Source organism: Amphiprion ocellaris, chromosome 12 (assembly GCF_022539595.1).
Source record: "Amphiprion ocellaris isolate individual 3 ecotype Okinawa chromosome 12, ASM2253959v1, whole genome shotgun sequence".
Lineage (NCBI taxonomy): Eukaryota > Metazoa > Chordata > Actinopteri > Pomacentridae > Amphiprion > Amphiprion ocellaris.
The window spans coordinates 1,109,914-1,234,154 of NC_072777.1; the positions used below are offsets into that span (position 1 = coordinate 1,109,914).

A 124,241-nucleotide genomic window follows, 5' to 3' on the forward strand; every position below is an offset into this window, starting at 1 on the left:
AAAACAGAACTTCAGATTTCAGCGCCGACAATCAGACTGAACCCTCTGTTGTTTATTTCTGTCAGTAAACTTCTGCTTTCTGGACGTTCATATAAAACATTTATTCATGTTCACAGTGTCAGAAAACGAGAGTAATAAAGTAATTAAAATTTAAAAAAGAAAATTGAAAAATATGTTTAAAAAAAAATCATAATAAAATTACCAAAAATGCAAGAAAATCAGTAAAAATGTTCAAAAAATCAATAAAAATTGTGTAAAAAAATATGCATAAAACATTAAAAAAAATGTTTCAAAGATAATAAAATTCCCAGAGCAGGAGGGAAAAACAATCAGTCTTTGAAGACGTGATGCATTTTATTTATTTTATTTTAATGTGCAAACGAGGTTTTATCGCACTGAATTTGCAAAAATTTGCATAAATAAAAATACAAAAAAAGTCATGAAATAAACTGAACAAGAAAAATTATAAAAGAAAGTTGAAAAAATGTCCAAAAAATGAACTAAATATAAAAAAAAATTAAAAATTTTTGAAAATGAAAAAATAAATCCAAAATTGTGCAAAAATATTATAAAAACTTTTTAAAAAATTTTTGTGAAGGTAATAAAATTAGGAGAGTAGAGAAGGAGGGAAAAACAATCAGTCTTTAAAGATGAGATGCATTTTATTTAGTTTATATTATTTTACAAGTTTAGTGAAATTTCTGTTTAATTTTGCAAACAAGGTTTTATCTCACTGAATTTACAAACATTTGAATGAATAAATCACAAAAAACTACAAAAAATTATTTAAAACATCTCTCATAAAAACAGCCTGAAAAAACAAAACAAAAAAAACAAAAAAGATTTTTCTTCATGTTTTTTAGAACAAAATCTTGTATCAATAATGATGTGAATAACTTATGAACAAACCTTCAGTAAAAACTTTCAGAATATAAACATTATTTAGAAAATATAAAATGTGAGGAGTGGAAGGTAAAATAATAAAAATACAAAAACAAAGTCAAAAAATATGGCCAAAAAATAAAATAAAATTACCAAAAATGCAGGAAAATCAGGCAAACTGTCCAAAAAAGTGTAAGAATTTTAATAAAATGTTAAAAAAAAATGTTGTAGAAGTAGTAAAATTCCCAGAGCAGGAGTGAGAAACAGTCTTTAAAGATGAATGCATTTTATTTATTTTAGTTTATATTATTTTACAAGTTCAGTGAAATTTTAAATGTTAAAACGAGGTTTTGGCTCACTGAATTTACAAACATTTGAATGAATAAAAATGTTAAAAAAGTCATAAAATAAAGTAAACCAAATGTGTATTTTAGTTAGTTTTATTTTAGCATCATTTTTACATTTATTTCATGTAAAAATACAGTTTGTTTTGGTCAAATTGATGTCCTTTTCTGTTAATAATGGATATGGTTTCATACTTATGACAGCTAAAAATACTTATATTAAATGTTAAACACACCAACTGTTGTGCTGATGATGGAACAATTCTGTAATATTTACAACAGGTCACACAAACTTTATTTTAGAAGTATTTTCATGTAAATTTTTAAGCAAACAAACTTTTTTTAGCCGTAAAATCAACAGTACATTTTCTGTTTAAATGTGCAAACGAGGTTTTATCTCATTGAATTTGCAAACATTTGAATAAATAAAAATGCAAAAAAGTCATGAAATAAACCGAACAAAAAAAATTCAAATAGAAAGTTGGAAAAACAGTCAAAAAAAATTTTTACCAAAAATGCAAGAAAATCAGCAAAAATGTCCAAAAAATGTCAACAAAATACAAAACTTTTGAAAATGAAAAAAAATTCAAGTTGTGTAAAAAATATCAAGAAAACATCAAAAAAATACTTTAACAGTAGTAAAATTCCCAGAGCAGGAGTTAAAACAACTAATCTTTAAATATGTTAGTGCATTTTATTTTATTTTATATTATTTTAAAAATTTAGTGAAATTTTCAGTTTAAATGTGCAATCAATCAATCAATCAATCTTTATTGGTCATTGCACACTTTCATATACAACGAAATTTCATTTGAGCTGCCCTGCCAATGACAGCTCTGGCTGCTGCAGTGCTGCACACACCTTTCTTGAGGAAAAAAGAAAAAGGACATGTTGGGATCTGGGTAGGGATAGCAGAGGGTAAAAGAAAAAAAAAAGGCTCGTTGTACCAAATGAAACCTCCAATGTTGGGAAATTCAATTTGAGAAGGAACCTAAAAAAACAAACCCGCAAACAGGCAAAGCATGACGTTAGACAAGGATAGTTGGGATAAGGATGTGGGGTGGTGGAGGGGGGAGCACTGCACAGTTAGCTGGTTCCTGTGCAGGTGCATGGATTCCTGGCTCCTGTGTATAGTGAGGAAAGCTTGTGGAGGCGGGGGGGATGGGGGATATGGACATGTGTGTGCGAATATTTAGCTCAGTCCTCAGTTCATGAGTCCGATGTGTGTGTATGAGTGTAGCCCATCTTCTTCCGTCTCAGACCTCCGGTGTCTCAGTTCACAAGGGTGGGAGCGCGATAACACAGCAAGGTTGCTATGGAGACGTCCTCGGTTGACCCGGTCCAAAAGTCAACAGGTGTCCTTGGGAAAGTGGGGGGGGTGTAGGAGAGCTATCTCTTGGCCATGAAACTTCCAGAGGAGTTTGTTATTGTTCCAGGGGCACCAGAATGTAATCAGTTATTCACATGTTTGGGCGGGAGAGAAGTAATTTCACCTTCTCCCTACTGCTCTCAACAATTTTAGACCTTAGCTGTAGCGATTCTCACCCTGATGGCTTCCAATCTGCAACTCAAATCAACAGTCACACCAAGCAAATTGTTCATCTTACGATTGAGTTCGTCATACCGAGAATCGGCAGCTGTGATCCGATCGTTTGCATAGACCAGCAGAGTTTGGACGTCGTTTCTGTCTGCGGTCTTCCTGATTTTCCAGAAGCTCAGGCCAGTGAACAAGCCAATTATCAGCAGGTCTGTCATCATAAATCCGAATATATAAACATCTTCCACATCCTCCACGGATAGGGGTGCCAGGCACATGATCCCCTTCCACTTCCCCCAGGCGTCGATCACGTAACCAGAGGCGAAACTCCCATCCGGGTAGGTAGGCTCCCCTAGGCCTGTGCTCTTTGTGGCGACAATCTTGTCAATTGCGTTGAGAGACCAGTTAATCAATTCCATGATCGGTGTTTCGAAGGTCCAGTGCCAAGCGATCGCTCCAAGTCAGACAGACGAGACGAAGACGAAGAAATGCAGCAAGCAGGGAGACATGAGGGTAGGGAGGAACAGAGATAGCGGAGCGAGGAAAAGTGCGACCGCCTCCTACGAGAGCTGAGAGCAAAATGTCGAGTTTTTATCTCACTGAACTTTCAAAAATTTGTATAAATAAAAAATGCAAAAAAGTCATGAAATGAAGTGAACTATAAAGATTAAAGAAAAAAGTTGAAAAATGTGTCCCAAAAAATATAATAAATTAACAAAAATTCAAGAAAATCAATAAAAATGTCCAAAAAATGTGAACAAAATATAAAAATGACAATGAACAAAAAAAACTAAAAATTGTTTTTAAAAAATTTATAAAATGTCCAAAAAAATAATAATTTAAAGGTAATAAAATTAGGAGAATAGAGAAGGAAGGAAAACAATGTCTTTAAAGACGTGATGCATTTTATTTATTTTAATTTATATTATTTAGTTTAGTGAAATTTTCTGCTTAAAAGTGCAAACGAGGTTTTATAAATGTCACTTTAGACACAGAATTCTAAATATTTTTAATTATGAATGATAAAAGAAACCTGTAAAATGCTCCTAAAAAGATGAAATAAATGAGATCTATTTGAAGTTTTTAGTCTCTTACGGTGCAAACTGTGGAATAACAAAATAAAAGCCCTGAAGAGGGAACAGATGTGGTGTTTCTGAGCGGTTTGTCGGTTCCTGGTTCTGGTTTATGGCTGCAGGAAACTGTAAAAAAAATGAGTTTAAGGATCGTGTTGAAGGTGTGAAGTGATTTAGAAACACAGATTTAGTTCAAACTGCTGGAAGGAAACAAGGTCTGGCTTATTACAGATCATAAATCCACCTGAAGATAAAAGTTTGGGTCCAGCAACATCTAGTTTCAGAGTTAAAGCAGCAGAAGTTACAGTTTTGAGTCTTTTAGTTAAAACACGTCGACGATTTTCAGTTAAAAACGCACTTCAGTGAAAAAGCATCCAGAATAAAGTGAAAACAGGTGTTTAAAAAGCAAAGCATAGTGGATTTATTTCATATATTTACCATCTTTCTAGTCCAGCTGATGATCATCTTCAGTTCTTCTAGCAGCAGAAGTCCGTCCTCTGCTCTCGTCTCTTCATTTATTTCCTCTTCGTTTGTGATTTCCTCAGATTAATCTTCTGAATCTCCTCAGTCCTCTGCTCCAGCAGGGGGCGCTGTTCTTCACGTTCCCACCAGAACGTTCAGCATCAAGCAGCTGAAGGACGTCGGAGGATGAAACGTCTCCTCACTGAAGATCGAACCCCAGAGGAACCGGAGGAACATTAGGGGATATCGTCGTCATCTTCGTTCTCCTCGGACTCGGAGGTGGAGCTCGGACTTCGTATTCGGCTCCAGCAGGTCTTGTTGTGGTTCAGGTGGTCCATCATGGTCCTGCTGAGAAGACTGGGCTCAGTGAAGCGCTGCCACTCCTCAAACAGAGGCTCCACGATGTAGGAAATGAAACCTGGAACACAGAAGAACCTGTTAGACCCACTGGAAATACCACAAGAGACTAGAGAGGCCACCAAGACAACTATGACTCCTCTGAAGAAGCTACAAGAAAGAGACTAGTGAAGCACGGTGGTGGCAGCATCATGACTTTGAGATACAGTCTGTATAATCTGTCTATATATATTCTACTCAGATTAAAATAAAATAAAAGCTAGAAACTTTATTTTAAATTTGGAAACTTTCTGTATTTTTATGAATTATTTTTCAGTCCTTTCCAGTATTTTTGTCGCCACGGCTACTGCAATTTTACAGTTTTTTTAGAGTGTAGATGAATTAAAAATGCAGTTGGTAATAATAATGTGCGGGACAAAGTTTATGTAGCGACATTAAATATCAAATAAATGTTAAATTCCAGGTTTGAGTCACTTTTAATGATCCTGAATCCTCTAAACTCACCGATCTGAATGGCTGAAACTGAGTCGGCCTGCTGGTCACACAGAGGACTGATCTCCAGATCAAACCTTTTCTCCAAATCACCTGCAGAGTCAATAGAAAACAGAAAACCTGCTTTATAATCTTCATAAAAACATTTTAAATCAGTTGGATGAAAAGAAACTGGAGTACAAAGTGACTTAAATGACTCTTTCAAACCTTCCGCAGGTGATTAAAGACGTTTATTCCCTCAAAACAGAACTTAAAATGTAGTTTATTGTCTAGACATGGTTGCAGTCTGTGAATGAAGGTTTTAAAGTGGATCCAGCTGATATTCATCCACCCACCCTGCCGGTAGAACTCCTCACAGACTCGTTCACTCCACTGTCTGCTCAGCTTCCAGATTCGACAGGGATTACAGACGTCTGCGCACTTCAGAGCGATCTGAGGACAAAGAAACACGTTTTACTGCATATCTGCACTGCAGCAAACTGGAAACAGAAGAAAAACACTCGAACTAAAGTATCCAGGAACCTTCCAAATGCAGTAAAATCTCAATTAATTGAAATTAATTAATTGAAATTGAATTAATTGAAAGTTGGAATGGAAGTAAAGTAAAGTTTGAAATAACAAGAGTTACTCCAAGCTTTTTCAATTATTATCAGGTCAGATTAGAACATGTAAACCTCCCACATCTGCCAGTCGATTTATTTAAACTGAATACTGAATGCATATATTAACCAGTGACATGATGGAAGAAAACCACAGATTCTTTCTTGTAGGAACGCCAGGATGAGTTTGTTCTGGGATCCACTTCAGATTGATGAAAAGCTGCCAAAATGTGAAAATTATCACAACAGAACATGCAAATTTGCACTGTACATTTAACATGTTGGATATTTTCACATCAAAACAAGTAAATCTCTCTAAATGATCATTCTGTGTGGAAAAAAATGTTGTGAGATTTCATGAGCTAACAATCTTTTAGCGTAAATTGTCCAAAGTGAAACATGGTGGTGGTAGCATCATGATGTGAAACACGGTGGTGGCAGCATCATGATGTGAAGCATGGTGGTGGCAGCGTCATTATGTGAAGCATGGTGGTGGCAGCATCATGATGTGAAGCATGATGGTGGCAGCATCATGATGAAGCATGGTGGTGGCAGCATCATGACGTGAAGCACGGTGGTGGCAGCATCATTATGTGAAGCATGGTGGTGGCAGCATCATGATGTGAAGCACGGTGGTGGCAGCATCATGATGTGAAGCACGGTGGTGGCAGCATCATGACGTGAAGCACGGTGGTGGCAGCATCATGACGTGAAGCACGGTGGTGGCAGCATCATTATGTGAAGCACGGTGGTGGCAGCATCATTATGTGAAGCACGGTGGAGGCAGCATCATGATGTGAAGCACGGTGGTGGCAGCATCATGATGTGAAGCACGGTGGTGGCAGCATCATGATGTGAAGCACGGTGGTGGCAGCATCATGATGTGAAGCACGGTGGAGGCAGCATCATGATGTGAAGCACGGTGGTGGCAGCATCATTATGTGAAGCACGGTGGTGGCAGCATCATTATGTGAAGCACGGTGGAGGCAGCATCATGATGTGAAGCACGGTGGTGGCAGCATCATGATGTGAAGCACGGTGGTGGCAGCATCATGATGTGAAGCACGGTGGTGGCAGCATCATGCTGTGGGGATGCAGACCCTGGAGGTCTTGTAAAGGTAGAGGGTGTCTATACTACAGTCTGTTTACCATATAATATATATAATATATAATGTATATTTATATGGAGGTGTACCTGCAGTATGAAGTGTCGGTGCTCAGCCAGCTGCAGGTCCAGGTCCTGGTGGTCCAGATGTTCTCTGAAGGTCAGCAGGAACTCGTTCTGTCTGCTGATGTCTGTGGCCAGGATCAGAGAACCCAGCTGCTGTTCCACGTCCTGCCTGCAGAGCAGAGGGGGGCGCCACCGAGTCAGAACGCTGCTTCATTTGACCAGGTTTATTAGAAAATCAAGGTTCAATACAGCAGTATGATCCTGGAGGGCATGAACCTGGGCTTCTTCATCGTCATTTCAGGGACTTTTTGGACAAATTTGGGGAAATCTGGACAAATTTATTTCATTTTAGACAAGTTTCAAGTCATTTTGATTAAATTCTGAGTCATTTTGGACAAGATTGTGTAATTCTAGACAATTTCCGAACATCTGAAAACTCCTTTTAGATAAGCTTTGATTTAATTTTTGTCAAATTCTAGGTCATTTTGGACAAACTTGGGCAAATGTGGATGAATTCCTTTCTGTGTCAACAGCTTTCAAGTGATTTTGAATAAATTCTGAGTCATTTTGTACAAGTTTCTGTAATTTTTGGACTATTTAGAAACATCTGAAAACTCATTTTGGACAAGTTCTGATCAAGTTTTTGTCATCCTGATTAATTCTGGACTAATTCTGAGTCACTGTGGACCAGTCTTTCTCAATTAGGACAATTTAAAATTAATTTTGAACAGGTTTTGAGTCATTTTCGCAAAGTTTCAAGTCACTGGAACATCTGTACACTGCAGCATCTATTGATAACCGTGAGGCGTTCAGGGAACATCTGTTCAGGTCCCTACGGTGTAGCTTAGTGTTGTCATTTGGCACAAATTCTGATTAATTCTGGACTAATTCTGATTAATTCTGGACTAATTCTAGGTCATTTTGGACACCCTTTGCGTCAATCTGAACATTGTTTTGTTATTTTGGACTTTTTGAGTCATTTTGATCATGTTTCATGGCATTTTGGACAAATCTTGGTCATTGTGGACACTTAGGTTTCACTTTGGACAACTTTTAAGTCACCTATTTTGAGACATTTTGTGGAAGCTTCAAGTCTGTCTGGACAACTTCCTGCAATTTTCGATGAATTTGAGTAATTGTGGAGAGATTTTAATTGATTTTGAAGAGGTTTTGAGTTGTTTTGAATCATTTTTGAGACATTCTGGACAAGTTTCTTTCATTTTGGATGATTCTGGACAGAATTTGGTCTTTTTGGACAGGTTAGTTTAGTTTTTTTCCATCCACCTCGTAGTTTCTGTGAATTTGTCCTCAACACATCAAACATCTGGACGATGGTTTATGTCTCAGCTGATCAACAGTTTCTCTCTGTGTGTGTGTGTGTGTGTGTGTGTGTGTGTGTGTGTGTGTGTGTGTGTGTGTGTGTGTGTGTTCTTACGTGACGTCAGCAGGCAGGTGTGTTAACAGTCCAGACTCTCTCAGCATCCCTACAGTAGATCTCCAGTGGTGACTCTCCAGCACTGATGTGTTCTAAATGAGACAAACAAGCATCCTAAATATAAACATAAACAGACCAGCAGACACACGAACACACACTGATTACTAATCCAGCTGATTAGAAATATATCAGCTGATCAGTAGATGTAGACCAGCTGTAGTTCCTGGTTGTTCCACCAGGTGGAGCCTCTTCCTGTAGAGACCAGAGCTTCATTGGCTGCTGACTGATCGGCTGGAGGCTAACGGCTGAGAATAGATTTAAATCTGCGTCTCTAATCTGGACTCACCTGGTAGAGCGACGCCAGGTGATGTCGGGTCTTGATGAGGAACGGTTGGTTGACTCCTGGATGGTCGACGTCATGAGCAGCAGCAGCCATCAGACCCAGGAAGACGTCCAGAGGACTCAGATGTTCAGCCAGCTGCAGAACACAGAGATTTAGAGAGATCTACTGGGATCTACTGAGATCTACTGGGATCCCTGAGATCTTTTAGGATCTACGGAGATCTACTGAAGTCTACTGGGATCTACTAGGATCTACTGAAATCTACTGAGATGTACAGATATCTACAGAAATTTACTAAGTTCTGTGAGGATCCACAAAGATCTACTGGGATCTATTGAGGTCTACATAGATCTACTGGGATCTTCTGAGATCTACTGAGGTCTACAGAGATCAACAGAGATCTACTGAGGTCTACAGAGATCTACTGGGATCTACTGAGATCTCCTGAGATCCACTAAGACCCACTAAGATCCACTGTGGATGAGAAGCTTCAGAGAGTGTCGGTGTTTTCTCACCTTGGGCTCCTTCAGATAGCAGTACATGGCCTGAGTGACATCAGCAGCGTGGATGGCGTTGTGATAAGGATTCTGGGAGTGGTAGTCCTCCTGCACCATACCTGGACGGAACAAACACAACGACAGACCTTAAAAAACAATTTCATTTGGCTGTAAACACTGGAACAGCAGGATCCTGTACAGGGAGCAGCTATAAACACACATTTTTCTTACTTATGGAGGGTAAAAAGAGCTAAAAAATCCCTCAAACCTGAAAAAAATTTGAGTTTAATATGTCAGCAAAAGGAAATTTTTAATGAGATTAAACCTCATTTATATATTTAAATATTCTCAGAAAAGTTTTAAAACAGAAATAATTGTGATAATTACTTTAATCAGCTGGAGGTTTCATGGTGATGTATGAAATAAAATAGAAGTTTCCAATTAAAATGCATTAAATTTTAGAATACATTTGCAATTTTTTAAAATGTTGAATGCTTAATTTGATATTCTGATAAAAATTCTCTGATGTTGTTGCATTTTTTTCTTTTGTTCTGGTGACTTTTCCTGGTATTTCTGATGTATTTTTGGGCGTCTTACTGAGGAAACGGTGCAGTTTGACCACGTCCAGCTGGAAGTGATGGATGAGTCCAGAGATGTTGAACAGATGAATCACCAGAGTCACCAGACTGTTTCCTACAACACACAAAAACATGCTTAGACTGTCTGCAAAAGGTGAAATAATAATAATAAAATATAATAATAACAATTAAGACAAAATAATACATAATATGTGTACTGTGAGTGTGATGGAAAAATAAAAATAAAAAATGATTCGTAACTAAACTGATCTCACCGTTTGTCAGTCGATCAAAGAGGAAAATGTCAAAGTTCCAGGTTCCAACTTTAGAGAGCATGAACTGGAGAGACACACAAAACTGTTACACAACACTGTTACAGACACACAACAGTTGTGTAGTTTGACCTTTCAAATGATTGTGTTTGTGTGTTTGTGTTGCATTGTGTTGTGTTGGTATTATGTTTATGGTTGTGTTAGTGTCATATTTGTGTTGTATGTTAGTATTGTGTTTGTGTATGTATTGTGATAGCGTTGTGTTGTGTTGTTTTGTTCTGTATATGGCATTTTTGTTGTCGTATTACTGTTGCCTTAATGTTGTGTTAAGGTTGTGTTACTGTCCTGTGTCCTTCCAGCAGCCTGTCCCAGGTAGTCCTGGTGGATTGTGTTTATGTTGCGTTACTGTAGTTATTGTGTTAACGTTTTGTTAATGTTGTGTTTATGTTGCGTTACTGTAGTTATTGTGTTAATGTTTTGTTAATGTTGTGTTTATGTTGCATTACTGTAGTTATTGTGTTAACGTTTTGTTAATGTTGTGTTTATGTTGTGTTGTCGTCTTACTGTTGTGTTAGTGTTGTTGTTGTGTTAGTATTGTGTGTCCTTACAGCAGCCTGTCCCAGGTAGTCCTGGTCCAGCAGGTGCAGGTGTCCTGGAGGCCTGGAGGTTTGAGAGGACCTCTGGAGATGTTTCCTCCTGGTTCCAGACTGCAGCTCCCCCTGGAGGACGCCGGCTGCATTACAGGAGTGAGAGGTTACAGTTGGCTGCATTACAGGAGTGAGAGGTTACAGTCGGCCGCATTACAGGAGTGAGAGGTTACAGTTGGCTGTATTACAGGAATGAGAGGTTACAGTCGGCTGCATTACAGGAGTGAGGAGGTTACAGTCGGCCGCATTACAGGAGTGAGGAGGTTACAGTCGGCCGCATTACAGGAGTGAGGAGGTTACAGTCGGCCGCATTACAGGAGTGAGGAGGTTACAGTCAGCCGCATTACAGGAGTGAGGAGGTTACAGTCGGCCGCATTACAGGAGTGAGAGGTTACAGTCGGCCGCATTACAGGAGTGAGAGGTTACAGTTGGCCGCATTACAGGAGTGAGGAGGTTACAGTTGGCCGCATTACAGGAGTGAGGAGGTTACAGTTGGCCGTATTACAGGAGTGAGGAGGTTACAGTTGGCCGCATTACAGGAGTGAGGAGGTTACAGTCGGCCGCATTACAGGAGTGAGGAGGTTACAGTCGGCCGCATTACAGGAGTGAGGAGGTTACAGTCGGCCGCATTACAGGAGTGAGGAGGTTACAGTCGGCCGCATTACAGGAGTGAGGAGGTTACAGTCGGCCGCATTACAGGAGTGAGGAGGTTACAGTCGGCCGCATTACAGGAGTGAGAGGTTACAGTCGGCCGCATTACAGGAGTGAGAGGTTACAGTCGGCCGCATTACAGGAGTGAGGAGGTTACAGTCGGCCGCATTACAGGAGTGAGAGGTTACAGTCGGCCGCATTACAGGAGTGAGGAGGTTACAGTCGGCCGCATTACAGGAGTGAGGAGGTTACAGTCGGCCGCATTACAGGAGTGAGGAGGTTACAGTCGGCCGCATTACAGGAGTGAGGAGGTTACAGTCGGCCGCATTACAGGAGTGAGGAGGTTACAGTCGGCCGCATTACAGGAGTGAGGAGGTTACAGTCGGCCGCATTACAGGAGTGAGGAGGTTACAGTTGGCCGCATTACAGGAGTGAGGAGGTTACAGTCGGCCGCATTACAGGAGTGAGGAGGTTACAGTTGGCCGCATTACAGGAGTGAGGAGGTTACAGTCGGCCGCATTACAGGAGTGAGGAGGTTACAGTCGGCCGCATTACAGGAGTGAGGAGGTTACAGTCGGCCGCATTACAGGAGTGAGGAGGTTACAGTCGGCCGCATTACAGGAGTGAGAGGTTACAGTCGGCCGCATTACAGGAGTGAGGAGGTTACAGTCGGCCGCATTACAGGAGTGAGGAGGTTACAGTCGGCCGCATTACAGGAGTGAGAGGTTACAGTCGGCCGCATTACAGGAGTGAGGAGGTTACAGTCGGCCGCATTACAGGAGTGAGAGGTTACAGTTGGCCGACTTCTATAGGCCAGGTAGCATGGGGACCGTTTGTTTACTTTAAAGGGGAGTGAACTTTACAAACACACTAACACTGGGAAAAAATAAAAACTGTTATATTTTTGGGCGAAATAAACCTTTAAATCTTTGGATACATGCACAGAAGTTAGTACTTTGAATGAAGCACACATTTATGAATCTTTAAAACCACAACTAGATTGTTAGAAAGTACTAAAGGAGTGGAATAAACCTTTAAAATGAACAGTACCAGGACAGGAAGTAGTATTTTGGTCGGAATAAACCTTTAAAATTATAAGAACTTGGACAGAAAATACCATTTTGGGAGGAAAAAACCTTCATAATTGTGAGTATTGGGACAGAAAGCAGTATTTTATGGGTACAAACCTTTATAAATCTATACATATGCAGAAAAAGGTAGCATTTTAGGTGAAATAAAACTTTAAAACCATATGTCATGGGTTAGAAAGTAGTTATTTGGTGAAATAAAAGTAGTATTTTAAGCGGAAGAACCTTTAAAACTATAATTTGTTAGTTAGAAAATACTAATTGGATGAAATAAACCTTTGAAACTGTAAGTTTCTTGGAAAGAAGTACTGTTTCAGTTGTACAAACATTAAAAACTACAAATACTCAGGGAGAAAGCAGTATTTTGGCAGTACAAACCTTTAAAATTATGGCTGGAAATTAGCATCTTGGGTGGAATAAACCTTTACAACTATAATTTCTGCACTTTACCCATGTGTTCAGCAGGTGGCGCTGTTGTAACAACAAAGGTTCTACTAATGCTGTATTGCATACAATATGATACTGGAACAGCTGACACATCTAAAGATGATAGATCACAGAGTTTTTATAAGTCTCATTTTGCTCCAGATTAAACTCATCTTTATTATCATTCCTCAGAGTACAAATACTGAGACAAAAGCAGTTGTAAGCACTGAATTTAAAGTACCAAATAAGCAGTAATACTACAGTTTGAAGGGAAGGAAGCTTCAGCTATGAGAGTAGTTGGAGTACATGAAGATATAAACAGTATTAAAATACATATAATCATACATTATACATGAGTACACAGCATTATAAGTAATGTACACAGTAATACAGTAGTAGAGTATTTACAGGTTGTTGTTACCCAGAGCGGCTCAGAGGGAATCTGAAGTATTTAAATAGAATAAACTGCAGATAGTACAGGTGTACTAGATAAATAACAATATAAAGACTGATTCATGTTAAATAAATGTAGATATATTATATATTATAAAGTATATCCCTGTTCTAAATGCATACAACCACATATATAAACATTATAAATATGAAATAAATACATTCAGCGAAGGATTTTCTGATACTTATCGTCAACGAAAGGTACATTTTAAAATATCAGCATCAGTCTGAATGTCTGATGTCACACAGGAGTCGTTAATTTTCATAATTTTCTTATATCTTTAGCACTATCGATCAATAATTAGCTCATTTTAAATATAGATTAAACACACTGAACACTAGTCATATACTTTATCAGACCTCAGGCAGATTAGATAAATAGCTTGATTGTATATGTGTGTGTATAAATGTGGATAAAAGTAGTATTTTAGGTGAAATAAAACTTTAATACTATAAGTGCTTGGACAAAAAGTAGTATTTTAAGTGGTAGAACCTTTAAAATCACAACTTGTTTGTTAGAAAGTAGTAATTTGATGGAATAAATCTTTAATAAATATTAACTTACAGTACCAGGACAGGAAGTAGTATTTTGGTTAAAATAAACCTTTAAAACTATAAGAACTTGGACAGAAAGTAGCATTCTGGGAGGAAAAAACCTTGTTGTAACTAACTAATTATGAGTATTTGGCCAAAAAGCAGTATTTGTGTGGTACAATCCTTTAACATATATAAATATATACATGGAGGTCATGAACCACCACATTAGTCTTTGTCATGGTTCCCCTTTACTAGCTAAACCCCCACAATGCTCTCTGCTTGAAACACTTTGTTTTGCTTTGTATTCTGTAGAATATGTGCACTATGCCCCCTGGTGTTCAACATGAGGTGATGCATTTAATCACAGATGGGTAGAAGAGGCTCCACCTGGTGGTGCTACCAGGTACTACAGCTGATTTATAAGAGCTGCAGTGATTATTATCTAGGAAAACAGTATTAGCGGATACTAAATATGAAAAAACAAACGAAAATGTGTGTAAACAAAGTATTTTATTGTAAATATGAGCCTCATAAGTGCATCTTTGCGGTGTTGTCGGTGAGTTTGATTGACATAATATTTGTCAATGTCATGTTTTGTTCAGCTAGCATGAATAAAAACGAGACTCAGGTTTAAATTAAAACTGTACATTTGTTGTATTCAGACTTACTTTTCAGGACGTGCAGGTCGATCAGAGGATACGAACCTCTTCTTTCAACCAGCAGCAAACCAGCAGGACCAGAGTTCAGCCTGACGTCAGCTGAAACACCAACAGGAAGACGTTTAATGAGGCTGAAGGAATCTTAACAGTCGATGAGGAGAGTCTTAGTCGACCACAAGTTTGACTGGTTGGTTCAGTTTTAGACAGAAATCCTCTTTTACCGACTGATTCCTGCAGCTATTGGACAGTAAGAAATCCACAGTAGAATCATTCAGAGGCTAAAGGATGAATGCAAGGAGAACCACAGCATCTAACTAGGGCAGTGTTTGTTTTGAGTTTTTGAAGTAATTTTGAGTCTTTTTGTGGTCATTTTGTGTTGATGTTGTGTCTTTTTCTGAGCATTTTACATCTTTCATGGTAATTTTATGTATTTTTCTCATCAATTTGTGACTTACTGCACATTTTGTGTCTCTTTGTGTTAATTTGTGCCTCTTAGAGCTAATTTTGTCATGGACAGCGTGTGAACCCCCCATTCCTGCTGTTGGCTCATTGCCTTCTCCCCCTCTCCCTCTGCTTGGCTGGTGATCAGAGCAGAGTGAGAGCAGCTGTGGCTGATCACCATGACCATAAGATCGAGCCCCACCCTGCATGCGCTGTGGGATCATACCAGTGTTTCCTCTAGGATCTTTTTCAGCAACAGCGGCAGGTTCTCTGGGACCGTTGCGGACAGAGGTCCTGGACCCCCTCTTAAGTTGCCTCCAGACAGAGGTCCTGGACCCCCTCCTACGTTGCCTCCAGACAGAGGTCCTGGACCCCCTCCTACGTTGCCTCCAGACAGAGGTCCTGGACCCCCTCTTAAGTTGCCTCCAGACAGAGGTCCTGGACCCCCTCTTAAGTTGCCTCCAGACAGAGGTCCTGGACCCCCTCCTACGTTGCCTCCAGACAGAGGTTCTGGACCCCCTCCTACGTTGCCTCCAGACAGAGGTCCTGGACCCCCTCCTACGTTGCCTCCAGACAGAGGTCCTGGACCCCCTCCTACGTTGCCTCCAGACAGAGGTCCTGGACCCCCTCCTAAGCTGCCTCCAGACAGAGGTCCTGGACCCCCTCCTACGTTGCCTCCAGACAGAGGTCCTGGACCCCCTCCTACGTTGCCTCCAGACAGAGGTCCTGGACCCCCTCCTACGTTGCCTCCAGACAGAGGTTCTGGACCCCCTCTTAAGTTGCCTCCAGACAGAGGTCCTGGACCCCCTCCTACGCTGCCTCCAGACAGAGGTCCTGGACCCCCTCCTACGCTGCCTCCAGACAGAGGTCCTGGACCCCCTCCTACGTTGCCTCCAGACAGAGGTCCTGGACCCCCTCTTAAGTTGCCTCCAGACAGAGGTCCTGGACCCCCTCCTACGTTGCCTCCAGACAGAGGTCCTGGACCCCCTCTTAAGTTGCCTCCAGACAGAGGTCCTGGACCCCCTCCTACGTTGCCTCCAGACAGAGGTCCTGGACCCCCTCCTACGTTGCCTCCAGACAGAGGTCCTGGACCCCCTCCTACGTTGCCTCCAGACAAAGGTTCTGGACCCCCTCTTAAGTTGCCTCCAGACAGAGGTCCTGGACCCCCTCCTACATTGCCTCCAGACAGAGGTCCTGGACCCCCTCCTACGCTGCCTCCAGACAGAGGTCCTGGACCCCCTCCTACGTTGCCTCCAGACAGAGGTCCTGGACCCCCTCTTAAGTTGCCTCCAGACAGAGGTCCTGGACCCCCTCCTACGTTGCCTCCAGACAGAGGTCCTGGACCCCCTCCTACGTTGCCTCCAGACAGAGGTCCTGGACCCCCTCCTACGTTGCCTCTAGACAGAGGTCCTGGACCCCCTCCTACGTTGCCTCCAGACAGAGGTCCTGGACCCCCTCCTACGTTGCCTCCAGACAGAGGTCCTGGACCCCCTCCTACGTTGCCTCCAGACAGAGGTCCTGGACCCCCTCCTACGCTGTCTCCAGACAGAGGTTCTGGACCCCCTCCTACGCTGCCTCCAGACAGAGGTCCTGGACCCCCTCCTACGTTGCCTCCAGACAGAGGTTCTGGACCCCCTCCTACGCTGCCTCCAGACAGAGGTCCTGGACCCCCTCCTACGTTGCCTCCAGACAGAGGTCCTGGACCCCCTCCTACGTTGCCTCCAGACAGAGGTCCTGGACCCCCTCCTACGTTGCCTCTAGACAGAGGTCCTGGACCCCCTCCTACGTTGCCTCCAGACAGAGGTCCTGGACCCCCTCCTACGTTGCCTCCAGACAGAGGTTCTGGACCCCCTCCTACGCTGCCTCCAGACAGAGGTCCTGGACCCCCTCCTACGTTGCCTCCAGACAGAGGTTCTGGACCCCCTCCTACGCTGCCTCCAGACAGAGGTCCTGGACCCCCTCCTACGCTGCCTCCAGACAGAGGTCCTGGACCCCCTCCTACGTTGCCTCCAGACAGAGGTTCTGGACCCCCTCCTACGCTGCCTCCAGACAGAGGTCCTGGACCCCCTCCTACGTTGCCTCCAGACAGAGGTCCTGGACTGTTTTTTTGTGTTTGCTGCTGACCTCTGCCTGCTGGTGGTTCCTGATTCCTCCAGCTCACTGGTCTCCCATCTGGTCCTCCGTTCTTCTCCGTGGATTCTGTTGGATTGAGGAAATTGTCCGTCGTCAGAACCACCAGGATAACACCAACCACAACACCTGGAGTGTCTGGATCCATCTCACCTCCTGCCTCGTTTGGGACGCCAAACCTACCATCCTCGTGTCTGCCTATTTATAGGAGGCTCCTAGGAAGAACCAAGAGGAGACCAATTCCCCCATGGACATTCCCCCTCCCTCTTCTAGTGTCAGGAAGGTTCTCCAGCCCTAGAGTCACCAGACGTAGATAATACCAACCTGTTTTCATCGGCTCTTAACCTTTGGGGTTTTTTTTAGGTTAGAGCTTTTGGGGTTTCACTATAGTTACTGGTTGTTTTGAGTTTGTTTAGTTGGGTTTCCTTAGTTGTTTCCCTGCCCTGGTTTTACCAATAGCGGGTTAACTGTAGTTTTGGGTTTTTGTTTTTAGTCCTCCTTACCTCTAGAGGTGCTTAAGTTCAGTCTTTTTCTAGTAACTTCTGGTTCGGATCGGTAGTTCTGGTTTTTGGTATGTGTCTATTCCTTGAGTCTGTAAATAAAGCATTCTAAACGGAAATCCTTTTGCTCTCATTTCCTGCTGTTGAGCCTCTGGCACCTGCCATAACACTCCGTGCTAATTTTATGTCTCTCTGTGCTCATTTGTGGTTGTTTTGAGGTCATTATCTCCTGATGGCTATAGATGACCTCTGACAGGATGATCGGCTTCATCAGATTATTATTCAGTCTGTTATTCTGTGTTTTACCTCCCTGTATGTTGCGTCTAAATGACAGACATCCAGCAGCAGCGTTCCAGATTCCTGCCTGTTTCCTGGTAAAAGCAGGTGATTAGTTCTGCTCAGAGCCAGAGGATTTAATCCAGAATCTACACAACAGCCTTTGTTTGGAGACTCACACAGCCAGAGGCCTGCAGCAAACCACACAATTGGGTCTCTGAGTTTACACTTGAATAAACTGAATAATTTACAGCTCACCTGTGAGGAACTGGAGCTTTTTATCTCCCCCAGGCTGCTGATTCACCTCAGATGCTAAAATACCTGCTAATGGGTTTGGAGTCGCTGTGCAGGAGAGAGGAGCTAAAGCTAACATGGAGGGGCTAGCAGCTAAAGCTAGCAGAACAAAACTAATAGAGGCTAGCAGAGAGGAGCTAATAGATTAAAACCATGAGAGTGAAGCTATCACAGACAAGCTAACAGTGAAATTAGCAAAATGAAAGCTAACAGAACTGCAGAAATTTTATCTCTTTTTGCATCATTTTGTGGTTATTTTGCATCTGTCTTTTTGTTGTTTTGTGTTAGTTTAGATTTTTTCTTTGTTGCTTTTTGGTCATTTTGTTTCTCTTTTGGTTGCATTGTGTGTTTTGGTGGTAATTTGTGTTTGTGTTTTTTGTGGTCTACTTGTGTCTCTTTTTGATCAGTTTGCATCATTTTGTGGTCATTTTGTCTTTACCTTTTTGTGGTCCATTTGTGCCTCTTTGATTTGTTTGCATCATTTTGTGTCATTTTGTGCATTTTTGTGGTCCGTGTGTGCATCTTTTTGATCAGTTTGCATCATTCGCTAGTCATTTTGTGTCTTTTTGTGCCTTTTTGTTGTCCATTTGTGCCTCTTTTTGATTAGTTTGCACCATTCTGTGGTCATTTTGTGTCATTTTGCGTGTTTTTGTAGTCCATTTCTGCCTTTTTTGGATCAGTTTGCATCATTTTGTGCCTTTTTGTGGTCCATTTGTGCCTCTTTTTGATCCGTTTGTCATTTTGTCATTTTTTGTGTCTCTGTAGTTAGGTTGTGCATCAGAAAAACACACTGTGTAAATGCTAGTTAAAGTCCAGGACAGGATAAAGTGTTTGAGGTAACTCAGTGCTGCTGGAACAGTTTGTTCTTTAAAACCGGAGAACGTCTTTGTTTCTGATGCAGCAACAATCAGAGAATAAACTCATATCGGTTTGATCTCATCCTCCAGACTGTGTGGTAAATAGGTCGCTGTCTCTGCTGCAGAACTGGGTCAGTTCACACGAATCAGTTTAAAGAAGCAGTACACACACACACACACACACACACACACACACACACACACACACACACACACACACACACACACACACACACACACACACACACAAACACACATACTCAAATGAGGTTAAATCCCTCATTCAAAATGCAAAAACAAGCCCGTCACACACACAGAGAGTCACTGAGTGTGTGGGTGTTTGCTGTCATCACCACTGCCATATTCAACACAACATAAACACACTGAAACACACAACAGATCCATGTGCACTCAGACACATGCAGCACATCTGCATGGCTGCAGTTAATGCACTGCTGCTGCTGCTGCTGCAACGTTTGCAATAAATAGAATCATGATTTTAAAAATTAACTCGCTCTACGCCGCTATTGTCGTTTTTTTCACATGGATTGCATTTTTTTGTGTGTTGTTTGTGGTTATTTTTGCTTCTATTTGTGGTTATTTCATGTTGACATAAACAGATTTAAAGACAACATTCTGTATCTGCAGTAACTTTAATGATCAGAGTTCTACTTTTACACTGTGAATATTTTCCACAAAAACATGCATGATTACCGGAAAAGCTGCAAAATCAGAAACCATCTGCTGCCATCATGACATCGCCGTGACATCATCACCCAGCAGACGCAGTGACGCAACGCAACATCATTCAGCTGAATTACTGCAGCTGAGGATTTAAACCCTCCGAGCCGACATTTAGCAGACGGATTAAATAACAACTAAAAAAACACAGACGCTGACTCACTAGTTATTCACTAGTTACTCATTAGTTACTCATTAGTTACTCATTAGTTAGTCACTAGTTACTCATTAGTTACTCACTAGTTACTCATTAGTTACTCACTAGTTACTCACTAGTTACTCACTAGTTACTCATTAGTTACTCATTAGTTAGTCAGTAGTTACTCACTAGTTACTCACTAGTTACTCACTAGTTACTCATTAGTTACTCATTAGTTAGTCACTAGTTACTCATTAGTTACTCACTAGTTACTCATTAGTTACTCATTAGTTATTCACTAGTTACTCATTAGTTACTCATTAGTTACTCACTAGTTACTCACTAGTTACTCACTAGTTACTCATTAGTTACTCACTAGTTACTCATTAGTTACTCACTAGTTACTCATTAGTTACTCATTAGTTACTCACTAGTTACTCACTAGTTACTTATTAGTTACTCACTAGTTACTCACTAGTTACTCATTAGTTACTCATTAGTTACTCACTAGTTACTCACTAGTTACTCATTAGTTACTCATTAGTTACTCACTAGTTACTCATTAGTTACTCATTAGTTAGTCATAGTTACTCACTAGTCTAATTATGATTCTGGAAAAATAGTGAGCCCCTGGGTTTTTCTTCACAGCATTTGAGACGTTTGTGGGTCAAACTTACTCATCCGACATTAAATATTCAACAGAAAGCAGCTCCACTGTGCTCCAGATGTTTTACCTTCCAGATGTGCTCCTCCGTCCTGCTTCACCTCCTCCTCCTCCGCCTCCACCCAGGGGTCTGGCTGGCTCCTCTCGGGCCCCCGGGGGCCTCCCCTCCGAGCCCTCCAGGCGGCCCGGAGCTGCCGGATCAGAGCCGGGAGCTCCAGGGCCAGAGACAGACCTCCACAAGTGACCGGGGGAGTCCTGAGAGGGGCCCACACTGGAGAACCAGGGGCCTCCTCCGGACAGACGCCCAGAGAAGAGTCCCCCATCCTGAGGTCCGGACCCCACAGACCCTCCAGGACCGGCATGGTGAGACCAGAGAGGATGGATGGATGGATGGATGGATGGATGTCAATGGATGGATGGATGGATGGATGGAAGGATGGATGGATGGATGGATGTCAATAGATGGATGGATGAATGTCAATGGATGGATGTCAATGGATGGATGGATGGATGGATGGATGTCAATGGATGGATGGATTGATAGATGGATGTCAATGGATGGATGGATGGATGGATGGATGTCAATGGATGAATGGATGGATGGATCTCAATGGATGGATAGATGTCAATGGATGGATGGATGGATGGATGGATGGATGTCAATGGATGGATGGATGGATGGATGGATGGATGTCAATGGATGGATGGATGGATGGATGGATGGATGGATGGATGGATGTCAATAGATGGATGGATGAATGTCAATGGATGGATGTCAATGGATGGATGGATGGATGGATGGATGTCAATGGATGGATGGATTGATAGATGGATGTCAATGGATGGATGGATGGATGGATGGATGTCAATGGATAGATAGATAGATAGATAGATAGATAGATAGATAGATAGATAGATAGATAGATAGATAGATAGATAGATAGATGAAGGTTATAGTAAAGAGGAACCTGAAGATGTTGACCGGCTGTCAGGTCGCCGTGGGAGACGAGGATGAGGACAGACTGGGACAGGAGCAGCTGAGAATGGAGGACGGAGTGATGAAGACGGCAGGAAGAGACGGAATCAGCGGCAGGACGAAGACAACGCCAGAAAACTGCCAAGGAGTGAAGAAGAAGATGGGATCCAGAAAACACAGAGCAGAGAGTTCTTCCAGGACTCGGCCTGTCTGCTGCCTCCTGCTGCAGCATCCTCCGTCTGAAGCCCGGCTCCGGCAGCATCTCTGTTTGAGTCTGAAGCTCCGCCCCCCTGCCTCCACGGACCAATGGGATGCATGAGAATCTCAGCTTTGTTCCCCAGCGAGGTCGGCCGGAGCAGGGCTGTGGAGGTGAATGCATCCAACAAACACCGACTCCAGACGGCTTCAGGAGCAAATCCTGGACCAGATTCAGCTGCACAGTCTCAGGTTTTAGTCCTCATCAGTCTCTGAAATATTCTGGCTGATATCTGAGAATTTCTTGTTTTCAGATGCGGTTTTACCCTCAAAGAATACACACAGGAAACCCTTTTAAAGGTTAATTACATCTAGAAATAAACTAACATCCATGAAATGTGGTGAGAACAGACAGAAGTGTTTATCTATGGGTGGATCCATAGTTCTACTAAAATACAGTCTTTGGTCGACATTTCACCAAAGATGACTTGAATCTTGTTCAAAATATTTTGAAACTTGTCCAAAATGGCTAAAAATGTGAACCCAATAAGATAAAGATGTTCGAAAAAGACTCAAAAGTGTCCAGAAAGACTTGAGACCTGTCCTAAAATACTCCAAAGATGTACGAAGTAAGACAAAGATGATTCATTTTACTATTGTTTACATGTTAAAAGCCCAATAATTATCCATCATTGCCATTTTGAGCAAGTTTCAACTTATTTTGGACATATCTTGATCTTATTTTGGATCAGTCTTAAGTATTTTTGGGCAATTTGTACTGATCATGAGACGGTTTTAAACCACAATAGCAAAGAAAAAAGGAACTTTAAATAATTTTAGAAAAATCTCATGTATCTGTCTGTTATTAACCAGTCTGTCTGCTCATCTGTCTGTCTACCTGTCTGTCTGTAAACCTCCTCTATCTGCTGCAGATGAACGAGGGAGGAGAGGAGTCACTGCGCAGACTCAGAACACGCAGCTCACACAGGAACACTGGAGACCAGAGAAGCAGGCGCGCAGGCGCAGTGAACGCACCTCCACCATCAGACAGGACGTGTCACCGCGGCGGCCGCTCGTGCACGACAGGTGACTGCGACGGAGTCACGCGCGTGTCGACCGCAGGAACGTAAAGGTGATCCGGTTTAGCTCTTCCCCCTTCCGGTTCCTCCGACCTTCACCTGTCCGCCCCTCCACAGGTGAGCCGCTGCTGTCCGCGCGCTGCTCTGTACCTGCCGCAGAGAGCAGGAAGGGGCGGGGCCGTGGCGTCACTCACAGGACAGGGCGAGTGGAGGAGTGGACCAATCAGAGCTGAGATACAGTCGCAGACCTGAAGGTGATTGGTGGAGGGAAATCATTTTTATTTTACTTTATTCTATTCTATTTGTATTTGTATTTTTTTTTATTTTTAATTTAATTTAATTTTATTTTATTGTAACTGAGCAGACAGCAGCAGAGAGGATTTAACCCATGATTTTTATTTTTTTATTAATTAAAACTGACATGCAAGGTACAAAACATGAATCAATAACACTGAGGTGAACCAGGTAAAATAAATTTAAATGTAAGAGGACGACACATTTATTCCTGTAGCAGCTAATATCAGACTCACACAGTGGTTTATTAAAATAAACAACAATAATTTTTTTTTAAAAAAGGCAATAAAACCTCAGAAAACACCCGTAAAACATCAGATAAAATGATAAAAGAACAACAAAACACGCCCCCCCACACAAATATATATATATATTATATATTTCAAAAAATATTCCAAAATAAATCATAGCAAAAAATTATCAACAAACATTTTATAAAGCATCTAAAATACATATAAAATATTCATATAAAAATAAAGGATATAAAAATTTTAAAAAATAGATTAAAAAGCATTTTTTAAAAATCTAACAAACATTTTAAGAGATAAAAATGTGATCACAAAAATCAACCATTTTAGTCAAAAGAACATTAAAATGTTTTAAAAATAGTTTCATAAGATATATATTTTTCTTTAAAAGACAATATAAATTCTCAGTGTTTTCTAGATTAAACCAGTAGTTGTAAACTGCTGATTAAATCTGTAAAAATGTGATGTTACTCTGCATTTTAGAATAAAACAGGTTTAAATGAGCTGATATATAATGAACAAAGTTAAAATATTAGATTAACGAACATGATGCTGACACCTGCTGGACGTAATTTAAAATGTCCAGAAAGTAAAATGAGTTTAAGGGACTTTGTAATCACCTGACTCATCTCTCAGTTTCATATTTTTCATCCCCTGTAATCAAGTTCAAATTCAAGTTTACGCCTACATTATTTCCACAGAAACATCAAGTACTTCACTCAGGCATAATATTGAGGTGCTTTCCTTCAGTATTTCCATGTTGTTCTACTTTCAGGTCCTAATATTCTCTTTTCTGCTCCACTACATTAATCTGACAGAGTTTTAAGATGCAGATTTGACACAATAAAGAATAAAACATTTAAAACTCAACACACATTTACTGATTCAAAAAGTGGTTTAAATATTGACATGTTTGATGTTTTCAATATTTTGAATATTTTTATGTATGAATATTTTTTAGGTCTCATAAATATCAAATAATGTCCCAGAAGTTTTTTGAAATGTGAGAGAAAAAAAGCCCCCGTAATATAAAAAATATCATTGTCGTTTAAAAAAATGTGTACTGGAAAAGACTAAAAATATTAATATAATGTCCCAGAAATGCTGCAAAATATTAAGAAACTATTTCAAAAAGATCATCAAGAAGTTACAAAAATCTTCCAAACATAAAAGAAAAATAAATCAAACATTTTAATAAAACATTAGAGGAAAAAAAAATCTAAGATACCCAAAACTTGCTAAAATTAAACCTATAAAGTGCCTGTAAAACACAAATCTTAAAATATTACAAAATGTCCGAGAATTCACTATAGAATATGAAGAAATTTCAGAAGAATATTAGTGTGCAAAAAAGAACAACATATGCAAAAACATGAGAAGTAATTAATTTTTTTTAAAAATTATCAAATATCTGAGAATATTAAAAAAATAAATATTTCCACAAATATGAAGTAATGTCCCAATAATGTAAAAAAAATACTAGTGTCTAAATTTAAAAACGGCCATGAAGTGAAGCACGATGGTGGCTGCATCATGATGTGAAGCACGGTGGAGGCAGCATCATGATGTGAAGCACGGTGGAGGCAGCATCATGATGTGAAGCACGGTGGTGGCAGCATCATGATGTGAAGTACGGTGGAGGCAGCATCATGATGTGAAGCACGGTGGAGGCAGCATCATGATGTGAAGCACGGTGGTGGCAGCATCATGATGTGAAGCACGGTGGTGGCAGCATCATGATGTGAAGCACGGTGGAGGCAGCATCATGATGTGAAGCACGGTGGAGGCAGCATCATGATGTGAAGCACGGTGGAGGCAGCATCATGACGTGAAGCACGGTGGAGGCAGCATCATGATGTGAAGCACGGTGGTGGCAGCATCATGATGTGAAGCACGGTGGTGGCAGCATCATGACGTGAAGCACGGTGGTGGCAGCATCATGATGTGAAGCAAGGTGGAGGCAGCATCATGACGTGAAGCACGGTGGAGGCAGCATCATGATGTGAAGCACGGTGGTGGCAGCATCATGATGTGAAGCACGGTGGTGGCAGCATCATGATGTGAAGCACGGTGGTGGCAGCATCATGATGTGAAGCACGGTGGTGGCAGCATCATGATGTGAAGCACGGTGGTGGCAGCATCATGATGTGAAGCACGGTGGTGGCAGCATCATGATGTGATGCACGGTGGTGGCAGCATCATGATGTGAAGCATGGTGGTGGCAGCATCATGATGTGAAGCACGGTGGTGGCAGCATCATGATGTGAAGCACGGTGGTGGCAGCATCATGATGTGAAGCACGGTGGAGGCAGCATCATGATGTGAAGCACGGTGGTGGCAGCATCATGATGTGACGTACGGTGGAGGCAGCATCATGATGTGAAGCACGGTGGTGGCAGCATCATGATGTGAAGCACGGTGGTGGCAGCATCATGATGTGAAGCACGGTGGTGGCAGCATCATGATGTGAAGCATGGTGGTGGCAGCATCATGATGTGACGTACGGTGGAGGCAGCATCATGATGTGAAGCATGGTGGTGGCAGCATCATGATATGAAGCACGGTGGTGGCAGCATCATGATGTGAAGCATGGTGGTGGCAGCATCATGATGTGAAGCACGGTGGTGGCAGCATCATGATGTGAAGCACGGTGGTGGCAGCATCATGATGTGAAGCATGGTGGTGGCAGCATCATGATGTGACGTACGGTGGAGGCAGCATCATGATGTGAAGCATGGTGGTGGCAGCATCATGATATGAAGCACGGTGGTGGCAGCATCATGATGTGAAGCATGGTGGTGGCAGCATCATGATATGAAGCATGGTGGAGGCAGCATCATGATGTGAAGCACGGTGGTGGCAGCATCATGATGTGATTCTTCTCTGGCTAATCTCTGAATCTCCTCCAGGGCTGATGGAATCACGACATACCAGATCATTGTCCACACCTCATATCTTTGTTAGGAGACAGTCTGTGTTTGACCTGATGGGGTTCATTAACAGCTTCTGTTGACGGGGTTGGTGAGGAGGATGATGATGATGATGATGATGACATCACTGGAGGTGGGCTGTATTGATCTGAGAATGTAGACACTAAAAAGAGCACTGGAGAGCTAGTAGCTGATTAAACAAGTGAGCTCTATCTTTGTTAGTGTGTGTGCATGTGTAGAAGAAGAAACATTTTTTGTAAACAGCTGTAACTTTCCAGCCTGACATGTGTGTATCCATCAGAGCTTGCAGTTAGAGCTTAGCTCCATGTCTTCCCTTTTAAAGGTTAAGCTCAGCTCATGCATTCATTGCACATTAAATGGTTATTATTATCAATATAACACTCATATGTAATATCAATTTCAGTGTTCAGTTAGTAGTACCTTTGTAAGATAAAGAATCCTAACACCAGACTTACTGGCTCTTGAGAGGGACTCACCCTAACCCACCCACAGGATGCTCACTTCACTTTATCAGTCATCTTTCAAGAAAACATCTTGCATAATCTACTGCTGCAAAACCTCCTCACAGAACCGTCTGTTGTTGAAGGAAACTAAAGACATCAAAGACAATCTGCTGAGAAGCTGCAGCAGATCTACACTTGAAGACAAAACTTTCAGCCTCGCTGTAAAATTTTAGGGTTTTTCGTAAAATTCTCATGTGCTGTTAAACAGATGAAGGAGTTTTGAACAGCTTTTCCAGACATCCTGGTTTTGTTTTGGATGCTTACATTATTTTACTTTACACACAGAAACTAAATGATTTAAGAAAAATGGAGCAGCTGCTCCTTTGCCCCTTGATGCCCAGAGTGCCCTGTTGTCAAAGTAGTTTTTTTATTTGTAAGTGTGTGTGAAAGTGTAGCTCTAAAATAATAATTAAAACAAAGATAATAATAATTGAGATGTACTCTCGGTGGGTCACATGATCCACGTAGACGTCCCTCGCTGCCCTGAGAGGCTGAGATGTTCCCTGTAGCTCAGCGCTAGCACTGTTGGTGTAGAAACCAAAGACATGAGGGAGGAGGTGAGAAGGTTTCACAGTGGTACTCGTTTGTGTACGGCGTATTTTACATGACAAACGAAGTGAAGTGAGCATCCTGTGTGTGTCTGACTCCTCTCTCTGGCACACCTCTCATCACTTATAGTTGCTGGTTAACCACAAACCATTCTATGTTTCAGTTGTTCGGTGCTTTAGAGAGATGAATCCCTTTCCTGTCAGTGAGCGGCAGTGAGTTTCCTGTTTCTAGAAGCTCTGAAAGGCAGCGGATCACTCACAGCTGGATGATAAAGAGCTCTAAAGGTAGCATCTGTTTACATCACACAGGTGTTAGTCAGAGAAAACTACAATAACAAGCACAGGTTCAACGTTGTCGTTGTGTTACATTATCTGTTATTATGTATGGTGGCTTTTTTATTGATCAGGTGTAAGAGACATTCATTGGATTAATCCAAGAGCAAATTATGCTTTGCTTGGTTGCATTTGGTTTTACTGAGGTTAGAAAACACAGATAAAGCTGTGAAATTAAAATAAAGAGGTGTCACATTTGTTCCATTTTTGCCCTGCAGTTTTATTTCAACTTATAAAGCAAAGACTAAAGGAAGAGCAGCCACAGTTAAACAGTTCAGTGTCTAATGGTGATCTGAATTCAACTTCATACACTTTCTTCCTATGACCTAGATTAATGCACAACTTGAATTATGGCTTTGTGGATACAGGCTGTACCTCCAAAGGTCTGTGCACGGCCCTGTTGCTAACTCTCATTAAGTGAGTGTGTTGGGAGCTGATTTAGTTCAATTTACTTTTATTTATATAGCGCCAATTACAGGTCAGATTCTCTGAAGACACTTTACAGAACCCATGTGAACCCCAGAGCAGCCCTAAGGAGACAGTGGCAAGAAAAACACCCTTTTAACGGGAAGAAACCTGGAGCAGAACCCGGCTTTTTATGTGGGGGAACCCATCTGCTGCTGGCCGGACGGGTTGAGAGGGACAGAAGAGGTAGAGAGATAGAGATAGAGGGATGGAGGTAGAGGGGGGAGGGGAACAAGGACCATGTAACACACAGTTGGATACATGCGATGCAGAGTAGATTGATGGAAATGGGCAGCTGGAAGCAGTGGGCTGGAGGAAGGTCAGCAGCAGCAGCATCCCACAGATGGAGATTAGGCCAGTTGGTGGGAGAACCACCACAGATCTGAAGCATCCAGCTCTGGGATCAGGGACACTCGGAGAAAGGACACAGGGAGAAACAGAGTGAGTGTAATGCAATAATGGTATATATATATTAAATATAATGGTAGATAGAGAAGGGCTCAGTGCATCCAGAGAGGTCCTCCAGCAGCCTAGGCCTGTAGCAGCAGAACTAGGGGCAAACTAAGGGACGTCCAAGAGGAAGACTCCAGCTGACCCCCTCAGGATCCCCCAGTCAGTCCTAACTATAAGATTTGTCAAAAAGGAAGGTTTTAAGCCTGGTCTTAAAATTAGAGAGGGTGTCCGCCTCCAGAACCCAAACTGGGAGCTGGTTCCACAAGAGAGGAGCTGATAACTGAAGGCTCTGCCTCACATTCTACTTTTAGAGAGAAGTTACAGGTCACTTCTCCAAGTAAGCCTGCAGTCTGAGAGCGAAGAGTTCTGCTAGGATAAAGACATGATAGTACCATTATCAGGTAGGTCTATAAGATATGATGGAGATTGGTTGTTAAGAGCTTTATATGTCAGAAGAAGGATTTTGAATTCTATTCTAGATTTCACAGGTGTGTCCAAAGTGATTTAAAATGCTCCAAAATCACAACTGTGTATAAAATAACTTAGATTTGGTCCAAAATCACTTAAAATTCATTCCAAATTATTTCACTTTGGTCCAAAATTACATAACATTTGTCCACAGTTAAAATTTGTCCAAATGACAATAAATGCGTTTAAATTTTATTTCCAAAATGACTTGGAAATTGTCCAAAACTACTTAAACTCATCTCAGATGAACTAGAACAGTCCAGTCACGCAGTTAGAAGTCTCTGTTCTGGTTTCCGTACGTGGGTGTGCCGCATGTAAAGTGGAGCGCATGCACAAAGTGCAGCTGCAGTAGCATCACTGCTTCAGTCGACAGTCGTGTGCCGGAGCTGCATCATCCAGAGAACTTCTGCTGAACTCAGGTGGCTCTGAGAAATGGTGGAACCTGAAGAGAACCTAACCGGCGTCTGGACAAAGATCTGAAGGAAAACAGGTGAGTCTTTACTTTGAGGGAAGTTTTCCCAAAGGACAAAACATTTGTCCAGAGTAAACTTAGTATTTACAACAGTAAATGTGAATTTAAAAAGCAGAATTTCTTCTGTAATTTAGATTTAATAAATGTATTTGAAAATTGACTTGAAGCTCATCTTAAATTTAAATGGTTCAAAATCATTTAACATTTGTTTAAAATGAATTATAATTAGTTCAGATTGATCCAGAATGTGTCCAAAATGATTTGAAACTTCACAAATGACTTACAATGAGCCAAAATTATTTAAAATTTGTCCAAAATGATTCAGAATTCATTCAAAATTACTGAAGATGGTCTAAAATTATTTTAAATTCATCCAAAGTGACTTTAATCTCTTAAGACTGGAACTTTGGTTGGGCTGCATTCTAGTTTGCTTCTAGTTATTTGGGATGAGGAGAAATCAATAATAATCAGATAATATCTCATATCTGATTATTATGTACATTCTATTTTATTTATATTACATTATGTTAATTATTATATCAGAAACTAATTAAAAATTACTTAGGATGGTCTGAAATTATGAGAATTTTTTCCAAAATGACTTAGAAATTGTTCATAATGACACAAAATGGTCCAAAATATACTTGAAAATTGTTCAAACTGACTTGAAATGGTTCAAAATCATTTAGAATTTGTTTAAATTGAGTTAAAATTTGTTCAGATTTACTTAAAATTATTTGAAATTCATCCAAAATTACTTTACAAATTTGTCCAAAATGACTCAGAACTCATTCAAAACTGCTTAGGATGGTCTAATATTATTTAAAGTCACTCCACCAAAATCCGAGTGTTTGGAAACGGCGGCTGGTGGAAACATGAAGTGCTGCATAACTGACCTGTACAGGCTCCAATCTGCCTCAAACTTAACATGTGTGATCACACCCATCAGCTGAAACACACTCCAGGTCGCAGCGCCACCTGGTGGACATGCTTGGAGTCACTGACCAGCAATGATGACCCGTTTAACGCCGCCTGCAGCTTTAATTTAACTTAGTATTTATACCAGTAAATGTGAATGTATGAAGTTGAAAAAGCAGAATTTCTTCTGTAATTTAGATTTAACACATGTAAACACCAATTAGAAATTAGAAATAACCTGTGACAAGCAAAAAAGATTTAAAACAGACTTTAAACAGCCGGTTCATCTCGATGAACTTCTGACGTAGATAACTAGTAGTTCAACTACTACAGGTTCAAAACTGCAAAAACAATGAAGCCGTCCCAGGAAGATTCAGTCCTAGTATGTTTTGACTTCTTCAGACAGATTACATTTACTGTTTGTGTTTCCTGAAAGCAGAACATCGATTTCAAATACCGAACTGATGTGGATTTGTTCAGTCGTTTGTCATTGTTAGAGATTTTAGCATAGATGCTAATGAGTGCTGCTAACGCCACAGTGGGGACCAAAATAATGTCGGAGTTTTAGGTAACTTTGGACAATTTGCAAGACGTTAAAGTCATTTTGGACCATTTTTAGTGATTTCAGACACACTTTGAGACATTTTTAACAAATTTCAACTCCTTTTGGACAAATTTTCAGATGATTTGGGACCATTTCATGATTTAAGATATTTTGGACACATTTTAGACATTCTGGTGTTCACTTCGTTCATTAGTATGAACTCTTTGTGATGTTTCTCTTCCTGTGTTCAGTTCTTTTCCATGTGAAGCCATGATGCAGACATAGATAGATCCAGTCCATAGGTCCAGAGCTGAGAAAGTTCTGCTGTTCACAGCTCAGTTTAGAACCATGTTCATCAGTTGGACTGATTTTAGACATTTTTTTTGGTCATCTTCAGACAAATTGTAGGTTGTTTTGGATCAACTTTGAGTTATTCTTGATGTTTTAAACTCGTGTTGGACAGGCTTTGGGTCAGCTGTGATAAGTTTGGAGTTATTTTGGACACATTTTAGAACCATGTTTATCAGGTAAACTGATTGGAATCACAGCTGGACTCAGTTTGAGTTTCTACTTTGGGCCTGAATTTGTACTTTACTCTTCATAAAATCGTTTAGTGATGTTGTTGTATTTATATTCAGTGTCTCTCTCTGTCTGCAGTTCTGTGCAGGTTTTCCACTTGCCTCATTGTGTGACTGAAGATCCGGTCGGAGCCTCTGAACCTGCAGAGACTGATGGGTAAAATAAAAACTTTTAATCTACGTTTACATACGAGCTTTAAATTAGCTTCATGCCACAACACTGAGTGCGTTTCTGCCCATAATTCTGCTTTGATAAGAGTCATCTTTCTGTTTTTATGATTATTATGGAACATTTATTATTGAACATCCATTGTGAGAGCTTTGTTGTTAAGGTGCTTTTTCTCTCTGTCTCTGTGTTTTCTAATGTCTTTAATGGATGAGGAGGACGACTGAAACCACCTGATGTCTACCTGAAGTGGCAAAGTGCATCTCAACCTTCTCTGCTTGTCTTTTTGATTAACTTAGAAATGTTTTGTGTTTAATTATCAGAATATTTTTCTAAATGGTGAAGAGAATATCAGGGTTAAAACAGATCAGCCTGCAGTCTGCATGGAAAGATACTTCTGTTCAAACTCACTAAAGCATTCTGCTCACAAAACTTTCACTCTTCATACAGATTAATTATGTCTAAAACCAGATTCACCCCGAGCCAGAGATGGTTTATTCCTGCACAGATCAATTATGACGTCAAATGTCCTCCAATCCTGGAACGACCCATATGTCAAAAATGACTTGAAATTCATTCCAATTGACAGAACATGTGTCCAGAGTTGAAATTTGCTCAGAATTATTCAGAAGTCATTCAAAATTACTTAGGATGGTCTAAAATGATTTGAAACTTGTCCAAAATTACTTAAATGATCCAAAATTATTTAAAATGTGTCCAGAATTACACAAAAGGGTCCGAAATATACTTGAAAATTGTCAAATATGATTTTAAGCTCATCTTAAATTACATAAAATGGTTCAAAATTGCTTAAAATTTGTTTAAAATACATAAAGGTTTGTTCAAATTGACTCAGAATGTGCCCAAACTGATTTAAAACTCATCCAAAGTGACTTAAAATGGTCCAAAGTTATTTAAAATTTGTCCAAAATGACCCAGATCTCATTCAAAATTACTTAGGATGAGTTTTAAGTCATTTTGGGCAGATTTCGATTTATTTTGTACCAGTTTTAAAGATTTACTCCAAATATGTTTGAACATCTTCAGATGGAATTAATTTACTGTTTGTGTTTCCTGAAAGCAGAAAGTCTATTTATGAAAGCTGCAGGAAGAAAACAGACAAAACATAACATTTTAAGTCCAGTTTTACTAAAACTGACAGCAAAATGTAGTTTTTGTGCCATTTATGCTGCACGAATTTAAATAACTCTACTTGTAGAATGACTGGGGTGATTTTGTAGAAAGAAAAAATAAAAAATGATCCAAAAATAAGAAAAAGAAACACTGATAGGCCCTGTGAACGACGTTCAGATATTTGTCTTTTGCTCAAACAGCATTAGAAAATAGTTTTATTTCACATCACGATGTCAAACTAAACATCACACAGCTTCAATATTTATCTGCTTCTCTGACCACTGAGCAGCGTTCAGTGATTAATTATTTATTTTCAGCTTTTTTAAGGAACATTTTTGTTGTCAGTTCTGATGTAGCCACCTCTATGCTCCGCCCACAGCGCCATCTGATTGGTTAAACGGCGTCAGAAACAGCCAATAAACACTGAAAGATAAATGTTCTCAGTGACATTAACAATAAAGACATTTCAACAGAGTTCTGTTCTGGAGTTTGTGTTATCTTGAATTTTGACACCAAGATTTTAGATGTAGACACAAAAAAAAATTCTGTAATTTTACAGAATTGTCATTTTTAATTTTGTTTTTTTCTGTATTTTTAAAAGTAAAACAGCAATAAAATTCCAAACACAAACTGAATTTATATGTAGAATGTAAAATTACTAGGGCTGGGAGTTTAACGCGTTAATTTCAATTAATTAATTACAGAATAATAATAAAATGTAATGGCACCTTTCTCAGTTCCCTAATTTCTGGCACACCAGTAACTCTGATGAACACTCCAGCCCAGTAGGGGGCGCTAATGAACCTAAAGTCTGTCTGCAGCATACAGTTTATAGTCTGCAGTGAAGAACATACACAGGAGTGACGTCAGGAGGTTTGGCGAACAGGTAAGGAAGATGAGACTCATTGGACTTGTTGGACAGAACGTTTCCTTTTAAAAATCTTCCTGATGGCAGCTTGGATAAAAGCCTGGTTGTGTGCAAATTGTACAACAAAGAGTTTTCTGATCACTGCGTCACTTCAAGCCGACGGTATCACCTCAATGTAAAACATGTTGCTGTTAGCACCAGAGCTAACGTTAGCTACGAGTCATGCTAACGGTGTAGCCATCCCATAATAGACCACTTTTCTAGACAGTGCTTGAGTTTACAGAAAGTCTTAAAATGTTGAATAAAATCGCTATAATTGCGCTTAGATTTGCAGTAATCTGTGAATGTAGCAGACAGATGAAAAATGCAGATAAATAGAAATGAAACATTTTTGTGGTTTAAGTTTTTACTCTGTCAAAGAGGCGGAGCCTCGGCAGAGTAATAAGTTAAACCACAAAAATGTCTGTCTTTTGATAATTATAAACTTTTAGTATATGAAAAAATATTTTTGTTTATAAATAAAAATTTATATTCCTAATAAAAGAACCATCAAAATGACACCATTTATCAGACCCAGAAACTCTGAAAACAGAATGAATCTGATTTTCTACTTTCTGAAGCTCCTTGAACTACTTATGCTGATTTTATGTGCCATACAGTGGAAAAAACAACTAAATCCAGGCTTTAAATGATCCAAATCACTTTTTTCTCTATATGTCCCATTTTAAAATTGTATTTATTTTATAAATTTTAAATTATAAACACATATATGTCTATTCATTGATTAAACTGTCAACCACAATTTATTTCAATTGAAAATAATTACTGATTGTGTCAAATATTGCTGTTTGACAAAAATGTGATTAATTGCGAATAATTGATTAAAAAGCCTGAAATTAATTATTTTTTAAAATCACGTCCCACCACTAAAAATTACATTAAAAACCAGTGACAGTGAAGATATACAATATTGTCATTTAAAAAAATAAATAAATCGGAACTTCATAATTATCTCCTTTAATTAGGGGAAAATATTAATTTGAAGTTTAATACTGTAAATATATAATTGTAAAATTGGACGCAATTATTGAAAATTAACACAAAACTTAATACTGGTTCTGTTGTTTCTTAAATGAGAAATATCTTCTTCGTCGTCATTTATATATATATAGCTTATCTACCGACTGATTTGCATTATTATATATTGCAGGAAAAATATCCTTTGATAAACAACAAAAAGCCAAAAAAAACAAAAAACGGAATCTCAGGTAAAATTGAGGCTGAAAGATGTATATTAATTATGGCAAATTACTGAATTTTTATGTTTATTTTATGCTACTTTTAAGCAGTTTTGATGCTTAGATTCTGGAATATTATGGATCTTTTATATTTGCATTTACCTTGAAAAAAAAATTTGGACAATGATGACGAAGAATTTACCTGAAAAATAAATATCACTTTCTGTCAGTAAATCTCAATTTTAAGACCAAAACCAACCAGGTATTGGTACTGAGCTCACCTGCAGCCTGAAGGTTCCTCCTAGAGACTCATCTGGACCTGAAACCTGTCTGGAAGCATCTCAACAAGAAGAACAAAACCTGCTCAGTGCATCTGAACTCTTTAATAAAATAAAATCTGAACATAAAGTTGCATAGAACACAGCTGCTGCTGGCTGAATGAAGCCAGAACTTGGAGGTGAGCAGCTCCGGGCTACATTCAGATCTGCTTTAAGACGTGATTTCTGCAGACAGATACAGTAGAAAACCAAACGTGGACCAAAACGCTGCTGCTTTCACCAAATTATACATTCAAGATCCCAACAAAGACACAAAAACAAGCACAACATTCACTGACAAACACTAACAAAAGGCTCAGTCCATGAAAAAAACACCAGAAACTCCTCAGAACAGAGAAATAAATCAACCAAACCAGGAAAAAACTCCAACCAGAACCATCTGGTTCTTCATCTCCAGTAACTTTATCAGTGATCAGAGTTCTACCTTCAGACTGGGAATATTTCCAGAGTTCCAGGTCCTTGAAGTCCAGAGAGGACTGTCCAGTTGTCAGTAGGTCTACTCTAGAACTTTCTCCAGTTGTCGGTAGGTCTACTCTAGAACTTTCTCCAGTTGTCGGTAGGTCTACTCTAGAACTTTCTCCAGTTGTCGGTAGGTCTACTCTAGAACTTTCTCCAGTTGTCGGTAGGTCTACTCTAGAACTTTCTCCAGTTGTAGGTAGGTCTACTCTAGAACTTTCTCCAGGTGTCGGTAGGTCTACTCTAGAACTTTCTCCAGGTGTCGGTAGGTCTACTCTAGAATTTCTCCAGTTGTCGGTAGGTCTACTCTAGAACTTTCTCCAGTTGTCAGTAGGTCTACTCTAGAACTTTCTCCAGTTGTCGGTAGGTCTACTCTAGAATTTCTCCAGTTATATATATGACATATATATATATGACATACTCTAGAACTTTCTACAGGGAACATTCAAGAGTATACCTACCTATAGGTATGCTTATTATGTATACCTATAGGTGTCATTGTAAACAAATTTTTTCTCATTTTTGCAAAATTTAAAGTCACTGAGACAATTATTTTAGTCATTCTGGACAACTTTTATGTCATTCTAAACATGTTTTGAGGAAGTAAGTTCAGATTTTTGTCCTTTTAGACAAATTTTTGTGTAATTTTGGAATTTTTTTGAGTCAGTGAACAAATTTCATGTCATTCTGAACACATCTTGAATTATTCTTGAGACTTGAATCATTTTTAACCATGTTTAGGTCATTTTGGACAAATGTTGAATCATTTTGGGCGTTTTATAATCTCGGTTGGTCGATGCCTTGGTCATTTTGGACAGTTTCTGAGTGATTGCACTGAAGTTTATCCAAAAATAGAGAGTTGGGCACCATGACTCACAAATTGTCCAGTGTTCAATGTCAGGGTTCTATCTGCTGGACTGATGAAGTTCTGAGGCTCAGAAATGATGGAAAAAGTCCATTAAAAAGTGATAAATCTGGACCCACCTCTGTGGACTTCAGGGACCTGGAACTCCGGAAATATTCCCAGTATGAAGGTAGAACTCTGATCATTGATTAAGTTACTGGAGATGAAGAACCAGATGGTTTGGAGGAGGTACTGGGGAGGTTTTTCAGATTTAGCTGATTTTAAATGAACAAAATTAGACATTAAAAAACAGTGAAATGTGAATTAGTAGCTGCAGTAGTTTCTTTTGAGGCACATCAGTGGAGATGTTGAAGAAGTTGAAGATGCTGAAGACATTGTTGAAGAAGTTGAAGACGTTGTTGAAGGTTTCAGAGGCGTCGTTGTCCTCGACTCCGTCTGTGATGAACCTGAAACAGCAGATTCAGGTGAGCAGCTCTGATCGACTCTGAGGCAGTTTTTAAATTATTTTAATTGTCAGACTCTTATCTGGTCATTGTGAGAACAGAACAGTCTTACATGATGTCTGTTGTTTGTTTCAGAAGATTTCAAACAGATTCATCAGTCTTTACTGATTTTATTAGAGTCTTAATTTACCTTCAACTGTCTCTTATTTTTTCTAGTAATATGATTATTTTTACTGTTTTTACCAGTCAAGAGTTTAGGGAAACTAAGGCTGCAACTAACGATTATATTATCGTATATATTATGGAGGACATCCTACAGGTCCATAGAAGTGGACTACAGAGGCTGGAGGACATTCACTCTGCAAAGTCCTCAGTCGACTGGGCATTACAGAGCGAGGGTCATTCCATCATAAAAATCCAACAAATCTCTCTGAGCAAATGTCATTTTTATTTCTATTTTATTTGACTCTGCTGTATTTCGTATTAAATATTGGGGTGGAGATTCCACAGCGTTATTAATGGTGTGAATTTATATGATATAAAATACTACGTTTCCTCAGTTTATAGCGTATTTAACATAGTAAACGGGGTAACTCTGGTAGAACACCGACCTTGGGGGTTTCTGGGCTGCCGAATGGAGACAGCTCCACTGAGTTTTCTTTGTCGGACGAGTTATTGAGTCGGTTCTGAGCGAACTTCCTCTTCAGAGCTTCAGCGATCAGAGCGGCCGGATCGCTGAGCAGAACCGGACCTCCTTTACTGCGACGCCTCCGGACCGGAGTTCCTCCTGGAGACCTGAAACAGAACCGGAGTAGATGAACTTCTGGAACAAGGAACCTGCTGCTGGGTTGGGAAAGCTAAAAAGATAAAACTGTCAGATTTCAAACCTTCTGACGGTCCTTAAACTAAACATCTGCACGTTCTGCCTTGAAACTGAACCAAACCTCAGCTGGACCTGTGATATCTCATCTGTCTGACGTTATTCTACGTGTCGGGTTTAAAAATTAACCAAAAATAGCATGATGCCGCCACCACCGTGCTTCACATCATGATGCTGCCACATTCATGCTTCACATCATGATGCTGCCACCTTCATGCTTAACATCATGATGCTGCCACCTTCATGCTTCACATTATGATGCTGCCACCACCATGCTTCACATCATGATGCTGCCACCACCATGCTTCACATCATGATGCCGCCACCTTCATGCTTCACATCATGATGCCGCCACCACCGTGCTTCACATCATGATGCCGCCACCACCATGCTTCAAGTCATGATGCTGCCACCACCATGCTTCACATCATGATGCTGCCATCACCATGCTTCACTTTATGATGCTGCCACCACCATGCTTCACATCATGATGCCGCCACCTTCATGCTTCACATCATGATGCCGCCACCACCGTGCTTCACATCATGATGCCGCCACCACCGTGCTTCAAGTCATGATGCTGCCACCACCGTGCTTCACATCATGATGCTGCCTCCACAGTGCTGCACATCATGATGCTGCCACCACCATGCTTCAAGTCATGATGCTGCCACCACCGTGCTTCACATCATGATGCTGCCACCACCGTGCTGCACATCATGATGCTGCCACCACCATGCTTCAAGTCATGATGCTGCCACCACCGTGCTTCACGTCATGATGCTGCCACCACCGTGCTGCACGTCATGATGCTGCCACCACCGTGCTTCACATCATGATGCTGCCACCACCGTGCTTCACATCATGATGCTGCCACCACCATGCTTCAAGTCATGATGCTGCCACCACCGTGCTTCACGTCATGATGCTGCCACCACCGTGCTGCACATCATGATGCTGCCACCACCGTGCTTCACATCATGATGCTGCCACCACCATGCTTCAAGTCATGATGCTGCCACCACCGTGCTTCACATCATGATGCTGCCACCACTGTGCTTCACGTCATGATGCTGCCACCACTGTGCTGGAGCTAAGCTTAGAATTTAAATATTTTATCAAAGTCACTTCATTCGACGTGTTTTATTTAAATATTCAACAAAAAGAAATGATTTTTCAGGAACCAGGTCACAGAAACCAGAATCCATGAGCTGCAACAATCAGGTGACAAAAACTCAAAGATTCAACAGAGAAGAAAAGTCGGGAAGCAAATTAAAATGTTGCTAAATATCGAAGAATGTGGAACCTCTATTTTATTTTTTCACCAGTGGACTCTTGAAAATTTATTGGACTGATGATTCCAGGTTTGTTAAATGTTTTTGCTAAATTAATAATAAAAGAAATGTTTTTTGTGATTTCTCTGAAACTAAATCATGGAGCTGTAGTTTATTCTTAAGGTTCTTCCAGGACCAGGGAGCAAAACAAGACATTTCTGAGGGCTGAGGATTGGTTTCTGCAGCATTAAGGGAATAAATCCTCATTAATGTTGATGAAACTCAGATTTTATTTAAATGTGAAGCCTCACCTCTCCACAGAGCGAAGCTTCACCTGGTTCAGGTCCTTCAGGATGTCCAGCATGGAGGGAATCGGTTTGTTCTGCTGCCTGACCTCAGTCTGATCAGAGTCCTTCTTCCTGCGCTGCTGGATCAGTTTAGCTACAGAGGAGGAGTCAGGACATGGAGGAGGAGGTGGAGGAGGAGGAGGTGGAGGAGGAGCACAGCGAGGGGTGGAGGTCAGAGTCGGGACCAGAGGAGTTAGAGGAGAACCCTGAGGCTCTGGAGCTGCAGTGACGATCATGGCGATCTGAGCTCTCAGTTTGATCAGCTCGTTCTCCAGAGCGGAGATCTTCTTCAGGGCGTCTGGATCAGCTGCTGGCCTCAGCAGACCTCCTCTCTGGACTCTGGGTACCGCCACCGGACGTCTGAGAAGATCTCTGGATGCAGCACCGAGCTTCTCTGGAGGGAGATGATTCCTGGAAACACGAGTTTTACATCTTTATCTCCGACATCTGCAGGATTTTCTGCTCAGAAGAAGACTTTTTGTCAGAAATGAGACATTTTCACCACATTGATATTAACTGGTCCACCTGGACGCTGCAGCCTGAAAAACTAGGAGAGTTTTTGACCTCATTTACGGAATAAAAAAGCTTTTCAGTGTCCAGATGACGACTTCAACTCTAATGAAGACAGGAAATCAAAGTTCTTTTGTTCAGTTCTGTGTTTCTTTTATGTTTTCCACTGGACCGTATTTATTCTGAGTCTGCGTGTTTTTTGTTTTTTTTACCTGGTTTTGGCGAAACTGTCGCCTTCGTCCTCAAACACCCACATGACGTCAGCGAATGATGGGATGGCGGGCGTTTCCACAGTGACGTCAACATATCCATGAGGTCTGTAGGTGATCAGAGGGACCTGAGGAGGAAATACAGTTTAATATGTTCATATTTTATTTATAATATACTTAATTAAGAAGCTAAAGTATGTCTCTATGCAGATGATATCTTGTTTTATTTGACCAACACTCCAAAATCCAATAATATACTCAGTTTACCATCTTGAGTGAGGAAGAAAAGCAAATATTTTACATTTTTCCTTAAGAAATGACTAAAAATATGATCCAGTAATCAAAAAAATTCGCTCTTTGATTGATTGACTAAATGATTAATTGTAGCACCTGAATAAAGACTTCGACACACTGATGCATCTGTAAAGAAATGTGATAAATCTGTCATTTAAATCAGATTATATCTCAGCTTTAGTAGCCGTTTAGCACAGACTAATGAAGGTATAAATCTGTGACCTCGTATAAACTCAGGTTGGCGTTACCTGGAAGTGAACTCGTGGAACTGGAGTCAGAGGAAGGTTTGTCCCGATCATCCGGACGATGCTGCGATACTGACCGCACAGCTGAGTGTCCCACACCGGAACCAGCTGCAAAAACAATATAAAAACAGCATAAAACACACAAAAACAACACAAAAACACACAAAAGTCAACTTCAAAAAACAAACGAAAAAAAACACAAAAACACCCAAAAACAACATGAAAACACAAAAACAATACAAGAAAACACATAAAAACAACAAAAGAACATAAAAGTAACATAAAAATCAAAACAACAGAAAACACAAAAACAATATAAAAACAATATAACACTCAACATAAAAATAATATAAAAGCATCACAAAAACAACATAAAAACACACAACAGCATGAACACAAAAAACAAAAACATAAAAAACAAAAACAAAACAAAAACAAAAACACAAAACATTAAAACACAAAAAAACAACACAAAAACTAAATAAAAATACACAAAAACTACAGAAAAAAATAAAAACACACAAAATCTACATAAAATATACATATTGTTTTGTTCTATGGCCCTAAATAACCTTCAGAATAAACTAAATGATTTTATCTCAGGATGCAGTTTCTGCTTCAAAGCTGGATTTAGCTTCTCAATTTTCTGTTTTTTGTCCAACGTTAGTCGTGTAAAGCTTCATTTTCTAACCGCTGCAGCTGAATAACGATGGCCAGGCGTCCTAAATAAATAAAGGTTTTAAATGTTGTTTAAATTCAATGATTTCTATGTTCTCACCATGTCCGGCGGCACTCCGAAGTAGTCCAGCACCATCCTCAGAACGTACACCACGTCCTCCAGCAGCGACATCCGAGGTTCTGGTCCTGCAGCAGCCGACCAACACACAGATCCGGTTTCTGCTGACTGTCCTGGTTCGAGTCCAACGGGGAGGAGAAAGTCACATATTCTACACCTGAGCAGAACAAACACAAACACCAACTTTAAAAATCTCACAGCGCTCTGTTATCAGAGGATTAATCAATATAAAACACAAAAACAACAAAAAAAATCAACATAAAACACATAAAACCACACAAAAACAACATAAAACACCATAAAACACATAAAAACAAAAACACCGATGTTAAAGATCCCACAGCACTCCGTTATCAGAGGATTAATCAACATCTTTCAGTGTTTCAGCTCCTCCATTTAACTCACTTTCACATGAATTAACTCAAAGTGAACGTTGCTGTGAATATCCGTCTATGTGCAGAACATGCAGCGAAAACAACATAGAAAACAAAAAACATAAAACCCCCAAATAATAATATAAAACTAATAATAAAAACATAAATATAAATAAACGTATTATTTTTGTAGTCTGCACCAAACAAGTATCGTCCCACACACCATAATAATAATAATAATAATAATAATATTAATAATAAATAACAACAACAATAATGATAATTATTATGCTAACAATACATACAAATATTTTTAAAAGTAAAAATAATAAAACTAGTACTACTATTACTACTAATAATAATATAAAAAAATAATAAAATATTTTTAAAATAACAACAATAATTAACAAAAATACCAGTAGTACTAATAATAATAATAATAATAATAATAACATAAAACTTTTTGTAGGGGGGGCATCTGTAGCTCCACTACTTCCTGTATTTTGGTATCTAGATGAGACAGATGACAGATTCCTCCTTTTAAGGAAGTTCAGGAAATGTGACACATTTTAAAAAATGAAAAAAAAAAAAATCCAGCTCCTTGAATATTAGCATTCTGATTGTATTTCAATTAATTATTCGACTGTTTTTAATAACATTATTATTATTTTTATTGTAAATCAAAGTAATTTTAAGGTACATTCTCCTGACCAACTGTCACCTGGTTACAGACCTGTCTCACCTGGTTACAGACTGAAGTTCACCTGGTTACAGACCTGTCTCTCCTGTCTCACCTGGTTACAGACTGAAGTTCACCTGTGTCCATCCCTGTTAACCGACTGCTAACTGAACTTTCCTGTTGTTCTGAACGATGCGGACACAAACACCGCAGTGACAAACACCGCAAAGACCCACAGAACCGGGACTAACCGGGACAAAAAGAGCCCGGTACCGGACCCACACTCACCGTCGACCGTTAATCCTGAAGCCGCAGCAGCTACATGGATCCAGAATCCTCCGGAATTTAAGGAAAATGACCTGAAAGTGCAGCTGAAAGTCGCAGCCTCCCTCCGCTGCTCACATGCGGCCGCTCTGAAGTCAAATAACGCTGCAGCAGCAACGCCTCTTCTGATTGGCAGAGAGTACAACGGAAGCCCCAGCGGCCAATGGGAGCCCGCGGCCTTCTAGCGTCAGCAACGGCCGCTCGGCCAATAGCTAAAAGCGAGCACCAAATTTGTATTTCAGCACGCGAGCTACTTCTGCTTCTGTCGGGTAAGAAAACACCGATAAACTGAGTTTAACGACTTCTGCGGCACTTTTATAGGCTCTTAAATCAAATTAGTCGACGTATTTTATTAATTTAGAAGCTTAAAGGGCGAAACGAAACAGTCAAATATGTTTTTTGTGGAGTTTAAAAGCTACGTAACGCGTTAAAAAGTAGTCAGTTAGCTTCTGTAGCTAGCGGCTAGCTGACAGGTTAGCTTCTGTTAGCTTCCAGGAAATAACTCCGTCTCTAGTTTGACATTATTGGTTTATTACTGGTTTATTGTTGGTCCTTTTAAACACAGGATGGTGTGTCTGCAGGAGGTGAAGCTGCATTTACAGGAGCCTTGTTGTTTTTTTCTGTACCTGCTCTTGTTTACTCCAAAATGAAGTTAGCTTTTATAGCCTAAAACACGAGTTTATACTAATCTGTGTGCAGATATGAGTAAATTCAACCTCTAAACCCTTAGCTTTTTAGTTATAGAAGATAATCTGAGTGTGATCAACATTTTAAATGTGGTTTTGCTTCTCTTTGTGGTTGTTTTGTGTCTATTTGTAGCTTTTTTGTATCTTTTTATGGTAGTTTTGGGTCTTTTTGTGGTTGTTTTGTGTTTATTTGTGGTTGGTTTTTTTGTCTTTGTAGTTGTTTTTTGTCTCTGAGGTAGTTTTGCATCTTTTTGTAGTTGTGTTGCATCTGTTTGGTTGTTTTGTGTCTCTGAGGTAGTTTTGCATCTTTTTGTGTTTGTTTTGTGTCTTTTTGTGGTAGTTTTACATCTTTTTGTGATAGTTTTGCTTCTCTTTGTGGTAGTTTTACATCTGTTTGGTTGTGTTTTGTCTCTGTAGTTGTGTTTTGTGTCTGGTGTTTTCCATCTTTTTGTGGTTGTTTTGTGTCTCTTTGTACTCTATATGAGTGGTTTCATTACCTTGATCATTTCATTTGTATTTATTAATACACACATTTAGCATTTTTACATCTGTATTTTGTTTTGTTTTAACTTTATGTTGCTTGTTGTCACGTTGCCATCTGGATTTCCTGCTTTTAGCTTTGTCTGTTAACTCTTGTTTTAAAGTGCTGTCATTATTGAAATCATTATTATATGTTAGAGAAATGTCACTGCTACAGATGTCTTGCTGTGAAATGGAAAAATCTCCTCAATAAAATCAAAACTTGATGTGACAGAAAAATAATTAGATTTGAATAAGCAGATCTACAGCTGATTAACTGAGAAATTTGGAGAAAACTGGGGGAATTTATTACAGCAGGAGAGAGTTTAGGGCAAAAATGTAGTTATAGAAATAATAACAGAAGCACAACCGGTCAGCTAATGGTGCCTTCACTTCCACCTGGACACTCGTAGTAGTTGCATTCACTGACATTTGGAAATGGGAGTTCCAGTGAAAAAACTTGAGGTTGGCCTGACACGTGATTTCTCCACCGAACTGGTTAATCTGTAAACTTATCTTCCAGCTCCAGGCGTGGTGAAGTTATCCAAGATGATGGATGCTCTGTCGGTGGTGAGTCAGCTGAGGGACCTGGCCTCAGAGCCCCAGAACCGAGAGGTGATCGTCCAGGACCAGGGCTGCCTCCCTGGACTGGTTCTCTTCCTGGACCACCAGAACCCAGAGGTCCTGTTTGCAACTCTGCAGGTGAGTGGAGAGAAAGTGGACTCTGGGCTGTTAGTGGAGGTGGTTATGAACTCCATTTATCTTTCTTTTTCTTCCTCCTTTCATAAGGACAACACACATTCATTAACATTTCTGTAAATGCACTAGTTATTCATCTTTTTGTGGTAGTTTTGCATCTTTTTGTGGTAGTTTTGCATCTTTTTGTGATAGTTTTGCATCTTTTTGTGGTAGTTTTACATCTTTTTGTGGTAGTTTTACATCTTTTGTGGTAGTTTTGCATCTTTTTGTGGTACTTTTACATCTTTTTGTGGTAGTTTTGCATATTTTTGTGAGAGTTTTGCATCTTTTGTGATAGTTTTACATCTTTTTGTGGCAGTTTTACATCTTTTTGTGGTAGTTTTGCATCTTTTTGTGATAGTTTTACATCTTTTTGTGGTAGTTTGCGTCTCTTTGTGGTTGTTTTGCATCTTTTTGTGACAGTTTTGCATCTTTTTGTGGTAGTTTGCGTCTCTTTGTGGTTGTTTTGCATCTTTTTGTGGTTGTTGTGTGTCTTTGTGGTTGTTTTGTGTCTTAGTTATTATTGAAACATTGCGCTTAATATATTTTTCACTTTTCAAAGTCGTCACGTGGGCTGTTTCATTAGAGTACAGTTATATTTTTTAGTCTACAGCTGAAAAACATGTTTAAACATTGTTTTACCCAAGTTAAAGGAGGTTTTCTAAAATTATTCTTGACATTATTATATTATGGAATCACTATGAACATTATTCTTGACAGTAGTTGAAAGATTTTGGTTATTTCCCAAATGTGTGTTTTTATGTGTTGTATTTTATTGCTGGAGCCTGTCAAAGAAGAATTTCTGTCACCATTTGGGACAGACAATAAAATCTATCTATCTATCTATCTATCTATCTATCTATCTATCTATCTATCTATCTATCTATCTATCTATCTATCTATCTATTGTTAAAGTCATTTGTGTAAATATTCTTAAATTTGTGTTCTTCTGTTTTTCTTATTTATATTGTGTGTATAAATAGTGTGTATACTTGTATACTTCACCTCTTTCATTTCTGGTTGTGTTTTCTGGCTTTTCTTTTGTCACTTCCCTGCTGTGACGATGCAAGTTTCCCCTTGTGTAACTAATAAAAGATATTTTAGTCTATTCCATAACATCTGGTTGTGTTTCAGAACGTTAATCTGAGTCTAAACATTCAGATTTTATTCCAAAACTTGCATCAGTGAGTCTAAACTGACCTGGTGATAAAATCCTACCAGAGGTGATGGAGGGACGGAGAGCAGCAACATCTGGAGGAAAACAAAATCGATGCTGACATTCTTCTGTTGCTGTTCTGTGTAATATTCTTTTTCAATCATGAAAATGTTCAAAATGTGTTATAAAGGGAAAAACAAACATATTTCAAACATGGTCATTCAAAATATAAAACAAACAATGAAATATTATTATTATTATGTACAAAAATGGCAGAAAAACACATTCTGAAATTAGTAAAACTAAATTTAAAATCATTTCTAAACCATGACATGTTGTTTTTAGAATAAAGTAAAATACTAGATTGTTCATTGTTGTTTTATTGTTTTGAGTCTCATTTTTGTAATATTTTGTCTTTTTGTTGTTTGTCTTTTTTCGTCTGACTTTTGTCGTTTGTCTCATGTTTTTGTCGTTTTGTGTTTCCTTTTTGTCTCACTTGTGTTTCTTGTCTATTTTTTGTCGTTTTGTTTCTCGCTTTTGCAATTTTTTGTCTCGTTTGTGTCATTTATGTAATTTTTGTAGTTTAATTTTTGTCATTTGTTTTTTTGGCACTTCATAGCTTTTTTTGTCAGATTTTTTTTTTTTTGTCTTTTTTTTTGCCTGACTTGTCGTTGGTCTCACATTTTTGTCGTTTTGTGTCTTGTTTTTGTAATATTTTGTCCTGTTTTTGTTTTTTTGTCTTTTTTCGTCTGAGTTTTGTTGTTTTGTTTCTCGTTTTTTTCATTTTGTTTCCTTTTTGTCTCGCGTTTGCGTTTTTTTGTCTCATTTTTGTCATTTAGTGTTTTGCTTTATTCATCGTTTTGTGTATTGTTTTTGCAGTGTTGTTTCACGATTTTGTCATTTTTTTGGCTCGTTTGTCTATTTTTTTTACTTTGTAACTTTTTTGTCAAATTTTTTGTCACTTTTTTGTTTTGTTTCAAGTCGTTTGTGTCGTTTTTTTGTCACTTTGTTTCTCACTTTTGTCATTTGTGTCTTATTTTGTAATAATTTGTCTTGTTTTTGTTGTTTTTTATCTTTTTTAAATGTAAAATCCTCTCTGGTTCAGTTCCAGGTGACTAAATGTTGTGTTCCTTTGTCGACACTCTGTGATCTGGAAGTTGTAATGTGGAAAAGATAAATTGAGGCTGAATGTTGATGAAACTGAATTTATTTTTCTTCATAAATTTCAGGTTGTTCATGATGTTTTGTAAAAAGATAATTCTTTGAATGTGAACATTTTCAGAATGTACCTTTTTGCACAAAACCAAAGGAACCATTAGGAGTTGTGATTATTTAGAGGTTATTCTGCTGTGGTTTTATTGGTCACTGCAGGTCAAACTGGACTGAATGTGGAACCTGGACTAAGATGAGCTTGACTCTTCTGCTATAGAACATCCAGATTGTTGTCTAAGAAGTTCTAACCTTCTCCACTAACTTTGACAACTATAAATAAAAATAAATGCCCGTTGAGTCCGTGATGATAACTTGCGTTTTATCAAACAGACTTTAACTGATGAAATAAATACTTTAAGAGGTAAAAATAAACATGGATTTGTTGGAATGGTGAGTATTCATCTCTCCTCTGTCCTCAGACTCTGCGTTACTTGGCTGAACTTCCTCCCAACATTTCCACCATGAAGAACGAACTGGGAATGATGGTGAGCTTAGAGAACCTGATGGCCAGGTGAGATCGTCTGCATGTTTTCCTCAACTGTGTAATGTATTTTATGAGTGTTTTAATGTTGTTTGTGAAATATGCAGTCATACTTAAAGCATGTTGCTGCATAAATTACACATCTGTGTTTTTACGTGTAATATTCCATTTTACTGAGATGAAGCAGTAGTTTACCTTGGTAATTATAGGTTTGTTATGTTAAAGGATCCATATTTTGTTGTTTCTTCCTTCTCTTCAGTGTTAGCTGCTTTTTTGAGCATTTAAAAGTCTGCAAAGTTGAGTTTGTGAGTAATTCTGGATATTTTTTAAAGACATTTAGGACGTAGTATGTCATTTATAATCTTTGGTGGCGGTAGAAAATGCAAAGTTACCGTGACCCATCAAGGATTTGGTTCCTTCTTTCCTGCAGTGTGTTATGGAGCTGCTTTTTGTGCATGTTTAAACATCTATAAAGTTGAGTCATTGTAGACAAGGTTTGGGTCATTTTTGTCATTTTGGACAATATTTAAGTCCTTTTTTTTCAGAGATGGAGAGCACAAAGCTACCGTGACATTTTGAAACACAGTGAAGACTTCAACCAGTCAAAATTCTTTAATTTGGTCACAAGGAGTTCTTCTTCCCACAGAAACTCTGCTCCTTACCTCCTGAAGCTCAAAGCTTCCCGATTGCAGCCATTTACATGCAAAAGTTTGTACTTGTGAGGGCAGCTGCACTAAAAGTAAAGGAAGAAAAGTATGAGATCTGGAAAGCTTTGGCCTCGCAACCTTCAGGATGCATGATAGCAATTTTCAACCATATGCAATATTTAAAATAAATTTAGTAGAAATGTCAATCTACACTTTGGTTTAGTACTAAAAGTGGTAGTTTTACATCTTTTTGGTTGTTTTGTATCTGCTTGATAGTTTTGCTTCTGTTTGTGGTAGTTTTGCATCTTTTTGTGGTAGTTTTGCGTCATTTTGTGGTAGTTTAGCATCTTTTTGTGGTAGTTTAGCATCTTTTTGTGGTAGTTTAGCATCTTTTTGTGGTAGTTTTGCTTCTGTTTGTGGTAGTTTTGCATCGTTTTGTGGTGTTTTGCACCATTTTGTGGTAGTTTTGTGGTAGCTTTGCATCTTTTTGTGGTAGCTTTGCATCTTTTTGTGGTAGTTTTGCACCTTTTTGTGGTAGTTTTGCATCTTTTTTGTGGTATTTTACATCTTTTTGTGGTAGTTTTGCTTCTTTTTGTGGTAGTTTTACATCTTTTTGTGGTAGTTTTTCACCTTTTTGTGGTAGTTTTGCGTCTTTTTGTGGTAGTTTTCCTTTTTGTGGTAGTTTTTCTTTTTGTGGTAGTTCTGCTTCTTTTTCTGATAGTTTTGCACCTTTTTGTGGTAGTTTTGCATCTTTTTTGTGGTATTGTACATCTTTTTGTGGTAGTTTTGCTTCTTTTTGTGGTAGTTTTCCTTCTTTTTGTGGTAGTTTTCCTTCTTTCTGTGGTAGTTTTGCGTCTTTTTGTGGTTTTCCCTCTTTTAGTCATAGTTTTTCTTGTTTTTGTGGTAGTTTTCCTTCTTTTTGTGGTAATTTTGCTTCTTTTTGTGATAGTTTTGCTTTTTGTGGTAGTTTTGGATGTTTTTGTGGTAGTTTTGCATCTTTTTGTGGTAGTTTTGCTTCTTTTTGTGGTAGTTTTGCATCTTTTTGTGGTAGTTTTGTGTCTGTTTGTGGTGGTTTTCCATCTCTTTGTGGTTGTTTTGTGTTTTAACATGTTTAAATGTGCTACACCTCTTTAAAAGTGATGTTCAGACACTCCAGACCACATGATTAATTATTTTCTCTCTCCCTACAGAGAAGGTCTGTCTGTGGACATCACAGCTTTAGCTCAGGAGGTTTATGACATCCTGAACGCTCCAACTAATCCTGCACCTCGTACTCCCGAGAGGGAACAGAGGAAGAAGTCCCAGTTCTTCATTAACTCCACCAACAAGAAGGCCAAGTCCGTCACGCTGCACATCCAGGGTCTGGACAGCTCAGTGAGTGGACTAATCATGAATACATCTGAATTACAACCGTGAGAGTGTTAATAAATGAACCTTTCTGTGATGTGAAGGACCAGCGGGGTTTGTGTGAGGAGGCTCTGCTGAAGGTCAAAGGTGTGATCAGCTTCACCTTCCAGATGGCCTCCAAGAGATGCACCGTCCGGATCCGCTCAGACCTTCCTACCGAGGTGACGACTCCAGCATTTCCTGGCATTTATTGTCTTATATACAGTTCTACCTGCAGCAGGGTGGTTCTACTGAAAGATGTCAGGGAACTTTGGTTGTTTTGTGTCTCTTTGTGGTTGCTTTGTGTCTCTTTGTGGTTGCTTTGTGTCTCTTTGTGGTTGTTTTGTGTCTCTTTGTGGTTGCTTTGTGTCTCTTTGTGGTTGCTTTGTGTCTCTTTGTGGTTGTTTTGTGTCTCTTTGTGGTTGCTTTGTGTCTCTTTGTGGTTGCTTTGTGTCTCTTTGTGGTTGTTTTGTGTCTCTTCCTGTATGTTTTGTGTCTCTTTTGTATCTTTGGTGACCACAAAGAGACACAAAACAACCAAAAAAAGAAGCAAAAACACAACAAAGACACAAAATGACTTCAAAGATACGCAGAAACGTCCTCCTCTAACGTATCTTTTTCTTTCTGCAGAGTTTGGCCACCGCCATCGCTGCTACCAAAGTTCTGTCGGCCCAGCAGGTGGTGAAGAACAAAGCAGGAGAGGAGGTGAGAGAACTCTGAGGAAACTTTTAGTAGAAAAATTTAACGTATGAGGGAGCAAGTTAAAGCTGAACAGTCAGTCGATGCCAAATTAATAGCACAATGTGAAGCAATACAATTAGCAAAAAGGGGAAAAAAGGGCAAAACCTCCAATCCAGGCTGGTCTAGTGTCTCCATAAAGTTCCTGTAAGTGCTTATCTATGGATGGATCCATATTTCTACTAAAATATTTTATATAAATTAGTTTTGGGCCCTAATGAGCTCATTTATGAGATGGTGCAGCAACTTATTTCCTAGATTTTGACTCTGTTGGAAGCTTTTTGTATCTTCACCATCTCATTTATTGTCTTCATGGTGTTTGTTTTAATTCTCCACATTTTAAATCTAGTTGTAATTATTTGTCAAAAACCTTCCATTCAGATGCTCAGATTTTCTCCAAACCTCTGTCGTCTCCCTGTTCCCTTCAGGTCTACCTCCCTCTGAACCCATCTGGACTGGAGGTTCCTCAGAACTCGGCTCTGCCTGATTACCTCCCGGAGGAGGAGGATGAGAGTCCGGAGAAGAAGACGGACCGAGCCATCTCCAGAACCACAGCCAAGGTGGACTCCAACGGGAGCTGGCTCAATGCTGCTGCCAGTTTCCTCACAAAGACCTTCTACTGGTGAACCTGGAGCTGTTGCTAGAGACTGTAGACCTGGAGGTGAGTCACCACAGGACCCACGTTAACCTGAAACACTGACTGGACTGACGCCGGCTTCTTCTATCTCCTCGTGTAAATATTTTCTCTTCAGTCTTTCCAAACTGAACGTTTTCTCCTGACGTGTAAAAAATAAAACGAGTGTAAATCTTTATTACTTTTCTGTATGAACTGAAAAGTAGTTTCCATCATCTGCTGTTTGTTGGTAGTTGTGTTGGTTTACGTTAAAATAAACATACAAAATATTTGTTCCATATGAACTGGTGTTGTTAGGCTTTTTGGTGAGAAAGAAAACCGACTTCTGTACACGTCTGACTGACAAAAACACTTATAATAGCAACGATTCAGTGTCTGACCTTCATCAGCACTTTGGTTCTAAAAGTGGTTGTTTTGCGTCTCTTTGTAGTCATTTTGTGTCTCTTTGTGGTTGTTTTGCGTCTTTGTGGTCGTTTTGCGTTTCTTTGTGGTCGTTTTTTTCTGATTAAATTCGAACATTGAAGCGTCACTAATAAATGTACTTTTCCAGTTCAACGTTCTGCAGGATTCTGTTTGAATCTTCTGGATAAACTCGTACGAAGAGTTCCTTCGTTTTAAATCAAAGGAGACAAAAAAAAGAATTGATAATTGATCAGGGTTCCCACGCGTCCTGGAGAACCTGGAAAATGATTGACCAATTTTCCAGTCATGTAAAACATGAAAAATGAGAAAAAAGGTCAAATGTCCTGGAAACAGTTAACTTATCCTGGAAAAATATTTATCCTCCCCCTGTCAATGCAAACATGTTAAAAGTTATGCGCATGCATGTCTGTTGTCCCCTTATCTTCTGGGCAACATTAAGGCATATATATATATATAAAATGTATATATAATAGCGCTCATTAGGGCTGGGTGATATGGCCTAGAAAATTATTTTTTTGATTTTTTCACAAAAAAATCCCGATTCACGATTTATGCGATTTTTAAATTTTTTTTTTTTAACCCCCTACCAAATCTTCGCACGCCGGAGTCCAGTCTACTGTATGCAAATGAGCTGCAGCCCTCTCCAGGTAAACACACCGGATCGCAGCTGGAAATGCACCACATGTTGCATGCTGGTCTGGTTGCGGTGCATTTCCAGCTGCGATATATAGCATGTTGCTCTAAAAACGTCATAGTATAGCATGTCGCTCTAAAAACGTCATAGTATAGCATGTTGCTATAACAACGTCATAGTATAGCATGTTGCTCTAAAAACATCTTAGTATAGCATGTCGCTATAACAACGTCATAGTATAGCATGTCGCTATAACAACGTCATAGTATAGCATGTTGCTCTAAAAACATCTTAGTATAGCATGTCGCTATAACAACGTCATAGTATAGCATGTCGCTATAACAACGTCATAGTATAGCATGTTGCTCTAAAAACATCTTAGTATAGCATGTCGCTATAACAACGTCATAGTATAGCATGTCGCTATAACAACGTCATAGTATAGCATGTCGCTCTAAAAACATCATAGTATAGCATGTTGCTCTAAAAACGTCATAGTATAGCATGTCGCTCTAAAAACATCTTAGTATAGCATGTCGCTCTAAAAACGTCATAGTATAGCATGTCGCTATAACAACGTCATAGTATAGCATGTCGCTATAACAACGTCATAGTATAGCATGTTGCTCTAAAAACATCTTAGTATAGCATGTCGCTATAACAACGTCATAGTATAGCATGTCGCTATAACAACGTCATAGTATAGCATGTTGCTATAACAACGTCATAGTATAGCATGTTGCTCTAAAAACATCTTAGTATAGCATGTCGCTATAACAACGTCATAGTATAGCATGTTGCTCTAAAAACATCTTAGTATAGCAAGTCGCTATAACAACGTCATAGTATAGCATGTCGCTATAACAACGTCATAGTATAGCATGTCGCTATAACAACGTCATAGTATAGCATGTCGCTATAACAACGTCATAGTATAGCATGTCGCTCTAAAAACGTCATAGTATAGCATGTCGCTCTAAAAACGTCATAGTATAGCATGTCGCTCTAAAAACGTCATAGTATAGCATGTCGCTCTAAAAACATCATAGTATAGCATGTCGCTCTAAAAACATCATAGTATAGCATGTCGCTCTAAAAACGTCATAGTATAGCATGTCGCTCTAAAAACGTCATAGTATAGCATGTTGCTCTAAAAACATCTTAGTATAGCATGTCGCTCTAAAAACGTCATAGTATAGCATGTCGCTATAACAACGTCATAGTATAGCATGTTGCTCTAAAAACATCTTAGTATAGCATGTCGCTATAACAACGTCATAGTATAGCATGTCGCTATAACAACGTCATAGTATAGCATGTGGCTCTAAAAACATCTTAGTATAGCATGTCGCTATAACAACGTCATAGTATAGCATGTTGCTCTAAAAACATCTTAGTATAGCATGTCGCTATAACAACGTCATAGTATAGCATGTCGCTATAACAACGTCATAGTGTAGCATGTCGCTCTAAAAACGTCATAGTATAGCATGTCGCTCTAAAAACGTCATAGTATAGCATGTCGCTATAACAACGTCATAGTATAGCATGTCGCTATAACAACGTCATAGTATAGCATGTCACTATAAAAACGTCATCGTATAGCATGTCACTATAACAACGTCATAGCATAGCATGTGGCTCTAAAAACGTTATAGTTTAGTCTTTAGTCCACAAATCGTTATGTCCTGGCTGTCTGAAGTAGGTGAGGAGCAACACAAAAACAGTCCAAACGCTGGTTTCCAGAGGGTTAGACGAGTATTTATTTGAAAGAGTAAGTTTACAACAACACAACATGTGAGGGGGTTAAAAGCAAATGGGTGTTAGTAAAAGTAAAAATAAACAGAACTAAAAGTGAACTTCATGTTGACATTGATGGGCATTCCAACCAGGAACAAAGTAAAAGATAATCAATAGGAAAAAAAACTCTTCCTGTTCACCTCTTAAAACCCAAAAACACAGCTCAGTAGCATCTTAAACTAAAACTACCAATAGGTTCCCTGTTTTCCTTTGTGAACAATTCAAAGGTCCCTCTCTATCTCCCCACACATCCACCAACCACTGGAATACATCTCCAAAGTTCTGCTGGACCAGCTCAGCTTCCCCTCAGAAGAAGTGCTGCCACCTGCCAGATGAAGGAGCCTTTTGAGAGGCAGCTGGCATCGTGATTGGACTGTACTTTGGTCTGTTCCAATCCAGCTTCAGCTCCAGAGACGGCAGGCGGGACGAGTCAACGGAGGCCTGGTGGACGAAGGCATGCAGCTGAGTACGATCCAGAAAACAACAGAGGAGGAGTGCAGCAGCCCAGAGCCAGAACAACCAGAGTAGCATCTTATGTCTCTTAGAAAACATCATAGTAGAGCCTTTGCTATGAAAAACGCCATCATATACATCGTAGATTGTACAAATAACAAGTCAAAGGAAAGAGACATACATTGTAGAATTGTAGTAATTGTGGGCTGACTGATTTACTGATTAGCAGTATTTTATTTTTTACTGATTTACGGTAATAAATACATTTAAAAATGGTGCTACTTTGGCTCTGAACCTTTATCTACCTGTGGTCGCTCTGTCTTCTGGAGTGATTTGATTGGTTATACGTCACGAATAAAACTCCTTTAACTTAACATCTGTAAACAAAACAAAAACGTATCAACAAAGTTTTCTGTTAGAGTTTGTGTTCTTCAAGTTTAACTCCAAGATTTTAAATACTTTCATTTACTGCAAATGAATATCTACTCCAAATGTCTCACTAATAATCATTATCAGCCTTAAAAACCCACAAAACACCCCTCTATACTGGACCACACTTAGTACAGTCCAGTTCCCCCTTCTATAAATCTGCTTGGAATCTTCCACTTCCTGTTTGTCAAAGTTGCCTTCTACCTGGACAGGTTTTGCTGGAGCTCATGCAACAAACATTTTGGGTAACTGCACTTTAATATGGATGGATGACACTGAATTAGAGTCTGTTTTAATGAGACTGAGTTAAGATGTGTAGCTCTGTCATTAAATAGGAAATTATTTCTCAGAATTCACAGAGAAAAGTCTGAAATGTGTGCTAGGTTAGCGTCCCACATGTTCTTTGGCTCAGCTAAAGCTAACTCTCTCCAACTTCTGGATCTCTTGAGTTGCTTGTTGTTAAAATATCTTGCTAGAGGTGCTGAAGCTCAGAAAGTCTGAGATGTTTGTTCAAAATAAGCTCATTCTCAAGTCTGATCTGAACTGTCCTCTTTTGTTTGAACTTTCCCTAAACTTAGGAGTTAATGACAGAGCAGCACATCCAGACTCAGTCTCATTTATGTAGAGATTAAACTTCAGTGTCATTCATTGATGTTAAAGTGCAGTTTTTCAAATGTTTGTTGCACATGCTCCCGACCAACCCAGTCCAGGTGGAAGATGATGTGAAGAGAAAGCTCCAGAGGATGAATATCACACATTTACGTTGGAAATAAATGTCCTTTAATTAGACATTGTCATGCAAAAGTTGGATTTCCCTTTAATGATGTTCAAATCTTTGTTGAGTGTTCTGTTGATGTTGGTTTCTAAATGTTTTCTGACACTCGGCCCCAAAGATTAAAACCTTTTACTGCTCACAAGCTGCAACAATTCACACATTATCAACTATATTTCTGACTAAACTAAGATAAAAAGTGAAAAACTGCCTGATTCCTGCATCATGAATGTAAATCTTTTTGGTTTTTATGACAGTAAACTGAATGTATTTGGGTTTGACATTTTATAAACCAAAACGAAATGAATTAGTGGAGAAAACAATCAACAGATTAATGGTCAAAGAAAATGTGTTTTCCAACATATATGACTGAATTACTCCAACTTTACAAGATACATACAATTTTAATTCAATTTTATTTATATAACACCAATTAGAGGTCAAATTGTCTCAAGACACTTTATTTTTATATTTTTTTGTCATATTTAAAATATGACAAAGTAAGAAATTTAAACCTCTTGACTAATCCAATTTATTATTTGGTTTTTAAGAGACTAGTGGACAATTAAAATAAGTTTCTCCACTAAAACTAATAAACATGAGGTCAAATAGAAGGAAGAGTTTTAAATACTGCAGTCCCACGACGACAAGAATAAAGTTTGTCAACAAAAAGTAAATCTGCTGGTGGATTCCATTAAAGTCCTAATAAATGATAATAAAGTGTGATACTAAAGATTTGTGGTGCTAAAAATGTCCAAGTAAAGATATGAAGTTGAACATGTGGATGGAGGTTGATAAAAGTTTCTCTCCCTTCATTTCTCTGGAGCGACTCCATGGATTTTATGGATGGTGGTTAAAGACCTGCTCTTCTAGTCGTCTTCCTTCTAGTCGCTGTAAAAAGTCAGTCCATCCTGGCCGACTTCAACACCTCTTCATGACAACTTGTTCTGCCTCGGACCTGGTGGAAACTCCAGAAACTGGGGAAAACCTGTGGAGACTCGAAGAACTCGTGGAGACTCGAAAAACTCGTGGGGCGGGGGAAGGTGTGGTGGGTGGTGGGGGGAGGTGGGGGAGTAGAGGGGGGAGGCCGCCACCCACCTCCCCACCTACTCTCCGCCCTGACTCCACCCAGACTCCGCCTTGGCTCCACCCATGTGGTCACTTCGGGAACTACGATGTCAAAGGGACGACGAATTTATTTCTTTTTATCTGATCTGTAGCTCAGTGAGTTAAGGATTTGCCTATGGAGCTGCAGGTCGCTGGTTCAAGACCAGACACTTCTTAAATTTTCTCAAAATCCTGACAAAGACAAAGAAAGAAAATTGCCGGTGGTAGGTCTTGAACCTGCGACCCTCCGCTCAGGAGTCTATCCTCTTATCCCCCTGAGCTACTTGCTCAGATACTAATTCTTCTTTTTTTTGCGCATTTATCATCTATTTTTTGTCGTTTTCGAGTTTTTTTTTTTAACTCGAGTCTCGACTCGACCGTTTTTCTCAGGAGGTTGGGCTTCAGCCTTTGTGCTGGAGGGTTGAACCCTCAGTTCCAAGACTTTCCAAAGCCTCCACACCTCCCGAGTCCTCAGGACCTGAGCTTTCACACAGTCTGAGGGCTGAAATTTTCTAAGTCCCACAGTAGATCTCTGTTAGATTGAACCTTCAGACAGTCTGAGGACTGATATCTTCTAAGTTCCTGAGTAGTTCTCTGTTAGTTTGAACCTTCAGACAGTCTGAGGACTGATATCTTCTAAGTTCCTGAGTAGTTCTCTGTTAGTTTGAACCTTCAGACACTCTGAGGACTGAAATCTTAAAAGTTTCTCAGTACTTCTCTGTTAGTTTGAACTTTCTGGTTAACAGAAGCCTTAAAACTTGTGACCATGAGTCTTGATTTCACATTTAGACCATCCATCTGAGTTCTTCTCAGACCTTCACCTGTGGGTTTTTTAGAAATCCTCAACAAACGTTGATTCTTTTCACTGAACAGTAAAGTTTGTGGAGATCAGAAGGTAACATTAGTTTGATCAATGCCTTCAACTACTAGTAGACTTTATCTGGAAAGCAGTTTTCTGAAATGAGTTCTTAGTAAATCTGTCCACAATCAAACCAAGAACATAGAAAGAGGAAAAGTTTGAAGAAACAACTTGTTTTCATTTCAGACTAGAAAACGCTGCAAGACTTTTATCTGTTTTTGCTCTTTTTGATCGTTTTATTGTCTCTTCTGTTTAATTTGATCTTCTAAAGTTTAACTGGTGTCTTTTCAAATGTTTTATCTTTAGTTTGATTCTTGTTAAACGTTTAGTTTTGCTCTTTTCTCACCTTTTATTCTTTTCTAATGTCTGATTTGATTTCAAAATGTTTTGTCTTTTTAATGTTTAATTGTTTTTTCAAATGTTTTATCGACTTGTTTGAAAAATTTCCTTTTCTTTCCCAATGTTTAATTTTTCGATTAAATCTTTAAGGTTTTTCTTTTTAAATTTTTTACCACCTTTTAATCTTTAATTTTCTTTTTAAATGCTTCATTGTATTTTCTGTTTAATTCCTATTTAAAGTTTTATTGTCTTTAAGATTTAATTTTCTAATTAATTATTTCTAATTAATTTTTTAATTAAATCTTTTGTCTTTTTAAAGGTTTAATAATCTAAATAAATGTTTTGTATTTTTTAAATGTTTAATATTCTTGCTTAATTGTATTTTTTAAATGTTTAATTATCTAAAATATTTCATCTTTAATATTTTTGTTAAAAAACTTGTTTAATTTCATAATTACATGTTTTGTATCTTCTGTTTAATTATCTAATTAAATATTTTGTCAGTTTAATATAATTTAATTGTATTTAATGTTTAATTTGCTTTTTAAAGTTTTACTGTATTAAATGTTTTTTCCTTTGATTTAATTGCTTTTTTAAATGTAATTTATTTCTTTAATCTTTTTTTCTGTCAAGATTTTAACCCCAACCTTAAAAATGAAACAAACCCTTAAATCACAATAAAAATACTTCTGCTGTCACAATCATGAGTTAGTCAATTATTCAGTTTATCAATTCAACTTTATTTGTTTAGCACCTTTCACACAGATGACAAAACTAAACAAGCAAAGAGAAAAAACTGCTAAAACTATGATTAAAACTCAAAAACATATTTTTAAAAAAAGATTTAACATGGTAATAAAATATGTTGTGTCCAGGGGATGGAGGGAGTTTATTGAAGTCTTCTTGGGCTCACATGGGAAATCATTTAAAATATAAACTTGATATTCAGTCTAAGGAAACTGGAAACTGCAGAGCAACAGAAGAACCAACAATATCTCCTGTTTTCTCCTTTAATGAGTCGACTCTTCTTGTGCTTTCAGACCAAAGAACTACAGACTCTTCACAACCTGCTCAAACTCTTGGTACAGGACCTCACCACACGGGTCAAGAAGGTTTCTGTCTCATTTCTACTCTGAAGCTCATCTTCTCCTGCTCAAACTGCTGACAAATGTTTCTGTTGCTCTAAAGTCTGGTCTCCAGAACTTCCTAAAAACTCTCAAAGTCTCTTCTGCTGCAGGTTGCTTTGTAGAACTGTTCCAGAAAACCTCACTAAACCACATGGAGGGGCCTCAAGATAGTCGTCCAAATGAAACCATACAAAAACCAAACTAGCACAACCCAAACGCTAAAGTCTCCTGCAGCCTACCAGAGAACCTCTGAGAACAGAGAATCAGGACAGGAACTCTTACCTTCTGGACAACCAACGCTGGTTCACAAACAAGAATACAGAATGTGTCTGACCAAAAACCTCTAAAGACTCACTACAGCCAAGATAAAGACACAACTCAGCTGCATCAAATCCACTAATCACTGCACACATTAGCACCATGTGCTAACTGTGGCTAAAGAACCACATTTACCAAGACAACTATCCAGTACAAAGCCCTAAAACACACCAAGAAACACATTAAAGATGATTTTACTGCTGGAAGCTGCAAGCCAACGCCTAAAGAACAAACTAAAGCAATGGAGCCAAACCCGGTTCAGTGGTGGAGAGAAACAGAGGAAATGTTTGTCTGCAGCTAAATAAAGCAGGAAGACACTGAGCTGCTCAGGTGTTCCTGATAACACCAAGCAGCCACCTGGACAGCCAATAGGAACACAGCTTCCTGGAAGTCCAGAGGGCTGGCTTAGTCAAGGAAATTTAGTTTAAAGTTGAAGCAGAAAGTTAACAAAGAAAGTTGAAAACCACCTTCTGATACCTGAAATCTCTGAGTTTTCACACAAAGAACACCTGAACATGTCAAACTGGTTCCATAGTAGAACCATCATTGTAAAAACATCATATTATGGTGTGTTGCTCTAAAAACATTAGGACCCAGCTGTCTAGGGTTGCCGAGGAGCAACACAAAAACAGGACAAACGCTGGTTTCCAGGGGGTTAGGAGGCTATTTATTTGAAAGAGGAAGTTTACAACAACACAACATGTGAGCAGAAAAATCACAAAGTCTGTCTTTAGTTCAGCTGAAAATATTAGTTTTTGTCTTTTTTATTGACCAAACTTTTCAGGAAGTAGATGAAGAATAAATAAAGCTCTCATGTAGAAGTCCAACTTATTTTGGATCCTTGTGGAGAGTTTAATCTTAGAGTTTGTAAAGCTGTTGAGTTTTTAGAGTCACATGGATTGTTTTGACATTTAATAACCGAGTCCTGAAATAAAATTACAGTTGTGGATTTCTGTCATTTAGTCTGGAATAAACAAATAACAGCAGCATAAATCTCAAACATCATTATGAGGAGTCTGGATTGAGGTTTCTCACTTGATAATGATCAAAATATGAAATTTAGGTTGGTTTAAAGGAATATTCCACCTTAAATCTTTGAATGTTGACCTATAAGAGATCTGTATTTACCTATGATAGATCTGTATTTACCTATGATAGATCTGTATTTATCTATGATAGATCTGTATTTACCTATGATAGATCTGTATTTATCTATGATAGATCTGTATTTATCTATGATAGATCTGTATTTATCTATGATCGATCTGTATTTATCTATGATAGATCTGTATTTATCTATGATCGATCTGTATTTATCTATGATCGATCTGTATTTATCTGATAGATCTGTATTTATCTGATAGATCTGTATTTATCTATGATAGATCTGTATTTACCTATGATAGATCTGTATTTATCTATGATAGATCTGTATTTACCTATGATAGATTTGCATTTATCTATGATAGATCTGTATTTATCTATGATAGATCTGTATTTATCTATGATAGATCTATATTTATCTATGATAGATCTGTATTTATCTATGATAGATCTCTATTTATCTATGATAGATCTCTATTTATCTATGATAGATCTGTATTTATCTATGATAGATCTGCATTTATCTATGATCGATCTGCATTTATCTATGATAGATCTGTATTTACCTATGATAGATCTGTATTTATCTATGATAGATCTCTATTTATCTATGATAGATCTGCATTTATCTATGATAGATCTGCATTTATCTATGATAGATCTGTATTTATCTATGATAGATCTGCATTTATCTATGATAGATCTGTATTTATCTATGATAGATCTGTATTTATCTATGATAGATCTGTATTTATCTATGATAGATCTGTATTTATCTATGATAGATCTGTATTTATCTATGATAGATCTGTATTTATCTATGATAGATCTGTATTTATCTATGATAGATCTCTATTTATCTATGATAGATCTGTATTTATCTATGATAGATCTGTATTTATCTATGATAGATCTGTATTTATCTATGATAGATCTGTATTTATCTATGATAGATCTCTATTTATCTATGATAGATCTGTATTTATCTATGATAGATCTGTATTTACCTATGATAGATCTGTATTTACCTATGATAGATCTGTATTTACCTATGATAGATCTGTATTTATCTATGATAGATCTGTATTTACCTATGATAGATCTGCATTTATCTATGATAGATCTGTATTTATCTATGATAGATCTGTATTTATCTATGATAGATCTGTATTTACCTATGATAGATCTGCATTTATCTATGATAGATCTGCATTTATCTATGATAGATCTGTATTTATCTATGATCGATCTGTATTTATCTATGATAGATCTGTATTTACCTATGATAGATCTGCATTTATCTATGATAGATCTGTATTTATCTATGATCGATCTGTATTTATCTATGAAAGCATTTCTCTGCTTCCAGCCGGTGCAGCGCCTCACGTTGACAAGCTGACAAGCCCAGTTTTATCAACAGTAGCTGTCTTTCAAGCTGCAGGAATAACATTGATGTCTATGGAGTGAACAGGGATCGTCTGCAAACTGCAAAACTGCTGCAAGAGTAAAGAGAGACAGAAATATTCAATAGCTTCACTCTTATATACTGTAGTGTCTCCAAAATCACTGCAGCCTTATCTGGCTCCTGTTGACATCAATGTTATTCCTGCAACTTGAAAGACAGCTACTGTTGATAAAACTGGGCTTGTAGTATATTGTCTACCTTACAATGATAGGAAAGAGGCATCGTTTATGTTTAGACAACGTATATCTAATGAGTTATTGATGCTGGAAGTCTGAATCTGTGAATATCTTTCAGATTTTACTGAACTGTGGCCCCGAGGAGCCGTGGTGAGCGTCCTTTATTTTTATTTCTGAAAGGTGGCAGCCCTATACCTCACTAGAGGTGCATGGAGGCGTCTGCATGAACTACATCTTCCACAACAGTTGAGGTGCAGCTGAGCGCTTCATGTCTGGAATCAACAGACAAGATAAAGTTTTATTTTGATATCTGAGTTATATTTATGACAGTTTATGATGTGTTTGGGTATTTTGGCAGTGATTTTGACTTTAATTATGTCTGAGAAATTCAGGTGCCAGATGTGTAAAAAAAACTGAGTTGTGCAGTAAACTGACATGAAACAAAGGAAATAGTTTTTCAGTGATTTATTGAAAATATACAAATATTTTTAAATGAATTGCACCAGAGAAAGTTGAGTTGGGAATTATCCAGTTGAACACTGTAACTCCAGTTTGTCATGCTAGTGAAGCGCTACGCTGTAATCTGTGGGTGTGTTTGCATTATTCTATCATACAGTTGTCATAATTATTTTTCATAGATAAATTATAGCCATAGACTGCACATCAAATGTCTCAGTAATAAATATAGAAACAATCTGGGTAAATGCAGGTTACAGCTGTAGTAAAGAACACTTCCAAAGAATGAGGGGGACGGGAATGTATTAGTGTATGACGTGACAACGTGTCTGTAGCGGCTGGAAAAGTCCTGGAAAATCATTTCAGGGAAAGAGTGGGAACCCTGTTGATCAATTCCAAAAGTTTTATTTCTTTGCCAAACAGTACAGCAGCAGCAGAGACCTCGTTTTACAGAACTCCTCCTGCACCTCCTTTTCTCTGCTATTAGCTTCAAAGCTCTGTGGTCTTAGTAAAATAGTTTATACACAATTTATAGGATCAAGTTTTCGTGTTGATGGCTGAGACATCAGGGGTCGGCTTCACAAAGACTTCTAAATTTAGCTGTTGGATTATTTTAACCTTGAATTAGGGGTAAATTATCACTCTTTCCAAACTAAAAAACAAGTTTTAACTGTTCAGAAGCTTCAGTCCAGCAGAAAACTGATGATTCTTTGACAAAATTAACAGTAATGAAGACATTTTACTGGGAAAATTCAGCCGAGTGTTTTTCTGCAACCTCAAAAAACTCAGCTGTTTTCTCCCCATTTTTAGACTAAAATAAGCCGCTCTAACTTGCATTGAACTCACAGGACAAGCTTTAGAAAAGCGTCTTTTTGAAGCCGACCCCGGAGGTTTATTGCATTTCGTTGGTCCTGCAGGACACAAACAGGAAGATGAAGTGCAAACATGAAGCGAATGTTCGGGTTCCAGTGTTTTACCTGAGTCCAGGAATGCATAACCTCGTTCCTCGTTCCTTCTATGATGCAGTAAGGCAAAGTAAAATCAACATTAGCAGCATTTCTTCTCCGATCCTAAATTGAAAACTCTAATTAATCACATTGTTTAATCACAGGTTAATTGGTTTAATCGTCTTCGCTCGGCCAAAACAAAAGTCAATCGCCGATGGTGAGCTACAGGACGCAGCTCCGACGGGTTTAAACGAAAAATAAAGGAGAAAGCAGGAGGGCGAAATAAAGAATCACATTTTATCTGTACAGCAATTAAATAAACTAAACAGAAATCAGAAGTTTACAGTCTAAGTCTCAGTCTCCTGAGATCAGCGTTTGATTGGATTAAACCTAGAAGACTCCGTTATGTTCCACTCCAGTGCAGCTTCACGCTCCCATCTTCTTCCTATCTCTGGGAACATCTCAGCGGAAACGTTCCAGTTAAAGACAAACAAACGCATCGATAGAAATCTGAGCCTCTCGTTCTGCTGATTCTCAGTTTCTACGGCAACAAAAAAACTCTTCAAGTATCACGGCTGAAGACTCCACGGCTGATTTATCTCATTCACACTCACAATCACACACAGACGAGGCGTTCGATGTCCTCCTGGGGTTTCAGGACATCGGCTGGCCGACTCTTCCCCAGAGAGTCTGCTGAGGGAAACTAAGTGTTTGGGGAGATCTCTGAAGATGCCGTCTTTGGGAGGAAGACAGAATGTGGTCGGATTCGGTCCAGCGGCTTCATGATTTTCCACCTGTCTGACCTCCGGACCTCCGCTGTGGAAGCATCGGGATGGACGAGGGCATCAGGCAACGTCTGAACATCACAAACGAGAGAGAAAAACAATCAGCAAACTTTATGGAGAAAATATGAAGAAACCATCAGCCACAACCTTAAAACCAGCTGAACTGGGTGCTCGTATAGCTCAACGCGTTGAGTGGGTGACCCATGTACAGAGCTGGTCCCTGACGCAGCGGTCCGGGTTCGATTCCCGCTCGCGGCCCTTTGCTGCATGTCTTCCCCCGACTCTTCTCCCCTGTTTCCTGTCTCTCTCTCTCTCACTGCGCCTATCTAATAAAGCCCACAAAAAGGCCAAAAAAATAACTTTAAAAAAACAAAAAAAAAAAACAGCTGAACTGAAGAACATTGACATCTGGTCACCATCAGAGCTGTTAGAAGGTTAGATATGAGGCAGCAAAGAATCAGTCAATTTCTGAAGCTGACGTGCTAAAGCTGGAAAAATGACTCAAAATGGCCACAAGGAGGCACAAAATCATTATAAAGACATGCAAAAAGAAAACTCAAAACCGCCACAAAAGACAAAATGAACTCACAGAGTTGGAAAACTGCTGTCCAGGGATGTAAAATGAGCAAAAAGCAACGAGAAAAGGCCACAAAAAGACATAAAATAATCAGTAAAGGAGGAAAACCACAAGTAAGAGATGCAATGAGATGCAAAAACACTGCTAGAGACACAAAAAGATGCAAAACAGCAACAAAGAGACATAAATTGACCATAAAGATGGCCGCAAAGAAATGCAGAAAGATCCAAAAAAGACACAAAACTGCTGCAAAAAGACAAAACTACTGCAGAGAAGACACAAAACGACCACAAAGAGACACAGAATGACTGTATGGACATGAAAGATCACAGCAAGATGCAAAACAACCAAAACCACAAAAACGAAGCAAAAACATCACAAAGACATGCAAAACAACTTCAACGAGACACAAAACTACTGCTAAACGACACAGAAAGATCATAAAAAGACAAAACAGCCACAAAGGGACAAAAATGACCACAAACAGGTCTGTGGAGTCCTCGACCAATCAGAGAAGGCTTTACACGGTGGTGGTCAGCTGGTCTTAATGCTGTGGAAGCTGATCTGATGTTTATACAGACACATCAGAAGAACAAGACATGAACCAGACAAACAGGAGTTTAAGGAGGATCTGAACCTGGTCCCTGCTGTGCCGACAGATCTTCTCTCAAAGGCTTCAGGAGGCCGTTCTCAGTGAAGGCTACGACAGGAACCCTGTCCTCCTCCGGGTTCTCCTGCTGCTCCTCTCCTTCTGGAGGAGACAACCTGGAATGTGAAGGCAGCTCAATCACCTCCTCGAACTCCCCGTTCTCCCTGGAAACGAGGAAAATAAAATGATTCGATCAGTCTATCTCTGACCTCCTCAGAACATCTGGTTCTTCATCTCCAGGAACTTTATTAATAATCAAAGTTCTACCTTCAGACTGAGAATATTTCCAGAGTTCCAGGTCCTTGAAGTCCATAGAGGAGAACATCCCCTGGAGAAAGTTCTAGAACTTTCGTCAAAAGGTAGGTGTGCTCTTGAACGTCCCCTGTAGAGTTCTAGAGTAGACCTACGGTAGGTCTACTCTAGAACTCTCTACAGGGGACATTCTCCTCTGTGGACTTCAAGGACCTGGAAGTCTCCAGTTCTGCACGTTCTGAGACTAAACTTAAAGACTGGAAACCAGAAAGGAGACTGTCCCTTGGAGAAAGTTCTAGAGTAGACCTATCGACAACTGTCCAGTTGTCGATAGGTCTACTCTAGAACTTTCTCCAGGGGATGTTCTCCTCTATGGACTTCAAGGACCTGGAACTCTGAAGGTAGAACTCTGATCATTGATAAAGTTACTGGAGATAAGGAACCAGATGTTCTGAGGAGGTTCTGGTTGAGGTTTTCTACAGAATGTTCCAGGTAACATCAGAGCTGTATGATGCTGACCTCTGGTCAGGATGGTTCTGCTCTGTGCTGCTCTGGTCCTGGTTCTGGTCCTGGTTCTGGTCTGGTTGGCATCCATTACTGCTGAGAGTCCCTGCAGAAGAAGCTGGACTCACTGAGGACCAAACAGAACCTTCATGAACACCTACAGAGGATCTATTTAGAAGATAAACTGAATGATTAGAGATTTAAAACTTACCTGCTTCGTCTCCGTTCCTGACTTTCTGCAGACAGAAGATGAAAAAACAGAATTTAACGTTGAAATATATGTTATTTGGATGTTTTTATTAGATTCTGATCCTGTTCGTACCTTTTCTGTTGGGTCTGAGCGTCTGGTTCTCTTCATGATCTCCTCCAGACGCTGAAAGTTCAGAAACACAACTTTAACAAGCTGAACATTAAATTATTGTAAATGTTTGTAGAACTTCTTGAAGGCAGATCCACCTTCTTCCTCTCCAGACGTTCAGCCTCCTCCTTCTGGAAATGTTTCTCTCTCTCCTGCCTCAGTCGCTCTGCTTCCTCCCTCTGCCGGGACTCCTCCTCCTCTTTCTGAAATATACCAAGTAATAATATCATTTCTTTATTGGTGGAGCAGCGGTATGGTTGGTGGAGCTGCAGGCTCAATTCCTGCCGTGCAAATGGCTAAGAAAAACACCCCAGGGGTATAGATTCAATGTCCTATTTGATCCTGATTTATTTAAACACATATGAGCTGGTTGGAGGTCATTAAGCTCCTCAGAAGTCTCTGTCATGGTGCCCGTTGCTAGCTAACCAGCTGATCTACTGCACCTGAAATGTGGATTATTGGGGAAAATTCAGTCGCATAGTGGAGATAAAAATATTAAATTACTTGGATTGGGTTGATATTTTTAATTAACTGACATCACTTTGTAGAAATGTGTTTTCACTTTGACATTAAAGAGTCCTTTTTTGTAAATTCAATTCAATTTTATTTAAATAGCGCTAATTACAATTCAAATTGTGTCAAGACGCTTTACAGAACCCATATGCCTGGAATTCTTGTCAAAAAGTCAAATTAAATTGACCCTGATTAAATGTTGAAAAGCAGTAAAAGGAGAATACTTCCAATGGGGTGAAAACTATATATAAACAGTGCCATGATCATCAAATTAATGCAAATATCAGACAAAGATAACACAAGTAAACACAAAATGCAGTTGATGATGATGATGATGATTTTATTTATTAAAGAATATAAACTCTTCACAGCTCCCTGCCCCTGTGTGAAAAAGTAATTGCCCCCTAAAGCTAATACCTGGTTGTTCCGCCCTCAACAGCATTTTCTAAAACTACCAGTGAGTCTTTCTTATCTCTGTGGAGATGTTCTGGTCCACTCTTCTCTACAGAATGGTTTAATTCAGCAGCACTGGAGGGTTTTCCAGCATCAACTTCCTTTTTAAGGTCCTGCCAGGTTTCAATCAGATTCAGGTCCAGACTTTGACTCGGATGCTCCAGAACCTTTATTTAGTTCTTTAAGACGTTCAGAAGTTGACTTGCTGGTGTGCTTTGGATCGTTGTTCTGCTGCAGAACCCAAGTGAGCTTCAGTTGGAGGTCAGGAACTGATGGTGGAACGTTCTCCTTCAGGATGTTCTGGTAGAGATCAGAATTCATGGTTCCATCAATCACAGGAAGTCGTCCAGGTCCTCAGACCATCACACCACCACCACCACCATGCTGGACTGTTGAGGATGTTCTTTCTCCAGATGGAACGAGACACACACCTTCCAGAAAGTTCTACTTTGGTCTCATCAGCCCGTAGAATATTCTCCCTAAGGTCTTGGGGATCATCCAGATGTTTGCTTCCTTCATGTTTTTGTTGGTCATCAGTGGTTTTCTCCTTGGAACTCTGCCATGGATCCATTTCTGTCCAGTCTCTTCCTTATTGTTGAATCATGAACTCTGACCTTAACTGAGGCCAGGGAGGCCTGCAGATCTTCAGATGTTCTCCTGGGTTCCTTTGTGACCTCCTGGATGAGTCGTCTCTGTGCTCTTGGGGTTAATTCTGGAAGGCCGGAAAGTTCTCCACTGTTCCATGTTTTCTCCACTGTGGTTCTCTGGAGTCCTGAAGCTTTAGAAATGGTTTTGAACCCTTTCCAGACTGATAGATGTCAAATGTTCTTGAATCTCTTTGGATCATTTAGTTGCAGCTTTCTGAGATCTTCTGGTCGTCTTCATTTAGTCAGACAGGTTCTATTGAAGTGGTTTCTGGATTGAACAGGTCTGGAGGTCATCAGGTTTGGGTGTGGTCGGTGAAACTGAACTCTCTTTCCAAAATATGTGATTATCCACAGTTAATCCATGATTTAACAAGGGGGGCAATTACTTTTTCACACAGGGCAGGTAGGTTTGGATCGTTTTTATCCTGCATTTTGTGTTTGCTTTGGTTATCTTTGATATTTAAATATGTTTGATGGTCTTAAACATTTTAGTGGGGAAATATCCAAAAATATAAGAATTGGAGAAGGGGGCAGATACTTTTCAGGCCCTGTAACTGTACTTTTCTGTTTTCCTACCTGTCTTTGGAGCCTTTCGGCCTCCTCTCTCTCCTTCTGGAGCTTCTCCTCCTCCGCCTTCTTCTCCTCTTCCTCCTTCCTCCTCCTCTCCTCGGCCTGGCGCTGGACCTCCTCCTCCCTCCTGGTTCTCTCCTCGGCTTTCCGTCGAGCCATCTCCTCCCTGGCCAGTCTGTCAGACATGAACAGTAAAGATCAACCCTCAGACCTCCATGTGTCGTGGTCCTGGCCCTGGCCCTGGTCCTGGTCCTGGTTCTGGTTCTGGCGGTACCTGGCCTGCTCCTCCTGCTGCCGTCGCTCCTCCTCCTCCTTCTCCCGCTGCTCTCGGGCCAGACGGCGTTTCTCAGCCAGGATCCGGCTGGCCTCCTCTGGATCGGTGGTTCCGGCTGAAGGTTTGTGGGCCGGAGGGCTGCTGATGTTCTCTGGAACAGAAGGTTGGACCAGTTTCACCTCAAACTCAGTCAGTTCTTCCATTTTCATGCAGAAAATATCCTGTTATTTACATCTACAGTTATATTACTTTAAAATCATATATACACGACACGCTGCTTCAAATATCACTGCTGTCTGTTCTAATTTTCTATTTAGATTTTTATATCCTATTCTAATTTTAGATTTATTTATATTTTTATATCCTATTCTAATTTTAGATTTATTTTTATATTGTATTCTAATTTTATTTTTATATTCTATTGTAACTTTCTATTTATTTTTATTTTAAACTTCATTTAACTCTAATGTTCTGTTTGTCTTTTTATTTGTCTAAAATGTTTTTATGCCTCAGGAGCTATTATATGTATGTGGAGCTATTACAGATATTCAGTATTATTTGAAAAACACAAAGAATAAATATAAAATGTAATTTAAAAATATTCTTAAAAAATTATAAATCATATTTTCAAAATCTTTTTTTTTAAACAGATATTCCCCATTTTTGTTTAATGACAGAAAACCAACAGAAAAAACATCCATAACTGTAAAAGTCAATATCAGGATCTGTATTTTTACAATTAGCAATTTCTTCTTTACAACATGTGACCATGAAATTACAGTTTTACTGTTTATTACTATTATTTAGCTGCTAAAAACAGTCATCAGTCTTCTGCCTGCTGGTAAACAAATTAGACATGAGTCTGAGAAGTTTAAGCTGTATTCTGGGTTTATTCTACTTTAACTGCGTTACTGATCCACAATATATTTTATTTCTGCCATTATTTTAACCCTCCTGTTGTCTTCATTTACGAGCACCAAAAAATATTGTTTCATTGTCTGAAAAAATCCAAAAATTCAGCAAAAAAATTCCCCAAATTTCTGAAAATTTGCAAAATCTTCAGGAAGAAAATTTCAATAATTCCTATTATTTTCTTTAGAACATTCACATAAAAATCAACCAAAATCCAGCGAAATTCACTGGATTTTGGTTGATTTTTATGTGATTTTTAATGTTCTTAAGAAACATTTTGAACATTTCTTTTTTTCCACCAAAAAATGTTCAGAGATTTCCCAAAAATGTTGAAAATGTGGACATCAGAAGTTTCACTGTGAAAATATATATTTCTTTTCCACATTTTCAAACTTTAAAACGGGTCAGTTTGACCCGCAGGATGACACCAGGGTTAAACACATTTGTTGGAGCAACCTTTATCGACATTTAGTTTGACGAAATACACTGCACTTAGATGAAATGATCAGTTTGGTTTATGGAGAAAAATGAACCCTTTGTATTATTTAACAGATAAATAGTGATTGGTGGAAGCCTGCCGTCATGGTGCTGCTGTTCTGAAGCGGCTCCAGATCTACTCACCTCCGACTGCTGCTTCAGTCGACGTCTTGTTCTGACCCAGAGGCTGAGGTCGAGGAACAGGAGGACTGAGGACCTGCTCTTCGTCGTCCTGCCGGGTTCTGGTGGGCGTGGACGGGTCGGAGCTCTCTGGTGAGATCCTGACCAGACGAAGGTTTCCAGGATCTTCAGCTCCAGGAGACTTCAGCAGCTTCGGGGTGGGAGGACGAGCCGACTTCTGTGGAGGTCTGAGGGTAAATACAATAAAAAAGTAGGTCAGAAAGAGGAAGTAAAGGACAGTCTGTCAATCCAGAGAGAGACGTGGGAGGTTTTTCTATTTTCACCCTAAAAACAAACCTAAGAAGTCATTTTAAAGGTTTAATATCTCCATAAATAAAACTAACATCCATGAAATGTGGTGAGAACAGACAGAATAGTTTCATCAGATCAGAACGATTGAATGGATGCAAAAGAGGATAAAAGTTTCATTATTGGTCCTTAAAAAGTGTAAAACCTACAATCCAGGCTGGTCTAGTGTCTCCATAAAGTTCCTGTAAGTGTTTATCTATGGATGGATCCATATTTCTACTAAAATCCAGTCTTTGGTCCACATTTCACCAACGCTTGAGGCTCTAACATCAGTAGAATCTGATGAGTTAAAGTTGGACCACCAACACCTAGACCTCTATGAACACCTGGACCTGTATGAACACCTAGACCTCTATGAACACCTAGACCTCTATGAACACCTAGACCTCTATGAACACCTGGACCTGTATGAACACCTAGACCTCTATGAACACCTAGACCTCTATGAACACCTAGACCTCTATGAACACCTGGACCTGTATGAACACCTAGACCTCTATGAACACCTAGACCTCTATGAACACCTAGACCTCTATGAACACCTAGACCTCTATGAACATCTAGACCTCTATGAACACCTAGACCTCTATGAACATCTAGACCTCTATGAACATCTAGACCTCTATGAACACCTAGACCTCTATGAACACCTAGACCTCTATGAACACCTGGACCTGTATGAACACCTAGACCTCTATGAACACCTAGACCTCTATGAACACCTAGACCTCTATGAACACCTGGACCTGTATGAACACCTAGACCTCTATGAACACCTAGACCTCTATGAACACCTAGACCTCTATGAACACCTAGACCTCTATGAACACCTGGACCTGTATGAACACCTAGACCTCTATGAACATCTAGACCTGTATGAACATCTAGACCTCTATGAACATCTAGACCTGTATGAACATCTAGACCTGTATGAACACCTAGACCTCTATGAACATCTAGACCTCTATGAACATCTAGACCTCTATGAACATCTAGACCTCTATGAACACCTAGACCTCTATGAACATCTAGACCTCTATGAACATCTAGACCTCTATGAACACCTAGACCTCTATGAACACCTAGACCTCTATGGACACCTAGACCTCTATGAACATCTAGACCTCTATGAACACCTAGACCTCTATGGACATCTAGACCTCTATGGACATCTAGACCTCTATAAACATCTAGACCTCTATGAGCACCAGGTTCTGTGTCCTACTAATGAGTCCACATCAACATTTAGTCTGAACATCCAAAAACTGGAACCTTGTCAGGTCAAACTTTCCTCACATCAGATTCTACTGATGTTAGAGCCTCAAGAGTTGGTGAAATGTCAACCAAAGTCTGTATTTTACTAGAAATATGGATCCATCCATAGATAAACACTTACAGGAACTTCATGGAGACACTAGACCAACCTGGATTGGAGGTTTTCCACATTTTTACATTTTCAAGAACCAATAATTATTTATTATTGTCATTGTGTGACAAATATTGAATCATTCTGGACTGGATGTTAGTTTTTTTTTCTGGAGATATTGAACCTTTAAAATGGCTTCTCAGGTTTGTTTTTAGGGGGAAAATAGAAAAAAGTCCAGGTCTGAAAACATGAAGTTCTAAAAACTCAACCAAAATATTTTACAGAACTTAGTTTTGGATCCAAAGAACAATTAACTAAACTCTGAACTGAACCGGAGACGGAGCAGCAACACTTTCTGATCCATGATTCCTGAAACGTTCAGTAAAACCTTCTTCCTGCTCTAATTAATCCAGTTTCCTCTCGTCTCCAGTCTGTCCTGCAGGTTAGAAATCTGTTATCTTTACCTTCCAGGAGGGGGCGCCGCCACTCTGCCGCTCTTCTTAGCCGGGGAGGCGGAGCGTTTGGTCGGAGGTAAGCTGAGAACCGGAGCCAGAGGCAGGGACAGGTTGCTCCACGACTTCCTGACGTTGTCTCGGTCCTTCTGCTGCTGCAACAAAAACAGAGAATTATTCAGGCTTTAAAAGCTCAGATTCGCAATAAAACGGTTGAAAAGCTGCAGAATCAGAACCAGAAGGTTCTAAATCGACGGTAAACCAGATGTTTATCTGGCAGCAAGACGCCTCAGACAGAAAAAACTCAATCAGGCCATCTGATACACTGGAAAAAAACTGATAAATAAAGTGCATGTTTTAACTGTTTTAATAGAACTTCACAAATAATTTACTGCCATTTTACGGATTTCTTGTTTTGTTGATGAAAATCAGTAAAATAGTTATTATTAGATAATATCTAGTGAAATTATTAAAAAAAAGTCCTAATGAACAAGTCAAAACGTGAAAAAAACGTCCACCTAAAAATCTGTATTTTCATAAATTATCATTTGTTCTAAATTTGACCATAAAATGTCTTTATTGTTTATTATATTTAAATCAGCAAAAATCTTTATTTTACAGATGTTTACCAATATTTTAAAGTAAAAATATTTTATTTTAGAAAATAAAATTATATATGTTTATATATTTATATATATATATATATATATATATATATATATATATATATATATATATATATGTGTGTGTAATTTTATTTTTAAAAATAAGTTTTTTACATATATATATATATGTGTGTGTGTTTTGTGTATGTATATAAAAATGAAAACTGTCTATAGTTTTAATTACAGACAATAACTAGTAAAATCACTGTGAAAAAATAAATTAATAAATAAGTTTGAAAATTCTGTATCAGTTCTTTTAGTAATTTGTTCTTTTATAGTGTTTGACTATAAAATGATGGTTTTACTGAATTTAAATTGTCTAAAAAATATTACTTAACAATATTCAAAAACTGTACAATAATAAAAAATATTTTTATTTAATTCAAATATTTTATTTAATTAAGGATGGAAAAAATACCATATATATAAAGAGAGAGATTACAGATATTTGTTGTTTTTTGAAAGAAAAACTGCATTTTAAGGACTGAAAAACGTTGATGGTTTTGTTTGATTACAGAAAATAACTTGTAAAATAACTGAAAAAAAAATATCAATTTACATGTAAGAAAAATGAATTTTAAAAATCTGTCAGTTCTTTTCCACATTTATCCTTTAATAGTGTTTGACCCTAAAATGACAGATTTACTGTATTTAAATCAGCTAAAAACACGATTATTTTTCAGATATTTGCTGTTATTTTTATTGTTTCTTTTTCTCCGTCATCTTTGCTGCCAGATTTTCAGGGTTTTTTTTCAGTGTTTTTATGTTTTTATCGTGTATCTAATGTAAAAAACTTCAACCATTCCTTCAGTTGGCCTGAATGACGTCCAAAGAGTAAGGGAGAGTGATGAAGAGTGACCAAGAGTGATGAAGAATGACCAAGAGTGACCAAGAGTGATGAAGAATGACCAAGAGTGATCACCGAAGAGGGACTCAAAATGATCACTGACACGTTGATTTAATCGTTTACTGAACCTCACTGCTTTTATCTAGACTGTTTACTGTTTATTTATACTGTTTACTGTTTATTTAGACTGTCTACTGTTAATCCAGGAAGTTTGATTTTGAAAAAAACTTTAATTTATGATAGAAGTCTAATAATTTTCATGTCGTTGTTCGGATCAAATATCTTTAATTTTTCTGATAGAATTCCATAAAAAATCATTGAAAAATCCGTTTTGTTTTTATTTTCTGGCTGTAAATGAACTCCTTTTGGTGATTTAACCTCTAAAGAGAAGATTAGCATCCTGTTAGCACCTCGTTAATGTCTCGTCAGCATGTCATTAATGTCTCATTAGCATCTCTTTAGCGGCTGGTTAGTTTCCCGTTAGCACCTCGTCAGAATTTCATTAATGTCTCGTTGGCATCTCATAATGTCTCGTTAGCATCTCTGTAGCAGCTGGTTAGCATCTCGTTAGCATCTCTTTAGCAGCTGGTTAGTGTCTCATTAGCATCTCTTTAGCAGCTGGTTAGTGTCTCATTAGCATCTCTTTAGCAGCTGTTAATGTCTCGTTAGCATCTCTTTAGCAGCTTGTTAGCATCTCGTTAGCATCTCTTTAGCGGCTGGCTAGTGTCTCGTTAGCATCTCTTTAGCAGCTTGTTAGCATCACGTTAATGTCTCATTAGCATCTCATTAGCACCTCTTTACAGGCTGGTTAGCATCTAGTTAGCATCTCTTTAGCAGATTGTTAGCACCTTGTTAATGTCTCGATAGCATCTCGTTAGCATCTCTTTAGAGGCTGGCTGTCATCTCGATAGCATCTCTTTAGCAGCTGATTAGCATCTCGCTAGCATCTCTTTAGCAGCTGGTTAGTGTCTCGTTAGCATCTCTGGCAGCTTGTTAGCACCTCGTTAATGTCTCGTTAGCATCTCAATAGCATCTCTTTAGCAGTTGGTTAGTGTCTCGTTAGCATCTCTTTAGCAGCTTATTAGCAGCTAGTTAGCCGCTTGTTAGCATCTCATTAGCAGCTCATTAGTCTTTTTGTGTATAAACTGGTTGCAGATCTTCTTCAGATCAATAACTTCTGGATCAATCACCAGCAGGTTCTCAGACAGTTCCAGAATTTATGTCCTACCTGCTGGTTCCTCCCTGCTGGTTCCTACCTGAGTTCCTCCGGTGGTTCTTCTCCGAGGGACGGTGGAGCTGGAGGATGCCGTCTCCCTGCTCAGGCTGCGACAGTGGGGCAGCGGTGCCACCTGCAGGGCCTTGAAGGACATGGAGCCCATCGGGTGGCAGGACACTGAGCGAGGACACACAGGCAATGCTATGAAGCAGGTGGACGAGCAGAACCATGGACCAGGAGGAGGTTAGTGGAGGAGCAGAAGGTCGAGGAGGCCACAGGAAGGAGGAGATGGTTGGAAGGAACAGAGAAGATGTTTGGTAGGAACGGAGAAGATGTTTGGTAGGAACGGAGAAGATGTTTGGTAGGAATGGAGGAGATGTTTAGTAGGAATGGAGGAGATATTTGGTAGGAATGGAGGAGATATTTGGTAGGAATGGAGGAGATGTTTGGTAGGAATGGAGGAGATATTTGGTAGGAATGGAGGAGATATTTGGTAGGAATGGAGGAGATGTTTGGTAGGAATGGAGGAGATATTTGGTAGGAATGGAGGAGATGTTTGGTAGGAATGGAGGAGATATTTGGTAGGAATGGAGGAGATATTTGGTAGGAATGGAGGAGATGTTTGGTAGACCAGACAAGATGTTTGGTAGAACAGAGAAGAAGAGAAACCAGTGTTAGTTCTACTGATCAGAAGAAGAGCTGCAACCACCAGCTGGTTAAATATTCAGTCACTGATCCGGTCAGAGGAAACTTTCTGGACCATTAAAGTTCTCCAGAACGTCCCAGAGATGAAGAACTTCTACTTTATCAGAAGAAACCCATGAGAATCTGAGATTAGAGATGAAAACATGGAGAACATGCATCAGAAATCCAGAAACACGAGCAGGAAGACAGAAGAACTCAGAGTGAAGATCCAAACCAGCTGAGACAGAAGAACAAAGATCTCAGCAGGAACCACAGCAGCGCTTCAACATCCAGGCTTAGAGTTATTTAGAGGAGAAATGTTCTGTTTTTATTTCCTTCAGTGGGTTTTCTAGCAGCTTTTTGTGCTCTTAAAGGTCTAAAATCTTGAGTTTGAATCACTCTGGACGTTTGGGTTCGTCCTTCTAGACCGTTCTAGCTCAATCTGAATGAGCTTTGTGGCTTTTTGGACCAGTTCTGGCTCACGCTGGACAAATTCCTGTCACTGTAGAGACTTTTTCATTGTGGATCATCAAATCCTGACATGTTTTAGGGATTCTGAACTAATTTTAAGTCGTTTTGGGGACATTTTCTTATTGCTTTGGACAACTGTAACTATTTTGATATTTCTTTATCATTTTGGGAAAAAATGTAGAAACTCTAAATAAGATTCAAGTCATTTTGGACAAATTGAAAGAGACTTTTGACTTGTTTTGTCATTTTGGACAAATGTTGAGTAACTGGTTTAGTCAGAGGTGGAGAACAAACCTGTAAATGTTCTAAATGTCGACTCTGATGTTCAAAATGCTCTAATTAAGCTTTTGAAAGACGTGAATCTGGTACTGGGGACATTTACGATCTCTTGGATGCAAACTACTGTCTCATGTTTTAGACTTATTTAATATTTGAACATTTGACACAATAATTATGTAAAGTGCTGACAGATGTTAGAACTTTACTAACAAACACACCATCTGTTGCTCAGATCTCTGTTTTGGACGGGTTTCAATTCATTCTCAACAAATTTCTAAACATTTTAGAGTTTTTCATTTGTTAGTTTGTCACTTGAGACCATGTCTTACTGTGTATGTGTGTGTGTGTGTGTGTGTTACTGTTTGTGTGTGTGTGTTACTCTGTGTGTGTGTTACTGTGTGTATGTGTGTCAGGTGTTTTACCTGTTTGCTCTCCAGACAGACTCATGGCGCTGCGGCTTCGAGCCAGGTAGGAATGAGTTGGCTGCTGCAGGCGGTTCACCATGCTGCTCTCCCACGGCGTCAACGGGAGGCGACGCAGCCCTGAAACCAAACACACACGTCTGGAATCAAACACACGTCTGAAAACAAACACACGTCTGGATAAAAACATGTCTGGAATCAAACACGTCTGGAATCAAACACACATCTGGAATCAAAAACGTCTGGAATCAAACACGCCTGGAATCAAACACACGTCTGGATTATAACATGTCTGGAATCAAACACGTCTGGAATCAAACACACATCTGGAATCAAAAACATCTGGAATCAAACACGTCTGGAATCAAACACACGTCTGGATTATAACATGTCTGGAATCAAACACGTCTGGCATCAAACACGTCTGGAATCAAACACACGTCTAGAATCAAACACGTCTTGCATCAAACACATGTCTAAAATCAAACATGTCTGGCATCAAACACGTCTGGAATCAAACACATCTGGAATCAAACACACGTCTAGAATCAAACACGTCTTGCATCAAACACACGTCTAAACTCAAACACGTCTGGCATCAAACACACGTCTAGAATCAAACACATCTGGAATCAAACATGTCTGGAATCAAACACGTCTGGAATAAAACACGTCTGGAATCAAACACACATCTGGAATCAAACACATTTGGAAGAAAACACACGTCTGAAAACAAACACACATCTGGATTAAAACACGTCTGGATTCAAACACACGTCTGGAATCAAACACACGTCTGGAATCAAACACACGTCTGGAATCAAACACACGTCCGGAATCAAACATGTCTGGAATTAAACACACGTCTGGCATCAAACACATGTCTAAACTCAAACACGTCTGGCATCAAACACACGTCTAGAATCAAACACGTCTGGAATCAAACACACGTCTGGAATCAAACACGTCTGGAATAAAACACGTCTGGAATCAAACACACATCTGGAATCAAACACACGTCTGGAATCAAACACATCTGGAATCAAACACACGTCTGGAATCAAACACACATCTGGAATCAAACACACGTCTGGAAACAAACACGTCTGTAATCAAACACACATGTGGAATCAAACACACATCTGAGGCCTGATAGCGGCACCAATCAGCTGATCAGCAGTTTATAAACCAGATAGAATCACTGCTGGTTCATGAACACGGCGAGGTGAAGCTGTGAGCATGCTCATTCTGCTGCTGCGTTACAGCTACATGCAAACAAACAGTCCAGACTGAAGCACAAACACACCTAACATGCATTTAAAGTAGCATTTTATGAAAACAGCCTCAATTTGTCAAGAAATCCACAAATTTGTGTGGAAAAAACCCCAAGAACCCCAAAAGCTGCCAGAGACAGGTTTATAAAAAACATCAAAATCCCCAAATTATTCCATTTATCAGCCAGAAACTGTCAAAACAGAAAAAGTCATCAGATTTCCAACTTTCCCTGAAGGTCCTTGAACGTATCATCAGCTTTATCTTAGCTTAAAATAGCAGCCTTTCATCAAAATTTTAAAAATTGCCAAAAATCAACCTTTTGCTAAAACTAGATTCTGTGAAAAACAAAAAATTCTGAGCCTTTTGCTGCAACCATCGAGATACTATTGAAGCAGTTCTGATTAACAGAGTAATGGCAAAAATTCTGGGAGTTTTCAGCCGAACTGCAGGGTTCCAAAGCAGAGAGGATTCCAGGTCGTACAGTTTTTGTGAATTAAATATTCAAACAATGTTTAATTTTTCCTGATTTCTATCATTTTAACTGTTTCCTAGTGACAGAAGACTTTTCTCTCTGTTTCCACAGAGGTGCAGGAGTTCAGATTGCAGAGAAAAATGAAGCACAGGGAGGAAAAATTAGACAAAACAACAGCTCAGAGGGTTGGGATATTCGGCCATGCAGCGTCTCAGCAGGAAAATAAATAAAGATCCTTAATAAAAACCTCATTAGAACTAAGCAAGCATGCAGAAGTTTGCAGAAGAACATCTGCAGGTTGCAGAGAATAAAGCGAAGATGAAACCAGACTAAAGACTGGTTCTCTCCTCTGAAGGTTTGGAGGTTCAGTGCTGCTTGTTTGGATCCTTTAACAGGTTTTCTGCTGCAGGTTTTAATGCGTTCTGCTGCTGTTTTAAGTCTGTAACGACGTCTGAAACGTGCGTGCTGTTGGAGACGTGTTAATATTTCAGCTGGGATGAAAACAGAGTACAGTGTTCTCACAAAAACAAAAAGATTATCCGACAGCGGATTAGAGAACGGGGTCATGCTGGACGGAGAAATCTTGATCCTCTGATGGAGCAGCGTTTGTTCTGAATGTAAAATAAACCATTTAAAAGCAGGAGCAGCTCAGTGATGAATGGAAAACCTCAGTGGAGAGATTCAGTCTTCAGTTCTCTGCTCTTTAAATGTTTCCCAGAACGTTTCCCAGAATGTTTCCCAGAAGCCGACCTGAGTTCCTGCTGCTCCCCGGGTTCAGTCTGGACTGAGATCTGCTGAGAACAGGAGAAGAAGCTGCTCTCCTCTGTAACCCTGTCAGCAACACGAAGACAACGAAGACCTGAAGCTCAGATCAGCAGCAAGAAACTGGACAGGGCTGAAATCTGAGATGATTTAGAATCCAGTTCGTTTATCTGATAGAAGTCCAGAGTCAGGTTCATCTAACAGATTATTTCTCTTCTGTTTAATCCCATAAAACACAAACCCTGGATGTGGTTTCACTTTGAGCCAACTGCTCAGACCAGGGGTGTCAAACATGAGGTCCGTGATCTAAAACCGGCCCTCCAGAGGGTCTAAAACCGGCCCTCAAAGTGCAAAAACACACAACATGACCACAAAGAAAATAAAACTGACTGATAAAAGACATAAAATGAACACAAATTGATGCTAAACCAATACAAACATAGAAAAAAACAACCCAAAGATGCAAAAATCCTGAAAAACACTAAGATCAGCTGCAAGGATGTAACAAACAAACATGGAGCCACAAACCAATAAAAAGGTGCAAAATCAACACAAACACACAAAATGACCAAAAAGAGATTAAAACTGACTGATAAAAGACATAAAATGAACACAAAACCAATGAAAACAGCCAAAAAGACCCACAAAAAGACAAATAACAGCAAATCGACCAGAATCAATCAGAATCAGTCGACTCCAAACTAACTGAGGTCGAAGTCGTTGTCGTGTTTCTGTGTTTAGTTCAAAGTGATGAACTAAGATGCTGGAGTTCGTTACCTCGGTCAGGAGAGTGCAGCAGCGTGGCCGAGGACGAGGACAGCCGTTTGGTGATCACCGGGTCGGTGTGTTTGGATAAATTCATGGTGGACACCGAGCGTCTGTCGGCATCTGGAACCAAAGAGACAAAAACAATCAAACAGGAAGTAGAACCAGGAAGAGGACGGCTGGAGTCTCTAGTTCGGGTTAAAGAACTACAGAGAGACGACATGAATTAGTGCTAAACGGGAACTCTAACAGTGAATCTAACACGTTCCTGAGCTGCAGGACAGAACCTCAGGCCACAACAACAAACACTAGCCGTGATGTTACCTCCGGTTCTAAAGGGTCCGTCCAGCTCAGAACCTCAGAAGAACTTCTGATCAACCAGTTCAGATTCACCTGAAAGTTTTACAGCACCAAATAGAGATATCTATAGAAGTATTTGTGAGTTTTTAGCTTCATATATCAAGTATTTTTCAGGATAATAAAATAAAGAAGTACCTGTCGCCCCACTTTCAGCAGGTTTTTCTCACTTTGAAATTTGAGGCTGTGTGAACGACAACATCTGAGGAATTATTACAGATAAAAACCTGAAATATTGATTGTTATTTTTCAACTGGAACCTGGAATATTGGACAAATAGATCAATAATCTCTGATAGTGTGTGAGTTGAGATATGATCATGATGTGAAGCATGGTGGTGGCAGCATCATGATGTTCAAACAGCCTTACATTTCAATCATCTAAAAGTGAATCGAGCAGCGTTTTTATTTCTTGAAATCTCAGAAAGTTTTTGATATTTTGAGCTAAAATCTTACAGATGCCGTTTTTAATATTCTTAGTTTATGATGCAAAAGTTTCAGGCGAGTCAGAGATGTTTGAGAGTCTCAGGTGGAGGAACCGTGATGAGAGTGCTAGAGCTAGCCGCTAACGGACACAGAGCTTCATATTCACACTGGAGGGTCATCCCATGTCTGCGGTAGAGACTGAAAGCACTCTGCATGTGCTCCAGTCCGGCCAGGTCGAGCGGACTGAAGAAGACCGACTCGACAAAACCTGGACCAGGAGGGGTGAGACGGAAAGGGGGTAAGACAGGAGGGGGGTGAGACGGGAAGAGAAATAATGCAAAGAAAAAGATGTTATAACTTTAAAAAGTCTCCAAAACGACTCCATTTATCAGCCAGAAACTGCAAAAACAGAAAGAATTGTCGGATTGTCAGTTTTCCCACAGTCCTTGAACTAATCATCACTGACTTTTTGTTGTCGGAAAAATGTTATTTAAAAATTCACCAAAAATAAACCATTTGCAGTAACGTGATCCTGTAGAAAACAAAAAATTCTGAGTTTCTCGACACATCAGTGAAGCCATGAATGACTCAGCTGTGTCCAACAGTCAGGCCACAAAAATTCAGAGAGTTTTCAGCTGAACTGCAGGCAGTGTTTCCACAGAGCAGAGAGGAAACGAGACGGTTATTAGATAGAAATGAAAACAAATCTGAAATAAAATCCTCCCAGAACCTCCTCAGAACATCTGGTTCTTCATCTCCAGTGACTCCAATGATCAGCATTCTACCTTCATACTGGAATATTTCCAGAGTTAAAGATTCCAAAATTATTACATTAGTTCTGAGTTCTTTTGTTCAGACACAGAATGATTAGATAGATGTTGAACAAAAGAATTCAAAATGAATGTATTAACAAGAAGACATAAAAAAAATTCTATCAAAAATAACAAAAATCAACACAAAACTGCCAAAATCACCACAAAAATGCAAAACGAATCACAATAAATGATGTGAAAAACCTAAACAAATGCAAAAGCAACACAAAAAGGTGAAAAATCACTTATAAAAATGCAAAATCAACATAAAAAGGTGAACCTGCCTGCTGGTGTACTGGGAGTGTTGGTCTTATACCTGCTGGTGTACTGGGAGTGTTGGTCTTATACCTGCTGGTGTACTGGGAGTGTTGGTCTTATACCTGCTGGTGTACTGGGAGTGTTAGGATCTACCTGCTGGTGTACTGGGAGTGTTAGGATCTACCTGCTGGTGTACTGGGAGTGTTGGGATCTACCTGCTGGTGTACTGGGAGTGTTGGTCTTATACCTGCTGGTGTACTGGGAGTGTTGGTCTTATACCTGCTGGTGTACTGGGAGTGTTGGTCTTATACCTGCTGGTGTACTGGGAGTGTTGGTCTTATACCTGCTGGTGTACTGGGAGTGTTGGTCTTATACCTGCTGGTGTACTGGGAGTGTTAGGATCTACCTGCTGGTGTACTGGGAGTGTTAGGATCTACCTGCTGGTGTACTGGGAGTGTTAGGATCTACCTGCTGGTGTACTGGGAGTGTTAGGATCTACCTGCTGGTGTACTGGGAGTGTTGGGATCTACCTGCTGGTGTACTGGGAGTGTTGGGATCTACCTGCTGGTGTACTGGGAGTGTTAGGATCTACCTGCTGGTGTACTGGGAGTGTTAGGATCTACCTGCTGGTGTACTGGGAGTGTTAGGATCTACCTGCTGGTGTACTGGGAGTGTTGGGATCTACCTGCTGGTGTACTGGGAGTGTTAGGATCTACCTGCTGGTGTACTGGGAGTGTTGGGATCTACCTGCTGGTGTACTGGGAGTGTTAGGATCTACCTGCTGGTGTACTGGGAGTGTTGGGATCTACCTGCTGGTGTACTGGGAGTGTTGGTGTTCAGAGCTCCTCCCCAGGACCAGCGGTTGGTTTTGGTTCTGGTCTTCTGGCTTCTCTCCAACGTCCGACGCATCACCGCCTCATGACGAACCTGCAGGACGTTCATCACAACTTAGAAATCAGAGACATTTAGGACAAACTTAGAGACATTTAGGACAAATTTAGAGACATTTAGGACAAATTTAGAGACATTTAGGACAAATTTGGAGACATTTAGGACAAATTTAGAGACATTTAGGACAAATTTGGAGACATTTAGGACAAATTTAGAGACATTTAGGACAAATTTAGAGACATTTAGGACAAATTTAGAGACATTTAGGACAAATTTAGAGACATTTAGGACAAATTTGGAGACATTTAGGACAAATTTAGAGACATTTAGGACAAATTTGGAGACATTTAGGACAAATTTAGAGACATTTAGGACAAATTTAGAGACATTTAGGACAAATTTAGAGACATTTAGGACAAATTTAGAGACATTTAGGACAAATTTGGAGACATTTAGGACAAATTTAGAGACATTTAGGACAAATTTGGAGACATTTAGGACAAATTTAGAGACATTTAGGACAAATTTGGAGACATTTAGGACAAATTTAGAGACATTTAGGACATGTTTATCTGGTTTAATTACTTCTAACATGAAACTTTGGGCATGTTTTTGTACTTCTGGACAAATTTTGAGTCTTTTTACATAAAATTTGGTGGACACTGGTTCAGTTCATCAATTTTATCAGGTTGAATGACTTTCTAGATGTAACTGTGGCAAGTTTTAGACATTTTGCACATTTTTAGAGTGTTCTGGACAATACTATGGAACGTTCTGGTCAAATTTAGAGTCATTTTGGACAGTTTTTTGTTATTTTTTCCAGACAGGTGAGTCGGTGAATCCAGGTAAAGTGCAGTGTAGCCGGTCCTCCTCCAGCTTCTTCCTGTCCGGTTACACCAGGTTTCTATTGCTTTATTTCCAGACAGGTGAGTTGCTGTGGACAGGTGACTCATACCCGGTCCTCCTCCAGCTTCTGCCTCCGTTTCTCCTCCACTGCTGCCCTCCTCTTCTCCTCCTTCATCCTCTGCTCCTCCAGCTTCCTCCTCTTCTCCTCCAGATGTTTCTCATAGTGCTGCCGAGCTCGCTCCTCTTTGGCCTGCAGCTGGGCCTCTTTCACCGCTAAAAAACACACAAAAAACACAAAACAAACTGTTAAAAAACATAAAAACCATCCTCTTCACTGGGCTTCCTTCACCGCTGCTAATAGAAACCACAAAAAACACAAAACAAACCATTAAAAAACATAAAAACCAACATATTAACTGGGCTTCCTTCATCTCTAGTGAATAAAAACCTCCAGGTCCAGATGTTGTTGAAGGTCCAGCAGAATGTTGATCAGCTGATCATCATGTGACGGAGCTTTAGAACTCCGGAAATCCTCTCAGACCCACGAGTAGAACCAGTAGAACCTCTGGATGGAACCAAGACCAACAGAAAACCAACTCAAAGGGAACTCTGGAGGTCTGGATCTTCTAAGATCATGGACCAGAACCAGACCTTTGTTCTCCACGGAGACCAGAATTCTGATGAACAGAACTCTCAGTAGAACCACCAGAATTCTCTGTAAAACCACCAGGACTCTAACTAGAACCACCAGACCTCTCTGTAGAACCACCAGAATTCTCTGTAGAACCACCAGGACACTTAGTAGAACCACCAGAACTCTCTAATTAGAACCACCAGAACACTCAGTAGAACCACCAGGACTCTAACCAGAACCACCAGAACACTCAGTAGAACCACCAGAACTCTCTAACTAGAACCACCAGAACTCTCTAACTAGAACCACCAGAACTCTCAGTAGAACCACCAGAACTCTCAGTAGAACCACCAGGACTCTAACTAGAACCACCAGAACTTTCTAACTAGAACCACCAGAACTCTCTGTAGAACCACCAGAACTCTAACTAGAACCACCAGAACTTTCTAACTAGAACCACCAGAACTCTCTGTAGAACCACCACAACTCTAACTAGAACCACCAGAACTCTCTGTAGAACCACCAGAACTCTAACTAGAACCACCAGAACTTTCTAACTAGAACCACCAGAACTCTCTGTAGAACCACCAGAACTCTAACTAGAACCACCAGAACTTTCTAACTAGAACCACCAGAACTCTCTGTAGAACCACCAGAACTCTAACTAGAACCACCAGAACTCTCAGTAGAACCACCAGAATTCTCTGTAAAACCACCAGGACTCTAACTAGAACCACCAGAACTCTCAGTAGAACCACCAGAACTCTAACTAGAACCACCATGACTCTCAGTAGAACCACCAGACCTCTCTGTAGAACCACCAGAATTCTCTGTAGAACCACCAGGACTCTAACTAGAACCACCAGAACTCTCAGTAGAACCACCAGAACTCTAACTAGAACCATCAGAACTCAGTAGAACCACCAGACCTCTCTGTAGAACCACCAGAACTCTAACTAGAACCACAAGGACTCTCAGTAGAACCACCAGAACTCTCAGTAGAACCACCAGAACTCTAACTAGAACCACCATGACTCTCAGTAGAACCACCAGAACTCTCAGTAGAACCACCAGGACTCCAACTACAACCACCAGGACTCTCAGTAGAACCACCAGAACTCTTAGTAGAACCACCAGAACTCTCTAATTAGAACCACCAGAACACTCAGTAGAACCACCAGGACTCTAACCAGAACCACCAGAACACTCAGTAGAACCACCAGAACTCTCTAACTGGAACCACCAGAACTCTCTAACTAGAACCACCAGAACTCTAACTAGAACCACCAGAACTCTCTAACTAGACCCACCAGAACTCTCTAACTAGAACCACCAGAACTCTCAGTAGAACCACCAGAACTCTCAGTAGAACCACCAGAACTCTAACTAGAACCACCAGAACTCTCTAACTAGACCCACCAGAACTCTCTAACTAGACCCACCAGAACTCTCTAACTAGAACCACCAGAACTCTCAGTAGAACCACCAGAACTCTCAGTAGAACCACCAGGACTCTAACTAGAACCACCAGAACTTTCTAACTAGAACCACCAGAACTCTCTGTAGAACCACCAGAACTCTAACTAGAACCACCAGAACTTTCTAACTAGAACCACCAGAACTCTCTGTAGAACCACCAGAACTCTTACTAGAACCACCAGAACTCTAACTAGAACCACCAGAACTCTAACTAGAACCACCAGAACTTTCTAACTAGAACCACCAGAACTCTCTGTAGAACCACCAGAACTCTAACTAGAACCACCAGAACTTTCTAACTAGAACCACCAGAACTCTCTGTAGAACCACCAGAACTCTAACTAGAACCACCAGAACTCTCAGTAGAACCACCAGAATTCTCTGTAAAACCACCAGGACTCTAACTAGAACCACCAGAACTCTCAGTAGAACCACCAGAACTCTAACTAGAACCACCATGACTCTCAGTAGAACCACCAGACCTCTCTGTAGAACCACCAGAATTCTCTGTAGAACCACCAGGACTCTAACTAGAACCACCAGAACTCTCAGTAGAACCACCAGAACTCTAACTAGAACCATCAGAACTCAGTAGAACCACCAGACCTCTCTGTAGAACCACCAGAACTCTAACTAGAACCACAAGGACTCTCAGTAGAACCACCAGAACTCTCAGTAGAACCACCAGAACTCTAACTAGAACCACCATGACTCTCAGTAGAACCACCAGAACTCTCAGTAGAACCACCAGGACTCCAACTACAACCACCAGGACTCTCAGTAGAACCACCAGAACTCTTAGTAGAACCACCAGAACTCTCTAATTAGAACCACCAGAACACTCAGCAGAACCACCAGGACTCTAACCAGAACCACCAGAACACTCAGTAGAACCACCAGAACTCTCTAACTAGAACCACCAGAACTTTCTAACTAGAACCACCAGAACTCTAACTAGAACCACCAGAACTCTCTAACTAGACCCACCAGAACTCTCTAACTAGAACCACCAGAACTCTCAGTAGAACCACCAGAACTCTCAGTAGAACCACCAGGACTCTAACTAGAACCACCAGAACTTTCTAACTAGAACCACCAGAACTCTCTGTAGAACCACCAGAACTCTAACTAGAACCACCAGAACTTTCTAACTAGAACCACCAGAACTCTCTGTAGAACCACCAGAACTCTAACTAGAACCACCAGAATTCTCTGTAGAACCACCAGGACACTTAGTAGAACCACCAGAACTCTCTAATTAGAACCACCAGAACACTCAGTAGAACCACCAGGACTCTAACCAGAACCACCAGAACACTCAGTAGAACCACCAGAACTCTCTAACTAGAACCACCAGAACTCTCTAACTAGAACCACCAGAACTCTAACTAGAACCACCAGAACTCTCTAACTAGACCCACCAGAACTCTCTAACTAGAACCACCAGAACTCTCAGTAGAACCACCAGAACTCTCAGTAGAACCACCAGGACTCTAACTAGAACCACCAGAACTTTCTAACTAGAACCACCAGAACTCTCTAACTAGAACCACCAGAACTCTAACTAGAACCACCAGAACTCTCTAACTAGACCCACCAGAACTCTCTAACTAGAACCACCAGAACTCTCAGTAGAACCACCAGAACTCTCAGTAGAACCACCAGGACTCTAACCAGAACCACCAGAACACTCAGTAGAACCACCAGAACTCTCTAACTAGAACCACCAGAACTCTCTAACTAGAACCACCAGAACTCTAACTAGAACCACCAGAACTCTCTAACTAGACCCACCAGAACTCTCTAACTAGAACCACCAGAACTCTCAGTAGAACCACCAGAACTCTCAGTAGAACCACCAGAACTCTAACTAGAACCACTAGAACTCTCTAACTAGACCCACCAGAACTCTCTAACTAGAACCACCAGAACTCTCAGTAGAACCACCAGAACTCTCAGTAGAACCACCAGGACTCTAACTAGAACCACCAGAACTTTCTAACTAGAACCACCAGAACTCTCTGTAGAACCACCAGAACTCTAACTAGAACCACCAGAACTTTCTAACTAGAACCACCAGAACTCTCTGTAGAACCACCAGAACTCTTACTAGAACCACCAGAACTCTAACTAGAACCACCAGAACTCTAACTAGAACCACCAGAACTTTCTAACTAGAACCACCAGAACTCTCTGTAGAACCACCAGAACTCTAACTAGAACCACCAGAACTTTCTAACTAGAACCACCAGAACTCTCTGTAGAACCACCAGAACTCTAACTAGAACCACCAGAACTCTCAGTAGAACCACCAGAATTCTCTGTAAAACCACCAGGACTCTAACTAGAACCACCAGAACTCTCAGTAGAACCACCAGAACTCTAACTAGAACCACCATGACTCTCAGTAGAACCACCAGACCTCTCTGTAGAACCACCAGAATTCTCTGTAGAACCACCAGGACTCTAACTAGAACCACCAGAACTCTCAGTAGAACCACCAGAACTCTAACTAGAACCATCAGAACTCAGTAGAACCACCAGACCTCTCTGTAGAACCACCAGAACTCTAACTAGAACCACAAGGACTCTCAGTAGAACCACCAGAACTCTCAGTAGAACCACCAGAACTCTAACTAGAACCACCATGACTCTCAGTAGAACCACCAGAACTCTCAGTAGAACCACCAGGACTCCAACTACAACCACCAGGACTCTCAGTAGAACCACCAGAACTCTTAGTAGAACCACCAGAACTCTCTAATTAGAACCACCAGAACACTCAGTAGAACCACCAGGACTCTAACCAGAACCACCAGAACACTCAGTAGAACCACCAGAACTCTCTAACTAGAACCACCAGAACTTTCTAACTAGAACCACCAGAACTCTAACTAGAACCACCAGAACTCTCTAACTAGACCCACCAGAACTCTCTAACTAGAACCACCAGAACTCTCAGTAGAACCACCAGAACTCTCAGTAGAACCACCAGGACTCTAACTAGAACCACCAGAACTTTCTAACTAGAACCACCAGAACTCTCTGTAGAACCACCAGAACTCTAACTAGAACCACCAGAACTTTCTAACTAGAACCACCAGAACTCTCTGTAGAACCACCAGAACTCTAACTAGAACCACCAGAATTCTCTGTAGAACCACCAGGACACTTAGTAGAACCACCAGAACTCTCTAATTAGAACCACCAGAACACTCAGTAGAACCACCAGGACTCTAACCAGAACCACCAGAACACTCAGTAGAACCACCAGAACTCTCTAACTAGAACCACCAGAACTCTCTAACTAGACCCACCAGAACTCTCTAACTAGAACCACCAGAACTCTCAGTAGAACCACCAGAACTCTCAGTAGAACCACCAGGACTCTAACTAGAACCACCAGAACTTTCTAACTAGAACCACCAGAACTCTCTAACTAGAACCACCAGAACTCTAACTAGAACCACCAGAACTCTCTAACTAGACCCACCAGAACTCTCTAACTAGAACCACCAGAACTCTCAGTAGAACCACCAGAACTCTCTGTAGAACCACCAGAACTCTAACTAGAACCACCAGAACTTTCTAACTAGAACCACCAGAACTCTCTGTAGAACCACCAGAACTCTTACTAGAACCACCAGAACTCTAACTAGAACCACCAGAACTCTAACTAGAACCACCAGAACTTTCTAACTAGAACCACCAGAACTCTAACTAGAACCACCAGAACTCTAACTAGAACCACCAGAACTCTCTGTAGAACCACCAGAACTCTAACTAGAACCACCAGAACTCTCTGTAGAACCACCAGAACTCTAACTAGAACCACCAGAACTCTCTGTAGAACCACCAGAACTCTCTGTAGAACCACCAGAACCCTAACTAGAACCACCAGAACTCTAACTAGAACCACCAGAACTCTCTGTAGAACCACCAGAACTCTAACTAGAACCACCAGAACTCTAAATAGAACCACCAGAACTCTCTGTAGAACCACCAGAACTCACCGTTCTGTCGCTCACGTTCCTCCCGACGTTCCCGAGCCAAACGCTGACGTTCATCGATCTTGTTGAAGAGCAGCGAGTCTGAAGCACAGAGAAAACAAACATGAACAACATAAATAATATAAACAAACAAACATAAACAATATAAACAAAAGAAATATTAACTAGGGCTGGCCCGAATAGCAGTTTCTGGGCTCCAGATATTCGGCCCCGAGGGGGTGTCAGAGTATTCGGATCTCAAAATCAATATTCAGATACCACCGTCACAACCGAATATTCGGATATTCGGGTCCAGCCCTAATAGAAACAATAAACAATATAAAAAGCAGCACAAAGAAAACAAACAACATAAATAACACAAAAATCACAAACAGCAACGCAAACAATATAAATAGCAGCACAAAAACAAGATGCATCAGCAACACAAACAATGCAAAAAGCAACGTAAACATAAACAACAACACAAACAATATAAACAGCAGCACAAACAGCATAAGCAACAACACAAACAGCAACATAAAGAAGCATAAACAACACAAACAGCAGCACAAATAACATAAAGAACAAAACAAACAAAAGCAGCATAAACAGCAACACACACACAAGAAGCATCAACAACACAAACAACAGCATAAACAACACAACAGCAAGAACGTTTTGAGTCGTTTTTTTGGAGGTTTTGGTAAATTTGGACAATCAAAAGTCATTATTTGTGGGACCGACCTGCTTTGACGGCGGCGCTGGTGGTGGGGCTGGTGCTGGTGGTGGTTCTACTGGGGGTCGGGGTGAAGGTCTGACCAGAACCTGAGGAACCGGGACGAGCTGCTGAAGAACCCCGACCATCTTCTGATCTGTACTGAGAGAACGAAGCTGGAGGAGGAAGAGGAGCAGAGTCAGGACAGGAGAACCGATGAAGAACATCGAGAACAAACCTCCAGGATCCACTGAGTCACTGAGGAGTTAAATAAAAGTTCAACCTCCAGATAAATCCATCCCTCTACATGTTAATATACAATTTATTTTGATAAAAAGCTGCTTTAGTCTCTTCACAGATCCAGCAGAAACTCTCTAAATCACTCACAGGAACTCAGCGACTCAGAGCTGCTACACAGAAACAAAAACTGCAAAAAAATAAACTCAGTAATATTCCAGCAGCCAGAGGCCAAACATTACTGTCAAATAACTGAACAACGCATAAAAATAACAACAGTTTCCATGTTTAAAATGCAGTTTACAGCAGAAATAGTATTATAATATGTACCTTTATGGTTTTTTCATGTTTAATAAAAGATATCTATATATGTAAAAACTGTAAAATAACCTATAATAAATATAATTACATAAATACATATAACAACAATAATAATGACAGTAATAGTTATTATTATTATTATTATTATTATATAATCATCATAATCATTATTATGATGATGATTATTATTATGTCTAAACTTTAATCAAATTGTGAATAATTTTGTTCCCATATCTCTTATTTTGAAATGATTCTGAAGTAATTTTAATCAGGTTTATGTTATTTAGAACAAATAATTAAAAATATTTGAGTGAATATTTGCATCATTTTAAACATTTTCTCCAGAGCCTCGTCCTCTAATTCTGTCCTGCTGATGTAAAAACACGAATAAAAAAATCTCAATATTTTATCATTTTTCAATGGAAGAGAAATTCAAACATCACTAACTGTTAAAATAATCCTAATGTGGGTTTTTTCACATCAATCTGCAGTTTGGGAGAAATTCAAACTAAAGATTTTATAGTTTCTACAGAAAAATGGTTTAAAGATGAGTTCCTGTGTTTTTGTTCTCCTGCAGGTTTTTTCTGCTCTCAGGTGTCCGGTAGGCTGCAGGGTTTCCTCTCTGATCAGTTATTGATCAGTGATTGATTAATGATTGATTAATGGCTCACAGTGACTCAGCAGCTTCCTGTCAGCAGAAACAGAAACAGAGGAAAGTTCTGCTGCCGTCAGACTGAAGGTTGAAGCAGATAAACGTGATTAAAGACGTTTGTTTTCTGCTGGTGAGGAAAAACTGGACGTAAAACGGAAGAAGAATCACTGAATGTTCTGCAGCTCAACACAGGAAAGAAGAACATTTCTAAAGTCCTGCTCATTTCTGACTCATGCTGGACGAGCTTGGACTGATTCTGGACGATTTTCATTCACTCTGGATCAGTGTGGAGTAATTTTGACCAGTTCTCAGGTGTTTTTTGACAGTTTCTGAGTCATGTTCTGTGTGTCTGTGTTGAAAAAGACAAGATTCTGATCAAAATGACATAAAACGAATTAAAATCGCCTGCATTTGAATAGCAGGAAAATGGAGTTTCATCACATTTACTGTTTTACTTTCCAGGATGAGGAACATAAATGTTGTTCATCTGAGATATTTGACTGAAGTTTTATTTATTAGTTATTAATTAGTTTAAACAGATCGTGTAGTTTTCTGTTTTTTGTACAGCGCTGATCAACTGTAACCAGCAAGGTGGAAGCATGTTTGATAAAACCAAAACTGTGTCCAAAACTACTCAAATATTAACTTAAAAAGTGGTCAGAAGTGCCCGAAACATGTCCAGAATGAATGAAAATCAGTTCAAATTTGTCCAAAGTGACTCTAAATCTGGCCAAAATAAATATCAACCAAAATAACTCAAGATTTCTCCAAAATGACAAAAACTTGATACATTTTACTGAAAATATTTTAAAAATAAGAAAAATCCACAAAGAATTCGTCCAAATAGACTCGAAATTTGTCCAATGTGACTCTACATCTGTCTAAAATAACAATCGCTGTGCAAAATTACTCAAAATATTTTGAAAATATCTGTATATTTGATAAAGAAGATTAAACATTTGTCCAAAAAGATTTAAATATTGACCAAAATAACAAAAAGCTGATCAAAATGACTCAACATTTTGTCCACAGGTATTCAAAATCATCTAAAATGCCTCAAACATTGACCAAAATAAATAATAACTCCAGATTAGGTTAACCCTAACCCTTCAGGGACCAGTCAAAAGTTAAAGATGAACAACATTTATGTTCCTCATCCTGAAAAGTGAAACTTTAAATCAGATTAAACCTCATTTCCTGCTTTCAGATGCTTTTTAAACTGAGTTTATCAGAACAAACTGAGCTGCAGGAAGAAGTGAAGCTGTTTCTGTTGAAATATTCTAGATGGAATCCACCAGGACACAACAGAGAAGATCCAGGTTCTGGTTGTTCATGACCAGTTTTGATTGTTGGACTCAGAACGTTTGATATGAGGCGGAGATGATTCAGAAAACAAACATTTACATTAAACACAGGAAAGTGTCTGTTCAGGAAGATGAAATATAATAAAAAAGATTCACAACCAAATATAATGACATATAATAAAGGGTTTTATTGTAGAACTTTAAACTGAATGTAATAATATATCATAAATGGTTTTATTGTAGAACTTTAGTTGATTGAGATCCTGGAGATGAATGAAGCAGCAGCTGGACGCTTTCTGATCAATATTTACTCTGAACGTCATAAAGAGGAGCTGAAAGGCTTGTAATGGACGTGAACGACGCTAGTAGGAGTGTGCATGTAGACGACAATAATACAAATAAATTAAAAGCATTGAATGAGAAGGTGTGTCCAAACTGGTAGCGTAGACGTGTGTGCATAAAACATGTACAGTGGGTAAAGAAGAACCCAAAGATCCCAGTGGCTGAGCTCCAGAGATGCAGTGAGGAGATGGGAGGAAGTTCTAGAAAGTCAACCATCATTGTAGTCCTTTATGGCAGAGTGGCCCGATGGAAGCATCTCCTCAATGCAAGACACACGAATACTAAAAAACACAGGAAGGACTCCAAGATTCTCTGGTCTGATGAGACATAGATAGAACTTTGTGGTCTTAATTCTAAGTGGTATGTGTGGAAACAACCTGGTTCTGCTCATCACCTGCTCAATACAACCCCAACAGTGAAGAATGGTGGTGGCAATAATAAATAGTTAGCTAAAAGTCATAAATAGTTAGCTAAACAACCAAACAGTTCACTAAAAGTCATAAATAGTTAGCTAAGCAACCAAACACTTGGCTAAAAGTCATAAATAATTAGCTAAACAACCAAACAGTTGGCTAAAAGTCATAAATAATTAGCTAAAAAACCAAACAGTTGGCTAAAAGTCATAAATAGTTAGCTAAACAACCAAACAGTTGGCTAAAAGTCATAAATAATTAGCTAAACAACCAAACAGTTGGCTAAAAGTCATAAATATTCAGCTAAAAGTAACAAACAGTTGGCTAATAGTCATAAATAATTAGCTAAACAACCAAACAGTTGGCAAAAAGTCATAAATATTCAGTTAAAAGAAACAAACAGTTGGCTAATAGTCATAAATAATTAGCTAAGCAACCAAACAGTTGCCTAAAACTCATAAATAGTTAGCTAAAAGTAACAAACAGTTGACTAAAATCCATAAATAGTTAGCTAAACTAGCAAACAGTTGGCTAATAGTCATAAAAAGTTTGCTAAAAGTAATAAATAGTCAGCTAATAGTAAGAAATAGTTGGCTAAAAGTCATAAATAGTTAGCTAAACAACCAAACAACTAGCTAATAGTAATAAACAGTTAACTAAAAGTAATAAATAGTTAGCTAAAAGTACCAAACAATTGGCTAATAGTAATAAATAGTTAACTAAACATAATAAATAGTTGGCTAAAATCCATAAATAGTTAGCTAAACTAGCAAACAGTTGGCTAATAGTAATGAATAGTTACTTAAACATAATAAATAGTTGGCTAATAGTAGTGAATAGTTAGCTAAACTTAATAAATAATTGACTAAAAGTAATAAGCAGTTAGCTAAAAGTAACATACAGTTGGCTGAAAGTCATAAATAGTTAGCTAAACTAGCAAGCAGCTGGCTAATAGTAATAAATAGTTAGCTAAAAGTAACAGACAGTTGGCTAATGTTCATAAATAGCTAAACTAGGAGATAGTTGTCTAGTAGTAAATAGCTAAATGTAACAAATAGTGAGCTAAACATAAACGGTAGGTCAAAATGTCAGCTAATAGTAATAGATAATTGACTATGTAATGAATAGATAGCTAAACATAATAAATAGTTGGCTAATAGCAATAAATACTTACCTAAACTAGCAAACAGTTGGCTAGTAGTAATAAACAATTAGCTAAATGTAACAAATAGTGAGCCAAACATAGCAAACGGTAAGTCAAAATGTTAGCTAATAGTAGTAAGTAATTGGCTATGTAATGAATAGTTGACTAAATGTAATAAATAGCTGGGTAACAGTAATAAATGCTTAGCTAAACTAGCAAAGAGTTGTCTAATAGTAATGAATAGTTAAACGTAATAAATAGTTGACTAATAGTAATAAACAGTTAGCTAAAAGCAACAAACAGTTGGCTAAAAAGCATTAACATTTAGCTAAACCTGCAGCAGTTGGCTAATAGTAATAAATAACTAGCCCAAAGTGACAAACAGTGAGCTAAACATAGCAAACAGTTGGTCAAAATGTTAATAGTAGTAAGTAATTGGCTATGTAATGAATAGTTAGCTAAACATAATAAATAGTTAGCTAAAAGTCAGAAATAGTTAGCTAAACTAGCAACCAGTAGGGTAATAATAATAAATAGTTACTTAAAAGTAACAAACAGTTGGCTAATAGTAATAAATGGTGATATTTCAGTTTTCCTTTTGTAATAAAACTGCAAAAATGTGTACAATTCTGTGTTTTTCTGTCAGTATGGGCTGCCTCTTAAATGTGAAGATTTTCTGTTTTCGTTCTTCCTCTGAGACAGTAAATTGATTTAACGAAACTCTGATCCACATTTTTCACTATTTTCTGACATTTTAGAACCAAACAGCTGCTTGATCAGGACAATAATTCTTATCTGCAGCTCTGTTGGTTTTAAATCGTTCACACGGTAAATATTGACCTGAAACTCTCGAACCTACAGACTTCCTCCCTGCCGACCTGACTCAGCAGCTCTACCTGGACTCTCCTCCCACCTGTTCACATCTTTACCTGGACTCTCCTCCCACCTGTTCACATCTTTACCTGGACTCTCCTCCCACCTGTTCACATCTTTACCTGGACTCTCCTCCCAGCTGTTCACATCTTTACCTGGACTCTCCTCCCACCTGTTCACATCTTTACCTGGACTCTCCTCCCACCTGTTCACATCTTTACCTGGACTCTCCTCCCACCTGTTCACATCTTTACCTGGACTCTCCTCCCACCTGTTCACATCTTTACCTGGACTCTCCTCCCAGCTGTTCACATCTTTACCTGGACTCTCCTCCCACCTGTTCACATCTTTACCTGGACTCTCCTCCCACCTGTTCACATCTTTACCTGGACTCTCCTCCCACCTGTTCACATCTTTACCTGGACTCTCCTCCCAGCTGTTCACATCTCTACCTGGACTCTCCTCCCACCTGTTCACATCTTTACCTGGACTCTCCTCCCAGCTGTTCACATCTCTACCTGGACTCTCCTCCCACCTGTTCACATCTTTACCTGGACTCTGGCTCATTGTTCCGGGACCTTCAGAGCCAAGCTAGTGTCCTCTGATCCCGGCTCCAGAACTGGCCGTCCCGCTTCCTGGAAACATCTCCGATGGCCGAGATAAGCTCCGTTTAAAGTCCGGGAAGGAGCGGGAAACCCTGAGAGGAAAGCTTCCAGAGCGAAGACGACGGAGGTCAGCCGTGGTCGGAGCGTCTCCAACCCCCAACAGGGAGAGTTTAATCCCTGCAGCTCCACCCCCAGCGGCAGATTAAGAGTTAGATTAAAGCTCTGCTGTCGGCCTGCCGGGGATTAGCTTCTGCTAACGCTAAGCTAGAGGCGACGGGGGAGGAGAGTCTTTATTACAGACACAGGACCAGAACCCCGTTTATACCCTTTATATCGTTTATACTCTACTGTTTATACCTTTTATATATATCGTTTATAGTGAACAGAGACGTAGTTAAAGGCTGGAGGATGCAGAAAAACTACTAAAGAAACCCATCTGGTTCTTTATCTGCAGTAATTTTATCTAAAGCAACAACGGTTTACCTTGATACTGTGAATATTTATTAGTTAAGAGTACAGAATGACCACAAAAAGACTCAAAAGTCGCAACAAATGATGTGAAATAACCCTAAAATAATGCAGTCACCACAAAAAAGGTGTAGAATCATGCCAAAAACTGCAAAATAAACATAAACAGACAGTAAACTACCATAAAAACACTCACAAATCACAACAAATGATGTGAAATAACCTCATAAAGGCTTGAAATCGTTATAAAAAGATGCAAAATCATCTTTAAAAATGCCAAAAACACAAAAAAGTGCAAAATCAACATAAAAAGACACTAAATTACCACAAAATTACTCAAAACCGCAATAGATGATGTGAAATAACCTCATAAAAACTAAAATCACTCCAAAAAGCTGAAAAACTGCTAACATCAGGATAAACCTCCAGAGTCAAAATTACAACAAAATATTGAAAAATGCACATGAAAAGACACTAAATCACCACGAAAAGCTGCAAAAGACAAAAACTCACCACAAAAATATCTGTGAAACCACCAGAGTCACAATCAACACAAAAACATGCACAAAGAAACACAAAATCACCACAAGAACATCAACTAAATCTAACCAAAGTTCCTGCCAAACCTCCTCAGAACCATCTGTACTGGACAGTTGTCGGTAGGTCTACTCTATAACTTTCTACGGTTGTCGGTAGGTCTACTCTAGAACTTTCTCCAGTTGTCGGTAGGTCTACTCTAGAACTTTCTATGGTTGTCGGTAGGTCTACTCTAGAACTTTCTCCAGTTGTCGGTAGGTCTACTCTAGAACTTCCTACGGTTGTCGGTAGGTCTACTGTAGAACTTTCTCCAGTTGTCGGTAGGACTACTCTAGAACTTTCTCCAGTTGTTGGTAGGTCTACTCTAGAACTTTCTCTAGTTGTCAGTAGGTCTACTCTAGAACTTTCTACAGTTGCCGGTAGGTCTACTCTAGAACTTTCTCTAGTTGTCGGTAGGTCTACTCTAGAACTTTCTACAGATGTCAGTAGGTCTACTCTAGAACTTTCTACAGTTGTTGGTAGGTCTACTCTAGAACTTTCTCCAGGGGACATTCTCCTTTCCTGCTACCAGTCTTTAAGTTTAGTTTCACTTAGAACATTCCAGGTCCTTGAAGTCCAAATTATTGAGTCATTCTGAATGTTTTCTGAAAAAGTCTCAACATGTTTTTGTCATTTTTAACTGATTTATTGGTAATTTTGGACAAAATTTGCATCATCATGGACATTTTTTGGTCAACCTTTTGGTCATTTTGGCATTTTTTTAAGCAACTGTGGACTAGATTTTGTCAGTTTGGTAAATTTTGCGAAGTTCTGCACAGTTTTGAGTGTTTTTGAACATTTTGTGTGTCTTTCTGGACAGATTGTGAGTCTTCCTGGACAGAGTTTGCACATTTTTTTCTAACGTCAGAATGTTTACGTGGTCGCTTTCCAACTTTCTGTGGTCATTTTGTGTCACATTTTGTTCATTTCACATCTATCCGTGGTTATTCTGTCTCCCATTGTTGTTGTTTTACATCTTTTTACATCACAGTTTGGTTGTTTTATTTAATTTCTTGCATTGTTTTGCGTCACATTATGACAGACCTGAGATGTTCACACACCAGATCAGTTTAAATCCATCCAAGAGTCACAGTCTGAACCTGGTTTCTGGTCAGTTTTTTCGATAACCAGCGGTCTTTGACATGTACCTGAGGAATAAAACCCATTATTCCTGATGAATTCTAATTAAACAGCTGCAGACATGTGTTTAATGACTCCTTTATGCGTCTTTAAATAAACAGAGGCAGCAGTTATCTGATATCTGAGATGTTCTCCTCTATTCTCTTCTATTATTTATCATCTAAATGAGCTCCAACATGAACGACTCTCCTCTGAGGAAACTATAAACCTCAACATGTCTCACTAAAAGGAACACAATTATTATTTAAAGCCACACCGGCTGCTTTGTATCGAGCTCAGACACAAATAATTCAGTCTGAATGAATCAGGTCAGTTTAGTTCTGATGTTAGTTCAGCTTTAATGCAGGTCTGATGGTAGATCTGCTCTAATACAACAGAAATGTCCTCTTATCTCCAAGAAAAGATGCTAAATCACCACTAAAAGACCCAAAATCATCTCAAAAAGTGGTTAAATCACCACTAAAAGACCTAAAAATCACCTTAAAAAGATGTTAAATCACCATTAAAGACCTGAAATCACCTCAAAAAGATGCAAAATCACCACTAAAAGACTTGGAATCAGCTCAAAAAGATGCTAAATCACCACTGAAAGACCTGAAATCATCTCTACAATAGTTCTGGTGCTGGATGCATCAACAGCTGCTTTATTCTCAGAAATCAGATGAATTTACCACTAAAAAAAAAGGGGGAAATTACCATGAAAACCTGCAAACACACAATGAAAAGATGCAAAATCACAAACTGTCCAAGAAAGATAGGAAATAACCTGGAAAACACAAATACATCACGTAAAGACACAAAACTACCATGAATCGATGCAAAATCACCACAAACGGAAGTGAAATGTGACATCATGAGTTGATAGAGTTGAATATTCAGAAACTCTGCTTCCGCTGTGTTCTTATTATTTCACTATTAGGTACAAAAAGACCCACAAGATGGAAAAAACACCACGAAAGCACAAAACAGACTCAAAATCACCACAAAAAAGATGCGCAATCATGATAAAAACATTTAAAGGCACCATAAAAATCTGCAAAACATCACAAAAATGCAATATTGTCACATTAAGATATAAAAGCACCACTAAAAGACACAAAAAAGAGCCAAAATGGGCTATTTCCAGAAATCATCAATGTATGGAGCTGATCTGCTCTTTGTTTGCCAAGAAAACCCACAAAACACAACAAAAACACAGAATTATACCACAAAAAGACACAATCCCCAGATAAAGACTCAAAATCACCAAAAAAATAAGCAAACACACCCCAAAAGATGCAAAATCACTACATAAAGATATAAAAACTACCATGAATCGATGTAATATCACCACAAACGGAGGAGAAATCACCACAAAGATGTGATATCATGAGTTGACATGGTTATAAATTCAGAAACTCTGCTTCCACTGTGTTCTTATTTCAGTATTAAGTACAAAACACCCACAAGATGGAAAAACCACCACAAACACACAAAATAGATTCAAAATCACCACAAATCACAGCACAATCACCATAAAAACTCAATATTAGCACATTAAGATGTAAAACCGCCACTAAGAGACACAAAAAAAGAGCCAACATTACCAAAAGGATGCTAAATCACCAGATAAGGTTGCAAAATTACTAGATTAAAGATATAAAATCACCACAAAAAGATGTGCAATCAAAAAAAAAAACCTGCAAACACACAATTAAAAGGTGCAAAATCATCACAAAAACAGAAAATCACCACAAAAAGATGTGAAATCACTATAAACATTCAAACACACCATGAAAGACTAAAAATCAGCAGCTGATAAAGTTGCATTTGCTGAAATTGGATCATTTTGTGCAGCTGCTCTGATCATTTCAATAGAAAGTAAAAATAAAACATACAAACACACCATGAAAAGGTGCAAAATCACCACAAACAGACGAGAAACCACGAATAAAACATGTAAAACGCACCATGAAAAGGTGCAGTGACCACAAAAAGTTGAGAAATCACAAAAAAAACACAAAATCACCAAAAAAAGATGTAAAATTGCCAGAAAAAAAATGAGAAACCACCAGCAAAGAGGAGAAATCAAAGCAAACCTCACAAACTCCCTGACAGACCCAGGATCAGCAGCTGATGGAGTTGAAGATCTGATTTAGATAAACTCTGATCTCCAGATGTTTAGACAGATTTTATCTCCAGATGTTCTGTTCTTATTTAAGTCCTTCAGACTCTGCTGGTCCTGGATCAGTTCAACCCTCTGACCTCCATCTCTACCTGTCGTCTTCTTCGTCTTCGTCTTCTTCTTCTTCCTCTGAGCTGCTCTTCGTCTCTCACCCTCCTCCTCCTCAGTGATGGTGAACAGACCTGGGATCAGAGACCTGCTGCCTCCCCTCCTCAGACCCGCCTCCATCCTGGACCCATCGGACCGGATCCCCCTGAGGCTAACGGCTAACCCTGAGGCTAACGGCTAACCCTGAGGCTAACGGCTAACCCTGAGGCTAACAGAGCTAACAGCTTCTGTCCTGCTGCTGCTGCACATCACTGCTGCTGCTCTGACCGACAGCAGACACACAACTAGAGATACAAACAGACACACAGCAGACACACAAACAGACACACAGCAGACACACAAACAGACACACTGCAGACACACAAACAGACACACTGCAGACACACACGGGGAGCTGAGAGGTTCAGCAGCAGTGAGGAGGAGCTCAGAAAGTCTGGCTCAGAAAATAACGTTTAATCCACGACATCCTGCAGAGCTGCTGCTGCTAAACAACACACACACAACACACACACTGCTGCTGCAACACTACACTACAGACACACAACACACACACTGCTGCACTGTTACTGCAAAGTTATGACAACAATCACTCAACAGACGCACACAGGAGACACACTGCTCCTGACACGACTTTTACTGCAACACTACTGCAAACATACACACACACACACACACACACACACACACACACACACACACACACACACACACACACACACACACACACACACACACAGGTATCAGTGTTAAATATTCAGGGATGGAAGGTGAGTCTGATCTGACTCAGCGTTTCCGTGACAACAGCAGCACGTGGACCAATGACACACTGACACACACACCAGGGTGTGTGTGTGTGTGTGTGTGTGTGTGTGTGTGTGTGTGTGTGTGTGTGTGTGTGTGTGTGTGTGTGTGTGTGTGTGTGTGTGTGTGTGTGTGTGTGTGTAGCTCCGCCCCTCCAACACTTAAAGACAAACCAGCTGTGAAAAATGAATCTGGAAAATCTCCAAGATGCCGTTTGTTTCACTGCAGTAACACAACCTCTGATCATTACACAACAAACAACACAATAATAAATAGTAAAAATAAACACACAACAGACGGACTTAGAAATGTGTGCCGTGACACATCTTCAGGAGCTGATCTCTGAGCAACGACATGAAGCTGAATCTGATCTAAAATACAGACACACAAAATCTTCACAAAGATTCAAAATAAACATATAAAGATGAACAATCAACGCAAAATCACCCTACACAGATGCAAAAGGACCATAAAACATGAAATCACTATAAAAAACGGACTCAAAATCAACACAAAAAGACTCAAAATCTCTAGAACAGGATGCAAAGTCTCCCCAAAACGATGCAGAATTATCACAAAAACACCATAAAATTACTCAAAATTGACATAAAATATGTGAAATCATGACAAAAAACAGACTCAAAATGTGCACAAAAAGATGCAAAATCATCACAAAAAGAAAAACTAACTACAAACAGGTACAAAATCAGCGCAAAAGCATGTGACATCACCACAAAATGAGGCATAATTACCACCACGGATCATTAATCAAGACAGAAACACGTAAATAAATCATGAAAAGACACAACATCACCTTGAGCAGACGAGAAAACAACACAAAAAGATGCAAAATCGTCTCAAAAATCGCAAAATCAACATAAAACGATGCAAAATCACAAGAACATTGTAAAAAGATGCAAAATTACCATAAAAATGTGAAATTACTGTAAAAAACAGACTCAAACGACTGAAAATCAACATAAAAAACGAAAAAACCAACACAAAAACACACAAGTTAACTACAAAAAGGTACAAAATAACCATAAAACACACGAAACTACTATAAAAACAGACTCAAAAGACACAAAATCACCACAAAAAGACACAAAACCATCTAAAAGACTTAAATCCTTGGAAAAAGGACACAAATACACTACAAAAAGATACAAAATCACCAAAAAAGACACAAAATCACCAAAAAAACATACAAAATCACCACAAAAGTTACAAAATCACCAAAAAAAGACACAAACTCCTCAACAAGACACAAAATCCTTGGAAAACGATACAAAATCACCACAAACTCCAAAACGTGAAATCAATATAATAATATCTCAAATAGACAAAAAAATCCTCACAAAGACTCAAAATGAACATACAAGGCGTGCAAACAACTTGAGATGACACAAAATCAACACAAAAAGATGTAAAATCTTCACAGAAAGACACAAAATAACAACAAAAAGGTGCAAAATAACCTCAAAGAGAGGCCAAATCAACACAAAAAAGCAAAATCATGAGAAAATCACCATAAAAAGGTGCAAAACAACCATAAATCATGTGAAATTATTATAAAAACAGACTCAAAAGACTAAAAACAACACAAAAAGATGCAAAATCACCTCAAAAAGACGTTAAATCACCACAAAATCACCATAAAAAGATGCAAAATCACCATAAATCCAGATAAAAACACATCGACGCACCACAAGAAGACTCTGAATCATCTGAATTCATCCACTGACAAACTGAATTCTTATGTTCCTGCTATGATTTTAGTTCATTTAAATCTGCAACGAGCTGATTTCTGCTGTTGATTCATTTCCTGGAGTCTAAATGTTAAAATGTGGATCAGAGGTTCCTCAGATGTCTGGTTTCCTCCAGAGATCTTCAGTTTACTGTCACAGGGAAGAAACCAGGAAACATTCACTGGATTTAAAGAGTTTAAATGAAACCAGAAACATTCACTGGATTTAAAGAGTTCAAACTAAAACCAGAAACATTCACTGGATTTAAAGAGTTTAAATGAAACCAGAAACATTCACTGGATTTAAAGAGTTCAAACTAAAACCAGAAACATTCACTGGATTTAAAGAGTTCAAACTAAAACCAGAAACATTCACTGGATTTAAAGAGTTTAAATGAAACCAGAAACATTCACTGGATTTAAAGAGTTTAAATGAAACCAGAAACATTCACTGGATTTAAAGAGTTTAAACTGAAGAAATCTGATCTGAGGAGGAATTCAGGAGAATCTGATCTTTGTCCTGCAGCTGAAACCCGACGCTCAGACTTTAACCTGAAGATACACACCCTCCTCACACAGACACACAACAACACTAGCTGAGAACTACACACCCTCCTCACACAGACACACAACAACACTAGCTGAGAACTACACACCCTCCTCACACAGACACACAACAACACTAGCTGAGAACTACACACCCTCCTCACACAGACACACAACAACACTAGCTGAGAACTACACACCCTCCTCACACAGACACACAACAACACTAGCTGAGAACTACACACCCTCCTCACACAGACACACAACAACACTAGCTGAGAACTACACACCCTCCTCACACAGACACACAACAACACTAGCTGAGAACTACACACCCTCCTCACACAGACACACAACAACACTAGCTGAGAACTACACACCCTCCTCACACAGACACACAACAACACTAGCTGAGAACTACACACCCTCCTCACACAGACACACAACAACACTAGCTGAGAACTACACACCCTCCTCACACAGACACACAACAACACTAGCTGAGAACTACACACCCTCCTCACACAGACACACAACAACACTAGCTGAGAACTACACACCCTCCTCACACAGACACACGATAACATTTAACCTGATGCAAAGTCACCACAAAACGACACAAAATCCCCATAATAACAGATGTAAACATCACAAAAAGATACAAAATAACCACAAAAACACAAGAAATCACCACAAAAAGACACAAAACCTCCAAAAAGGCGCGAAATCCTTGGTAAAGGTTGCAAAAACATCACCAAAAAACCCCACAAAATCACTACAAAAAACCACAAAAACATCACAAAATAGCCACAAAAAGACACAAAATGACCACAAAAGATACAAAAACATCACAAAAATACACAAAATAGCCACAAAAGACACAAAATGACCACAAAAGTTACAAAAGCATCACAAAAAGACACAAAACTTCCAAAAAGACAAAATAATACCACAAAAAGACACAAAATCACCAAAAAAAGATATAAAATCCTCAAAAAGACTCAAAATCCTTGGAAAAGGAAACAAAAAGGCACAAAATCACCACAAAAAGACATAAAATCGGCACAAAAAGACACAAAATCACAAAAAAACTCAAAATCCTTGGAAAAGGACACAAAAACACCCCAAAATGACACAAAATCACCACAGAAAGATACAAAAATACACAAAATCACCACAAAGACACAAAACCATCAAAGAGACTTAAAATCCTTACGAAATGACACAGAATCACCACAAAAAAGAAAACAACACAACCTGAGAGCTACACACCCTCCTCACAGACACACAACAACAACAACACAAACCGGTTTGTTGCTGAATCTCAGTTTTTCTCCTTCAGGAGACGTGAGAACAAACAGGAAGAAACCAGGAATTATAGCCTTTAGAAGCTTCTGGAATGGATGTTTGTTCCAGATGTGTTCTTTAAAGGTTCTTCTCATGTTTTACAGGAATAACACACCAGATAAATATCAGAATCTGAAACACACCAGATAGATGTTAGAATCTGAAACCTCATTTCTACTGAAGCAGTCAGGAGGTCGACTACGTCTGGATCACATGAATCTGAGTTTCCATCTGAACGATGAGCGACATTCACACAATAAAAGACTGCAGGTGTCCTCATCCACAGACAACATGATGACAACACAAAATCACCACAAAAAGACGCAAAATCACCACAAAAAGACGCAAAATCACCACAAGACGCAAAATCACCACAAGACGCAAAATCACCACAAAAAGATTCTAAAAACAAAAAGAGTCCAGGTGTCCTCATCCACAGACAACACGATGACAACACAAAATCACCACAAAAAGATTCTAAAAACAAAAAGAGTCCAGGTGTCCTCATCCACAGACAACACGATGACAACACAAAATCACCACAAAAAGACGCAAAATCACCACAAAAAGACACAAAATCACCACAAAAAGACGCAAAATCACCACAAAAAGATTCTAAAAACAAAAAGAGTCCAGGTGTCCTCATCCACAGACAACATGATGGAAAAGACCTGAAATCCTCAGAAAACGACACAAAATAAGAACAAACAGACGCCAAATCCCTACAACCAGAGACAACATGTTCAAAAAGACCCAAAATCCTTAGAAAAAGACGCAAAATCACCACAAAAAGATTCTAAAAACAAAAAGAGTCCAGGTGTCCTCATCCACAGACAACACGATGACAACACAAAATCACCACAAAAAGATTCTAAAAACAAAAAGAGTCCAGGTGTCCTCATCCACAGACAACACGATGACAACACAAAATCACCACAAAAAGACGCAAAATCACCACAAAAAGACACAAAATCACCACAAAAAGACGCAAAATCACCACAAAAAGATTCTAAAAACAAAAAGAGTCCAGGTGTCCTCATCCACAGACAACATGATGGAAAAGACCTGAAATCCTCAGAAAACGACACAAAATAAGAACAAACAGACGCCAAATCCCTACAACCAGAGACAACATGTTCAAAAAGACCCAAAATCCTTAGAAAAAGACGCAAAATCACCACAAAAAGATTCTAAAAACAAAAAGAGTCCAGGTGTCCTCATCCACAGACAACACGATGACAACACAAAATCACCACAAAAAGATTCTAAAAACAAAAAGAGTCCAGGTGTCCTCATCCACAGACAACACGATGACAACACAAAATCACCACAAAAAGATTCTAAAAACAAAAAGAGTCCAGGTGTCCTCATCCACAGACAACACGATGACAACACAAAATCACCACAAAAAGACGCAAAATCACCACAAAAAGACACAAAATCACCACAAAAAGACGCAAAATCACCACAAAAAGATTCTAAAAACAAAAAGAGTCCAGGTGTCCTCATCCACAGACAACATGATGGAAAAGACCTGAAATCCTCAGAAAACGACACAAAATAAGAACAAACAGACGCCAAATCCCTACAACCAGAGACAACATGTTCAAAAAGACCCAAAATCCTTAGAAAAAGACGCAAAATCACCACAAAAAGATTCTAAAAACAAAAAGAGTCCAGGTGTCCTCATCCACAGACAACATGATGGAAAAGACCTGAAATCCTCAGAAAATGACACAAAATAAGAACAAACAGACGCCAAATCCCTACAACCAGAGACAACATGTTCAAAAAGACCCAAAATCCTTAGAAAAAGACGCAAAATCACCACAAAAAGACTAGAAATTACAACAAAAAGACACAAAAATCAACACAATCAGACACCAAATCCTCAAAAAGACTAAAGCATTAGGAAGACAAAACACTACAATAATACACTAAATCTCCATGAAAAGATCCTAAATGTCCACCACCAGACACTGTTGTTGTATTTTTCTTCATCTTGACATCAGAATTTCAACTTTTCTGAACAAAATTAAAAATAAATCTGTTGTTTTTGCTTAAATATTTAAATATTTTGTGTTCAAATACAAGACAAAGGAAGTTAATCGCCACCGAATTTACTGTTAAATGATTTAATTTCCTATAATTAAAAATAATTAAAAAAAAAAAATTAGAGCAACTTAATTTTTTAAACTTTGAAACGTGTGTTTCTGCTTCAATAATTAAAATATCTAAAATATTATTGACTTCAGAGGACAGTCTGGTTCCCAGAACTGATTTTAGTTTGTTGGTTGAACTTAATTCTTTAAAAGTTGTTAAAATTACCGAATTTTTTCATTTATTTTTAGTTTCTGTTGAGCCTAAACTTTATTTTTAGTTCAAAGTTCTCTGATGGTTTAAATATTAAGTTATATTAAATAAATATTAATTTTACTGAATAAACAAACGGGGATAAAAGCTGCAGATTAACAGGAAACAGGAAGTTTGACTCTAAATATTTAACAAAATAAAAGAATTAAAGTGTTTAGATGCAGTTTATGAATGTTTTTAGGATAAAATTCAACCTGCAGCTCAGAGAGGAGTTCTAGAAGAAATTAAACGCCTCACTTCACCTGTTCTACCTGTTCTATTCCACCTGTTCACCTCCACCTGTTCTACTTCACCTGTTCTACTCCACCTGTTCTACTCCACCTGTTCTACTCCACCTGTTCTAGTTCACCTGTTCTATTCCACCTGTTCACCTCCACCTGTTCTAGTTCACCTGTTCTGCTCCACTTGTTCTACTTCACCTGTTCTACTCCACCTGTTCACCTCCACCTGTTCTAGTTTACCTGTTCTATTCCACCTGTTCACCTCCACCTGTTCTAGTTCACCTGTTCTATTCCACCTGTTCACCTCCACCTGTTCTAGTTCACCTGTTCTAGTTTACCTGTTCTATTCCACCTGTTCACCTCCACCTGTTCTAGTTTACCTGTTCTATTCCACCTGTTCACCTCCACCTGTTCTAGTTCACCTGTTCTATTCCACCTGTTCACCTCCACCTGTTCTAGTTCACCTGTTCTACTCCACCTGTTCTAGTTTACCTGTTCTATTCCACCTGTTCACCTCCACCTGTTCTAGTTCACCTGTTCTATTCCACCTGTTCACCTCCACCTGTTCTAGTTCACCTGTTCTACTCCACCTGTTCTACTTCACCTGTTCTACTTCACCTGTTCTAGTTTACCTGTTCTACTTCACCTGTTCTACTCCACCTGTTCTAGTTTACCTGTTCTACTCCACCTGTTCTAGTTCACCTGTTCTACTCCACCTGTTCTACTCCACCTGTTCTACTCCACCTGTTCTAGTTCACCTGTTCTAGTTCACCTGTTCTGCTCCACCTGTTCTACTTCACCTGTTCTACTCCACCTGTTCTACTTCACCTGTTCTAGTTCACCTGTTCTGCTCCACCTGTTCTAGTTTACCTGTTCTACTCCACCTGTTCTAGTTTACCTGTTCTACTCCACCTGTTCTAGTTCACCTGTTCTACTCCACCTGTTCTACTCCACCTGTTCTAGTTCACCTGTTCTAGTTCACCTGTTCTGCTCCACCTGTTCTACTTCACCTGTTCTACTTCACCTGTTCTAGTTCACCTGTTCTGCTCCACCTGTTCTAGTTTACCTGTTCTACTCCACCTGTTCTAGTTTACCTGTTCTACTCCACCTGTTCTACTTCACCTGTTCTAGTTTACCTGTTCTACTCCACCTGTTCTACTCCACCTGTTCTAGTTCACCTGTTCTAGTTTACCTGTTCTACTCCACCTGTTCTAGTTCACCTGTTCTACTCCACCTGTTCTAGTTCACCTGTTCTACTTCACCTGTTCTACTCCACCTGTTCTAGTTCACCTGTTCTGCTCCACCTGTTCTAGTTTACCTGTTCTACTCCACCTGTTCTAGTTTACCTGTTCTACTCCACCTGTTCTAGTTCACCTGTTCTACTTCACCTGTTCTAGTTCACCTGTTCTACTTCACCTGTTCTAGTTCACCTGTTCTGCTCCACCTGTTCTAGTTTACCTGTTCTACTCCACCTGTTCTAGTTTACCTGTTCTACTCCACCTGTTCTAGTTCACCTGTTCTACTTCACCTGTTCTAGTTCACCTGTTCTACTCCACCTGTTCTACTCCACCTGTTCTAGTTTACCTGTTCTACTCCACCTGTTCTAGTTTACCTGTTCTACTTCACCTGTTCTAGTTCACCTGTTCTGCTCCACCTGTTCTACTCCACCTGTTCTAGTTTACCTGTTCTACTCCACCTGTTCTAGTTCACCTGTTCTACTCCACCTGTTCTACTCCACCTGTTCTACTCCACCTGTTCTAGTTCACCTGTTCTGCTCCACCTGTTCTACTTCACCTGTTCTACTCCACCTGTTCTACTTCACCTGTTCTAGTTCACCTGTTCTGCTCCACCTGTTCTAGTTTACCTGTTCTACTCCACCTGTTCTAGTTTACCTGTTCTACTCCACCTGTTCTAGTTCACCTGTTCTACTCCACCTGTTCTACTCCACCTGTTCTACTTCACCTGTTCTAGTTCACCTGTTCTGCTCCACCTGTTCTAGTTTACCTGTTCTACTCCACCTGTTCTAGTTTACCTGTTCTACTAGACCTGTTCTAGTTCACCTGTTCTACTCCACCTGTTCTACTCCACCTGTTCTAGTTCACCTGTTCTAGTCCACCTGTTCTGCTCCACCTGTTCTACTTCACCTGTTCTACTTCACCTGTTCTAGTTCACCTGTTCTGCTCCACCTGTTCTAGTTTACCTGTTCTACTCCACCTGTTCTAGTTTACCTGTTCTACTCCACCTGTTCTACTTCACCTGTTCTAGTTTACCTGTTCTACTCCACCTGTTCTACTCCACCTGTTCTAGTTCACCTGTTCTAGTTAACCTGTTCTACTTCACCTGTTCTAGTTTACCTGTTCTACTCCACCTGTTCTAGTTCACCTGTTCTACTCCACCTGTTCTAGTTCACCTGTTCTACTTCACCTGTTCTACTTCACCTGTTCTACTTCACCTTTTCTAGTTCACCTGTTCTACTTCACCTGTTCTACTCCACCTGTTCTAGTTCACCTGTTCTACTCCACCTGTTCTAGTTCACCTGTTCTACTCCACCTGTTCTAGTCCACCTGTTCTACTTCACCTGTTCTAGTTCACCTGTTCTACTCCACCTGTTCTAGTTTACCTGTTCTACTCCACCTGTTCTAGTTCACCTGTTCTACTCCACCTGTTCTAGTTCACCTGTTCTACTCCACCTGTTCTAGTTCACCTGTTCTAGTTCACCTGTTCTACTTCACCTGTTCTACTTCACCTGTTCTAGTCCACCTGTTCTACTTCACCTGTTCTAGTTCACCTGTTCTACTCCACCTGTTCTAGTTTACCTGTTCTACTGCACCTGTTCTACTCCACCTGTTCTATTCCACCTGTTCTAGTTTACCTGTTCTACTTCACCTGTTCTACTTCACCTGTTCTAGTTCACCTGTTCTACTCCACCTGTTCTAGTTCACCTGTTCTACTTCACCTGTTCTAGTTCACCTGCTCTGCTCCACCTGTTCTGCTCCACCTGTTCTAGTTTACCTGTTCTAGTTCACCTGTTCTACTCCACCTGTTCTAGTCCACCTGTTCTACTTCACCTGTTCTAGTTCACCTGTTCTACTCCACCTGTTCTAGTTTACCTGTTCTACTCCACCTGTTCTAGTTCACCTGTTCTACTCCACCTGTTCTAGTTCACCTTTTCTACTCCACCTGTTCTACTCCACCTGTTCTAGTTCACCTTTTCTACTCCACCTGTTCTACTCCACCTGTTCTAGTTTACCTGTTCTACTCCACCTGTTCTAGTTCACCTGTTCTACTTCACCTGTTCTAGTTCACCTGTTCTGCTCCACCTGTTCTACTCCACCTGTTCTAGTTCACCTGTTCTAGTTCACCTGTTCTACTTCACCTGTTCTAGTCCACCTGTTCTACTTCACCTGTTCTAGTTCACCTGTTCTACTCCACCTGTTCTATTCCACCTGTTCTAGTTTACCTGTTCTACTCCACCTGTTCTAGTTTACCTGTTCTACTTCACCTGTTCTAGTTCACCTGTTCTGCTCCACCTGTTCTACTCCACCTGTTCTAGTTCACCTGTTCTAGTTCACCTGTTCTACTTCACCTGTTCTAGTCCACCTGTTCTACTCCACCTGTTCTAGTTCACCTGTTCTACTTCACCTGTTCTAGTTCACCTGTTCTGCTCCACCTGTTCTACTCCACCTGTTCTAGTTCACCTGTTCTAGTTCACCTGTTCTACTCCACCTGTTCTACTCCACCTGTTCTAGTTCACCTGTTCTACTCCACCTGTTCTACTCCACCTGTTCTAATCCTTCCTCCTCCTCTGAGCAACAGGTGCGCAGGAAAAAGCGCAGAACTGCGTCAAACAGCGGCTGAGTTACCGGAGCTGGTTTAGCTCTGTTAGTGTAGCTGCTGCCGGTTAGCTGCCGGTTAGCTGCCGGTTGGGTGACTCTGCTGATCGTTAATCCTTCTCCCGTGACCGGCCGACCGGCTCCGGCTCTCAGCCCTCAGCCTGAGGTCCGGCAGCGCCCAGACCCGGGCTGACAAGCCGCGGCGGTCCGGTCCACCTGCCCGGAGCTCCGCGGGCTGCAGGCCGCTCCGGGAGGCGGTTCGTCGGTAAAGTTCCGCTCTGGACTCACCTTGGGACTCCGGAGATGAGTCGCTGCCGTCCTGCTCCGCCATTTCTCCTGACGTCAGCTGACGGGATCAGCGGCAGGAACCGTGAGGAACCGGAGCCCCTCCCCCGGACAGGTGGGGGCCCAGCACGGGTTCAGGGACACGGAGCACCGGAGGTGAGTCCTAGTCCTGAAAACACCGTTAAACCACGGAGGAAAGTTCCGGTCTGGTTCAGGTTCGGATGCGTCAGGATGGACGGAGATGAAGGAAAGTGGAGGAAAAGTTCAGAAGTTCCTGCTCTGAAAAGTTTGTTCGCCGAGTTTGAAACAGGACAAAGTGCAGAAAGGGGACAGATTCAGGTCTGAGAGCAGAAGGTTAGTGAGGACATCTACTGGTGGAGAAAAGTTCTACATCCAGACACCTGGAAACCACAGAACACCAAGTTAGAGCTGGACCTGAGCTGCTGGATGGACCTTCATCTGGTTTAGTTTTCTAGTGTTTAGACCTTCATCTGGTTGTAGACCTTCATCTGGTTGTAGACCTTCATCTGGTTGTAGACCTTCATCTGGTTTTAGTTTATAGACCTTCATCTGGTTTTAGTTTATAGACCTTCATCTGGTTTTAGACCTTCATCTGGTTTTAGACCTTCATCTGGATTTATTTTTAAACCTTTGTCTGTTTTTAGACCTGAATTTATTGGATGGTTTTATTCCCAGGCTGCTAATAGCAGCTATTTTATGAATTAATTAGTTCATCTAAATAATTATTTTTTCTGGAAAGAAAAGCTAAAATTGCCCCAAAAAGACACAAAATAATCACAAACAGACCAACAATAATCATGTAGACGTTCAGGAACACAAACAGACCAACAACTACAGGAAGCTGCTGAAGGTGAAACGAGGACAAAGAGAGAATCTGAGGACCAACAGCAGCAAAGAACCAGGAGAGGAAACAGTACTAGTACTACAGTACTACAGTACTCAGTACTATGATCAGGTACTGATGGAGACAGTACTAGTACTACAGTACTACAGTACTACAGTACTACAGTACTCAGTACTATGATCAGGTACTGATGGAGACAGTACTAGTACTACAGTACTACAGTACTACAGTACTCAGTACTACAGTACTCAGTACTATGATCAGGTACTGATGGAGACAGTACTAGTACAACAGTACTACAGTACTACAGTACTCAGTACTACAGTACTCAGTACTATGATCAGGTACTGATGGAGACAGTACTAGTACTACAGTACTACAGTACTACAGTACTCAGTACTACAGTACTCAGTACTATGATCAGGTACTGATGGAGACAGTACTAGTACTACAGTACTACAGTACTCAGTACTATGATCAGGTACTGATGGAGACAGTACTAGTACTACAGTACTGCAGTACTCAGTACTATGATCAGGTACTGATGGAGACAGTACTAGTACTACAGTACTGCAGTACTCAATTTTTTTTTAGATTATTTGTGGGATTTTTTATTTTATATTTTCATTTTTTTAAATATATTTTTGGATCAGACTTGAGGTAACCTGAGGACAAACAGCAGCGACACAAAGACCCAGACGGAAGCTGAACAGACTATGATTAGAGTACTGATGGAGAGAAACTAGTACTAGTACTACAGTCATACTACCTGATGGTAGCACAGAGTACTAGTACTCAGTCAGGTACTTCACTGCAGTACTTCCATGTGGTTCTCTATGTTCAATTGAGGCTTTAAAGCTTCTAAAGATGCAGATTTGACACGAGAGGATGAAGAAGATTTTAAAATATAAATATTTAAAAATCAATCTAGTTTTTTTTGTTTTTAAAATATTTTGCGTAAAATGAGGATTTTTTTTAAAAACACGTTGATATCTTAATAATTTTTTATATATATATTTGAAGCTTTCTGATCTTAAGAAATATAATATTATTAGTCATAATATATATATATATATATATATATATATATATATATATATATATATATATATATATATATATATATATATATAAATAGCTTTATTTATATTTTTAAAATCTTCATAAATATATTTTTGAATTCAACTTATTTTCTTTGTTTTATTTTTGTTTATTAATTTTTTTGTGTTTATTTTGATTTTGCTTAATATTTTTTGGGATTATTAGTTTTTATTGTATAGTTTCTGTTTTTTGTATATTTTTAAACTTTTTTGCTATATTTTTATTGTTGATTAAAAGTTTTTTCTTAATTTTTTTTAGAGTATTTGGTATTTTATATTTTCATTTTTTTAAATATATTTTTGGATCAGACTTGAGGTAACCTGAGGACAAACAGCAGCGACACAAAGAACCAGACGGAGGCTGAACAGATAAAAGATGAACTGCAGGGATGGATAGGAACTAAATACTCGAGTACAGCGGGGAGGTACTCGAGTATTTCAGTGCTGAACTACTTTCTCCTTCCACCAGATCTCAGAGGAAATATTCAGTTTTCAGCATTATTATTTACATTTAAGACGCAGAAACAAAAGATGATAGAAGAAGATTTTATAATAAAACACTCGACTGTTTACATCATTTAAAAATCTATATATTTTACAAAATATATAGATTTTATTTATACATTAATATTTAAATAATACATGTTTTAATATATTAGATAATTTCTGCTGTTCTTTCAGCCATTCAAATTACAAATATACACTTTTTTTAATGTTTATAAATATTTTTTAAAACTTAAAAATATATATTGTTGCTATATTTTTATCATTTATAAAGTGTTTTATGTTTGTTATTTTATTTCTGTTTTTTCTTAATTTTTTTTTAGATTACTTCATATTTTTTATTTTATATTTTCATTTTTTTAAATATATTTTTGGATCAGACTTGAGGTAACCTGAGGACAAACAGCAGCGACACAAAGAACTAGACGGAAGCTGAACAGATAAAAGATGAACTACAGGGATGGACAGGAACTAAATACTAGAGTACAACGGGGAGGTACTCGAGTATTTCAGTGCTGAACTACTTTCTCCTTCCACCAGATCTCAGAGGAAATATTCTACTTTCTGCTCCTACATTTATTTGGCAGGTTTTATTAATGCAGATTTAACACAGTGGAGAAAAATCTTTGAAAATATGACAAAAGACTGATTTAATCTGAAATCTAGATAATTAAAATTTAAGAAAATATATAGAGAGATTTTAAAGTTGAGTGATATTCTTTTTTTTATATATTAATATCTTAGTAATACTTCATAATTTTTGCTATATTTGATCATTTCTGCAATTTTCTTTTCTCACATTGAAATTAAAAAAATGTTTATTTAGATTTTTAAAAATATTTTTCACTGTTTTAAATTGCATATTTAAAAATATTTTTATTTACTCTACATATTTGATGTTTCATATATTTTTAGGTATAGTTGATATTTTCTGAGAAAAATTTTAGATTTTAAAGATTTAAATTTTTAAAAATAATTACAAATATTTGGTAGGTTTATTTTTAATAGAGTTTTGTTTATTTTTTTATTTTTCTACATTTTTTTATGTTTTCAATTCAATTTCTTCTTATATTTGATATTTTTGTAGTTTCTTTATTTTAGTTTATATTTTTGAAAATTTTAGCATATTTGTATAATTATTTGGATGATGATTTTCAATTTTTTATTTTAATAATATTTTAGATTTTTTAAAAATATTTGTTGATAAACCAATTTCAATATATTAGATTTTTATACTCTCTATATATTTTTAATAGATTTTTGGGTAGTTAATATTTGTGGATGATGTTTTGATACTTCTTTCTGTGCTCTGATTTTTATTATTTTTTCTTATATTTTTTCTTATATTCTTTCTTATTTCCTTCCTGTCAGATAAATCTCCTAACAGGATTTATGGAGGAATTAATGTCATGGAGTAAAAAGGAGAATATTTCCCCTGGTATGTGAAAAGAGAAATACTGAAATAAAGTACCTCAACATTTTTTTTATATATATATATATTTTTTTTTTATTTTTATATATATATATATATATATTTTTTTATTTTTATATATATATATATATATATATATATATTTTTATTTTTTTTTTTTTTTTAATATATAAATGTTAATATTAATATTATATATCTGTTAGTACAGGTGTGAGTTTTTCCAGCAGAGGGAGCCCTCCTCCTGAATCTACCATTTCTGAATCATTAAGATTCATCCAGGAGCTCCTGATCAGGATTCATTGATAAATCAATCAGAGCATTTAATAATCAATGATTTATTAAAGATAAACAACATGATTTATTGAAGGTAAACAACAACATGATTTATTAAAGGTAAACAACAGTATGATTTATTAAATATAAACAGCAACATGATTGATTGAAGATAAACAACAACATGATTTACTAAATATAAACAACAGATTATTGTTCTGTTGACATAAAATCAATGAAACGTTTCCATCAGACTGAATTAAAGAACTCAGAGATGTTTGATCAGACCGGATCTCTGCTGGACCTGCAGTAAGACGCCTCCTGATTGGTGCTCGGACAGCTGCTGCCATGGCAACCAGCTGATTGATTGGTCTGCTGGAGGCGGAGCAGCGTTCAGGTTTTTATCACAGTAAACCTGAATAAAGGTGGACAAAGCTTTGTGGTTGTTTTGTGTCTCTTTGTGGTTGTTTTGTGTCTCTTTGTGGTTGTTTTGTGTCTCTTTGTGGTTGTTTTGTGTCTCTTTGTGGTTGTTTTGTGTCTCTTTGTGGTCGTTTTGGGTCTTTTTACAGTAATTTTGTGTCTCTGTGGTTGTTTTGTGTCTCTTTGTGGTGGTTTTGTGTCTCTTTGTGGTTGTTTTGTGTCTCTTTGTGGTTGTTTTGTGTCTCTTTGTGGTCGTTTTGTGTCTTTGTGGTGGTTTTTGACAGAGAAATCCCCCCAACAGGATTCCGCCGTGTTGTCTAAACAGACACACACTCTCAGACACACACTCTGTTGTGTTTAGTGTGTATCAGTGATCTCATTAGAGCCAATAGAAATGCAGCAGACATGTGGTTGTGCGTCGTCACTAAACGCTGCTATCAAACTAAATCTTGCATTAATCCTGCTGTTGTTGTCGTCTCATTTCCAGCCGTTGTTGTGTTGCAGCTTAGTGGAGCTGAAAAGTGTTAAATAGAAAACATCCGTCTGGTGGTTTCTGTTCTAAACATCTGAGAATAAGAACATTAACGAGCAGCGATAACATCTACAATAATTAATCATCTAACCCTGAAGTGAAGATTTTTTTTTTAAAATGTCCAAAAATATTAATGGAATCACAAAAAATCCAAGAAAGAAAAATTAAACAAACAAAAAAAAAAAACACACACACACGCACACACACACACACACACACACACACTGTATAATGTAGTATTTATGCGTGAGGCTGGAGGTGGTTTCAATGAATGATTCAACAACATAAATGTGAGGAAACGATGCCTCTTTACTTTATATCAGATCTGCAAAAACAAATGCTTTATTGTTTAATTAATGTTCTTTAATGTCAGAAAAATGTCGATCAGCGTCTTTGTGCAAAAAGAAAAATGTGTTATATTGAAGATGATTAGTTTGGTTGTCAGAAAGGAAAAAAAACTGAAATATTCACAAGAACACAAAATGACTGAAAACAAAAACAAACTGACTGTAAACAGACACAGAAAATGATCCCAAAAAGACGATGATGATGATGATGATGATGAATGATTCCTGAACACCATTCAGACGTTCTGGTGTTAGATGTTCTAATTCTGGTGTTAGATGTTCTAGTGGTAGTTGTTCTGGTGTTAAATGTTCTAGTGGTAGATGTTCTGGTGTTAGATGTTCTAGTTCTGGTGTTAGATGTTCTAGTTCTGGTGGTAGATGTTCTAGTGGTAGTTGTTCTGGTGTTAAATGCTCCAGTTCTGATGTTAGATGTTCTGGCGTTAAATGTTCTAGTGGTAGATGTTCTGGTGCTAGATGTTCTAGTTCTGGTGTTAGATGTTCTAGTTCTGGTGGTAGATGTTCTAGTGGTAGTTGTTCTGGTGTTAAATGTTCCAGTTCTGATGTTAGATGTTCTGGCGTTAAATGTTCTAGTGGTAGATGTTCTGGTGCTAGATGTTCTAGTTCTGGCGTTAGATGTTCTAGTTCTGGTGTTAGATGTTCTAGTTCTGGTGTTAAATGTTCTAGTGTTAGATGTTCTGGTGTTAAATGTTCCAGTTCTGATGTTAGATGTTCTGGCGTTAAATGTTCCAGTTCTGATGTTAGATGTTCTAGCGGTAGATGTTCTGGTGTTTCATGGTCTAGTTCTGTTTGATGTCATGGTGTTTACCAGCTGACTGGGTTCTGGGGTAACATTCTAGTGGTAGATAGTGGTAGATGTTCTGGTGTTTGATGTTCTAGTTCCGGTGTTAGATATCCTAGTTCTGGTGTTCGATGTTCTAATGGTAGATGTTCTGGTGGAAGATGTTCTAGTTCCAAAATTAGATGTTCTGGTGTTAGATGCTCCAGTTCTAGTTGTAGATGTTCCAGTGTTAGATGTTCTAGTTGTAGATGTTCTGGTGTTAGATGTTCCAGTCTAGTGGTTGATGTTCTGGTGTTAGATGTTCTGTTAGATGTTCTGTCAGATGTTCTGCTGGATGTTGATGTGTTTACCAGCTGACTGGGTTCTGGTGTGACGTTCTAGTGGTATTTACTGGTAGATGTTCCAGTGTTAGATGTTGTAGTTGTAGATGTTCTGGTGTTTGATGTTCTAATTGTAGATGTTCTGGTTATAGATGTTCTGGTGGTAGACGTTCTAATAGATGTTCTGGTGGTAGATGTTCCAGTTGTGGTGTTAGATGTTCTAGTTCTGCTGGGTGTCGTGGTGTTTACCAGCTGACTGGGTTCCGTCTGCTGTCGGGGGAACCTCTGTCTTTATTCATTCTGCTCACGTCCAGCTTCAGCTCCACTGATTCAGCAGCAGCCAGCTGTGGAATCGGGGTCAGGAATTTAAAGGAACAGTTCCACGTTCTGTAGCAGCAGCAGAACGTTTTCATCAAAACTGGACCTTCAGCAGCAGAATGTTTCTATCAGAACCGGACCTTCAGCAGCAGAACGTTTCTATCAGAACCGGACCTTCAGTTCCACATTCTGTAGCAGCAGCAGAACATTTCTGTCAGAACCGGACCTTCAGCAGCAGAATGTTTCTATCAGAACTGGACCTTCAGCTTCACATTCTGTAACAGCAGCAGAACATTTCTGTCAGAACCAGACCTTCAGCTCCACGTTCTGTAGCAGCAGCAGAACGTTTCTGTCAGAACCAGACCTTCAGCAGCAGAATGTTTCTATCAGAACCGGACCTTCAGCAGCAGAACGTTTCTATCAGAACGGGACCTTCAGTTCCACGTTCTGTAGCAGCGACAGAACGTTTTCATCAAAACTGGACCTTCAGCAGCAGAATGTTTTCATCAGAACTGGACCTTCAGCAGCAGAACTTTTCTATCAGAACTGGACCTTCAGCAGCAGAATGTTTTCATCAGAACTGGACCTTCAGCAGCAGAATGTTTTCATCAGAACTGGACCTTCAGCAGCAGAACGTTTTCATCAGAACTGGACCTTCAGCAGCAGAACGTTTTCATCAGAACTGGACCTTCAGCAGCAGAACGTTTTCATCAGAAGTGGACCTTCAGCAGGAGAACGTTTCTATCAGAACCGGACCTTCAGCTCCACGTTCTGTAGCAGCAGCAGAACTTTTCTATCAGAACTGGACCTTCAGCAGCAGAATGTTTTCATCGGAACTGGACCTTCAGCAGCAGAACGTTTTCATCAGAACTGGACCTTCAGCAGCAGAACGTTTCTATCAGAACTGGACCTTCAGCAGCAGAACTTTTCTATCAGAACTGGACCTTCAGCAGCAGAACGTTTTCATCAGAACTGGACCTTCAGCAGCAGAACGTTTTCATCAGAACTGGACCTTCAGCAGCAGAATGTTTTCATCAGAACTGGACCTTCAGCAGCAGAACTTTTCTATCAGAACTGGACCTTCAGCAGCAGAATGTTTTCATCAGAACTGGACCTTCAGCAGCAGAATGTTTTCATCAGAACTGGACCTTCAGCAGCAGAACGTTTTCATCAGAAGTGGACCTTCAGCAGCAGAACGTTTTCATCAGAACTGGACCTTCAGCAGCAGAACGTTTTCATCAGAACTGGACCTTCAGCAGCAGAACGTTTTCATCAGAACTGGACCTTCAGCAGCAGAACTTTTCTATCAGAACTGGACCTTCAGCAGCAGAATGTTTTCATCAGAACTGGACCTTCAGCAGCAGAACGTTTTCATCAGAAGTGGACCTTCAGCAGCAGAACGTTTTCATCAGAACTGGACCTTCAGCAGCAGAATGTTTTCATCAGAACTGGACCTTCAGCAGCAGAACTTTTCTATCAGAACTGGACCTTCAGCAGCAGAACGTTTTCATCAGAACTGGACCTTCAGCAGCAGAACGTTTTCATCAGAAGTGGACCTTCAGCAGGAGAACGTTTCTATCAGAACCGGACCTTCAGCTCCACGTTCTGTAGCAACAGCAGAACTTTTCTATCAGAACTGGACCTTCAGCAGCAGAACGTTTTCATCAGAACTGGACCTTCAGCAGCAGAACGTTTTCATCAGAACTGGACCTTCAGCAGCAGAACGTTTTCATCAGAACTGGACCTTCAGCAGCAGAACGTTTTCATCAGAACTGGACCTTCAGCAGCAGAACGTTTTCATCAGAACTGGACCTTCAGCAGCAGAACTTTTCTATCAGAACTGGACCTTCAGCAGCAGAATGTTTTCATCAGAACTGGACCTTCAGCAGCAGAACGTTTTCATCAGAAGTGGACCTTCAGCAGCAGAACGTTTTCATCAGAACTGGACCTTCAGCAGCAGAATGTTTTCATCAGAACTGGACCTTCAGCAGCAGAACTTTTCTATCAGAACTGGACCTTCAGCAGCAGAACGTTTTCATCAGAACTGGACCTTCAGCAGCAGAACGTTTTCATCAGAAGTGGACCTTCAGCAGGAGAACGTTTCTATCAGAACCGGACCTTCAGCTCCACGTTCTGTAGCAACAGCAGAACTTTTCTATCAGAACTGGACCTTCAGCAGCAGAACGTTTTCATCAGAACTGGACCTTCAGCAGCAGAACATTTCTATCAGAACTGGACCTTCAGCAGCAGAACGTTTCTATCAGAACTGGACCTTCAGCAGCAGAATGTTTTCATCGGAACTGGACCTTCAGCAGTAGAACGTTTTCATCAGAACTGGACCTTCAGCAGCAGAACGTTTCTATCAGAACTGGACCTTCAGCAGCAGAACGTTTCTATCAGAACCAGACCTTCAGCTCCACGTTCTCTGCTGAGGTTCCTTCATCCATCATGTCTGGATTCATTCTTCCACATGATTCCTCCAAAACAAAATCATAAAAATTTGTAAAATGGTCTAAAATTACACAAAACTAAGCAAAATTACACAAAATGACACAGAAATCATCCAAAATGACACATTATTGACAAAAATGACACAAAACTTGCTTAAAATGACACACAAATGTTCCAAAATGACACAAAACTTGCTTAAAATGACATACAAATGGTCCAAAATGACACACAAATGCTCCAAAATGACTCAAAACTTGCTTAAAATGACATACAAATGGTCCAAAATGACACAAAAATGGTCCAAAATAACACAAAAATGGTCCAAAATGACACAAAATGGTCCAAAATAACACAAAAATGGTCCAAAATGACACAAAACTTGCTTAAAATGACATACAAATGGTCCAAAATGACATACAAATGGTCCAAAATGACACAAAAATGGTCCAAAATGACACAAAAATTGCCCAAAATGACACAAAAACTGCTTAAAATGACACACAAATGTTCCAAAATGACACAAAACCTGCTTAAAATGACACACAAATGCTCCAAAATGACACAAAAATTGCTTAAAATGGCCCCAAAACTTCCTAGTCTTTTGCTAAAATATTAAATTAAATTAAATTAAATCCATGCTCCTTCCATGTGATTCCTCCTGATTATTTCCTTTTCTCTCAGGGTTTTTTCTCCCTAGCGACAGCGTCCAGTCGCCTCTGGTCCATTTTAGTCCTAGTCTTATACTAATATAATACTAATAATCTTATACTAATATATTTCCTCCTGGTCCTGTCCTGTTTTCTGCCTAGCGACAGCCTCCAGCTGCCTCTGGTCCATCTGGGGCTGCAGAAAGGCTACTCATGCAAACACTGAGCAATAATGTCAGCGCCTGACGGGCCTTTTACAGAATCAGACAGCGTGCAGGATGTCCTACTAAACCACACTGGAAACCAGCCACGTGCACGCTGCTCATCTGAATAACGTGCACGAGCGTCAGCACACGAAGCCTGAATCTGATTGGAGGAAACGCTGGAGGATTCCTGGCAGATGAACCTCAGCTAAAAACTAATTATATTTAAGAAATGAAACCTGTTCTGGTTTGTTTGTGAGCTGAGAGAGCTGACAGCTGATTGGTTCAGGTAAAACCACCTGAGAGCTGAAGACCTCATGGAGCCACAATGTGACGCCTTCAGCCGGATTAATTCTCCTTCTGTCTCTGAATTCATTCACCTGCTGAGAACCACGCTAGAACTGGAAAAAATAGATGTTTTTAAGGGTCATTTTTACAGCAATTTACTGGTATTACCAGTCATTTTTATTGATCTATTTTACAGGTTTGTCTAAAAAAAAAAACATTTAATTTTTTATATATATGTGTGTGTGTGTGTGTGTGTGTGTGTGTGTGTGTGTGTGTGTGTGTTTAAAAAATGTTTAACAGAAAAATATACCATTTTTCCACTGTATTTAAATCAGCAAAAAATATTATATTTGCTATTATTTGAAATTAAAAAATCACATGTATTCAGGGAAAAACAATAGTAAATCCTTTTTTTAAAAACTATTTTATTGATTTTTTTCCTGTTTTGTTGAATTATATATGTATGTACACACACACACACACACACACACACACACACACACACACATATATATGAATAAATAAAAGTTGACTTTTTAAACTGTATTTAAATCAGCAACAATATCGTTATTTTACAGATAATTGTTGTTACTTAAAATTTAAAAATCATGTGTATTAAGGACAAAAAAATAGTAAATAAAAGTTTTACTGTTATTTTATTGATTTTTTTTCCAGTTTTATTCAATAGCATATATAAAAAAAATATAATATAAATACTTTAAAAAGTTTTCATTTACATGTTAACTGCAACAAAAAAACAACAAAAAAGGTTAAAAAATCTGTCAATTTACAATATTTAACATAAAATTATTATACTTTTTTTCAGTGTATTTAAATCTGCAGAAAATATTTTTACAGATCTTTTTTCCCAAAAATATTTTTGGTATAATGATTTAAATTTTGTATTTTTTAGAGTACATATTTATTTTTTTCAGATTTTTCTTGTTTTGTAAAAGTTCAAATAATATCTAGTGAATAAATCTAAAAAAAACAACAACAACATTAATTTACATGGAAAATGCAAAAACAATAAAAAAATTACAAACACTCTAATAAAATATATATTTTACAGATAATTTCCATT

At 39.2% G+C, this 124,241-nt stretch overlaps 4 protein-coding genes and 1 long non-coding RNA gene across 21 annotated transcripts; 2 read left to right on the forward strand and 3 right to left on the reverse strand.

Moving 5' to 3' along the window:
* Positions 1-636: 636 nt before the first annotated feature.
* Positions 637-22,963, reverse strand: LOC111586697 (cAMP-specific 3',5'-cyclic phosphodiesterase 7B-like). Of its 7 annotated transcripts, XR_008603595.1 has the most exons (15): positions 20,616-22,960; positions 17,069-17,143; positions 14,513-14,602; positions 10,651-10,775; positions 10,046-10,109; positions 9,790-9,885; positions 9,211-9,311; positions 8,699-8,830; positions 8,353-8,444; positions 6,942-7,086; positions 5,483-5,579; positions 5,160-5,240; positions 4,275-4,716; positions 3,859-3,962; positions 637-3,332 (listed from the first exon to the last, which is right to left on the reverse strand). XR_008603595.1 is itself a non-coding variant. In XM_035942125.2 (13 exons), exons 1-13 carry the CDS (start codon positions 20,905-20,907, stop codon positions 4,535-4,537), a joined length of 1,572 nt encoding a protein of 523 aa, XP_035798018.1. In that variant the 5' UTR covers positions 20,908-22,960; the 3' UTR covers positions 3,759-4,534. The 7 variants fall into 7 exon arrangements, 3 of the variants coding, with proteins under 3 accessions (XP_035798018.1, XP_023152242.1, XP_054872136.1); XR_004846230.2 differs by lacking the exon at positions 3,859-3,962; XR_008603594.1 differs by having other exon boundaries at positions 3,859-4,716.
* A 3,183-nt stretch (positions 22,964-26,146) lies between these two features.
* LOC111586698 (uncharacterized) lies at positions 26,147-33,344 on the forward strand. Its single transcript, XR_002748007.3, has 3 exons — positions 26,147-29,548; positions 31,650-31,727; positions 31,952-33,344. It is a non-coding gene; the product is annotated as an uncharacterized LOC111586698 (long non-coding RNA).
* A 1,995-nt stretch (positions 33,345-35,339) lies between these two features.
* mtfr2 (mitochondrial fission regulator 2) lies at positions 35,340-43,113 on the reverse strand. Its single transcript, XM_023296472.3, has 7 exons — positions 42,975-43,113; positions 41,616-41,790; positions 40,841-40,945; positions 40,302-40,426; positions 39,544-39,990; positions 37,690-37,873; positions 35,340-37,081 (listed from the first exon to the last, which is right to left on the reverse strand). Exons 2-7 carry the CDS (start codon positions 41,685-41,687, stop codon positions 37,043-37,045), a joined length of 972 nt encoding a protein of 323 aa, XP_023152240.1. The 5' UTR covers positions 41,688-41,790; positions 42,975-43,113; the 3' UTR covers positions 35,340-37,042.
* Positions 43,114-43,138: 25 nt separating this feature from the next.
* Positions 43,139-60,417, forward strand: armc1l (armadillo repeat containing 1, like). 3 transcript variants are annotated; one of them, XM_055016226.1, is made up of 8 exons: positions 43,139-43,279; positions 44,739-44,917; positions 47,741-47,832; positions 49,640-49,823; positions 49,901-50,017; positions 50,466-50,540; positions 51,002-51,234; positions 59,064-60,417. In XM_055016226.1, exons 1-7 carry the CDS (start codon positions 43,174-43,176, stop codon positions 51,197-51,199), a joined length of 951 nt encoding a protein of 316 aa, XP_054872201.1. In that variant the 5' UTR covers positions 43,139-43,173; the 3' UTR covers positions 51,200-51,234; positions 59,064-60,417. The 3 variants fall into 3 exon arrangements, with proteins under 3 accessions (XP_054872201.1, XP_054872202.1, XP_023152241.2); XM_055016227.1 differs by lacking the exon at positions 59,064-60,417 and adding an exon at positions 54,292-54,811; XM_023296473.3 differs by lacking the exon at positions 59,064-60,417 and having other exon boundaries at positions 43,140-43,279; positions 51,002-51,762.
* Positions 60,418-63,058: 2,641 nt separating this feature from the next.
* On the reverse strand, positions 63,059-112,944 carry map7b (microtubule-associated protein 7b). 9 transcript variants are annotated; one of them, XM_055016078.1, is made up of 20 exons: positions 112,662-112,944; positions 91,188-91,334; positions 90,468-90,545; positions 84,451-84,614; positions 83,414-83,531; positions 81,701-81,802; positions 80,765-80,875; positions 79,976-80,056; positions 77,479-77,598; positions 75,663-75,823; positions 72,907-73,049; positions 70,732-70,955; positions 69,199-69,349; positions 68,931-69,099; positions 66,840-66,944; positions 66,706-66,756; positions 66,595-66,619; positions 66,399-66,510; positions 65,616-65,791; positions 63,059-64,472 (listed from the first exon to the last, which is right to left on the reverse strand). In XM_055016078.1, exons 1-20 carry the CDS (start codon positions 112,702-112,704, stop codon positions 64,462-64,464), a joined length of 2,292 nt encoding a protein of 763 aa, XP_054872053.1. In that variant the 5' UTR covers positions 112,705-112,944; the 3' UTR covers positions 63,059-64,461. The 9 variants fall into 9 exon arrangements, with proteins under 9 accessions (XP_054872053.1, XP_054872050.1, XP_054872049.1 ...); XM_055016075.1 differs by lacking the exon at positions 112,662-112,944 and adding an exon at positions 101,490-102,092 and having other exon boundaries at positions 72,907-73,046; XM_055016074.1 differs by lacking the exon at positions 112,662-112,944 and adding an exon at positions 101,490-102,091.
* Between the last annotated feature and the right edge of the window lie 11,297 nt (positions 112,945-124,241).

Bases quoted from the DNA above. Each gene is read 5' to 3' on its own strand.
- LOC111586697 (XM_035942125.2), bottom strand. From the start codon at position 20,907: ATGCCGGTCCTGGAGGGTCTGTGGGGTCCGGACCTCAGGATGGGGGAC. The intron at 5,580-6,941 runs GTACACCTCCAT...CTTTGTCCTCAG, and splicing joins ACCGACACTTCATACTGCAG to ATCGCTCTGAAGTGCGCAGA. The intron at 5,241-5,482 runs GTGGGTGGATGA...TTGACTCTGCAG, and splicing joins TGAGGAGTTCTACCGGCAGG to GTGATTTGGAGAAAAGGTTT.
- mtfr2 (XM_023296472.3), bottom strand. From the start codon at position 41,687: ATGTCGCTGCTGGAGGACGTGGTGTACGTTCTGAGGATGGTGCTGGAC. The intron at 40,946-41,615 runs GTGAGAACATAG...TTGTTTTTGCAG, and splicing joins TCGGAGTGCCGCCGGACATG to CTGGTTCCGGTGTGGGACAC. The intron at 40,427-40,840 runs GTAACGCCAACC...TTTCCTCCTCAG, and splicing joins TTCCACGAGTTCACTTCCAG to GTCCCTCTGATCACCTACAG.
- armc1l (XM_055016226.1), top strand. From the start codon at position 43,174: ATGGGAGCCCGCGGCCTTCTAGCGTCAGCAACGGCCGCTCGGCCAATA. The intron at 47,833-49,639 runs GTGAGATCGTCT...CTCTCCCTACAG, and splicing joins TTAGAGAACCTGATGGCCAG to AGAAGGTCTGTCTGTGGACA. The intron at 49,824-49,900 runs GTGAGTGGACTA...TGTGATGTGAAG, and splicing joins TCCAGGGTCTGGACAGCTCA to GACCAGCGGGGTTTGTGTGA.
- map7b (XM_055016074.1), bottom strand. From the start codon at position 101,625: ATGGAGGCGGGTCTGAGGAGGGGAGGCAGCAGGTCTCTGATCCCAGGT. The intron at 80,876-81,700 runs GTGAATATGAAG...CTTTGGTTCCAG, and splicing joins ACATGGGATGACCCTCCAGT to ATGCCGACAGACGCTCGGTG. The intron at 66,620-66,705 runs GTACGAACAGGA...TTCTGTCTGCAG, and splicing joins GCTCAGACCCAACAGAAAAG to AAAGTCAGGAACGGAGACGA.